At 47.1% G+C, this 144,179-nt stretch overlaps 3 protein-coding genes across 4 annotated transcripts; all 3 read right to left on the reverse strand.

Annotated features, from left to right (window-relative positions):
* Positions 1–53,984: 53,984 nt before the first annotated feature.
* CNGA2 (cyclic nucleotide gated channel subunit alpha 2) lies at positions 53,985–59,829 on the reverse strand. Its single transcript, XM_057719344.1, has 6 exons — positions 59,720–59,829; positions 59,436–59,528; positions 58,731–58,901; positions 57,626–57,733; positions 55,754–55,860; positions 53,985–55,390 (listed from the first exon to the last, which is right to left on the reverse strand). Exons 1-6 carry the CDS (start codon positions 59,827–59,829, stop codon positions 53,985–53,987), a joined length of 1,995 nt encoding a protein of 664 aa, XP_057575327.1.
* An 11,266-nt stretch (positions 59,830–71,095) lies between these two features.
* Positions 71,096–75,490, reverse strand: FATE1 (fetal and adult testis expressed 1). The gene is made up of 5 exons (XM_057718928.1): positions 75,385–75,490; positions 74,252–74,370; positions 72,350–72,456; positions 71,938–72,016; positions 71,096–71,227 (listed from the first exon to the last, which is right to left on the reverse strand). The coding sequence occupies exons 1-5, from the start codon at positions 75,488–75,490 to the stop codon at positions 71,096–71,098; spliced, it is 543 nt and encodes a 180-aa protein (XP_057574911.1).
* Positions 75,491–85,967: 10,477 nt separating this feature from the next.
* On the reverse strand, positions 85,968–96,352 carry PRRG3 (proline rich and Gla domain 3). 2 transcript variants are annotated; one of them, XM_057719346.1, is made up of 4 exons: positions 96,057–96,352; positions 93,047–93,084; positions 91,854–92,014; positions 85,968–91,509 (listed from the first exon to the last, which is right to left on the reverse strand). In XM_057719346.1, the coding sequence occupies exons 2-4, from the start codon at positions 93,051–93,053 to the stop codon at positions 90,982–90,984; spliced, it is 696 nt and encodes a 231-aa protein (XP_057575329.1). In that variant the 5' UTR covers positions 93,054–93,084; positions 96,057–96,352; the 3' UTR covers positions 85,968–90,981. The 2 variants fall into 2 exon arrangements, with proteins under 2 accessions (XP_057575329.1, XP_057575328.1); XM_057719345.1 differs by lacking the exon at positions 96,057–96,352 and adding an exon at positions 95,787–95,920.
* Positions 96,353–144,179: the final 47,827 nt, after the last annotated feature.

Here is a 144,179-nt window from a genome sequence, read left to right on the forward strand (position 1 = left end):
TCTGAAATATAAACAATTGGTAATAGCTAGAAATATTTTTAAAAAACAAATAAGGCACACCGTCTAATATTAAAATGTATTCTAAAGTCACAATAATCACAACGAGATGTGACAGAAGAGACCGATTTAGTGTACACAACAGATCTAGAAGCAGACTCAAATATATGAATATTTAGCATATGATAAAGGAGGCATCTCAAATCAGCATGTAAATATGTTGAGATAAATGGATAGGTATTTGGCAGGGGGAGTGGGGCAGGAATTAACTTAGATTTGTCACATAGAAAAAAAAACAAAGGGAAGCCACAATCTGATACTAGCCTCTTTTACAGTGTCGCCTGGAGGAAGCAGAAACCTGAATCTGAACAACAATATACTCTTTTGTGTCTAGATTAGTTCACTCAACATGATGCTTCTGGGATTCATCCATGTTGTTGTGTGCATCAGTAATTCTCTTTCATTGCTGAGCAGTACTCTACTGGATGAATATGCCACAGTTTGTTTACCCAGTTTGTGTATCCTGTTTGTATACACAAGTCTATCTAGTTTATCATTGTCCTGTTGATGGACACCTGAATTGTTTCCAATTTTAGGCTATTACTAATAAAACTGCCATGAACTTTGTTTATGATTTTTTTTATAGACATGTATTTTCATGGCTCTTGGGTAAATACCTAGGAGTTGAATTGTTGCATCATAGGGTAAGTGGATTTTAAGTTTTATAAGAAACTACCAGATTTTTTCCCAAAGTGATCATATCATTTTACATTCTTACCAACAATGTGTGATAGTTCCTCTTTCTCCATATCTTCATCAATATCTGGTGTTGTCAGTCTTTTTATCTTATTCTGGTGAGTGTGTAGTGATATCTGGTGACCTTAATTTTAACTTCCAAGATGACTAATAACAAAAGCAAATTTTCTTTTGCTTATTGGCCATTTGTATATCTTCTTTTGCGAAGTGTTCTTCCATTTTTTTGCCCATTTTTAATTGGCTGTTTGCCTTTTTATCATTCAGCACTAGAACTTCTTTACATATCCTGAATGCCAGTCCCTGGTCAAATATAAATTTAAAAAAAAGTAATTTCCCCCAGTAGCTTACCTTACATAGTTTACATAGCTTACCTATTCACTTTTAATAGTATCATTTGATGAGCAGAAGTTTTAAAGTTTTATGAAGTCTAATTTATCAATTTTTCTCATTGCTTCTGTTTTCTGTGTCCTGGCTAAGAAACATTTGCCTACCTCCAAGTGACAAAGATATTGTTCCATAGTTTCCCTTAAAATGTTTGTGGTATTTTACTTCATATTTAGGTCCTTGACCCATGCCAAATTAATTTTTGTGTATGGTGTGAGGCTAGGTTTAAGATTCCCTTATCCATATCGATGGACAGTTATTTCAGTGCCATTTGTTGACATTTTTTTTTCTCATTATATTGCTTTGGCACCTTTGTCAAAAATAAAATTACGTATAAATGCGCATCTAGGAAAAGAAAGATGGCGGCAAAGTAGAAGGACGTGGAATGCATCCCTCTCCACAGATGCATCAGGAATACACCAAAAGATGCAATAATTCCCACAGAGAACCAGCTGAACACCAGCAAATGACATCGGACACCAGAAAGGACTGCAAAGGTCCCAACATAACTGGGTAGGATAGAGGGGAAAAAAAGAACAAAAGGAGAAAGAGGTGAGGAAGAAAGGAAAGGGATGGGTCCCACACCCTAGGGCAGGGAGATCTGAAACAGAGGGGAGATTGCCAAATTTGGGGAAACGTCCCTTATCTGATGGGGAAACCCCTTCTCCAACGGGGAATTTCCTTGGGTCAGTAGGGAGGCATTTACGACTGTTCAAAGAGGGTGAAGCAGCTAAGCTGTGGCAGACCAGAAAGAGTGAGAAACACATGGAGGGTCCGCACCATGGCTCAGTGTGTCCAGACTGAGATGTCGGTTCACAGCTGAACAGGGGGTCTGGGAGCTGGAATGTGGGAACTGGAGAACTGGTTCAGGGTGAGAAACATTGTTGGCAGTGGGGAGACAGACTGAGAGAACAGGAGGGAAGAAATCCACAGCAGAGAGTGCCTACCATGGAAAGCTGGGCAGCCATGGCGGCAGCTCGATACTGCTGACTCACAAGCAGGGGGGAGGAGCTGCAGGTGTAACTTCTTTCTTGGTGCGTGAGACGGACAGAGGAAGGACCCCTGCGGGCCTGGCTAATGGACTCAGAGACAACAAAGGCCCCCGGGTGGGGTTGGCCTAGAATGCCTGCAGCCAAGAGCCAAAAGTCCACAGAGTGGCCCAGCTCTGGAGACATTCTGTTTACACCTGAGCCACAGGCATCCCTCTGCAACAGGCACTGCCATGGCTGACTGAGCTGCCGTGACCCAGGCAGGGGTCCCCGGCAGAGTTGTAGCAGTGGGGAGGAGCCGCGGTTGGAGTCACTCTCTTGGCCTGAGCCACCCAAGCTGCCGTGACCCAGGCAGGGTGCCACTGCTCACTCACTCCCAGGGGAAGGAGCCACTATTGTACCCTCTCTCTCCCCACACACTGACACTTACAGATGAACAATAAAGGAAGCTCTGCTGGTCTTAGAGTAATACAAAAAACTCAAGGCAGGTAGAAGGACACTTACAGCTGAGACCCCAAGGAAACAGAAATATTATTATTAATTCTATGCATCTGGTCCATTCTGGGGTCATTTCTAGTTTGTTTGTTTGTTTGTTTGTTTGTTTAATTAATTACAATCTTAGTCTAAGGAATCTACATATTTTATAACTTTTTTATTCTATTTTTTATTCTAGTTTTATTTTTAGCCTTTTTATATATTGCTATTCTAGCTAGGTTTTTTGTAGTGCTGACTGTATCTCTCCTACCTTCTTTTCATCTCTATCATTTATACATTTCTATTTCTTTCTTATTCTTTTCATATTTCCAGTCACACTACACTCTTCCGTTGCCCTGTCTTCTATCCTTTTTTAGTTTAGTTTATCTTAATATACTTATAAGCAATATTATTGGTCTGCGCTGTCTCCCTGCTTTATTCTCCAGATGACACACTGCTTTGGTTTTTATTATTAGGTTTTGTCTTTATCTTGGCTCTAAGTATAATTGTCTGATTTCATTCTGAGAAACTTCAGTCTGTCTGGTGGTACTCTTGTTCTTTATTACATTTGATCCTAGCTTTCAAAATCTCCCTGGATTTGTGTTTGTGTGTGGGTTTTTTGTTTCGTTTTGTTTTTTTGGTTTTGAATTTCTGTTGGTTTTCTCTTTGATTGTCTGATGGCATACTGGGGTTCTTCTGTCAGGTCTTTCTAGTGACCTATGTTCTATTGGATTCAGTATTTGTGTGTCTTATACATGTATGTGTTTCCTTGATTTAGTATTTGTTTGTCTCAACACTCTGCCATTAGTCTGGGGCTTGGACAGACTTCTTTAAAGCACTTTATTGCTTGGACAAGCAACCTCTGAAGTCTGCACTACTCCACCAGAAATCAAATAGGAAGCTCTGGGGAGGGAGCACTGAATCCAGGATGCTAGACCACTACAGAGTCCTCAGACACAGGAAGATTAACTGCAAAGTACTCTCACAGAGCCCTGTATCAGAGTCTAAAACTCAACTTCGTCCAACTGTCTGCAACTGCCAGTGCTGAACACCTCACACCAAACTACAAATAAGACAGGAACACAAACTCACCCATCAGCACAGAGACTACCTAAAGCCATATTAACCTCACAGATACCCTAAAACTCACCACCTGACACAGCCCTGCTCATCAGAGAGAAAGGACATAGAGCCACACACTGCAAAGCAGACACCAGACCCCCCCACCACCAGGAAGCCTAATCAAGACACTGGACAAACCTCACCACAGGGGGCAGAGGGCAGAAACAAGAGGAATTACTACTAGGCAGCATAGAGAAAAGAGACAGCAAATCCTATAAAGCAGACAAAATGAGAAAACAAAGAAACACCATGCAGGCAAAGGAGCAGGAAAAAACCCACAAGACCAAATAAATGAAGACGAAATAGGAAAATTGCCTGAAAAAGAATTCAGAGTAATGATAGTAAAGATGATCCAAAATTTTGATAACAAAGTAGAGAAAATACAAGAAACAGTTAATAAGGACTCAGAAGAACTAGAGAGCAAACAAACAGTAATGGACAACAAAATAACCAAAATTAAAAATACTCTAGATGCTACAAACAGCAGAATAACTGAGGCAAAAGAATGAATATGTGAGTTGGAAGATAGAATGGGGGAAATAACTGCCACAGAGCAAGAAAGAGAAAAAAAATAAAAAAAATGGAAGACAGTCTCAGAGACCTTGGTGACAACATTAAGCATACCAACATTCAAATCATAGGCATCCTAGAAGAAGAAGAACAAAAGAAAGGGTCTGAGAAAATATTTGAGGAGATTATGGTGGAAAACTTCCCCAAAATGGGAAAGGAAATAGTAAACCAACTCCAAGAAGTGTGGAGTCCCATACAGAATAAACCCAAGGAGAAATACACCAAGGCATATATTAATCAAACTAATGACAATTAAAGACAAAGAAAAAATATTAAAAGCAGCAAGAGAAAAGCAAGAAATAACATTTAAGGGAAAACCCATAAGGATAGCAGCTGACCTTTCTACAGAAACTCTGCAGGCCAGAAGGGAATGGCAGGATATACTGAAAGTCCTGAAAGAGAAAAACCTACATCCAAGAATACTCTACCCAGCAAGAATCTCATTCAGATTCGATGGAGAAATCCAAAGCTTTCCAGACAAGCAAAAGTTAAGAGAATTCAGCACCACCAAACCAGCCTTACAACAATTGCTAAAGGAACTTTTCTAAGTAGGAAACACAAGAGAAGGAAAAGACCTACAAATACAAACCCAAAACAATTAAGAAAATGGTAATAGGAACACACATGTCAATAATCACCTTAATGTAAATGGATTAAATGCTCCAACCAAAAGACACAGACTGGCTGAATGGATACAAAAACAGGACCCTTCTATATGCTGCCTCCAAGAAACCCACTTCAGACCAAGCAACACATATAGAATGAAAGTAAAGGGATGGAAAAAGATATTCCATGCAAATGGAAGCCAAAAGCAAGCTGGGGTAGCAATACTCATATCAGACAAATTAGACTTTAAAGTAAAGACTATTACAAGAGACAAGGAAGGACGCTACATAATGATCAAGGGATCTATCCAAGAAGAACATATAACAATTATAAATATCTATGCACCCAACATAGGAGCACCTCAATACATAAGGCAAATCCTAACAGCCATAAAAGGGGAAATCAACAGTAATGCAATAATAGTAGGAGACTTGAACACCCCACTTACATCAATGGACAGATCATCCAAACAGAAAATAAATAACGGTCTCAAAAGATGGCGGCGAAGTAGAGAGACGTGGAGTGCATCCCTCTCCACAGATGCATTGGGAATGCACGGAAGGACGCAGTCATTCCCACAGAGAACCAGCTGAACACCAGCAGACGGCCTCGGACACCAGAAAGGGCTGCGGGGAGCCTGACATAGCCGGTAGGGAGGCATCTACGAGGGCTCAAAGAGGGTGAAGCGGCGGAGCTGTGGCAGACGGGAGGGAGTGAGAAACATACGGAGGGTCCGCAGCGCAGCTCAGCGTTCCCGGACCGAGACATCGATCCGCGGCTGAACGGAGGGTCCAGGAGCGGGAGCGTGGGAACCGGAGAGCTGGTTCAGGGTGAGAAACATTGTTGCCAGTAGGGTGACGGACCGAGAGGACAAGAGGGAAGAGGTCCGCGGAGAGGAGTGCCGGTCCCTGAGAGCTGCCCGGCCATGATGGCGGCTGGAGGCTGCAGGCTCCCGGGCGGCGGGGAGGAGCTGCGCGCATAGCCTCTCCCTCTCTTTCGGTGCCTCTGCAACAGGCAGCGGAGAGACGCCCTGCGGGCCACCTAAGGCGCTCAGGGATAACAACCACCCTCAGGCGCTCGGGCGGGGCTCGATTAAAACTCCTTGCAACGCCAGCAGCAGGGAGGCTGCCGAGAGAAAAAAAAAAAAAAAACCAGCATCAAAAAGAAAAAACCCCGAGAGAGGCCCAACTCTAAAACTTTCTGTGTACGCCTGAGCCACCAGCGCCCTCTGCAACAGGCACCTCCAAGCCTGACTGAAGCAACAGTGCGCCACTGCTCACTCACTCCCAGGAGAAGGAGCCACTATTGCACCCTCTCCCTCCCCACACACCGAGGCTTACAGACGAACAATAAAGGAACCTCTGCTGGTCACAGAATAACGCAAAAAAAAAAACCAAGGCAAGGAGAAGGACACTTACAGCTGAGACGCTAAGGAAACAGAAATAGTAGTATCAATACCTATTGAACTGGTCCATTCGGGGATCAGTTCTAGATTTTTTTTTTTTTCCTTTCTCTCTCTCTTTTTTTTTTTGTTTTTGTTTTTGTTTTTTGTTTTTGTTTTTTTGATTTATTAAATACGATCTTAGCACTACGGGATCTACAAGTTTTACAACATAATTTTTTAAGGAGATTTTTTACTCTTTTTTTTTTTTTTTTTTTGCCTTTTTATATACTTCTATATCTAGCTAAGTTTTTGGTAGTACGGACAAAATATCTTTCATACTTTCCTTTCATCCCTTTCTTTTATACACTTCTATTCCTTTCTTTTTCTATGCATATTTCCAACCACATTATGCTCTTCTGTTCCCCTTTCTTCCAGCCATTTTAAGTGTATTTTATCTTAACATACTTATAAGCAACACTATCGGTCTGCTCAGACTCCTTGCTCTATCCTTCAGATGATGCACTGCCTTGGTATTAATATTAGGCTTTTGTCTTTATATTAGTTCTTAGTACAGTTGTCTAATTACATTCTGAGAATCTCCATTCTCTCTGGTGGTACTCCAGCTCATTTCTATATTTGATCCTAGCTTACAAAATCTCCCTGGATTGATGTTTGTATGTGTAGGGTGTTATTTGTTGTTTGTTTGCTTTTGCTTTTGTCTCTGATTTGTTCTGTTTCAGTTGTCAATTTCTGCTGGGTTTCTCTTTGAATATCTGATAGCACACTGGGGTTCTGTCAGGTCTTTCTAGAGCCTTATGTCCTAACGGATTCAATAATTGTGTGTCTTATACATGTATGTGTTTCCTAGACTGAATATTCGTCTAATCCAATACTTGGACATTAGTCTGAGGCTTGGACAGTCTTCTATAAACACCTCTATCACCAGGACAAGCAACCCCAAAAGCTTGGACAACCATGAGGAAACAAAGAAACACCATGCAGGCAAAGGAGCAGGAAAAAAACCCACAAGACCAAATAAATGAGGAGGAAATAGGAAAAATGCCTGAAAAAGAATTTAGAGTAATGATAGTAAAAATGATACAAAATCTCGATAACAAATTAGAGAAAGTACAAGAAACAGTTCATAAGAACTCAGAAAAACAAACAGCAATGGATAACAAAATAACTGAAATTAAAAATACTCTAGATGCTCTAACCAGCAGAATGACTGAGGCAGAAGAACGAATAAGTGAGTTGGAAGATAGAATGGGAGAAATAAACGCCACAGAGCAGGAAAAAGATAAAAAAATAAAAAGACTAGAAGACAGCTTCAGAGACCTCAGTGATAACCTTAAACGTACCAACATTCGAATTATAGGCATCCCAGAAGAAGAAGAAAACAAGAAAGGGTCTGAGAAAATATTTGAAGAGGTTCTAGTGGAAAACTTCCCCAACATGGGAAAGGAAATAATTCACCAAGTCCAAGAAGCACAGAGAGTCCCATACAGAATAAACCCAAGGAGAAATACACCAAGACACATATTAATCAAACTAACGACAATTAAACACAAAGAAAAAATATTAAAAGCAGCAAGAGAAAAGCAACAAACAACATATAAGGGAAAACCCATCAGGATAACAGCTGACCTTTCTACAGAAACTCTGCAGGCCAGAAGGGAATGGCACGATATACTGAAAGTCCTGAAAGAGAGAAACCTACAGCCAAGAATACTCTACCCAGCAAGAATCTCATTCAGATTTGAGGGAGAAATCAAAAGCTTTCCAGACAAGCAAAAGTTAAGAGAATTCAGCACCACCAAACCAGCCTTACAACAAGTGCTAAAGGAACTTCTCTAAGTAGGAAACACAAGAAAAGGAAAACACCTACAAATACAAACCCAAAACAATTAAGAAAATGGTAATAGGAACACACATGTCAATAATCACTTTAAATGTAAATGGACTAAATGCTCCAACCAAAAGACACAGACTGGCTGAATGGATACAAAAACAAGACCCTTCTATATGCTGCCTACAAGAAACCCACTTCAGACCAAGGGATACATATAGACTGAAAGTGAAGGGATGGAAAAAGATATTCCATGCAAATGGAAGTCAAAAGAAAGCTGGAGTAGCAATACTCATATCAGACAAATTAGACTTGAAAGTAAAGACTATTAAAAGAGACAAGGAAGGGCACTACATAATGATCAAGGGATCCATCCAAGAAGAACATATCACAATGGTAAATATCTATGCCCCCAATATAGGAGCACCTCAATACATAAGGCAAATGCTAACAGCTATAAAAGGGGACATCGACAGTAACACAATTATAGTGGGAGACTTGACCACCCCACTTACATCAATGGACAGATCATCCAAACAGAAAATAAATAAAGACACACAAGCATTAAATGACACATTAGACCATCTCGACTTAATTGATATTTATAGGACATTCCATCCAAAAACGACAGACTACACTTTCTTCTCAAGTGCACACGGAACATTTTCCAGGATAGATCACATCTTGGGTCACAAATCAAACCTCAGCAAATTCAAGAAAATTGAAATCATATCAAGCATCTTCTCAGACCACAACGCCATGAGACTAGATATCAATTACAGGAAAAAAACTGCAAAAAATACACACACATGGAGGCTAAACAATTCACTCTTAAACAACCAAGGAATCACTACAGAAATCAAAGAGGAAATCAAAAAATATCTAGAAACAAATGACAACGAAAACACAACAACCCAAAACCTATGGGACGCAGCAAAAGCAGTTCTAAGAGGGAAGTTTATAGCAATACAGTCCTACCTTAAGAAACAAGAAAATGATCGAATAAACAACCTAACCTTACACCTCAAACAACTAGAGAAAGAAGAACAAAGAAACCCCAAAGCGAGCAGGAGGAAAGAAATCATAAAGATCAGAGCAGAAATAAATGAAAAAGAAAGGAAAGAAACCATAAGAAAAATAAATAAAACTAAAAGCTGGTTCTTTGAGAAGATTAACAAAATTGATAAACCATTAGCCAGACTCATCAAGAAAAAAAGGGAGAAGATGCAAATCAACAGAATTAGAAATGAAAAAGGAGAAGTCACAACGGACACCTCAGAAATACAAAACATCATGAGAGACTACTACAAGCAACTATATGCCAATCAATTGGATAACCTGGAAGAAATGGATACATTCTTAGAAAAATACAATCTTCCAAGACTGAACCAGGAAGAAATAGAAACCATGAACAGACCAATCACAAGTACAGAAATTGAGGCAGTGATTAAAAATCTCCCAACACACAAAAGCCCAGGACCAGATGGATTCACAGGCGAATTCTATCAAACATTTCGAGAAGAGTTAACACCTATCCTTCTCAAACTCTTCCAAAATATTGCAGAAGGCGGAGCACTCCCAAACTCATTCTATGAGGCTACCATCACCCTGATACCAAAACCAGGCAAAGATGTCACAAAAAAAGAAAACTACAGACCAATATCACTGATGAATATAGATGCAAAAATCCTCAACAAAATACTAGCGAACAGACTGCAACAGCACATTAAAAAAATCATACACCACGATCAAGTGGGGTTTATCCCTGGGATGCAAGGATTCTTCAATATACGCAAATCAATCAACGTGATACATCATATCAACAAATTGAAGGATAAAAACCATATGATCATTTCAATAGATGCAGAAAAAGCTTTTGACAAAGTTCAACATCCATTTATGATAAAAGCTCTCCAGAAAATGGGCATAGAAGGAAATTACCTCAACATCATAAAAGCCATATATGACAAACCAAAAGCCAACATTGTTCTCAATGGAGAAAAACTGGAAGAATTCCCTCTAAGAACAGGAACAAGACAAGGGTGTCCACTCTCACCACTGTTATTCAACATAGTTTTGGAAGTGTTAGCCACAGCAATCAGAGAAGAAAAAGAAATTAAAGGAATACAAATTGGAAAAGAAGAAGTAAAATTATCACTCTTTGCAGATGACATGATACTATATATAGAAAACCCTAAAGACTCTACCAGAAAACTGCTAGCACTCATTGATGAGTTTAGTAAAGTAGCAGGATACAAAATTAATGCACAGAAATCTCTTGCATTCCTATACACTAACAACGGAAGAGCAGAAAGAGAAATTAAGGAAACTCTCCCATTCACCATTGCAACCAAAAGAATAAAATACCTAGGAATAAACCTGCCTAAGGAGGCAAAAGATCTGTATGCAGAAAACTTTAAGACACTGATGAAAGAAATCAAAGACGACACAAACAGATGGAGGGACATACCATGTTCCTGGATTGGAAGAATTAACATCGTGAAAATGACTGTACTACCCAAAGCAATTTACAGATTTAATGCAATCCCGATCAGATTACCAATGGCATTTTTCACAGAACTAGAGCAAGAAATCTTACGATTTGTATGGAAACGCAAAAGACCCCGAATAGCCAAAGCAATCTTGAGAAGGAAAAATGGAGTTGGTGGAATCAGGCTTCCTGACTTCAAACTATACTACAAGGCCATAGTGATCAAGACAGTATGGTACTGGCACAAAAATAGAAAAGAAGATCAATGGAATAGAATAGAGAACTCAGAAGTAAGCCCAAACACATATGGGCACCTTATCTTTGACAAAGGAGGCACGAGTATACAATGGAAAAAAGACAGCCTCTTCAATAAGTGGTGCTGGGAAAATTGGACAGCAACATGTAAGAGAATGAAATTAGAACACTTCCTAACACCATCCACAAAAATAAACTCCAAATGGATTAAAGACCTACATGTAAGGCCAGACACTATAAAACTCCTAGAGGAAAACATAGGCAGAACACTCTTTGACATACATCAAAGCAACATCCTTTTTGACCCACCTCCTAGAATCATGGAAATAAAATCAAGAATAAATGAATGGGACCTCATGAAACTTAAAAGCTTTTGCACAGCAAAAGAAACCATAAACAAGACTAAAAGGCAACCCTCAGAATGGGAAAAAATAATTGCCTATGAAACAACGGACAAAGGATTAACCTCCAAAATATACAAGCAGCTCATGCAGCTTCATACCAAAAAAGCAAATAACCCAATCCACAAATGGGCAGAAGACCTAAATAGACATTTCTCCAAAGAAGACATACAGATGGCCAACAAACACATGAAAAGATGCTCAACATCACTCATCATCAGAGAAATGCAAGTCAAAGCCACAATGAGGTATCACCTCACACCAATCAGAATGGCCATCATCACAAAGTCTGGAAACAACAAATGTTGGAGAGGGTGTGGAGAAAAGGGAACTCTCCTGCACTGTTGGTGGGAATGTAAGTTGGTACAGCCACTATGGAAAACAATTTGGAGGTTCCTTAAAAAACTACAAATAGAACTACCATATGATCCAGTAATCCCACTCCTGGGCATATACCCAAAGAAAACCATAATCCCAAAAGAAACTTGTACCATAATGTTTATTGCAGCACTCTTTACAATAGCCAGGACATGGAAGCAACCGAAATGCCCATCAACAAATGAATGGATACAGAAGATGTGGCATATATATACAATGGAATATTACTCAGCTATAAAAAGGGATGAGATGGAGCTATATGTAATGAGGTGGATAGAACTACAATCTGTCATACAGAGTGAAGTAAGTCAGAAAGAGAAGGACAAATATTGTATGCTAACTCACATATACGGCATCTAAAAATGGTACTGATGAACTCAGTGACAAGAACAAGGAAGCAGATACAGAGAATGGACTGGAGAACTCGAGGTATGGGAGGGGGCGGGGGGTGAAGGGGAAACTGAGAAGAAGCGAGAGAGTAGCACAGACATATATATACTACCAAGTGTAAAATAGTCAGTGGGAAGTTGTTGTATAACAAAGGGAGTCCAACTCGAGGATGGAAGATGCCCTAGAGGACTGGGGCAGGGAGGGTGGGGGGGACTCGAGGGGGGGGGCATCAAGGAAGGGAGGGAATATGGGGATATGTGTATAAAAACAGTTGATTGAACCTGGTGTACCCCCAAAAAAATAAAATAAAATAAAATAAAATAAATAAAATAAAATAAAATAAAATAAAAAAAAAAAAGAAAATAAATAACAACATACAAGCTTTCAATTACACATTAGACCATCTCGACTTGATATTTATAGGACATTCCATCCAAAAACGACAGAATACGCTTTCTTCTCAAGTGCACAAGGAACATTTTTCAGGATAGATCACATCTTGGGTCACAAATCAAGCCTCAGTAAATTCAAGAAAATTGAAATCATATCAAGCATCTTCTCCGACCACAACGCCATGAGACTAGATATCAATTACGGGAAAAAAACTGTAAAAAATACAACCACATGGAGGCTAAACAATACGCTATTAAACAACCAAGAAATCACTAAAGACATCAAAGCGGAAATCAAAACATATCTAGAAACAAATGGCAAGGAAAACACCACAACCCAAAACTTATGGGATACAGCAGAAGCAGTTCTAAGAGGTAAGTTTATAGCCATATAGTCCTACTTCAAGAAACAAGAAAAATATCGAATAAACAACCTAACCTTACACTTAAAACAATTAGAGAAAGAAGAACAAAGAAACCTCAAATTGAGCAGGAGGAAAGAAATCATAAAGATCAGTTCAGAAATAAATGAAAAAGAAATGAAGGAAACAACAGCAAATATCAATGAAACTAAAAGCTGGTTCTTTGAGTAGATAAACAAAATTGATAAACCATTAGCCAGACTCATCAGCGAAAAAAAGGGAGGAGACTCAAATTAACAGAATTAGAAATGAAAATGGGGAAGTAACAACTGACACCACAGAAATACAAAAGATCATGAGAGACTACTACAAGCAACTATATGCCAATAAAATGGATAACCTTGAAGAAATGGACAAATTCTTAGATAAATACAATCTTCCAAGAAGGAACCAGGAAGAAATAGAAACTATGAACAGACCAAACACAAGTATGGAAATTGAGACTGTGATTAATAATCTCCCAACAAACAAAAGCCCAGGGCCAGATGGCTTCACAGGCGAATTCTATCAAACATTTAGAGAAGAGCTAACACCTATCCTTCTCAAACTCTTCCAAAATAGAGCAGAACATGGAACACTCCCAATCTCATTCAATGAGGCCACCATCACCCTGATACCAAAACCAGGCAAAGATGTCACAAAAAAAGAACATTACAGGCCAATATCACTGATGAATATAGACGCAAAAATCCTCAACAAAATACTAGCAAACAGAATCCAACAGCACATTAAGAAGATCATACACCATGATCAAGTGGGGTTTATCCCTGGAATGCAAGGATTCTTCAATATACCCAAATCAATCAATGTGGTACATGATATCAACAAATTGAAGGATAAAAACCATATGATCATCTCAATAGATGAGGAAAAAGCTTTTGACAAATTTCAACATCCATTTATGATAAAAACTCTCCAGAAAATGGGCATGGAAGGAAATTACCTCAATGTAATAAAAGCTGTATATGAGAGACCAAAAGCCAACATCGTTCTAAATGGTGAAAAACTGAAAGACTGTCCTCTAAGAACAGGAAAAAGACAAGGGTGCCCACGCTCACCATTATTATTCAACATAGTTTTGGAAGGTTTAGCCACAGCAATCAGAGAAGAAAATGAAATAAAAGGAATCCAGATTGGAAAAGAAGTAAAACTGTCACTGTTTGCAGATGACATAATGCTATACATAGAAAATCCTAAAGATGCCACCAGAAAACTACCTGAACTAATCAATGAATTTAGTAAAGTAGCAGGAATCAAAATTAATGCACAGAAATCGCTTGCATTCCTATACACTAACAACGGAAGAGCAGAAATTAAGGAAACTCTCCCATTTACCATTGCAACAAAAAGAATAAAATACCTAGGACTAAGCCTGCATAAGGAGGCAAAAGAACTGTATGCAGAAAACTATAAGACACTGATGAAAGAAATCAAAGACGACACAAACAGATGGAGGGATATACCACATTCTTGGATTGGAAGAATCAACATTGTGAAAATGACTGTACTGCCCAAAGCAATTTACAGATTCAATGTAATCCCGATCAAATTACCAACGGCATTTTTCACAGAACTAGAACAAGAAGTTTTACGATTTGTATGGAAACGCAAAAGACTCCAAATAGCCAAAGCAATCTTGAGAAGAAAAGATGGAGTTGGTGGAATTAGACTTCCTGACTTCAAACTATACTACAAGGCCACAGTGATCAAGACAGTATGGTACTGGCACAAAAATAGAAAGGAAGATCAATGGAACAGAATAGAGAACTCAGAGGTAAGCCCAAGCACACATGGGCACCTTATCTTTGACAAAAGAGGCAAGAATATACAATGGAGAAAAGACAACCTCTTCAATAAGTGGTGCTGGGAAAATTGGACAGCAACATGCAAAAGAATGAAATTAGAACACTTCCTAACACCATACACAAAAATAAACTCCAAATGGATTAAAGACCTACATGTAAGGCCAGACACTATAAAACTCTTAGTGGAAAGCATAGGCAGAACACTCTATGACATACATCAAAGCAAGATCCTTTTTGATCCACCTCCTAGAATAATGGAAACAAAATCAAGAATAAACAAATGGGACCTAATGAAACTTAAAAGCTTTTGCACAGTGAGAAAAACCATAAACAAGACAAGAAGGCAACCCTGGGAGAAAATACTTGCCAGCGAAGCAATGGACAAAGGATTAATCTCCAAAATATACAAGCAGCTCATGCAGCTTAATACCTAAAAAGCAAATAACCCAATTCACAAATGGGCAGAAGACCTAAACAGACATTTCTCCAAAGAACACATACAGATGGCCAACAAACACATGAAAAGATGCTCAACATCACTAACCATTAGAGAAATGTAAGTCAAAGCCACAAAGAGGTCTCACTTCACACCGGTCAGAATGGCCATCATCAAAAATTCTAGAAACAACAAATGTTGGAGAGGGTGTGGAGAAAAGGGAACTCTCCTGCACTGTTGGTGGGAATGTAAGTTGGTACAGCCACTATGGAAAACAGTTTGGAGGTTGCTTAAAAAACTAACAATAGAACTACCATATGATCCAGTAATCCCACTCCTGGGCATATACCCAAAGAAAACCATAATCCCAAAAGAAACCAGTACCATAATGTTTATTGCAGCACTATTTACAATAGCCAGGACATGGAAGCAACTGAAATGCCCATCAACAAATGAATAGATAAAGAAGATGTGGCATATATATACAATGGAATATTACTCAGTCATAAAAAGGAATGAAATGGAGCTATATGTAATGCGGTAGATAGACCTAGAGTCTGTCATACAGAGGAAAGTAAGCCAGAAAGAGAAAAACAAATATTGTATGCTAACTCATATAAACGAAATCTAAAAAAAAAAAATGGTGCTGATGAACTCAGTGACAAGACAAGAATAAGGATGCAGATGCAGAGAATGGACTGAAGGACACGGGGTTGGGGGGGCAGGGGGCAAAGGGGAAACCAGAACAAAGTGAGAGAGTAGCATAGACATATATATATACACTACCAACTGTGAAATAGATAGCTAGGGGGAAGTTTCTGTATAACAAAGGGAGATCAATTCTATGATGGGTGATGCCTTAAAGGGCTAGGACAGGGATGGTGGGAGGGAGTCACAGGAGGGAGGGGCTATGGGGATATTTGTATAAATACAGCTGATTCACTTTGGTGTACCTCAAAAGCTGGTACAAGAGTGTAAAGCAATTATATTCCAATAAAGAGCTTAACAAAAATGTGAAGGGGGAAAAGTGAAGGGGACATCTGGTTGTAGATGATGTAATAAAGGCATTTTAACTTCATTCCCCTCCTTCAAAACCCACAGACAAAAACAGAAAGAGTGAAAAGCAGCATTAAGTAGAAGGCCCATAATCAACAAAACAAGGATACAACCACAATAATTCATCATTAGCACCATACACCATAATTAGCATCCTTACAAGTGTTAGGCTGGTTTGCTTGAGGTAGAATAGAGTCGCATTCTTGAAAGTACACTCTTGTTAGCTCTAAGAAATCTAAGGGCACAGGTGGGCCACCAGAGAAGTGGAGGCTCTTCCTACTAGAGACTTAGCTCCCTACCCAGAAAAGACTGAGTGAATAATAAACCATGCTGACTTCTCACTTTTATTGTTTACCACATGTGCTTCTAGCCAAAAGAGACTGATGATGATAATGGGAAGGGTGAGCTTACCAGATATTAACAGAGTCTAGATCTAAGGGAATTTTCTGAGCTACACTGACCCTTGGGATGCAGAGAACAGAGGATGGAGTATACTTTCAGGGCAAAGGAAATATGAACTTGGCAGAAGGAGGTATAAACAATGAATCCCAGTCGGAATGGTAGATCACCCCCATAAGCATACTTCTTCAGCAAAGAGATGGCCCCAATCAAAGATGAGTAATAATCAGAAATGGGGAAATAAAACTGTCATTATTTGTTGATAATATTATCATGTATATAGAAAATCCAAAAGAATCTACAAAATATTAGAATTAAGTGAATTTAGCAAGATCACTAGATATAAGGTCAACATACAAAAATCAATTTGATTGCTATATACCAGCAACAACTACATAGAAAAAAAACTTTATAAAAGATATAACTTAAATATCAAATATCTAGGAATATATCTAATGAAAAGTGGGTAAGGCCTCTACCCTGAAAAATATAAAATATTATTGACAGGAACTAAGAGATCTAAATAAATAAAGAGATTTACCATAGTAATGGAATGAAAGACACATCATTGAAAAGATAGTAATTCTCCCTAAATTAAACTACAGATATAATGCGACTTCTATCAAAACTTCAGAAGGTGTAACTGAATCACTTTGCTGTATACCTGAAACTAACACAACATTGTTAATCAACTATGCTCCAATATAAAATAAAAATTTAAAAAGTTATTGATTTTATTAAATTTCAACCCTTGAGTAGATGTTATTTAAAAAAACTAAAAACCAAAAAACAAAAAAATATTTAGCAGGTTCATTTGCAGAAGTTAACAAGCTGGATTTAAAATTCACATGCAAAGGACCAAATGCAAAGGGCCAAAAATATCCAAAGTAACCTTGAAGAAGAAAAACAAAGCTGGAAGAGACTTATACCATTAGATATGAAGGCATATTACAAAGCTATAGTAATTAAGACACTGAGGTTTTGGTGCAAGAATAGACAAAGTAACAAATTAAATGTAATATAGAGTCCAGAAACAGACCCTCACATATACGATAACCTGGTTTATGACAAAAGCAACATTGCAGAGCATTGGGGAAAGGATGATCTTTCTCAGTAAAGATCAACGAAGATTGGTGTTGAGAAAATTGGATATCCATATGGAAAAATATTTATTGATCCTACCTTATATCATACAATAAAACAATTCCAGATGGATTGCAGAGCTAACTATGAAAGGTAAAACAATAAAGCTTTCAGAGGAAACATAGGATAACATCTTTGTGACAGTGAAGTCTTCAAATATTTCCTAAACAAGACAGAAACAATTCTGATCATAAAGAGGAAACTGATAAATTGGATGATGTTAAAGTTAAGAACTTGTGTTTACCAAAAGACACACTCAAGGAGTGAAAAGGTGGGTGACTGAGTGGGAGAAGATACTCAGGGTACATTTATCCCTCAAAGGATTCACATCCAGAATATAGAAAGAGAAGGATAGACAACTCAGTAGAAAAATGAGAAAATAACTTGAACAGTCACCTCATAAAATAGGCTGTCTAAATGGCCAATGAACATAGAAAAAGGTTTTTAACTTCAATATTCATCAGGGTGATATAAATCAAAACCACAATGCAATACTACTACACATCCATGAGAATGGCTAAAATGAAAAAACATCACTGTTGACAAGGTTGTGGAGAAACTGGAACTTTCAAACATCGCTAGTGGGAATGTAAATCTGTACGAACACTCTAGAAGTATCTACTAAAGCTGAACATATACCTATTTTATGACCGTGCTACTTCATTCCTAGGTATATACTCAGTAGAAATGTGCACATATGTTCACCAAAAGACATCTACTAGATGTTCCTAGTAGCACTGTGTGTTGCAGTTAAAACACTGAAACTAAATGTCTTTCAGCAGTAGAATAGACATAAAAATTGTTGTACACTCACATGGTGGGATATTACACAGCTGAGGATGAACAATCCACAACTACATCCTCAAACATAATGTTGAGTGAAAGAACCCAGACACACAAAAAATGAAATAATACATGATTCCATTTATGTAGTGTATAAAATTGGCAAAATTATTCTGTGATATTGGAAATCGAGATAGTGGTTGCTACTGAGGCAGTAAGGACTGGAAGGGAGCATCTGAGGTATGCTTCTGAATTGCTGCTAATATTCTGATACTTGGTCAGGGTACAGGTTACATGGATGTGTTTGTTCGGTTTGCAAAAATTCATTGAAAATTCACTTAGGATATGTGTACATTTCTGTATATATTATATATTATGTTTCAATAAAAAGTTTTAAGAATGCTAAAAAAATGTGCATCTATTTCTGGGATCTTTATCCTGTCACATTGATATATTGGTTAATACTTATGCCAGTAGCACACTATCTTGATTAACATAGCTTTAGAGAAATTCTTGAAGTCAAGTGAAGTTAGTCATGCAACTGTGCTCATATTTTTCAACATTGCTTTAGGTTTACTAGGTCCTTTGCATTTACATTTAGAAACAGTTTGTCAATTTGTACTAAAAAAAACTGTCATGGTTATGACAGGATTGTGTTAAATCAGTAAATCTATAAATAAGATCTATTAATATATGTCAATTTGTGAGAATTGACATCTCACAAACAATATCATGGTATGTATTTCCATTCCTATAATCAGTTTTTAATTAGAGAAGTATCTTTGTTGGAGCTGTACTTCAGAGAGATTAATTTTGTAGCAATATGAAATATGGATTGGATTAGCAGCATGGATACTACATGCTACTGTGGTTGTCCATAGATAGAAAGTATGTGCTAGAATTGATGCCATAGTAGAGTGGAAATTAGGAAATGCAGTCTGGAAATTGTCAGGATTTGAGACAATGTGAAGAGTGAGAAAGACAATTAAGACAAGTTATTCAGATATTTCTGTCCTAGATGATCAAGAGGATGACATGTCCATGAAACATACACTCCTTTTAAACTAGAAATTATTAAATGCTTATTATGTAACAGAGCCTGTGCTTGGCACTAGGGGCACAATAGGAGAAAAAGCATACATGGTCCCCACCTCACTGGAACACCTTGTGGATGAGAAAGGCATTTATTAGATAATCACACAAGTAGATGTAAACTTGCAACTAATAAAAGTGCTCTGCAGAAAGCACATCTAGCACCTAGATCTTGGTTTCTAATTTCTTTCTCCAACAAAAGGAACCAGGTTTCCTTGGAGAAATGGCTGATTCTAGGGTAGGGGCAGAAAATACACAAGATAAACCAAAAAGCTTCCAGTACTGGAAAGTAAAGAAGTGCTAAAAACAAAACAAAACAAAATGTCACTATGATGGGAATATGTCAAAGTGACATAGAGGAGCCAACTGAAAGACAAAATAAAGTGGTATTGGAATATAACCCAAAGTGTAAAGTAAATATTCATATAGTTATATAAATAAATGATTGAATAAGCTAATAAATGGGGAAGAAGAGACAGCCTCTCACACAGAATAATTCCAAATAAATTATATAGATACACCACCCTAAAAAAAGGGAAGCTTAACACCTTCTCTTTAAGTGTGGGCTGCAGATAGTAACTTCTTTATAAAGAGTACAGTGCAGATAGGCAGGGAAAGAGTAATTTTACAGTGGGGAAACCTGACAAACTACTTCAGCCAGGTGATCAAGGTCAACATCAACCATTATGACTGATGTAGGTAGTAGGTTGCTTGGATATGGTGTAATGAAAATGTCACTTTACTTCTGTGATTTTGCTCCCCCCAAAAAACATAACCACAGTCTAATCATAAGAAAAATATCAGACAAATCCCAATAGAGGGGCATTCTATAAAATACCTGACCAGTTTTCCTCAAAACTGTCAAAGTCATCAAAAAACAAGGACAATCTGAGAAATTGTCACAGTCAGGAGAAGCCTACAGAGACATATATTTAGACAACTAAATATAAGGTGGCATCCTAGAATACAAAAAGGGCAATAAGTAACAACTCAGGAAATCTGAATAAACTACAGACTTTAGTTAATAACATATCAACATTATAACTTTCAATATTATAACACTTGTTCCACACAAATGTAGTATGTTGATAATAGGGGAAACTGTGTGCAGGGTAGAGGGATATATGGGAACTCTCTGTACTATCTGTTTAATTTTTCTGTGAATCTAAAACTTTTCTAAAAAATTAAGTCTATTAATTTTTTAAAAGTTCTCTAAGGGAGAAGTGCATGGTCTAAGGGTGACTAAGGTCCGAGAAGGGCTTCCTGAGGAAGTTATCCTTTATCTGCGATCTAAAGGATGAGGAGGGATTAAGTGGAAGATTTAAGCATCAGTCAGTGTAAAACCCTTAGGGAGAAGGTAGCATGGTGTGTTCAAGGAACAGAAATAAGCTCATTGCATTTTAAGCAGCATGGTCAAGGTGAATATGGTGCCAAATATGGTGGAACAGATAGCTAGGAACCAGGATGTACAAGGCTTTGTAGGCCATATTATATATTTTTGTCTTTCTCTTAAGAGCAATGATGTTAAATAACAGGGTGGGAGGTAGCATGAAGCAAAAGGAGAGGTAAAGGATGACACTCACATTTTAGTTTGGCCAAGTGAATGGCTGATACAGAATTCACTGAGATTGGGTCTGAAGAAACCTCTGGATTTGGTCACATCAATGCTTGTGAAAGAACTATTACGTAGAGTGGTATAGGTGGTGGTAACTTTATTGTTGTGGCTTCAGGAAGGAGCAAGAACAGACTACTTTTTTAAAAAATGTTTGGTGATGAAGGGAAGGAAAAGATTGGAACAGTCATTGGGCAGGAATAAAAATTCAGGAGAAATTGATGACACGAGAGAAATGATAAACAATGGAATAAAGTATTACTGGGCACCAAATTTAAATTCATTTATTAGACATCACCATATTTGATGACTATCCTCTCCCCAAATCAATGGGTGCCAATGAATGACTTACTCTGCACTTCACCACAAACATGACTGTGAACTGGCTGGGGTTTGTGATAGATGGGGACGCTGTACAAAGATACATGCTGGTTTGCGATTTACCATATATCAATATTTACTATGGACATAATCAGTACAGCTGCTCACGGAGATGCTTCCAATGAAATAAGCACCTTCTCCAAAGTCAGTCCTGCCTCCATTTCAAGCAATAAAGAAGCAGCTTTTGAATCTATCGCAGTCTTGCTTTTTGAATGATTCTGAGTTGGTTGGGTGGTAATTTGTAGCTCAGGCTGCGGCCAAGGAGCAGGCTTTGCTTCTGTCTCCTTCCTAGATGAGATCTTTAATCCAACAGTGCTCTAGACCAGTCCTTTCTCCACAACCTCAATCTTGTCTCTTCCCTTGCCTGTGTTTCAGATCACGAAGCCAAGGACTTCCTTCCAGTAGCTAAGAACATAGGAACCATGGTTTCCTGGACCATCCCCATTCCCATTAGGCTGGTATCTAGTGGCCTAGGTCTTCAGAACTGACTTAGGCTGGGGCAGAGACAGTGCTTAGTAACTGCATGTACCTACCCATGAACCTATTCTGGGAAGCACTGTGGGTCCAGTATTGGAGTTGCCTTCATGCACTGTAACTGCCATGGGGTAAGCTGCAAACAAACCATCCTGCGTGCCTGTCCCCTTAGAAGTTTGGTCTGCCTGTCTCCTTAGAGTTAGGCACGGTACCCACCACTCCAGCTGCACACATGTAAAGAACAAAATGTGCCAGTTTGTTGGCAACAGCTCTTCCTATCCTCGTTGAGTCTTAAATCCCAGCTAGGTGGCAGCCTGCACTGGTACCCAGTTCTATGCTCAGCTCTGTATTGGGTGCAAATGAGATACCCAGAGATTTAAACACAACAGTTCTATCCTTAAGATAATAAGCAGTCACTTGAATACAAAGTGGGCAGGCACTTAAAGATTCAACAACATGAACCCAGAGCTGCGTAAGTATTCACATTATCTCATCTGATTCTCACAAAACCCTGCATAATAGATCTTATTCTTACTATACCCAAATTACAGAGGAAGCAACCGAGGTTCAGAGAGGTGAATCACTTGACCATGGTCAAATTTTGTAAGTAGAAAATACAGGATTCAGATCTAGATCTATTTGACACTAAAACTTGTCTTCTTAAGATCTTAAGAACTCTGCAAGGCTGGCCTTAGCAAACATTGACCTTGCCAGTGACCCCCACATCAAATGCTTATGGCAACACCTTCTAGAGGATGGGGGTATCTGGCTGGCATTTCTGGGAAGGGGAGGCACTGGAAGAGTGGGAAGATAGTCTGGATCCTATTAGTGTGGGCAGGTGCACACCAGGGCTCAATATAGCTGCTCTATTCCTGTATCTTGCCAGGTTAGTCCTGCCCTGGATGATGTGGCATTTTATCGAATATGCCCTTTGCCTCTGCAACGAGATTCCCTTCATCTCCAAGCAAAAATGATGGATTGGCCTTCTGTTTGCTTAGTTACATAGCTTTGGAAAGCCATCTCAGTGGAGCTAACTTTTAAATCACTTACAGGAAAATAGTCCTGCTGCTAAGACCTAAATTCTGGCCTGACTTGAGTATGACAGTGGACGAATCTCTCTGGGCCTCATTTTTCTCATTTGTGAAAGGTACTCTGTTGGGTTTCATTCCATCTATGCTCCATCAATTGAGGAGGGTGGATTCAACCAACCAACAAAAAATTATTGAGGACCTCCTTTGTACCAGGTATACTGAGACACAAATCATACAGTGGTGAACAAGACAGAAATGATCTTGGCCTTCATGAGGTTTAGCATCTTTGGGGTGAGGGAGGTGGCCATGTAGCAAGTACATTATCATGCATTGTGATTACAGTATGAGGTCTAAGAGACCAGGGTGTCTAACTGCCTGGGGGATTGTATAAGGTTGCCTTCCTTACCTTTCCCTTTCCCTGGATAACTTCCACAAATTGCTCATTCATTTATTCATTCATTCACTCCCAAAACATTTCTTGAGTGTCTGCTGAGTGTCAGATACTGGAAATACAGTGAAGGTCAAGGGAGGCAATGTCTTGCCCCTGTGGAGGTTTCATTCAAGTGGAAGAGATGCACAAAAAGCAAGTAAACAAACACACATACAGACAGAATTCAGAGAGTGATAAGTGCCCTAAGGAAGAAAGCTCGGGGCAACATGTTTACAGCCCTGTAGCTGCATTAGGTTGGCAGGTTCAGAGAAGTCCTCCATGAGGAAATGGCATTTGAGTTGAGAGCAATTAACTAGAAGGAGTCAGTCACATAACGATCTGAGAGGCAGAGCTTTTCAAGCAAACGAAAAAGTAAACGCTAAGGCTCTAAAGAGAGACTGAGCTTGGTCTATTTAAGGAAAAGGAAGAAAGGAAGCCCATAGCACTGGCATATGGGGAATGAGGGGAGAGTAGCACCAGATGAGGTTGGAGTGCTAGGTAGAGCCAGGTAACTTGGGGCCTTGGAGTTCAGGATAAGAAGGGTGAGTTTTATTCTATGCAATAGATAGCCATGGGAGATTTTAGCAGGATAGAGAGCTGATTTGCATTTTAAAATCAATCTATATCAGATATGTAGTTTGCAAATATTTTCTCCCATCTGTAGTTGCCTTTTCATTTTGTTGATTCTTTCCCTTGTGCTGCAGAAGCTTTTTAGTTGATGTAGTCCCACTGGTCTATTTTTGCTCTTGCTGCCTTGCTTTTGGTGTCATATCCAAGAAATTATTCCTAAGGCCAATATCAAAAAGGTTTTTCCCTATGTTTTCTTCTAAAAGTTTTATACTTTCATGTCTTTAATCGATCACGAGATGATTTTTGTGTATGATGTAACATTAGGGTCCAATTTCATTATTTGTGTGTAGAAATCCATTTTCCCGAATAGCATGTCCCCATTGTGTATTTTTGGCACCCTTGTCAAAATCACTTGACCATATATGTGAGGGTATATTTCTGGACTCTCTGTTCTATTCCATTGATTTATATATCTGTCTTTGTGCCAGTACCACATTGTTTTGATTACAGTAGCTTTGTAATATATTTTGAAATCAGGAATTGTGAAGCCTCCAGCTTGATTCTTCTTGCTCAAAATTGCTTTGGCTATTTGGGGTCTTTGTGGCTTTATATGAATTTAAATGCCATTGAGATTTTGATAGAGATGGCATTGAATCTGTAAATCACTGTGTGTAGTATGGATATTTTAACAATATTAATTCTTCCAATTCTTTCCATTTATTTGTGTCTTTTAAAATTCCTTCATCAATGTTTTGTAGTTTGGGGTGTACAAGTCTTTCACCTCCTTGATTAAGCTTATTACTAAGTATTTTATTCTTTTTGATGTTAATGTAAATGGGATTGTTTTGTTGATTTCCTCTTTTGATAGATTATTGTTAGTTTATAGAAACATAACTGGTTTTTGTACTTTGACTTTATATCATGCAACTTTCCTGAATTCATTTATTCTCCAAAGAAAACATTAAAATGCCCAATGGGTAAATGAAAAGGTGCTCAACATCAGTAATCATCAGGGAAATCAAAACCACAATGAGATATCACCTCACACCTATTAGAATTCCTATTATCAAAAAACAAAAAAACAAAAACAAAAGGTAAGTGTTGGTAAGGATGGGATGTAGAGCAACAAGTATTGACAAAGATGTGCACTGTTAGTGGGAATATAAATTGGTGTAGCCACTGTAGAAAAGAGCATGGATATCACTCACCAAACTAAAAGTAGAACTGCCATGTGATCCAGAAATCTCACTTCTGGGTATATATCCAAAGGAGTTGAAATCAGGATCTTGAAGAGATATCTGCATTCCCACATACACTGCAGCATTGTTCGCAATAGCCAAGACATGAAAGCAAACTCAATGTCCACTGACAGATGAATGGATAAAGAAAATGTGGTGTATATAAATATATACACAATGGGATATTATTCAGTCTTAAAAGGAAAGAAATCCTGTCTTCTGCAACAACATGGATGAATCTGGAGGACATTATACTAAGTGAAATGAGCAAGACACAGAAGGACAAATACTATGTGATATGACTTATATGAGGAATAAAATAGTGAAACTCATAGAATCAGAGAGTAGAATAGTGGCTTCCAGGGGCTCAGGAAAGTGGGAAACAGGAAGTTATTAGTCAAAGGATACTAAGTTTCAGTTATACAAGATGAATAAGCCCTAGAGACCTACTGTACAGCATAGTACCTGTAGCTAATAATACTGTATTGTATACCTAATAATTTGCTAAGAAAGAAGATCTTATTTTGTGTTCTTATCAAAGTAGATAGTTAGATAGATGATAGATAGATAGAGAGATAGATAGATGGTAGATAGATAGATGATAGATGGATAACACATGGGGAAACTTTTGGAGGTGACGGATATGTTTATGGTATAGATTGTGGTGATGGTTTCACACTGTATACTTAACTCCAAAATCATTAAATTGTATATATTGAATACATACAGTTTTCTGTATGTCAACTATACCTTGATAAAGTGGTTAAAAAATCACTCTAGCTGCTGAGCAAAAAACAGATTGGGAGGCAAGGCAAGGGTGTATTAGTCTGCTCAGGATGCTGTAACAAAATACAATAGATTGAGTGGCTTAAACAACAGATTTATTCCTCACAGTTCTGGAGGTTGGAAAGTCCTAGATCAGGGTGCCAGCACAGTTGGGTTCTTGGCAAAGGTCCTCTTCCTGGTTTTGCACATGGCAATCTTCTTTCTGTGTCCACATACAGTGGAGGGGAGAGAGAGGGGAAGCAAGCTCTCTCATGTCTCTTCTTATAAGGGCACTAATCCCATCATGAGGCTCTACCCTCATGACCTAATCACCTCCCAAAGGCCCCACCTCCTAATGCCATCATTTTGGGGATTAGGGCTTCAACACAAGAATTTTGGGAGAACACAAGCATGCAGTCCATAACACAGGGAGACCAGTTACACAGGGGGAAGTGACAGTGGCTTTAACAAGGATGCTCTATGATAGGCTGGGAACCCTCTCAGAGGCCTTCTGGCCAGGCTTGCTGCTACACCTCTGTACATATAGAAAGTGAGCTGCTTGCTGTAAAAGTCCCTCTCCTCCCCTAAGAGTTAAAGAAGTCCACTTGAAAGCAAGAAGATAAGTGGAGTGGGGAGTCAAGAGATGGAGATCCCTCCTCCCACAGGCACACTAGCCTTGGTTCCTAATCCCCTTGAAGATCCCCAGGATGTCTGCCTATTTCTGCCTTACCAATGCCGTGGTGCTAGAAATGCAACAACTGGGCAACTTTTTCCCATGATCTCTTCCAGGCAGAAAGGCCTGAGCCCCACCCCCATCATATCTTCTGACCACAGTCTGGAAGAAGAGCCTGGCCTGACAGATTGGCAGCCAGTGCCCACACAGGCAGCACCTTTGTGTTCAAAGCACAGGGCTGAATGCCGCACCTCTTACCTCTTACTGCTTGACACCTCCATTCTGCGCAGGGGCTCTGTCTAACTTGCCCCACCAGGAAGACAGGAAAGAGGCCCAGGGAGAGGCTGGGCCATGCCCAAGGCCACATTCAAAAGAGGAAGCCAAGCCAGGATCTGGATCCAGCTTTCCAGACTCCTAACCCCATGCTTTTTTCCACCCCACAGTGCTGCCAGGCCTTTCCAAGAGAGAAACCAAGAGTCAGAGAATGGCTTTGAAGCAAGGAACCACAATTCCCTTGCCAAGCCCACATTCCCAGCAGAACAAATCCCTTTCACTCTCCTGCCACCTCAGCAGAAGAAATCTCCCTGCCATGTCCTTCTCTTCTTGCCTTCGGGCTCAGATTTCACTTCACCTCACAGCATAGGATAGAAAGACAGCCAGAGTTAGGCAGAGGGAAGGAGCCAGAATGAATTAGGTGAACACCAGAGATGGTGTGAGGGAGAACATAGGATGCAAGGAGAGTGAGGAGTGGTGAGATGTGCAAGGGAGACCAGAATGAATGCTGATTATCCAGGACCATTGGCAACCTGGTGGATCAGGAGGGGCCAAATCTGATTAAACATTGGAAGATTTAGCTCCGCTTCCAGGAGGTGCTTCAGATATATTGGCTTCCAGACCCCTGCAGACCCAGGGAAATTCACTGCTCCTGCCCCACAACTTCAGGTCTTTGAACTGCCTGTGAAAGTCTGACTGGTACTGGTCACAACCTTTGCAGTGATCCTCTGCTTACCTTGTTGTGGGGCCTTGTGTAAGATCCTTCCTATTCCTGGGCCCAAATCTTCCCATCTATAAAATGGAAAGCTGGCCTAAATTACTCCTGACTGAGAACCTTCCAACAATGTTGCCCGTGAACTTTGAGATGGGAGGGTACTGGACTAGATGCATGGTTGATGTATAGCAAAAAACAGAAGCTGGGAAGGAGTGGGCTTGAGACAGGGACCTGGCCTGCAGGAAATGAGGCACTGAAACAGCCTCCAGTACAAAAAAGGCCATGGTGAAGGGCTCTGTACTCGCACAACATACCCTGAGCCAACTGGGCCTATGATTAGGAGGTGGGGAGTACAGCCCATGAAGCAAGGCTGGCAGACAGGCACCTTAGATTTTCCCAGGCATGCAGTGCAATAGTCTCTGACTCAGAACACACTCTGCCAAGGCTTGAGCTGGACACTTGTTTGAGAGGCTAGAAAGGCTGAGGAGGACAGGGTTGGGGGAGAGAAAGGAGGAAAGAGGCAGCCACCATAGAAGATGAATTTTCAGAAAAGAGCCAAGGTGTTTAAAGAGGGTATTTAATAAATGTTGCTTTATGATATACAATATCTCCCTGGCCCCTCCTTGAAGCCTTCGGTGAAATAGTTTATTAATAGTTAATAAACTATTAATGCATTTTTGCTTTTGGATTTATCCCTTTTGAGGCCTGAGCAATATGCCGAGACAGCCCTCCAGAAGGGCCTGGTGCCAGAGTAGGTGTCACCCAAGGAGGCCCCAGCACCTTTGAGTGGCATATAGAAGAGTTTTACTACTATGGCCTGTCCGATGGCCCACCAGCTACTCACCCACCCCTATCTCAGTATCCTCCATCCTGGGGCAACCAAACCACAGAAGCCCCTCTTCTCAGTAACCTCAAGGAAGAGTCAAAGAAAGAGCAAGGACTCAAGATTGATTTCATGGTGCCGTCACTTGAAATGCAGACCCTGAGTCTCATAGATCTGGGGAGTCACATATACGGTCTAAGTTGGACTTGCAAGCTCATTGGTTCCATTGAAATGGACTGAAATGTGTCTCCTCCAAAATTCATATGTTGAATCTGTAACCCCACAATGTGATGGTATTTGTAGATGAGGTCTTTGGAAAATAATTAGGTTTAGATGAGGTCATGTGGGTGGGGCCCTCATGATGGGATTAGTGCGCTTACAAGGAGAGACACCAGAGAACCTCATGCCATTTCTTCCTCCTCCTCCTTTTCTTTCTCTCTCTCTCTCCCCGCCCCCCCACCCCCATGTGAGGGCATAGTGAAAAGCTGGTCAGTTGGTCATCTACAAGCCAGGAAAAGGGTCCTCACCAGAACTTGACCATACCAGCACCTTAATATCAGATTTCTATCCTCCAGAACTGTGAGAAATAAATATATGTTGTTTAAGTCACCCAGTCTACGGGATTTTGTTATGGCAGCCCCAACTAAGACACCATTCCTGATAGAAAATCAGAGCTTTTCTCTTCACATACATGTTCATCAGTATCTTATGGGCTAGGTATGAAAGAAGTGTTAACCCCATTCTACAGGGGAGGAAACTGAGGCCCAGAAAGCAACCTCACTTGGCCAAGGTCACAAAATGACTAAGTTTTGAGGCTGAGATTCAAACTGAGTACTTTTGAGTCCAAGTACAATGTGTTAGTCCCAATTTCTCAAATTGGGGCCCAAGGACGATATGTTTCAGACTGCCCTGCTGAGCTTCCTGAGCAAGCATAACAAGGGGGCTGCAGTCCCAGACTTACTAAATCACAGTATCTGAGCACAAGCCCAAGACTCTGCAGTTTAGCCAGCTGTCCTGTGATGTTCAGACTTCCTAACATTAGAGAAGATTGTATCAATTTGCTCAGGCTGCTGTAACAGAGTCCCACAGACTGGGGGGCTTAAACAACAGAAATGCATTGTCTCCTAGTTCTGGAGGCTGGAAAAGTCCAAGATCAAGGTGTGGGCAGTTGGTTGCTTCTGAGGGTTGAGAGTGCAGGATCTGTTCCAGGCCTCTCTCCTTGGGCTTATAGACAGTCCCATGTTCTCTCATGGTCTTCCCTCTGTATATGTCTGTCTTAATCTCCTCTTCTTATAAACACACAAATCCTATTAGATTAAGGCTTACCCTAATGACCCCATTATAATTTTATCACCTCTTTTAAGACCCTATCTTCAAATATAGTCACATTCTGAGATACTGGGGATAAAGAGTCTGACATATGAATCTTAGGGAGACACAATTCAGCCCATAACAGAAGCACTGACTGAAAATACAATTCCTAAGCCCCATCTCTAGTGAAAAACAAGGCATTTCTCTTTCTCTCCCCCTTCCTCCCACCTCCTATGCCTCAAAAAACAGCAGCATGTTGTTTTAGAGCACTGACTGCAGGAGGCCCTATTTCCTGTTTCCATCTCTCCCAGTCCAACTGAGGCCTCCAAGGACCCTCAGGAAGCTGGGCCCCACCCTCCCTTCTGTGATGGTGGGTATGCACATGGATGGTGCAAGTTGGCTCCGTCTGCAAGTCTCCGGGGGCCATAATTAACCCAAAACCAAGTGGAATACATACTTCCAGTGGCAGAAAACACACAGCCACCAGTCTGGCTCGGCTCCAACACAGTAGATATTGTCTCTCATGCCCTGCAGCTGATAAACTCATGTAACTCAAATGAAACCATCAGGGCTCATCATCACTCACAACCTTCGGAATGCCAGCCAAAGATAGCAGACAATGAAGATGACGTCCAGGAGGGATGCATAAGGGTGGCCCCTCTTCTGCCTCACCCTACATCCTTGGGTCACAGTGACTTGAGGGGTACTGGTATGCGGAACAGCCCAGCCCTGCCCACAAGCCTAGCATGGAGCCTGCAAATCTCAACCCAAAGGGACCCGAGCTGTCCTGGGCCCTTTGGGTGTTCCTCCTATACCACACCTGGCATACCAGATGCACTGAAGCTCTCGTCCACAGCACCCTTTGCTTACACAGCCCTTTTGCCCTCTCTGGAAGGCCCAGGAACTTTGCAATGGCCAGCTCCAATCCTCACTGCCCCGGAAAGCTTCGAGCCTAATCCAATGCTATGTCCTCTGAAGACCTCAGCCCCTGGTGTAGATTCCTGGCTTTCCCAGTCCCTTTGCTCACCCAGCACAGAGTGCAATCACACTGGAAAACTCCATTTGCTCGGAGAAACAGCCCAATGGGCTGGGATGGTTCTAAGAGCACGTGAGATCAGACTGCGGCCGCCCTCCCTCCACTTCTACTTCCTGGTGGCCCAGAGCTGCTGCCCTGGCAGTCCTACTTTCCAATGTTCCTGTACGGTGCACCTCCCCCCACCTAGCCATGAGCAGGGAAAGGCAGGGATGTGTGTGTGTGTGTGTGTGTGTGTGTGTGTGTGTGTGTGGCTGCGTGCCACTTATGGGATCTTAGTCCCCCGACTAGGGATTGAACCTGTGCCCCCTGCAATGAAAGTGTGGAGTCCTAACCACTGGACTGCCAGGGAACTCCCAGAAAGGCAGTTTTGAGGACCTGTTATGCCCTGGTTTTTGAACGCAGAATGTGGGTTCTTCCGAATGCTTGCCAAGGTCTTACTCCTGGCGTGGTGGGAGGGCAGGGGGAGGGCTGTAAAGGCCTCCCTGGCAGTAAGAAGAAAAAGGAAGGGAGGAAAGCTAAGTGGATGCAGCTTTTGACAGTCCCACCCAGAGGAGCGAGGAGCTGGAGGTAGAGTGGGAGCGCTGGCCTCGAGCAGTGCCCTGGGCTGGCTTACGGCGGCATTTTCCATGGAGGCTGTTTGAAGAATGCCTGCCTGACCTGGACATGGGCCGTCTTCAGCCCTGATGATGTTGGTAGAAGACTGTGGAGATGACGTCTCGTTCCCAGAGCACAGGCCTCTTCTGAAGGGGGCAACATATGTCTGTGAGGGCCCACCCTGGTCACGCCAAGCTCCGCAGGCAGCAGCTGAGCCAATTCCAGCAGCCATGAGAGCAGCTGCTGCGAAGTCATTCCATGACGACAGCTGTGTTGCACAGGCAGGCTTGACGTCATCCCGTAGGCATCTGGGTGCAATTGCAGAGCCCCCTCCAACCCGCGTTTGCCTTATTTGTGTGTGTACATCTGTCTCCTTCACTTAACTGAGAGTCCCTCAGGACCAGCCATGGCATCAGATTCCTGTTTCTATCACACCCCTCCCATAGCCCACACCCGAGAACCTGGCACTGAATAGATGATAGCTCAGTGTTTGCGAGGGGCCCAGAAACCCAAGAAATCCATGAAGGTGAAGCGTGACGTCTTCACTGCAGATACGGGTCAGGAGATCAGTAATTCTGGGACAGGCAGCCTCTGCCCTGGGATACAGCTGGGGCAGCCACTGATGTGAGAGGTGTGTTTGTTAATCTAAAGGAGAGCTGGCTTGCTTCCTCCACCCAGGAGGGATATGCAGGGCCTGTTAAAGAAGCACTGGGCTCTCCAAAAGTTTCCCACGCTCACAGTGACTTTGCAAGGCATTTCTCCCCTCCCACTCCTCCTCCTCTTCCTCCCCCTCCTATTCCTAGTACTCTTCCATCTTTGCATATGTATTGACTTTCTCCATTTTATCAACAATATATGCTCATTAAAGAACACTTGAAACCTTTCAAATAAGAAAAAGAAGCAGAAAATGTCATCTACATTCCACCCACCCAAAGATAGCCACAATTAATATTTTGAAGTGTTTTCTTCCAGTATTTCCTCTAATCTTTCAGAGCACTGAGGATTTATATGTGTTTGCTTTGTTTCTACTGCTGAGAGAAAACTGACAACCAGGTGAGGAGGAGGGAGAAGAGTGAGGCAATGTAAATGTCAGGAGAGTGCCATTTCCATCCCTGCTGTGCTTCTGATATGCTCTGAGGTGTTTGGCCTGCCCCAACCCTCCTTGGGCTGCAGTTTTCCTGTCTGTGTAATGGGGTATTGGATTCGAGAAGTTCAAAGCTTTCTTACAACTTACAGATTCTTGGAATACATTAAGCAGCAGGGAAGGCATCAGGAAGAGGTTGTTATTTGACCTGAGATTTGAAAATGGAAACTCTGTTAATAGATCTCAAAGAGAGCAGTCTAGGTAGAGGAAAAGGCAGTTGCAAATACAAAAAAGTTGGAAGACATAAGCTGCCCTTGAGGGCAGCCCCTGTAGGGTTGAGTGTGTGGGAAGTGTCAGTGTCAGGGAGATAAACATCAGATGTCAGGGGCCAGACATCAGATGCTGGAAATTCCTTCAGTTGCAGGCCCTCTGCGTCCAAGATGCATCCCAAGCACAGGGTGTCTGCGAGCTTACAGACTAGAGCGTGGCTCTGGGAGACGAGCGAGGACAAAGCCAGCTGCTGCTCATCCACGTGTGAGATCTCAGGGCAGAGCTGGCCTTGGTAACCGAGCTGAGATGGAAGCCTGTGGAATCAAGGAGGGCTGAAGCCAGGAGCCTAAAGACTCCACCATTTGCAAGCACAGCGCAAACCTGAGGGTAAAGGGCTCCAAAAACGTGGAATCTGAAAGAAGGAGCAGAAGCCCCAACAACAGTACAACTCGGGAGAAAAAAAAAAAAGGGAAAATCGTTAAAAGAGTGAAATGATGACCCAGACACAGAGTTTAGATTATCTTGGGTCTCAACCAGCCTTATCCTCAGGACTCCCACACTATTGTGGCCAAGCTGGCAGATGGGAGCGAAGATCTTGAGAGAAACAGTCAAACTTCCCAGGGAAGAAGAGGGCTGGCGATAAGGGGCTGGACATTCATTCACCGATGTATTTCACAAGCATCTCCAAGGGCCTGCTGAGCGGTCAGCCCTGTGAGAGAGGCTGCTTGCCAAGCTCTTGACCCTCCCTGTCAAGACTTAAATTTATGAGACAGGCGTATCAGGAACAGTTGACCATTGCCCAGCATTTGGTTCCAATTTAAATGAACTTTGAGGGAACAGTGGCGCTGAGGTTACTGCCTCATGGTCTTACAGCCTGGCTTCTCATAAACGTCACTAACTGGATCAAAGAAAATGCAGCCTGTGTTTCCATTTACCCATAATACTTTATTATCACAACACATAATAAGAGAATTTCACGGTTGGACTGAAATTTGAAAGTCAGTCCAGCACCAGTATTACTGATTTAAATAGATAAGTGTACATATTTCTTAGACTCAGTGTTTCTAAAAAGAGATACGGGCTTCTAACTGCACTCAGCTGAAGAAAGGTAGGTCCCCAATTACCAACCTCCTGCCATCACCCACCAAGCACATAATACATCAGGCTTGAAGAGAACATCCAGCAGCATTGTCTCTAGTATGCGTGAGGCCTTCCACACGTTTTTCATCAAGTTGTATTCCCAAGCAAGCAGCCAGCAATTGGCCTCAGGTCAGCTGCACAGACCTTTGGTGGTTGGTTGGATACCTTAGGGGATGACTATGTTTGGCCTCACCGACAGCCCTGTTCACCTAGGAAGTACCTGCCATGGCTCCCTGGCCCCTTGGGGCTCATGATAAATACCCTGCAGGCAGTCGAGCCACTCAGCCAGCTTCTGAAACTTCAAACAGGTGCCCCATGTAAGGAGAACTCTGGTCTTCCAGAAGCAACTGTGAGCCTATTTTCCACACACCTGCTGTGAAAGGCAGAACCTGATTGATTGACCCTGTGATCCATCCCCTGCCCAGTTGTTTTCTCCTTTTTTTTTTTTGCCTCAACTAATGCCAAGAAAAATCAGTTACATCCTCTGAACCTTATCAGTGGCCATTCTCTCTTCCTTCCTCAACAGGAGATTTGGAGTCTTTTAGGAAGAGCTGGAAACCCCGGCATGTGCTGGGGGACAGAGGGAACCCAGAGAAGGCCCTGGCAGGCATGGTAGGGGCAGCAATGGCAGTGGGAAGAATGGAGGGTGTGGCCCTGCTTACTACATTCAGGAGGGGGACCTCTGCTTGGCCCAGAAGGTCCTCAGCCATGTCCCTAGCCTGACAGCCTGCACAGCCTCTTTGCCTGCTCGTTTGCTGCCTGTCTCCTCGTTGAAATGCATACAGTGCACTGTGCGAAGCATCGGGGCTTTTCATGCTGATCATAAGGCCACCTTCATCATCAACTCCCTTCGTTATCTATTTGTCCATGACAAAGTCAGCCCCTGGCTTCTATCTACAGCTCTCACTGTGCTTGCCGCTCTGGTTGCAGATTAAATATCTATCAGGTTGATAAATGGCCTCTGCAGCAGGGACAGAAATGCCAAGTCACCTTAGAGAAGCCAGTGGCAGCTGAGCCAACCAGGGCAATCCAATACAGGGAGCCCAGCCCCTGGAGCGATCGGTTTTGCATCGGCAGCATTGCACCCAAGCTCAACCTGTGGTTCAACAGTCTCACAGGTCAGCTCAGATGGAAGGATGCCAAGGAAGCTTGGTGATGCCCTGGCTAGCCAGTAGCCCCAGGAGAGCAAACACCTACAATTCTCCTCTTGATATGCCCAGGCAAAATTGGAGCCCCTACCCAAATAGACATGAGCCTGAGCTTTCAGCCCAGGCATGCAAGGCAGTGGGTTATGGATGCAAACTACGAAGTAAGAGGCTGTGGGCCGCCTCTACCACAGACCAGGGGAAGGAGGCAGCAGGGAGCCCTGTGAGCGGGGGACTGACAAGCAGGCTGCACATTTATGCGTTCCTACAGCGCTGCTGGTAACCAAATCCACCTCCATGCCACGGTGCATGAATTTGCCAGTTAAATACTGAGGAGTGTGCAGGTTCAGGCTGTGGCTCAACAGCTCTGTCCCCAGGGGCCCGCAGTGACTCTCCTGCTTCATGAGGGACTCCAGGCTGCCTGCAAAATTCCTGCTGTTCTGAAAGAGGGGACAGATTCAGAGGGCTGAAGCCACTGGGACTTCACTCTTTTCCATATTAATTGGCAAGAATCCTGGGGGTTGGGGTGGAGTTGAGATGTGGTCCCAGAGGATAGAGGTATCAATACACTGATTCTGTTTCTCTGGTAGAATCCTTTAGATAGATGATTGATTGATAAGTAGATAGATAGATAGAAAATAGATAGATGATTGATAGATAGATGATAGATAGATAGATAGATAGATAGATAGATAGATAGATAGATAGATGATAGAGAGAGAGAGAGGTAGATTCATTGCAAGGAATCGGCTTACTCAGTTTATTGCAGTCAATTTGTAACTCAATTGTGAGGCTGGCTAGGCAAGTCTGAAATCCATATGACAGGCCATCAGGAAGGGCAGGGTGGACTCTCAAGCATGGATACCTCAGTTTTTTTCTTAAGGTCTTTCAACTGATGGGCTGAGGCCCACCTACATTATCAAGGGTAATCTCCTTTGAGTCAACTAACTGTATGTGTGAACTACATCTACAAAATACTTTCACAGCTACACCTAGATTACTGTTTGATTGAATAATCAGGGACTATGGCCTGATCAAGCTGACACATAAAACTGCCCATCAACCACAGTGCCCACTTTAGGAACATTAAAGAGCTTTCAATCAACAGATATTAAGTGATCTCCAGGCACTGAGCACATAGTAGTAAACAAGCCAGAAGGTAATCCCTGCCTTCATGGAGCTGACAACCCAGCCTGGTCAATGCTTTGATGATTGTGTCCCATTAGGGACGTTTAGTTTCCATCTCCCCACTGGAATGTGCGATGCATGCATCTCCAGAGTTGGAACCATGTGTGATTCTTCACCTACCTCGCCAGGGCTCAGCACAGGGACAAGCAGTAGAAGATGGTAAGTAAGTGTTGAGGCAATGAACTTGTCTTTGTGGCCATGAGAGAAAGTGAACATAGATCAGTCACACCAGTCGTCTTAGCCAACATCCCTTTCTGAACCACGGAACACGCAGAGCCTCAGCAATCCCTGCGGCACATTCCATTCCTTTGACATCAAATGGCCCATTTCCCTCGACATAGTCTTTCCTCGGCCTGCCCTAGGAGCTTTCGTGCAGCTGTTATTCTGAATTAAGACTCACCCGGAAGCTCTTCCACCTTCTGGACAACAGCCTCTGGAGTGCAGCCAGGGAAGTTGGGTCTCTTGTTTGGGAACTCCACTTTGGAGACCACGATGGACCCCTTTGGCCCAGGCCAACCCTTTGAAAAATCAGTGTATGCTTTGTTTAGCACTTACAGTGCAGAATGGGAAGGCCTGGGCCCCCTAAAAGAAAGACTGGACAAGCACCGTGCTCCGTTGCTCTTTGAGCTCTGGAAAGGAATTCTGGCATGCGTCACCTTCACAGAGAGTGGGAAATGGAGGAGCCAAGACAAACATAGAGCCAACTGGGTTCTCAGCTGGTGAACCAAGCCCAAACCCTGGCCCCAGGGGAGCCTCGCAAGTTGGAGTAGAGGCAGGACAGCCTCTGCCAACCAGGAGCAGAGGCACAGTGGCCTAGAACCTCCAGACTGACAGTGATCTCTATGGTCCTCTGAACTCACGCTATGCAAAGCATGGTCCACATGCTAGTGCTTGCTGATAAGTGCAGGAATAAGAGTAGGTGTTTAGGTACTGTTTCAGCAACTTGACATGGCTGCAACACAGAAAGGTGTGATTTTGTCTTTTGTAAAATATAGATGGTGAAAAAATAGAGATTGAAATAGAGTCTTTCCACCCCAGATAGTTTGAGAAGCACTGCTCTAAACTACTGGTTCCCCAGCCTAGGGGTGGAGTCAGCAGGGTAGAAACTGTCATCTGTGTTTTTAACCCACCCCCGAGGTGAGTCACAGGTCCACTGGTAAACAAGTGGGCCAGTGGTGTAGAATGAGCTCCACCCCACACACACGTTCAACCTCTTCCTGTGGCCATGCAGCCGCTCCTTGCACACCTCCAGTGACAAGGAGGGCACCCATTCTGAGGCAGCGACCCTGACCTTGAAAAAGTGCTTAGTCAAATGGAGCTGGAGTGTTGATGGGTAGCTGGACCCTGTGAGACTGCACTGGGGCGATGTTTATGGTCATAGGGTGCCTGGATCAAGTCTTTCCACTGATCTGCTGCTCAGGCTGAGTCCCTATTTAGACTCCCAGCCCCTCTTCAAGGAACCCCTGCTGTGTGCACCATTTCTGCCTATAGAACCTACTGCTGGCTTCCTCACTGCAGTTACGGGAGCCACCATGTCCTTTTCCCTCTCCTTCTGACCCATGCTCCCTGCTTGCCTTCTGGAGTGTAGGAGAACTTGATTTGTGAAGATCCATTCAACTGCAATGTCATTAGCACTGAGTGGCCATGGCCACCCCTGCAATGTCCCCACATCTGGCTCCAGAACTACTTCCACCATCTCCCAAACCATTCTCTGCTTTGACCTTAGCCTCCCAACTATGCTTGATGACCTCCCTTGAAATGCCTGTTGGTCTTCAGCTTTTGCCTCTTCAAAGCAATTGCGGCCATGCTGTCCCTCTACCTTGTTCATCCGGGCACAGGCTGGGTAGCATGTATTTGTGCTTTGCAACGGGAGTTGTCTGTGGCCTTTGAACACCGTGTTTGAGCGTGGTGTGCTGGTAATAGCCAAGGACAGAGGCTCAGAAAGCATGGGTTTAATTCCTGCCATTCTAACTCACTGTGCATCTCTGGAAATCTCTACCTCTCTCTGAGCCTCAGTGCCCTGATCCATAAAAAGGGGCTGCCTTCCTCAGGAGCTTCTTTTGGGTCCTGAAATAAAACAAACAGCTTGAAAGTATTGGGCCAGTAGTATTGTCATGCTTGAAGTATTAGCTCCCATGAAGGAGTAGTTCTACTCAGGACACAAGAGGAAGGGGGTCTTCTGATTCTGCCAATGCCATGAGTTTGTTTATATGGGAATTAAGAAAAGAAGAAGAAATTGAAAGAATGAAGGCCTTGAAAGAGGTAAGTCAATTTGTATAGAAGAGCAAAGAGAAAGACTTGTCCCACCAGATATTAAGATATAACACAAAGTTATAGCAATTTTTAAAAAAGAAATATGTACTGGTGTAGCAAAAGAAGACAGACCCCAAGGAAAATAATGGAGAGTTAAAGTTGGAACCACACATCAATAAGCAAAAGAAGGGTTTTTAAGTAAATAGTGCTGAAAAAAATCTGGCGGCATTCCCACCTCACTCCACAAATAAAAAGCTATTTGTGATGGATTAAAAAACCTAAATGTAAAACGTAAAACCAAAAAGGTATTGAAAGAAAATGTAGAATATCTTTAGGCCTTGGAGAGGACAAGGATCAGACTGAAAATAAAACCTTCAAGCCATATGAATCGAAAGGTTTGAATAAATAGAATTAAGGATTTCTACTCATAAAATGATATCATTGAAAAAAAAGAGAAATGACTGACAGGTGAATATATTTGTGATATTTAAAACCAAACCAACAAGAGGGGATCATTCAGAAAGAAGACAGGAATCCAAATTTAAAAAAGAAAAAATGGAGAAAACATCTTAAACAGTCAATTTACATATTAGCCAATAAACCTGGGAAAAGATGTCTAAACTCACTAGTAATCAAGGATATGCAAATTGGAAAAGATGATAAGATTCTTTTGGCTCCTATCAGTTTGGCAAGTATTAGGAAGTTGGAAAATACCATGTATCAGCAAGGACTAGGTGAAATCGGAGCCCCCATGCCTTCCTGGTGGGATTATAAACTGACCTACCCTCTTTTTTATTGAGGTATAATTGATTTACAATGTTGTGTTAGTTTCAGGTGTACAGCAAAGTGAATCAGGTATACATAAACATATATCTCCTCTTTTTTAGATTCTTTTCCCACATAGGCCATTACAGAGTATTGAGTAAAGTTCCCTGTGCTATACGGTAGGTCCTTATTAGTTATCTATTTTATATATATAGTAGTATGTATGTGTTAATCCCAATCTTCCAATTTATCCTTGCCCCGCCCCCCATCCCTCGGTAACCATAAGTTTATTTTCTATGTATGTAACTCTATTTCAGTTGTGTAGATAAGTTCATTTTGTAGCCTTTGTTTAGATTCCACATGGAAGTGATATCATATGATACTTGGCTTTCTCTGTCTGACTTACTTTACTCACTATGATCATCTCTAGGTCCATCCATGTTGCTGCAGATGGCATCATTTTGTTCTTTTTTGACCTACCCTTATGGAGAGCAAACCAACAGGGCTTAGTAGCATTAAGTACATGTTTACTCTGTGATTCATGGAGCCCATACCTGGGGGCCTGTCCCAATGCAGGTACTGTCGGGACATATCCAAGGAGGGCCACTGGGGCACTGCATGAAACTGGAGATGGGCCATTTTTCCATCCCCAGGAGAATGGATAGTCTAAATAGAATTCTAAGCAGCAGTTTGAAGTAACCAGATGTATGTGCAACATGGACTGATCTCAAATTTATAATGCTGATTTTTTTCAACTAAGAAACAGAAGATTTATAGCACAATAATATTTATGCAAATTAAGAACACATACACAAAACAAGACTATATTTTACAAGAATACATGCATATTCAGAGACTTATCTCAAATGCATTAGAGTAGGTGCCCATGGAAGGGGAGAAAGGAGGTGAGGATCTGGAATAAAGGAGAAAAACATAAAAGGAGAATGGGTCTCACAGACCCCATAGGTGATTCTAGTAGCCAGCCCTGAAATGAGACATGGATTTAATTCAATTCTCTGCATCTCAAGTCCACAGAGAAGTGGATATAGTTTTTTTTAAGGGAAAAGAAGGGAGAGGAGTATTAGGGGTGGATGCTTTATGAATATGAAGTTTACTTTTGGGGTGATCAGAATGTTCTGGAACTAGACTGGGGTAATGGTTGTATAACACCACGAATGTACTAAATGCTAATGAGTTGTACACTTTTAAATGGTTAAAATGGTGAATTTCATGTTATGTGAATTTTACCACAATACAAACACAAAGACGGGGGGGAGGAGTGGGGAAGAAGAGAAGAAAGAAAGGGGAGCCAGCCATTCAGGGCTCCTTCGAACGCAGTCCACTCCCCTCACCTCTCCTCACAACAACCCTGTCTCCAGTCTACTGGCCCTCAAGGCCAGGTAACCCATTGCAGCACAAAGACCTCAGACCTGGGCCTGGGCCTGCGCAAAACTGGCACAGACAGCAGTGCCCTGGGCTGGGGGCTTGCGGCCTGGCTTCCGGCTGCAGCTCAGCCCATGCCTCCTTGGGCACCTAGTCCTGGCCCTGTTTACCTTGCAGGCCATTGAGAAGATCTGCGGGAAAGAGCTCAGAGCCTGACACAGCACCATGCTGGTGTGAAGGATTATTGGGAATATTTATGACCAAGCCAAATTGCTCACGAAGCAATTTTCTCTCCCTTATTCCTTCCTGACATGGCAGCCAATTTCCATTTCAGTGACTTGGGACTTTGAGGATGCACTATTGCAATCCTTACGCTCTTCCCCAGGGCTTGCCAAAAATTTGGTCATCCCTCCTGATGTCAAATTAAAACAACACCTGAAAGACTGAAAGGCATGCAGTGCAGGGGGGTGGCCAGGGGCCAGAGCTCAGAGCGCATCCTTCAGACACAGGATAACTCTCCCAAAGAAGCTTGCTGCTTCCCAGAGCCCCGGGCCTATAGCGTGTGTTTGCAGGTTCAGGTCCATGCACCAGGCTGCATGCTCAGGGGCTTCCATCCTCACCCTGCATGGAGATGACCTCAGAGGGGCCAGCTCTGGTAGAGTGGCACACTTCTAGGCTGTAGCACAAGCTGGTGAGAGGCGTTACGACATTTCCTTTCTTTACACAGGTTGCTGGTGGCTCCGTATTTGTTTGGAGGCCCCTGCAGTTCCCTCATTGGTACTGTTGGCTCTCAGGGTGCTTAAGAAGGCAGCCCTCCCCAAGGTCTTGGTGTTCAAGTCCAGCACCTTTGGTCAGGGGAGGTCAAGACTGGAGCTGGTAGTGCTAACATTCTAATGCATGCTTCCCTTACTAGAAAAGTCCTGTCCTGCTTCTCTGCCTGAAAAGCTCCTAATCATCCTTCAATACTTTCCCTAATTCTCCCAGATAAAGTTAGTCACAGTTTCCCTGGGTTTCCTAGCAAATATTCATTGAGCCCCTGCTGGGTACCAAGCACAGTGCCAGGACTTGGGAGTACAAAAGGGATCAAGACAGATGTGGTCTCACACTCACAGAACTGGCAGTCTAGTTAGGAGAGAGAGAGACTGAACAAAGGAAGAAATAAAGGAGGACAATATAAGCAAGCATTGCTGGCCAGAAAATTAAAATGGCGTGGTGTAACAGAGTGGCTGAACAGCTACTTTAGAATGGGTAGCCAAACATGGTGACATTTAAGCTGAGTACTGAATGTCAAGAAGGAACCAGTAATGTAGAGATTGGGGGACAGAGGATACTGGCAATGGGAACAGCAAGTGATTAACCAAACATTACGAACCTCTGCCATCATGAAACAATGATAAAACACACAATGCCTTGGGCGAAGTGCCCTACTGCCCAGCTTGGAGCAGGGATGAAAGGAAAACAACGGGCAAAAGGCAACTACCTCCCCTGAGCACTTTGGGGGTTTGGCCCCCTTGGGTTTGCCTTTTCACCCATCAAGTTGCTTCTGCTGGGCAAGAGCTCAGAGAGTACCAAGCTTAGCATCAATATTTTGTATTATAAAAACATTACCTTTCTCTTTGATTACTTTGTCATAGTACCTAGACAAACATTGGAAAATTAGTAGACATATTACAATGAGGTTGATAATCAAAATGTATCTCTGAACCTAGTTTTTCTTAATGGTTAAAGCAGATGTACAATGTGTGTTTAACAGGCCACAAACAGGCTGTTTTGGTGAGCCTAAGTTCAAATTAAATCATGTATAAGCCAGAATGATTTCCCCATACCTCAATATGTGAAAATTTCTTCCATCATTGTCCCCTTTTAATTGCAAGTCTTTCCATGAAAAAGCATTGATAATCAGTATATTTTTCTAGCTCAGTCAGTAGAGCATGAGACTCTTAATCTCAGGGTCATGGGTTTGAGCCCCACATTGGGTGCCAAAAACTGTAACTGAAAGTGGGGTCCCACTGCTTACCACTCAAAAGTTATTAAAGAGGCAAGGTTGGCGGAAAGGAAAGTTTGCTTTACTTGGATGCCAGCAACTGGAGGGGAGGGGAAGTGTAGATGCGTTTCTGAAGGCCGACTCCCCCTCTGACAATCAGGGGGCAAGAGCTTTTATAGGCTGGGGGAAGGGGTTACATGCAGAAACAGCACAGTCAGCTCTGACAGTCATCTTGAAACTGGTGATCAGTGGTCTGACCAGTATCATCTTGATTGTTTTAGGTACAGTTAATCTTCAGCTACAGGGTCAGTTTCTCTCCATCCCTTTGAGGCCAGTACTCCGAACTGTGGCAGCTTATGTCATGGCTACAGCCTGGTCATCATGTAGTTAACTTCTTCCACCTGGTGGGAATTTCAGTATCTATAAGACAGCTCCCAGGACATGCCTCGGAATATTATCTATAGCCCTTGAGGAGGAACTAAAAGTCCTTGACTTTGCTTAATGACTACATTATTATTATTTGGTCTCCTTTGACTGTTTTCCTTTGTTTCTGCATTTTCTCACGTCTCTAATTAAACTTATTCTTTGGCTACTGTTTTTCCACAGACAAAAGGCAGGTGGAGGACATAGGGGGCAAGGACCACAGGGTCCTGCTCTGTTTCAGGATGAGGAACGGAGAACAAGCAAGAAGACAAGAGGAAGGAGGGGAGAACTGCCTTGGGGGAGACAAGGAAGGAGAGGGGGAAAAGGGAGGCAAAGGGGGAAAGAGAAAGGGAAGGAGAAAGGAGGAGCAGAAGAAAGGCAGAGAAAGGGCTGGAAGGTGTGAAAACAGCAAGAGAGCTATTGAGGGAGAAAGAGGAGAGGAGGGAGGAGGGACAGGAGAAACAGAAGAAAGAGGGCAAGGGAGGTAGTGACTGGGAAGAAGAGAAGGAACTGGCAGAAGAAGCAAGGAGGGAGGCAGGAGACAGGAGAGCTAAGAGAGAAAGATCCAAGGAAAGGAAGCCAAAGAGGGCTAAAGGCAGGGGAGGACCACTTTAGGTGGCAGCTGGGACCTAGGTGTGAGAGATGACCGGCCAAGCCTATGAAGACCCATTTCAAAGAAGCCATGACTGTGGCTGGCTGTCCAGGCTCCCAGGAGACACTGCGGCATTTCCCCGAGAGTAAAGCCAGCTCACCTGCATGAGCTTCCAAAATTCCTTCCCCTCCATGAGCAACACTTGTGCCACTCCTTGGAGGGAGCCCTGCCACCCTGGAGAGCTGTACACTAAGTGCTGGGTATTGGGTGCTACCTGGCTTGACGGGCAGAGAAGTTTTGCCAGCTTTCATCACTCTGTGGCCATGAGTCACCAGGATAGGGGACCAGAAGTCTCCCTGCCTCTCCCCCTCTCTTCCTCTCTCCTTGCTTCCTTCCTCCCGCCTTCCTCCTTTCTTTCTTTGTCCACTCAGAACTGGCCACAGCCTTACCGCTCCTGCAATCCCTCCACGCCCCAGTGAGCCCCACAGTGCAAGCCAGGCAGAACCCAGGTGTGTGTGGCAACACCTCACAGCTGGCCACTCCTCCATGTAGCAGGGGAAAAGCTGCCTCCAGCTCCAAGTTGTGGTTTTGCAGGGCCATTAGTCCTAAGGACTAGGTCTCCCCAAATGTAAGGGAAACAGAACTAGTTATATGGTCACTGGCTATGAAAAATATCCTCTTAAAATAACAAGCAAATACAAACTAGTGGACAGGATTTTCACGCCATTCAGAAATGATTCAATACATGGCAAAATTTGAAAATATAAAATAAAAACAAAAAAAAGAAAGAAAAAGAAAGAAAGAAATAGGCAAAAATCAAGTTCCAGCCAGATCCAACTCAGAAACTTCAAATGTCACCAATCAGTGTTTATTCCATCTGGCTGTGATGTTATCTCTTCATTTGGGTAAACAACCCACCAGAAATCTGGGTTTGGGGGCCGCTGTCACTTGGTCGGGGGGGGGGCACTCAGGAGCAGCTTCAGGTCGCATGCCCTCCGCAAGCAGGGTGCTGACCTGCCCACACCATGGGGATCTCCTGAGGACAGTGTGAAGCTGTCCTGTAGCGGGCACAATTAGCTCTCAGCATGTTTGGACACCACAGTCACGGCCTCACCTGCCTTGTCTCTGGGCAAAGGAAAACTGTTTTCTGTTCCACATGATCAGAACTGAAAAGGAAGAGCAGGACTGCACCTATGAAATCAGCTGCATTCCCGGGACTCTTTTCAGGCAGATCTCCTCTTTTCCAGACTGTTTGCTGCCTCTCCGCCCCCGGCCCACATCTTCACAGAACTGGTTTATTTTCAGAAACCACTGCTGTGCTATGTCCACACTGGGCACACGCTTGTTTCCTCAAAGGCTGTCCTTTTATTTCCTATATTTACTAGGAAACACAGACAAAGCCAAGCACGTTTAAAAATAGAGAAATACACTGGTTTTCCTCATTCTTACAACAAATATTTATTGGCATCTACTCTGCACCAAGCACTGAACAGGGACAAGGAGATGGAGCCACAAGAGGTGACTCGATTCAGTGGGGCTGGGGGAACTCCGGAGCCCCCCAAATCAGGGTAGTTTTAGGAAAGGCAAATTTCAACTTAAAAACTGGGGAACTGGTCCCAGCCGTTGCAAAAGAGGGGCCAAGGAGGGGAAAAGACATAGGCCATGGCTTCTGGGCCCAGCCTGAGGAGGCAATGTTCCCGGGCCACTGTGGGGCACCCCAAATAGTTCCACTGTCTGGAGAGAGGACTCCAACTCAGCCTCTCTTTCTAAGCACATTGCACAGCCAAGTGCTCCCCGGTGAATCGATCGGCAGAGGTGACTCACAGGAAGACAGCCAGCGTGGTCACGGAGCCCTGTCTGCATTCCCAATCTGCCTGCTCGGGTTGTCGCCTTGATAATGTTATTTACCAAGCCCGATGCCCCGAATGCCTGTCCCCAGCCCCTACTAGAGCCCTCAAGCCATTGTCTCTGAACGCCTGTCACATCTTGTCACTGCCTCCCTGAATTCAACAGGTCTCGGCAGCCTGTCTACAGACTTGCCTGCTCACTCTTTCGGCCTCAGGAACCAGAGAGGTGGCCTAGTGGCCTCAGCCCCACCCCTCTCAGAGCAGATCCCAGAGGGGAATGTCCCACAGCTACACCTCTCCTGCCTTCCCCCACGCAAGAAGGGCTCTGCCGCGAGGCACTGTGCTGCTGGCAGGTGTGCCGAGGGTCCCAGGCAGTGAGAGGAGGGGGCGAAGGGCGAGGCTCCGCGGAGGGGATGGGGATGGGGAGACCCGAGGGCAAGCTCCCGGCGAGCTTCCTCGTGCCATGCCCTGTGCCTACAGCTGCACTTCTCTCCGCGCCCAAACCGCTTCTCGTCCGGGGGTTTTGGGGTGCTCGCGCTCCCTGGAGACCAGGTCGTGCGAAAGTGTTCCCGCGACGTGGAGGGTGGCCAAGGGCTTGGAAAGCGCAGGCGCGCTCCACTGGCGGCCCGAGAGCGCCGCCGCCCTGCCCTGTGGCCGGAGGCGGAACAGCAGCTGGGCCAGCTGTCTGGAGCCCAAGGCGGCCGGGGCTGGCACCCCTCAAACCCTGGCCCAGGTCCAGGCTGCGGCTCACCGGACCCCAGCCGCCTGCCCACCCTACCTCGCTGGGCCTCCAAGACCGGGGTTCCAAGGGCTGTCCCCTTCCAGCACTGGACGGACCAGCTGTACCTTTGCAGGGCTGGGGCAGTTCCCACCTCCCCAGAATTAGAATGCCCCCAAAAAGCCAGAACAGAAGGGTCTCCAGAGACCTTACCCATCATACAGATAGGACAACAGGGACTGCAAATTCAAAGCAGGCCTTTGTTTGTGGGCAATGCTAAGAACTGATTATTATTGTGTCACCACTGCTGCCATCCAACACTAGTCCTAAAGCCCCTCTAATCACCCAGCTTGCCCTCTTAGACCGGCAAAGAGAGTTGGGCTATGCCCCAGGCACTCAGACCCTCAAGAGTGCTACAGATCTCAGGGATACCCACTTCTCCAGCTGGCTTCTGATTCCATCACTCCAGGAAGAAGTTGGAAGGACTTGGATGTGGCACAAGCCCAGGTTATGAAACTGAGTTGGCATTTAAATGACCTAACAACAAATTGCCCAATTTAATTTGCTTACTCAATTCAATAAAAGAGAAAAAAAGAAAACCCATCGAATTAAATACATTGATCCATAGAAACTGGCAACTCTGAAGTTCTGCCTGGATGTTAGCAGTTAGACAAACTTGAGTGATGCAAGTGTATAAGTGGAAATAAGACAAACCCATTCTCCTCCCACCTCCAGAAGGGCTGCAAGGGGCCCTGAGAAACTCGTTCCTTAAAACAAGTGGGAAACTGAGCCCAAAAGGGGAAGAAACTTGTGTGGCAAAGTTAATTCTAGGGTCTGTGGAGCCCAAGAGAGCCTTGGGTTCATGCACCGCTGCAGCCAGAGACTGGGGCCCTTGGCCTTGCTCTTCAGCATCCTTCCCGTGTTGACATCTAGAACTTGGACCTGGCACGTCACCTTGCTTGCCCAGACAGCTCCTCTGCATCCTTCAAGACCCTAGGCAAATATCAGTTTCTCCAGGACAAATCTGTCCGTGGAGGACAAAAGAGCCGCTTGCTCAGACTCCCCTTAGAGCACTGCCGAGTTTGAGTCATATGAGTACAACTAGGTGGAAGGTTCTGGAAAAGAGCAGAGCCTCACCAAGCCTGGAGGAGCCAAGAAAGGACGATTTGATTGGAAACAGACAATATCTCTTCCTCAACTTCCCCACTGTGCTGTACTCCAGGTTTCCAAAGGTAGAAATTTCCAAGTCCCCAGGATGTTTCTGAGCTCCCAGGCCAGTGCCCATATCAGGTCCGCCACAGACATGGCCCTAGTCCCAGCCACAGCACTGAGCCCATTCGGACCTGTGCTTAGCAAACCTTTCAGCTAGAAATGCATCTTCATCACCCTTCCGATTGGGGCTAGCTGTAGCAGGCTTGGTATCATGCCCTAAATCAGGACTGGCCTGTCCTTCTAAGGAAATGTCTGCCTTGGAGAGAAAGAAAATCACTTAGTCCTTGACGACTGTGTCCCTGCCGGGGGGAGGTGACCTGCAGCTGAACCCACAGCCAGTGTGGCAAGCCATTCCTCCCGCTGGGCCCGGATGGCACCCCATGCCTGCCTACGCACACTCTCTGTTCAGCTGTGGAGCTCTGCCTTCAGCAGGGCCCTGTGGGGCCAAGCCCCCACCTACACCCTTGGCCCCAAGTAGCCTCAGCTATGGGGAGGGTATTGTGAATTCCACACAGATCTCTCCCCAAGGAACGAAGAGAAGAAAAAACACAAATACAGATGAGCAGTGGGGACAGAGACATGACACCTGCTCGTGACGGATCAAAGAAAGCTTTGGGGAGGAGGTGGCATTAGGACTGACTTTGAAGGATGAGAAAGATGTTGCTGGCAGAAATTTGAGGGAGGAAGTGGGTGTAAGCTGAATTCCATGTGGGGCAGCTCCAGGTGGGTTATGAGTCCTGTGTGGCTTCAGCACGCCCAGGGAATATGAGGGTTGGCAGAAAGAGAGACAGAGAGAGAGAAAGGCTGAGGATACGTGATCTAATTCATTCGACAGAGTGGAGAGAACCAGCCCCTCAGAGAATTCCAGGCATTCAGCATGTAAAGAGTGCTGTGATGGCCCATGGCTGCCAGAGGTACTCGCGACAGGAGGGGGACCAGCAATAATGTCTGCCTGAGGGCACAGACAGTCAAATGGGGGCTATTTTCGATGTGAATCTCAGCAAGGGCCCCTTCAGAGCCCTGAAGACAAGGAACCAGCCAGGCCAAGGTCCAAAGGAAGAGGGATCAAGGCAGAGGAACAGCAAGGGGCAAGGCACAAAAACAGGGAGAAGCTGGGCATGAGTGTGCAAGGAATTAAAAGCAGACTGGAGGGCCTGGGGTAGAGACCAGCAGGGGAGAAGGGAGTGGGCAAGGCCAGAGACACGGGCAGGGGCCATAACACACAGGAACTGGACACCATGTTTTGAGTTTGCATTTTATTATAAAAATAATAGAAAACCACTGGGAGGTTTTAAGCAGAGGAGTGATGTAATAGGATTTTCATGTTTAAAAAACCTCGATGACTGGGTGGAGAGGATCGCAGGGAGGCAAGGTGGAAACAAGGACACCAGTCTGGGGGTGACTGCAGCCATCCAAGAGAGAGCTGGTGCTGGCCTGGACCAGGGTGGGGCCAGTGGAGGCGGGAGAAGTTCATGGATTCTGATTTTAGTTTGAAAGTTAAGTAGAGAGTGTTTCCTGCCTGGTTGGATATGGTGGATGAAGGAAAGAAGGGAGTTCCGAATGACTCCAAGGATTTGGCCTGAGCAACTGGAAAGGGATACATGCCATGGCTGACATGGGGAGGGTGGGAGGGAGCTGGTTTGGGAGAGAAGTCATTAAGAGGTGAGTTATGACTGTCTTCATTTTGGAACGCCATGATGGTATCAGGTAGGCATTTGGATATTTGAGCATCATTCGTGCTCTACCTTCACAGGCCATTGGAATAATTATTTACATAATCCTTTTCTTTAAATCAACCCTGAATTGTTCTCTTTTTTCTTGAGCTCCATGCTAAGGAATAATATCCACAACATCAAGCGTTTTGTGGATTAGTAGAATTTTTTCTGAATACACATTAAAAATAATAACAACCAGGTCCCCTTGCAGTTCGGCACTGACATTTCCTCCATACCTAACCTCCAGCCGAGTCTGGGCACCTAGCATACACAGACTTGAACTGAGCCATTGGCTTTGACACCCAGTAACATCTGAGGCATTTGAAGGGATCACATCAGGGCATTCAGGGAGAGAGATGTGGTCCTACAGCTCAGTGAGGCTCCGTGAGTAGCCACCGAACTGCCTGTGGGGGCCCTCCTCAGCCCTCTGCTTGGTGAGGGGGTGGGAAGGGGGTTCACAGAGCTGAGCCCACCACCCTTTCCTTAGGTCCATGCGCCCTCTAGTGGCCAGGTTCCCTGTCTTTGTGCACTAGGGGCTTCTCAGCTCTTATTTCCAGAAAAGGGGGACCTTCAGCCTTGGCCTCCCCCGGGAGAAGGGGGCAAGGGGTCAGACTAGCTTTAGGCTCCAGACTGAGGGACAGATAGATGGTGCTGAGTCTTGAACTCGGGCTGGGCCAATGTGCAGGCGGCAGTCTGCAAACCAGGCAGGGGCCACCGAAGCTCAGACTGAAAGGAGAGGGAAAGTGGTAGGCAGCAGGAAGGGCTTTTGTTTTCTACAGAAGGTCACCAGTGCAAAGAAAAGCAAATTGATGGCCATATACAAACAGGGCGATTTACCTTCGGTGGGTATTTTCAGAGAAAAAGAAAAAGCGCTCCAATTTAAACATTTTTAAATTAAGAGCAGGGAACATCAGACTGTGCTGAATAAATATGACACGTAATGGAAAATGTACTTCAGTTCTTATACTACAGCCAGGTGTGGGAGAGAGGCGGGGGTGGCGGCCAGCAACAGGCAAGCGGGAGAGAATCACGCTCTTGCAGAGAGAACAACCAAGGAGGGGGCTGGGCAGGCTGATGGAGGGACCAGAGAGAAACACCTTCTGCCTAGGCTGACACCCAGGTGCTCCCACAGGCGTCCACGCTGCATCCACACAGGGGTTAACATAGCTGCACACACACATACATTCATACACTCACACACCCCAAGCTGCACGGATATTCCTGGTGTTACTCCTTCATCCTCTTCTCAATGAACAAACTGTGTTTAGATGGGAAGAGACCAATTGCCAAACAGACACTAGCAGTCCAGTGTGCAAGGGAGTCTCGCACAGAAGGCCACGGTGGGGCTCAGAGAAGGAGGAACTGAGTCGTAGAGGAAGAAAAGGCAGAAAAGAGTGATCCAGGCAGAGGGAAGAGCGTAATTAACATCCTAGGAGCCTAAAAGAACATAAGCATTTGAGGCACCACCAACAATTATGGGTGATTGAACTCGAGGATGTCTGGGGAAAGGGAAGCCTGGGAGAGAGTGGGAGCTGAGAACCCTGAAGTCTGTGTCTGAAACCCGTGGGCTCCCCACGTGACCCCAAAGTGTCCCCTGCTTTGCCCTGGGGAAAACCGGATCCAAGATGCAATGTTTGCCTGACTGATGTGGACCGGAAATCAGGCACCCGTTGGTGCTGGACTGAGGGGATAACAGGCTCCAGGGAGAACTGCTGTAGATTTCTCACTGAAACCGAGGCAACATTCTTCAATTCAGTCATCCCCCGCCTCTGGGCCCGGTGCCATCCTAGGGCTACAAAACTAACATCTGCTTCCGGTTCTAGCACATGGTGGAAACTGATGTCCTTGAAGCAGCCTTAGCCATGAGAGTATGGGCAAGCAGCCAGCTGGGTCTCCAAGGGCTCTGCTTCCTAGTGGCTTAGCCTCTCCAGAAGTGAAGGGGCTTAGAACCTTTTCTTCCAGTCCTATACCCAAAGGGAGGGCATACACAGAACACTGATCATGAAGGCTGCCTCCCTACCACTCACACGGACCAGATCTCTCCAAGTAAGTCTTCCGCTGATTAAGATTAATTGCTATAAGCTAGGAAGAGGCCAAGAAATTACATTAAATTTAAGAAGAAGTCTGGCTAGAAGAATGAACTCCAATAAAAATGAATGGTGACATCAAAATTCAGGCAACAAAAGAAAAAATAAATAAATTGGACTACATCAAAATTAGAATTTTCTGTGCATCAAAGGACATGATCAATAGACTGACAAGGCAACCTATGGAATGGGGAAATTTGCAAACAATATATCTGTTTTGGAATATATAAAGAACATATAAAGAAATCCTACAACTAAACAACAACAAAAGAACCAAGGGATTCAATTAAAACTTGAGCAAAGAACTCATATATATGGAATGTAAAAAAATGGTATTGATGAATCCAGTGACAGGGCAAGAATAAAGGTGCAGATGTAGAGAATGGACTTGAGGACCCGGGGTGGGGGTGGGGTTGGTGAAGGGGAAGCTGGGACAAAGTGAGAGAGTAGCATTGACATATATACACTACCAAATGTAAACTAGGTAGCTAGTAGGAAGCTGCTGCAAAACACAGGGAGATCAACTCAATGATAGGTGATGACTTAGAGGGGTGGGGTAGGGAGGGGAAAAAATTGAGCAAAGAACTAAATAGACACTTCTCTAAAGAAGACATACAAATGGCCAACAACCATACAAAGAGATGCTCAACATCAATAATCATCAGGGAAATGAATCTCAAAACTACAAAGAGATACCACCTCACACCCATTAAGATGGCTACTGTCAAAAAAAAAAAAAGCAGAAAACAACAAGTGTTGGTGAGGATGTAAAGAAATGGAAGCCTTGTACACTGTTAGGAATGTAAAATGGTGTAGTCACTGTGGAAAACAGTATGGCAGTTCCTCAAAAAATTAAAAATAGAATTGCTATATAATGCAGCAATTCCACTTCTGGGTATATACTGAAAAAAAGTGACAGCAGGAACTTGAACAGACATTTCATGTGCATAGCAGCATTTTCATAGTAGCCAAATGATGGAAACAACACAAGTGTCCATTGATGGATGAGTGGATGAACAAAATGTAGTCTATCCACACAATGGAATATTATTTAGCTTTAAAAAAGCGAGAAAATCCTGACACCTTTTACAACATAATGAACTTTGAGGACATTATGCTAAGTGAAATAAGCCAGTCACGAAAGGACCAATACTGTATGATTCCACGTATATAGCATATCTAAAACAGTCAAATTCATAGAGACAAAAAGTAGGACGGTGATTGCCAGGGCTGGAGGGAGGGAGACTGAGGAGTTGTTACTTAATGGGAGCCAGTTCAGTCAAGGGAGCCTTCTCTGAAGAGGTGGTACCTAAGCTGAGTCCAGAAGGACCAGTAGGGCTTAGGCAAGCAGCAGAAGACAGCAGCGGTGGTTCCAGGTGGAGTGAGCCCTGGGTAAGGGGAAAAGAGAAATATGGGGGAAAAAGAGGGGTTGAGGGAGGAAGGGAGAGAATGTTAACAGCAGAGTGGAGCAATAACCACAAACAGTTCAAAGGAATTTATTAATTTGTAAGTGTCTCTACTGCAGATGTTAATTTGAAGAGTCATCCACCCACCACCAGCTTCAGGGCCTCTTCAGAACTGCTCTGCATAGAGGGGTGACAGCCAGAGCTCCTGCCCATCGCCTTCTCCAGGTGACACTGCCTGCTGGCCGACCACTAGTTCCTCACTCCCTGCCCTGCAATGGACTTGAGACCAAGAGCATCATCATCCCCCTGGTCTAGAGAAGACCGCAGGGGTCCCGCTCCTGTTTGGCAGATAGACACACAGATCAACAGAGCAGGACTCAGAGTGAGCACTTCCTACCTGCCACCCTCCACACCTTTTGCCTACCTTGGGAGACAGACACTGGGACCTGTGCTAAGTGTCTGCAGCCAGTGCTTGAACTACGTACTTGTGCAGGAAAATGGAGATATTAAGAACACATATTAGAAAAGAACCAAGTGAACTATGTATAAAATAGATAACCAACAGTAACCTGCTGTATAGCACGGGGAACTCTACTCAGTACTCTGTGATGGGCTACTTAGGAAAAGAATCTTAAAAAAAAAAAAAGAGTCACAGATGTAGAAAACAAATGTATGGTTATATGGTTACCAGGGATAAGCGGCGGGGTGGGGTGGTGGAGGGGCAGATAAATTGGGAGATTGGGATTGACATATATACAATACTATAAATAAAACAGATCACTCATCAGGACCTACTGTATAGCACAGGGAACTCTACTCAATACTCTGTAACAGCCTATATGGGAAAAGAATCTAAAAGAGAGTGGATATATGTATAACTGATTCACGTTGCTCTACACCTGAAACTAACACAACATTGTAAATCAACTATACTCCAATAAAAATTTAAAATGCTTTTAAAAAAGAAAAGAATGAAGTGGGAGGTGACTACGTGCAAAGGAGCCCAGAGAGATGCTGTTCTCTTCTTCCTTCCTCAAACTTGGACAGGCTGAAGCTTCTGGAAGCCGAGCCTAACAGTCTGCACCCTGAACAAGATTGGCTATTAGTTGGACTTGGTAAAGGGCTTCTGGATGATTGAGTCAAAAACCTGCCCGCAGAGAGGCTTCTGGGAGAATTCAAGGGGACGTGGGGGTAATGCATATATGTGTGGGGACCTACACAGCTCTTCTAGCCCCTGAGGTCAAGGCCGGAGAAGCAGTTGGGCCCAAGCCATTATGGCTTCTCAGCAGCAGCTGACTCGGGGCTGTTCATCCCATCTGACAGGTAGTCGTCCTCATTATTCTGCTTCATCTTGGTCTCCAAAACTGTGATGCGCTGCTTGAGCTTCTGCTGGGCCCCCGTGTACTCGGCCAGCAGGCGGGCAAAGCGGGTGTACGAAGTCTCCATGTTGGTCTCCAGCTGTCCTAGCTTCTCCTGCACATCCACCTCCATGCTGGCTGCCACCTCATTCTCATCCAGCAACCCCTCCTTCATCAGGATCTCCCGGCCTCTCTCCTCCAAGACCCTCTTGGCATCAGGGTACTCAGTCACAGCTTCCATAAGATCATCCTTGGACAAGCAGAAGAGATCTGAGTAGCCAAGGCTTCGGATATTGGCTGTGCGTCGATTGCCCATTTTGCTGCCCTTAATGTTAAGGATACTGATCTCTCCAAAGCAACTCCCAGCCGAGAGCAGGGCATACTGAGTGATACCATCATCTGCCACCACTGCCAATTTTCCCTCCTTGATTATGTACATCTCCTTACCAATATCCCCCTTGCGGCAAATGTAATCCCCAGGGCTGAAGACCTGAGGGCGGAGTTTTAATACCAGCTCCACCAGCAGGCCAGCCTCACAGTCCTGAAAGATGCGTACTTTCTTGAGTGTGGACAGGTGGACATTGATGGCTATCTCAGCCCTCAGCTTGGCTGGCAGGTTCTTGAGAACTTCCCGCTCATCCACACTCTTCTTATTGGTCCACAGGTAGTCAAACCACCTAATGACCTTGGCTTCCATCTCCTTGCTGACCTTTCGGAACTGCATATAGTGTTTGACAGCATCGATCTTGGCCTGGAACTCAGCCCGGGTGGCATTCATGTTGGAGATCATGGAGCCCACATTTCCCACAATGGTGGCAAAGATGAGGACACCAATCAGGAAATCAAAGATGACAAATAGGTACTCCTCATCCTTTACAGGGGGTGGTGTCTCCCCAATGGTGGTGAGGGTCAGTGTAGACCAGTAAAGGCAATAGATGTATTCCCTAGAAAGGTAGCCATACTCAGGGTCCGTGATGTTGGGGTAAACCCAGGTGTCAACCCCAAAGCCAATGGACTTGGAGATGGCATAGTAGATGCAGGCATTCCAGTGGATAATGACCAAGATGTAGAGGACCAGGTTGCTGATGCGGAAGATGTTGGGGTAGCTGGTGCGTGTCTCAGTGCGGTCAAAGAACTCAAACATGCGGGCAAAGTGCAGCAGGCGGTTGAAGCGCAGCTCAGGGCTGTGGATGCCCACAGCAAAATAGATCAGGTCGGTGGGGATGATGGAAGCCACATCCAGCTTGAACTGCAGGGTGTGGATGTAGTTGTCCCGCAACTTCTTGGTATCTTTGACCAGCAGCCCCTGCTCCAGGAAACCTAGTGGAAGACACAAGCCAACGTACCACCTCAGCCTTCAGGCCTGTCCCTCCTGATATACTAATGCTCGGCAAGGAACAAACTGATCACTTAACCCTTCTTCCCAAGGAGGGGTATAGGAAACTCATATAGCATGGCTGGCCGTAAGTACCCTAAGAGATCACCCCCAGGTCTGAAACTCACTAAGCATGTAGGACACTAAGCATGTAGGAAACAAGGTTCAAAGAGGGGAAGGCTCCAACCTGTGTCCCAGCCAGACAGTTGAGGCTAACACCATGCCAAGGGGGCTTCCTGAGAATTTGGATTCAAGCCTTTGGACTTATGGGTCAGGCTCCTGCCTGCACGTCCCAGTTATCCACTTACCTGTGCGCAATCGGATGAAGAGGTCTGCGATATAGACCACATCTGAGAAGTAGTCCAGCACCAGCCACACTACGTAGTATCCTCTCTGTAGGTCACTGAAGCAGGCTCTGCAGGAAGACAGGACTGGGCTTCACCATCAAAGCCAGCCAAGGCCCCCTGAAATCCCCAAACTGATTGCCTGCTGTGAGACTGTGAGCAGGGCTTGGGATGGCCACAAGGGGCACTGATGAGTCCGTCAGTCAGCTGCCAAGAAGACTTGTTTTCAAAAGCAACTACTACTCCAACCCTTATTATTACGTAGACATCACTAATGACCACTACTTGTCTGTCTCATCCATTGGACTGTGAGCTCCAAGAAGACAAAGACCACCTCTCAGTCATTACTGCTTGCCCTATGTCCTAGCCCAGAGCACATCCTAGCCCAGGATTCAAGTGCTCAACAGGAGTGAGTTGAATGAAAAATAAGTTGTTGGAAGAATGCACACAATACACAGCTGAATAGCCTGCATTCTTGGCTCTTCAACACACCTGTTGAGAACCAAACACGGAGCACTGGCCAACCCAGCCAAGAGAGAGCAGTAGCTGGGCTTAGATTCAAAGCAGTGGGAATGAAGAGAGGTTGGAGCCTGCAGGAGAGTTCTAGGAAAAATTGACTTGGTGACTGGATGGGTCGGGGTCTCAGGAGAGGGCAGAGGAAGGGCTAGAACCCAGAATGATGACTTAGTGAGAGTATAAGTCAAGGGAGGAGCACTTAACTCTGACTACTTGGTTACACTTAGAATAAAACCCAGCCCCTCCCCTGGTGCACAAAGCCTGCAGAGCCAGCCTGTGGCTGCCTCTCTGATGCTTCACCTGCAGTCCTGCAGCCACACTTTGTTGTTCCCTTCTCCCAGAATGTTCCCTCCACCAACCTCAAGCATCTAAATAGCCTACTTCCTCTCATCACTCAGGTCTCAGCCAAGCTACCACCTCCTCAGAGAAGCCCACCCTGAGTGCCCTTTATCTAGTAGCTCCCTGCCTCCAGTCCCTGGACTCATCTCGGGCATTGGTTCGTTCATGGTCACCGTCAGTGCCCCCCACTAGCCTGAGAGCTCCAGAGACCACGTATGTCTTGCTGACCACATTGTCCCCCAGCCCTGAGCACTGAGCCTGGCACCCAGTAGGTGCTCAGTCAAATCCTTCCTGTATGAATGACTGAGGTGGGGGATGGGGTGGGCGACACTGTCAGGAAAAGCTACATGCGGAGAGTGACTTCAGAACTGAGACTGCTGGAAGCATCGCCATAGGCTGAAAATGGGGAGAGGGAATTTTCTCTTGAGGAAACAGCATGTTCTGATCCGAGAGCAGTGAGTGCTGGGGCTAGGGTATGTCCGGAAGGTGGAGCTAGAGAGAAGGGCCAGGTCCGGAGGGCCTTGAAGGCCATGCTGAGCGCTTGAATTTCATCCTGTGGGCAATGAGGAACCATTGAAGGGTTTGTGAGGAAGGCTTGACATCATGGAATCCCAGTTTCTATCAACCATGCTAATTGCAAGTGTGCAGGATGCATTGGAGGGGGCCAGGGTGTCTATAAGGAATGGCTGCGGGGCTGTGGTACTTGTCCCGGGGAGAGAGGAGGGTAGCCTCACCTAGGACAGTATCAGTGTGGATGAGGAAGTGGGAAGAGATTACAGACGCCAGGAAAAGGATAGACAGGAGGCTTTGGCAGCCTGTTAAATCGGGTTGGGGTTCAAGGAGTGGAGGTTTAATAGGGCAGAGGAAGGAGCCATTGGAAAGTAGGGAACCCAGAAAGAGGGCTGGGTTCGGGTGCACTCTGTGTCCACACCTGGGACTGGGTTGCTTTGGCCACCCTCTCCCAGACCACTCCCTGCTCACCTGGCCACCAGTAGGCACCAGTTGTAGAGGACGGGCATGGTGATGACAAATAGCCAGCGGTAGTACCAGTCCCCAGCTGGGTCCAAGACAAATAGTTCAAATTTCTTCCTGAGGAGACAGAGAGAGGCCAGGCTTGGGAACCGGGCCCCGGGTGTGGCACCGCTCCAGCTGCCAGAGGCCAGGGGACCCTGAAAAGCAATGCCTAAGGGTATATGCGGGGTGAGGGATGGGTTGTGTTAGGGCCTCATTTTTCAGGAAGCCACAAGCTGGCACTGTGCATCTAATTAGAGCTCACTGAGCTGAGGCACCCCTCTTCTTATTTTGACCCCACATGGGCCCAGTGGCTCTTCTGCCCTCTGGAGGCCTCTTGCCCTGGGCAGGGACTTCCACAGCATAGTAATGAGGGCTCAGGGCCGATTCGCACATCCCTCCAGGGAAGAGAGAGGAACTCCAAGCAAGCGAGTGCCACGTGCTTCCTGCCCCCACACCCCCTCCTGTTTGGTCCCCGGTCTCCAGCTCCCAAATCACTTTCCCAGATGCTGTGTCCTGCCTTGGCAAGAGCTCTTTTCCTCTACTGGCCAGAGGTAGGGAATGTCGGCTTGGCCAGACATCCACAGTTGCCTACTCATTCCTCAAAGAACAGATCTTCCAGCTCTGCCTTCTTTGGCCTCCTTGCTGGCTGTGTCTTGCTCAGTTGTCTCTGGGCCTTCCCTGCCGCGAGGCAGCCCCCAGCACAGCCTCTTCAAACACCCACCTCTGCGCTCACATGGGTGCTGGTATTGGCATCCCCTCAACAGCACTCCCTAATTGGAACCTGCTCTGCATTTACTGACTGCTAGAACCCAGGCTGGGGCACCCTTGGCTGAGCCCTCTCCCTGCCCACATTCAGGTGTCCTTGCTACTTGCTTTGTGAGCAGCCAGAGGACATCTGGCAAGAGGCAGCTAAGGTGAGAAAAGCCAGCAGGGGCTCCCCAGGCAGGTGGGCCATTGGGGTTAGAAAGGGCACAGGCCCTGGTCACCCCTGGCTGTGGTATGAGAAACCCCAGCCCGCCCTCCGATCGCATGCTTTGGAGCCCTTCCAGTCCCACAGGCCGGACAGCTATACTTGGTGGCCTTGCCCTCGCCGTCCTTGTCGCCTTTGCCATCCCCCTGCTGTGTCGTCACAGTCTGGAGCTCAGGCCCACGGAAACGCTCAAGGAACGAGTCAGGTCTAGGCTCCTCCTCGCGGAAGTTCTTGTTGGCCCACTCTCTGATGACCCCCACCAGGCGGGCGATCCTAGAGGGGAGAGAAGGAGCAGGAGGCATAGAGGAGAATCGCACTGTGAAGAGAGGACCTGCGCCCGGGACAGGGGGATGGGGCTCGGGCGTGACTCCCAACACAGCAGCCTGAGGGGTAAGGGGCTACTCCGGGAAGACTTCCTGTAGGAGGTGCTGTCTCTCTCGATTGTGAAGAACAAATAGGGGCAAGATGGAGGTGGTGCTAAGGGAGGACAGGTCAGGAGGAAGGTTGGCTCAGGCTTCCTGATTTCCCCATGGAGCCTGTAACTCTGGGCTAGAGACCTGGAAGCCCTCCACTGGGAAGCAGCTCTCCTCCGGGCGCTGCCACAGACAATCCTGAAGAGAAACCTCTACCGGTCACTCGGAGCCTGCTCACAGGAGCCTCCTCTGGAGGAAAAAGTTGAGCTAGGACAGCGTTGACAGTGTTTCCCAGAGGTCTTGATAGAAAGGCCCCGTGGGACCAAGGGAACCCCATGATCTGACAGGCCTCATGGGTTGCAGGGGGTAGCAGCAGGGCAGTGGTGAAACCCACCTGCGGAAGCCAGCCCTCTTGCGCTGGGGGACATCCACCTCTGCCAGCCTCTGCAATTCTGAGGAGGTGTCATCGTCGGCCGCAGACTGTGGCCTGCAGAGGAAGGAGCAGAATAGACCAAGGGTTTTTGTTTTTGTTTTTCTGGGCGTGCCTAGAAACCCTATCGTCCTTTTAGAGGCGGTCTTTGAGCCAAAGATTGTTTACTCTGTGACAATGAGGCAGAGCTGGGAGGAACGAGCAGCCTCAAGGCCATCTCTGAAATGATGCAGCCTGAGCAGACTCACCTGGTGCTGGTCCTGCGGTCATCTTTGCCATTGACCTTGATGGCAGGAGGTGCATGATGGTTGTGGTTATTGGCTGGGGAGCTCCTCACGCCATTGGCTTTTTCTGTCATCCTCCATGTACAACCAGGACCCTCACCTGCCAGGGAGAGGCCCAAGAGGAAGGTCACAGAAGACCCTGGCACCCATATAACTCAGGAGAGCCTCAGGCGAGCACTGAGAACAGAACCAGGGCCCACTTGGCAAACCCCGGCTCCCCTGGGTACTGCTTGGCAGGCTCCAAGCACCCGGGAGATGATGGCACCCTTCCCTCACTGGTAGGCAATTTAAAAGGCAAACAGTGCTAAACTGCAATTTTTCTTTTACCTCAGTGAATTTTCCGACATATGAACTAACAAAGCTAAAACAAAACAAAACAAACAAAAAAACTGTTTAAGTCATCTCCTGGTGTCCTGCTTTGCAGATGTCTGGCACAGGCTTAAGCTGCTGAGCACCTCCAAACTAGCCACTGCCCCCCAAATTCCTGCCCCATGGGAGGAGATATACCTCCTTGGCCCAAAGAAGTTACCACCTGCCCCTGCCCCCAACTCTCTGGTTCTCCTCAAGTGGGAGACCCATCTTTCACTGACTTCTTCACCAGGGGCACACTCTGGGGGTCTTTTCTTTCAGCTCCAATCACACTCTCTCTAGCACCTCCAAGCTGAGGAATGAACAGTAGCCCACTGGATGGGGCAAGGAGTGAAGAAGAGAGAAGGGAGAGCTCCCATGGGCTCTATAGGAAGTGGTCTAAGTCAGGACTCTCTCCCTTGGGCTATGGGAAGCCTTGTAAGGGCTGAGCAGGAGCATGAAAAGCACAGCATTGTATTTGAGAAAGATCCCTCTGACTGCTAGGTAGAGACTTGATTAGAGGAGGAGCAAGAGTGGAGGTGAGGTGGAAAAGTCTGGAGAAGACAGTGCCGATGAAGCCCAAGACAAGTGGGTGGAGTCATGCAGGAAGAGCCCTGGAGAACCCCAACATTTAAGAATTGAGCAGAGGAGGAGGCATCCGCAAAATAGATTGAGAAGGAGCATCCTGATAGGGAAAAATCCAGAAGAGAGACAGGAAATGGTGTTCCACCGTGTGTTTTGCATGGGGTCAGAGAGGCTGGGATGGCTCTTCCCCGCTGAGGCATGCCCCGCCAAGTTTGGTCAGAAATGATGAGCACACCCCACGGATTACCTGCTGGAACTCCTCCCCCGCCCCCCCACCCCAGCTTGTTCCAGCTTCTGAAGCCGTCACCATGGCGACAGCAGGCACGTCAAGCTCTGTGGTGAGTGGTAATAACAAGCAGCCTCAGAGCTGCTCACCTGCTGCTCTCTGTGGGACTGCGGCACCAGGAAGCTAATGAGGGCACCCGAGGGAGAGGACCCGGCATCCCTGAGTCCCTGCTTGCACCCTAGAGGTGACTGACCATGGAGACAGAAAGTTCCAGGCAATGCAAACAAAGCTGGCGCCTTTTGCACTGATCACGGCTTCGGGGCTGGCTGCCTGGAAGCCTGAAGATGTAGAGGGACTGGAAATCAGGCCCAGGGTGGGACTCAGTAGAGCACTGCTGAGTGGATGAGCAGCAGGGGTAGAGCAGGGGCAGTGAAAGTCACGTCCAGGGGACACTGGTGTGGGAGGCTGGACCCAGAGTGCAGAGTGCGCTCTGCTTACAACAATAGGGCAGAGGAGGGCAAGGCTGCCCAAGGAGGCTGCAAACACCGAGGACTTGGGACAGCCTCCTGCTGATAGAGAGCCAGCGTTAGCCACCTGCCACCACTTGGACTCCCCCCCTCCTTGCTGATCATCCTCAATAACAGTGGCCCTGAACCCACAGGAGGGACAGCTCTGGAGACACGTGACAACATCTATGCCCCCTCTAAGTTTCTGGCACCAAGACAGATTCCTCTCCCGTGATCCCTGCTCCTTCTCTGCCAAGAACAGGCTCTTCCCTTCGTCTGGCTGCCCTGCCTGCTCTGCCAGCCACACGCCCCTGCATGACAACTGCCCCCGCTCCAGGCCTCTCGCCAGTGCTTCCTGTCTGCACACTCTCTCCAGAAACGTCATCCAGTCCCAGACTTCAATTACCATTATGTCCCCACTCAGGTGTCTCTTCCAAGCTGCCCATCCATATCTCCCACTGCCTACTGGACATCTTCTTTGAGGCGCCTCAAACCCAGCCCACCTAAAACTGAACTTGACACCTTCACCTACAAATGGGCTTCTCCTCCAATTTCCCCGCCTCAGAAAGGGGCGTGTCCTCTACCCAGCTGCCCAAGCCAGAAACCTTCAATCATCACCTCTAAGCAGCCTCCGTCCTCAGTTGATCGTCCCCCCTAAAAAGTGTCAAAAATCTTTCCATTCACTGCCCTCTGTCCCCAAGGCCCTGGCCTGGTCTTGAGCCTTCAGGGCCGCTCTCCCGGCCTGCCGCAGCAGACTCTGACCAGCCCAGCACTCACTGGGGTCTGGACTGGAGGGGAGACGTGGACACCATCAGAGTTGCCGGCAGTTAAAGCTCTGAGAAGCAATGAGCACCCCCAAAGCATGAGACAGAGGATGAGGCTGAGGGGAGAGTCCTGAGGAGACTGCAGAGGACAGGCCCCAGGAGAGGGAGTCTCAGGGAGGGAAGAGCCTGCAGGGCCCCATCAGAAAGAGCAGGGCTGCAGCAGAGCCTGGCCCTTCTTCCCCGTGAGGTCAAAGTTGGAGCAGCTTGGCATCAACCACTAGGGGCCTCGCTGGTGACCTCATCAAGAGCAGCATCAAGGAGTGCCGGTCGAGAGGGCTGTTTGCAGGGTTTCAGACTCCTTTTACACAAAGGAGATAGCAAAGCAAGTGGGAGGGTTTTGAGGTGGGATTCAATAAATGGTGAAAATATCTGTGCTTGTGACCAACCCTTTAGGGCTGGAGCACATGAAAGATGGATAGAATGGGTGGGTCCAGGTACCAGAGGAGGTGAGATGTGACCTGTGAAGAACACAGAGGGAAGGGGCCCCCAATGAACAGGCCAGGAGGAGGGGGAGGTGATAGGCAAACATGTTAGATGGGGTATGGGGAGAGTGAGGAGCAGGTAAGGAAGTTAACGCCTGCCACTCCCCAGCATTCTCAGTGAAACGGGAGGGGGTTCCATCTTCAGAGGCATCAGGCAGCAGTAGGTGCAGACTTGAGGAGGACAGAAAGTTTGCAACAGCTGCTGCAGGGATGCCTTGGGGAAACCAAGCAAGTGTGAGGGCAGGGCTAGGCTGTGTGAGGAAGACAACAGACGTGTAGTTGGCAAAGAGAAGAGAGATGGGCAGGGGACCTGGATAGGAGGGAGACTTTCAAAACCAAGGGTGAGCCCATAATTCTGTAAAAAGACCAACATCAATTGCAGTGCACTTCTGGCCCTCTTTTCTCCTCATCCACTAGATGAACAACTAGCCCAAGACTTTTATAGAAACACCAGCCTGGTCCAAGAAGTCTCTTAAAAGCATTCTGACAATGATTCCTTCAGAGATGTTAAGGCCAGGAACAGAAGGAGCTACTACTTCCCAGTCTGTGGCCCATTCAGATCTCACTGCTACCTGGTGCTGAGGTGAGAAAGATGGGTCTGGCAGAGTCTCTGACCTCAGTGTTGGTCCCAGAATAAAAGAGAAAGTCAGGGACACAGTTCATCCTCAGTCACTTCTCTGTCCACATCTATTCTGTTTCTCAGCAACATTTGACACGGTTCAGGCACTCTCTCCTTGAAATAATGGGTTCCATGCTCCGGGTTCTCCTCCTGTCTCACTGGCCACTTCTTCTTAGTGTCCTCTGAAGCTGACTCCTCCTCTTTCCTAATTCTAAACGTTGCAGTGTCCTGAACTCAGTCACTGAGTACATTCCTTATCTTTTCTCTCTTCATCATTTCATCATCTAGTCTTCTGGCTTTAAGCACATTTGTACACTGATGACTTGCAAATTATAACACCTGCCCAGCCTCTCTCCTGAACTCCAGTTTGTCTCCCTGACATCACCACTTGGATGTTGAATAGGCATCTTAGGCTGAACCTGTAGAAAACTGAGGACTTGATCTTCCCTCAAAACCTTATCCTCTAATACTTATCTGCACCTCAATAACGGCAATGCTGTTCTCCCAGTTAGTCAAGTCAAAACCCAACAAGGACCTACTGTATACCACAGGGAACTCTACTTAATATTCTGTGATAATGTATATGAGAAAAGAATCTGAAAAAGAATTAATATATGTATATGTATAACTGAATCACTTTACTGTATACCTGAAACTAACAGAACATTGTAGATCAACTATACTCCAATAAAACTTAAAAAAAAAACCTTAGAGTCATCCTTGACTCCTCCCTTTCTTTCATACCCCCACATGTATGCAAATCGTGCTAGTAGCAATTCTGTCCATTGCAGTAGAAAAAGTCCTGGGCAGCAGGCAGAGAATGGTGCCAAGGGGAGCCTCATGTGCGTCTTGGGTGGCAGGGAGGTGGGCAGGCAGGCAGACATTGACAAGGAGAGCCAAGAGGAAGCTAAAATGGGGGTGGGTTATGGGGCAACTTCTTGTTCATTGAGCAGCTACCACGTGCTACTGGCACTTGACCTAAGTTAACTCATTTAATTCTCACAACCATCTGGCAAGGCTGATGCTATTACTATCCCCATTTCACAGATTCACACCTAAGCAATCTGGCTCCAAAACCACAGGGCCAGCCTGGAAGATGAACAGAGCCAGGGATTTGGGCATGAGTACCAAGAAGAGAGCTAGGTCAGCACTGCAGCAGGCGCGGCAGGCTCTCAGGGCTGACTTTAAGTGTGGAGCTGAAGCTGCAGTGACCCCCTTGTGCCCCAGGCCTGGAGGGATAGTTAGAAGGGGCTCAGCTGTGGAGAAGGAGACTTGCAGGAGCTGAGGACAGGCAGCCGCATGCTGCAGGTGGAGAGAGGGCCTGGCACTCACTGGGCAGGCATGGGTCCTTGATGCCGATTCACCTCTGGCTATTGTAAGCCACCCTGAGGTCAGCGTCAAGGCTAGCATCTCCGTGAAGAAAGATGCTTGACTGCTATTTGTTGAATAGACGACGTCTCCAGTGGGCCCCACGGGAAACAGGGCTCTGCCCAAGAGGCCTGGCAGACCAGCGTGGTGGTCACTCCTTTGACAAGGGGCTGGAGCCTCTAGTGTGTACACTGTTACACCAGAAACTTTCCAAGGTTGGGTTGCTTTTGCTACCAGGGGCTTTATTTCCTTACAGATTAAGATAGGACTAGAGCAGTGTATCTGATCAGCCACAGTCAGCCACACCCCAGGGGAGGCTCCTCCTAGGACCTTAGAGACAGTAGCCCATACCCCCAGCCCCTGCTGTCCTCACTGAGAAGCCCCTCATGTGCTCCACATCCCCAGGTGCCCACGGGCCAGCTCTATCTGCTGGAGGCAGTCACTGGGCCCCTGACTCACTGTGTCCCAAACAGACGTGACCCTCTGACCCCAGCCCCAGCTCCTATCTCCCCAGTGCTTTATCTTGAGAAAGGCCCATCTCTCCCCACATGTGCTCAATCCAGAATCCTAGGTAGGAGTCATCTTTGACACCCCCTCCCCATCCTCAAATCCTGTTGGTTCTACTGCTGAAATCTCTCTCCAGTACTTTCTTCTCTATTCATCCTGACTGCTGCTGCCCTAGGCCTGGCCTCAACCCTGACTCATTGCTTCTCTGCCTTCAGATCCCCAGACCATCCTCTTCTCTACCTTCCACACCACCAGGGTGAGGTCAGCAAGTCCACACCTGGATCTATCTGTCACTTCTGATTTTAAAACCCTTGGACACATGCCCTCACCCTAGAAATAAACTTCATCAGGGCAGAGACTTGTATGTTTCATTTTCTCATTAATCCCCAGCGCCTGGCCCCATGGCAGGCACACACATATTTTGGATGTGTGAATGAATGGATGAGTTCCCTAAACTTGCTCTGCACATTCCCAAATCCATACCTCGTTTCATGTTCACTTTTTCATTCTTTATTTGTATCATAGGCTTATCATATCTTGACAATGATTTACTCGCTTATTTTCTGTCCCCCACAAGATGGTTACATCTTGTTCCCTGCTGGGTCCCAGGAATAAGGATAGTGTCAGGTACTCATTGAATGGACTGAAAGATCGTCTATGTAATAAATTCCAGCTTCATCTCCTGTGGGAGCCTCTCATGTTGGAGCCTGGTCAGGTGGCCAGGGCTGATCCTGGTAGTTCTGAGGTCACCATGGCAACCAAGGGCCCACCACGTACACACCCTGTCAGTCAGAGTTGGGACTCAATTCCAAGCACATGTGCCCAGTCCAAGCACTCAGCGACCCTCCCTCTGGAGAAGGCAGCCACCACCCTGGAGGCCTCCACTTGACAAGTGGTACTCAGGGTTCTGCCCACGCTCCACCAGCAGTAGGGCCCAGACCCTGGCAAGAGGTATACAGGTGGCTGCTGCAACACTAGCTGCCTCCTCTGGCCATGATCTGACATGGATGGAGCTGATACTTGCTGGTCTGGGCTCAAGCTCAGGGCAACCAGGGCAAGCTCAGCTGGACGGCCAAAATGAGGAACCTATCCCTGTGCCAGGACTGCCGGTTGGTTCTGGAATCTTCCCTCAGCCAGAAGCTCTAATGGCTTCACTCTAGATGCATGTGTCAAAATGGCAAAGGGGCTGGTACCCAAAGACTGAGAGGCCCGCAGCAGGAGCCTTCCTTCAAGGATCTCCCGAGGAGGCCAGGGTGTAGCTCGGAGGGCTGAAAGCAAAGGCTGCAATCCCAGCAGGGTTTGTGGGAGAAGCACCATATACATAAGCCCCCACCCCTACATTCGTTACTGCTTATATGCAGGGAGTCAAGGAGCTCCATGTGGCACGGTCCCCATGCTCTGAGGCTCAGATGCCCAGAAATGCCCTGGGCCAGGCAGGCAGTGGGGGCGGATGCAGGTGTAAGGCCCACAAACTCCTCCCTCTCTCCCACCCCACCCCTCCTGACCCGGCAGGCTCTCAGCCCCTCTACTGTCCCCTAGGAGGGTGGCTGGAGAAGGCTTGGAGCAAAGGCTCAGCTGCCTTGAGGCAAGCCAGCATCACCCTCAGTGCCTCCATACACCGAAAGCCCCCAGGATTGCACTTGTGTACTTTGACAAAGGACAAAGTCTCCCCACACAGCCACTTTCCCTCAGCTCCCTGGGCAGCCCAGGCACATGAGGGCCCATGTCAAACCCAACTGAAGGACCTACACACGTTCACAGGCTCTAATCCTGACCCTGTAGAGGCCACCGGCCTTTCCTCACCAATCAGACGGCTTCAGAGGCAGGGTGTCCCTTGGCCACAGTCAGCATCTGTTGGTCCGTCTGAGAAGCTTCCAATCAGAGACAAGCCCTCGGGGGTTCATCAGCACCTGCGGCCAGCAGAGACCTCCCGATGCTCCTGTCCCCAGGAGACAGTGGGGTCCCTGAACCCCCACGTCACTCGCAGCCTCTCAGTCAAAGAGCTGCCCGCCCTGCCCAATGCCAGCAGGGGAAGCTGGCAGTGGCCCAGAGGAGCTCATGCCCACACCTGAGGCCAAGTCGAGACCCTGGCCCAGGGTAGCACTTGCCCACTAGAGAAGCTATTCTGCCTGCTGGCTAGACACCTGACCCTCTCACTGTGGGCCCCGCACAGCCCAGGCTGCCAGCAGGTGAGGGTTGGATGCCGGGCTGCCTAGCTGTGGAAGCTGCTTGTCTGCCCAGATCCAGGAGCCAGCCCCTCCCGCGCTCCCCAAGGAGCCCTCCCATACATGGAGCACGTATGGCTCTGGGCTTTGTGTCTGGGGACCCAGAGTCACCAGCACCGCCCCTGTGCACCTGCCTCCCGGCCTCCACCTCGTTCACAGTCCCAGCCGGCCTACCTGGCCAGAGGGCAAGCCAGGGGGAAACCTGGGAGAGATAAGAGGTGCCTAGGGTGGAGCAGGGTTGTGGGGGTGTGGGGAATCCATTCCTTCCCCTCCAGGGCTCCCTGGACTTGGCCTCCAAGAGGGGCCAGGGTTGGGGAAAGAGAGGGGGCAAGAGCCCTTGGGTGGCAGGTCAAGAGGCCCAGATTTCCGGCTGCTTGCAGGTACCACAGAGCCCGCCTCCACGCACCCTCACACCTCTCACCCCACGCGCCCACCTCTCCCGGCTGCTGAGACAGAACACCTGGAATATTGAGTTCCAGCTTCTGGCAGTGCTGGCAGGGGCTTGGGGACCAGCCTAGTGGAGCAGGCACGACCAGAGGCTTGCAGTTTTCCCCCTGCACACATGGCTTGGGGGGCCCGCCCCTCTCCAGGGCTGCGTGGGGTGGCTTGCATGGCTCCTCTGCACAGAGCCCAGGACACACACAGGGACACATGTCTGCACAAGACAGTGAGAGTTTGCAAGGATGAACACCAAGCGAATCACGAGACTTATCTCTGTGCAGGGGCTTGACTGGGTGGGAGATGCAGGGGAGGACAAGGGACTTTGTCAGCTACGCCTATTTCAGGAGGATATCGTCAAGCAGGACTTGTGTAATCAAATATTTTAAAAACACAGTGTGCTGGCATGTAGCAGGTCTGCCAGAGAAAGTAATGGTCAGCATGGGCTTACTCTTCTGCAGGTTTTCCACAGAAGGCATGTCCTAAACGCCAGGCTCCTATGACCAAGGCGACGTCAGCTCTCCCTTCAAGAGGCAATTAGGCTAGAATTGCTCCCTGGGGACCCTGGTCAGAGGCCATCCTGCCAGCCCTTTACTTCTGCTGGGTGCCAGGTGTGGGAGGCAATGGAAGGTCGCCCTGCCCCTCAAGCAGTTCCTGATGCAGAGGGGGAATGGCCGTGTACACCAAGCCTGGGCAACCCGTGGGAAGTTTCACAGACGAGCGCTAAATGACATGCTGCAGAGAAGCCCCTCCCCCACGCCAACTATAAATGAGTCCCTCCCCTCCCCCGCTGGTCCAGCTTGTCCATGGGGAAGTTCAAGACTTATTGGAAGAAGGGTTGGACTCATGCCGGAGTGCTTGAGCAAGGCCAGGGCAGCCTGGCAGGGAAATAGCATCAAGAGGACAGATGCTCCAGGCGGACTATGGCCAAGCCCAAGATGCCCGCCCCGACAATAGGGCCCATTGCGCCCTGCAGAGGAGGCCAGCCTGGAGCAGCTTCCACTCCAGTTCCCCTCTAGAGGCCTCTGGAGATGGAGCAAGAAGGCAGGGCTGGGAGCAGCAAGCAGTCACAGCACAGGGGCAGAGGGGCAGCCAGGGCCCAGACCAGGGCTCCACCTTCGCTCATCTAGTCCAGGAGGCGTTTCTCTGGGGGCCGCCGCACTGTTTGTTTCCATCTCAGCTAAATTGCCCCCAAGGGTGAACCTTTGTTTCACAACATATTTTCAACCAGACTTTTTCTGCAAGCGTGTGTCTGCTCGCGCACGCGCACACTCCCATCCCAGAGAGCAGGCCTTGCCTGGCCCGGCAGCAGTCCTCCCTTCCTCTGCACAGTTCCTGCGTGGCTGGGTTGGAGCAGAAGAAGGGAGCAGCTTCAGGAGAGGCACCTGAGGGCAGGGTTGTGGAGGGGTGGCCTGTAAAGAGGTGGCCCAGCCTTCCCCCTACTCCTCCTAGCCCCAGGGGATTCCTGGGGCTCCAGGCCCCATTTGGTGGGGTCCTCCCTGGGCCTCTTGGCTCTCTTGACTAGAAGCACTTGTGTCTGGACACTACCTTCTCCCCCTTCTGCAGGGGTCTTCCTCTGGCACCCCAGTACCCTCTCTTCTCTGGGACCAGAGACGGAATCCTCCAACTGTTTCTTCACCAAATGTTCTCGTCTCTGCTCTCAGCAGAGCCCGAGCTCCAGCGGCCGTGTGTGTAGGACCGCACAGGGCTGGCAAGAGGCCCACACCCTGCTCTTAGAAGTACTGCAGGCTCAGAGAGTTAGGAACTCCCTCATGGTATGGGGCCCACTGAGGGCCACAGAGGGGCGGGACAGGGGCAGAGCAGGGTCAAAGACTCAAGTCTCTGCCGTCTCACCCTCCCTCTTCACTTGTGCTCTCTGTCTCTCTGTCTCTGTCTCACACACACATGCACACGCACCCACACTGTCATGTTTATTTTATATCCAGTAACTAACACACTCTCTCGCCTTTATAGCTGGAGAAGCCTTGACACACTCCGGGGCTTGGGTAAGGTCCATTTAGCCACGAAAGCCAATGACAATGTGATGATCTAGGTCCTTGCTCCCTGAGCAATGTGTGTTATCCCTTGGCCCCAGGGACAAGGCAGCTGCTCTTCTGAAGGCCTCCCACAGCCCTGCACATTTGCCCTGAGGCCAGGCCTCAAACAGTGACACTCCTACCCTCTTAGGCCAGTCCCACTGCCCTTCCTACCAATCCGTCCTGTAGGAGGTGAATGTTACAGGGCTGTGGACACAGGGGAGAGCGGGGTCAAGCCCCTCTGTGTGGCCTCCCATCCAGCCTCCAGAGCCGAGTCGGGGCTGGTCCCAGACCAGTGTGTAGGAGGCAGGCTGAGCCCTAGACCCCAGATGGGTCCAGGAGACCCCATCCTAGACCCAACCCCGTCTAGGTCTTGCTGGATGACCCCGGGGCCATGTTTCCCCTCTCTGGGACTCAATTTCCTCCCGAGCAAATGGAAAAGTTTCTCTCTCTCTCTCTCTCTCAATCAAGAGATTCCTCGGATTGAGTCTCTGTAATGCCCAACCAGGACAAGATGCTGCTGCAGAACCCCTTCCCCATAGGCACTCACTGGTGGGAGCCCCACAGGAAGGACCTTGCCAAACCCTGCCCCTAAGGAGCCCTCCCCTCCCTGGCCTGGACTGGCAATGGGGAGGGAGGAGGTGGCTGGGAAGAGGGAACCAAGGTGTTTGTCCAGAGGGGCTGTCCCCACGTGAGTCCTGGATGCAAGAAGCTCAGTCACCAGGGTTTGCTGCTGTCACTAAGCTTTTATTGAGAACATTCTCTATGCAGAGCCATGCGCACAAGAAAAGGGGAAAGACACAGCCAAGTCCCTGCCGAGGATGGAACAGAAGGGACACTGAGGGCCCAGAGGCAAGGTCTAGCTCCAAGATGGTCACCATAGAGCCGCGATGGGTAAGCAGGAAGCACCTACCACTGGTGTTACTGTGGGGACCAGAAACCACTGTCCTCGCCCGCCAAAGGGGCTGCATCTCAGCCCATTCAGACCTTTTGAATACCACACTTCCTCCACATCCTGGCAGCTAGGGCCTCCCTCAGACACAGTTGGAAAATGGCCCTGATGCTGCAGAAGGCTGTTGAGAGTTGGAAGGAGGATGGGCAGGGGCGGCTGAGGGGGAGAAGGGAAGAAGGGGAGGAGGCAAGGGGTCCAGCTGCACGGCGGGGCAACGGAAAGCATCACTGGCGCATCCACAGCCAGAGGCTGGCAATGCAGGTGGACAGCAGCATGGTGAAGATCAGGGTCTCCCTGTGGCGCCAGGTGGCTCCCTCATTCTCCAGGGCACGCAGACGCCCGGTGATCACATGCAGCTGCAGAGAGACCAGAGCTGGCTGGTGAGCAAGGCTCCTCTGGGGAAGCTCCTGGCACACCAGTGCTGGAAAAGGATGACGTGAAAACACCAAGGGCCTCTGCTGCCCTTTGAGAAGCCAACACGCCTTTGGGCAAGAAGCCGGCAGAGCAGCCGAGACCAGGGGCTCGGGTAGGCCCAGCAGGACCCAGGGGCTGGGCTGCCTGTGTGCTCAGGCCCTGGGGGAAGCCTGTGGGGGCAGCACCACCAGAGTGAGGGCCCCAGGATGGGGTGACACGCAGGAGCCAGAGAGGACCACCAGAGAAGATGCCCCTCCACACCCACTGGGGTCTTTTCCTGAGGAGACCTGGACTTGGCCTGAATGAAGGCAACCCCTTGCTCAGACCTCTTGGTACCGCCCTCTCTACATAGACTTCTCTTATCCTCTGACGCCCCTTCTTCCTCCTCCTTTTCTCCTCCCCTCCTCCCTTCCCTCATCTCAGGGAGAGAGACAGGATTGAGGCTGAGCATCAAGATAGGACACGGGAGCCAAGAGGGCTGGGAGGAAGGGGAGGCGAGCCTGACGTCGTCTCCGCTGCTAGATGGCAAGACGATTGGAGAGGCTGCGCATCCTCAAGGTGGGTGGCCTCAGGGCTGCCGAGGGCCACACATCCCAAGACACAGGGTTGTGCCTCCACCCTGCAAGTGGGTCCCCGGCAAATAGACACTCACCTGCCTTCTCATGACCTCTATCTCCAGTTCATTTAGCTCTTCCAGGCTAATCTCGGTGATCAGATCTGCCTCCAGGTTGCTGGGAAATAAGAAAAGACAGAGAGTCGGATCTTCGAGGTCCCAGGCTGGGCCCGCCAGGATGCACAGGAGGGCCATGAAGGCAGGTGGGGGAGGTTGGGGGCTTTTCGGGACAGTGAGTCTATCAGCTTGGAGTCCCTGCTTTCCTGGGTAGCAGGTCCTGGGGCCTGAGGGCTGGAAGCTGGCCAAGCTGTGGAATGCTAGCAGGCCCCAATACCCAAAGCATGGCCAGCTGCTCACAACTCCTTCCTGGGCAGCCTGCTTGCCAGCTCCTCTGGTCCCTGCTCAAAGGGCTCCAGCTTTTCTCCCGCAGGGTCCCTGGGACCCTTCTTACCGCTCATAAAGGAACCTCATGCCTTGAAAGCTGCCAGGATACTCCTGGGGAGGGCCACCGCCATGGCCTGCTTCTCTTGACATTCCGGTTGTCGGCAGCTCGGGCCCCTAAGGAAAGGAACGGTCAAAGTAGCCTGCTTGGGCCCAGCTGGGTGGCTGCCCCACACTTTGTCCAGGAATGACAGTGCCCCCCATCGGGAGTCACGTGATGCCTGATCCTCCGGAATCAGAAGCTGGCAGCTTCTGACCACGAGAAGAGCCTGGGAATCCCACAGGCTGGCCGCCTGCCACCACCCCACCCGCACCATGCTCCTCAGTAGCTCTTGGCCAACCAGGCTGTGGCAAGAGAAGAGCAGTGAAGGGGTCCCTGTCCTCTGCCAGCACTGTCACATGCAGACATCAGCTGAGTCTGAGCAAGCACTGAGGGAGAAAGGAAAACGTCACTTTCAGAACCAAGAGAATTGAGGCCTAGCAAGGTGGCCACACTTCCTAAGGGCAGACAGGAAGCACTGGAGCTCAGGAGAGAAGCCTGGCTACTGGGAAACCAGGGTGAGCCCAGCCATCCCTGAGGCCTTCGGTTTGACCCATATGCTAATGACTCCAGGGAGTGGGGGTCTCTGGTCCAGGGCTCTGGGGTCGGGGGGGGTCTCGTGACCTGGAAGCTCTCTTTCTCTTTATTCATTTGGGGTGGAATCATTTCAGCATTTATTGTAACACTTTCCCTAGAACAGTCAGGGCTCCCTCCTCCCTAAGATGGCTGCCTTTCCACAGTATTTTATGCAACATGGCTGCCATTTTCTCTTGAGCATTCCCTTAGATGGTGAATGTAGCTTAAAAGATTCGATACAGAACAATGGAACTCAGATGATTTCACAGAACATCAGGTCTCCCTCCCTCTCCAACCAGGTTGCCTTCCCCTCCCCCCCACCCCCGGAAGTTGTGCAACAGTATAACAACCATGTTTCTGAAACTTGCCCTCATCCACAGTGAAAGTGGCTTAAAGGATGGGCCACAGAATGTGAGACTTACATGATTCCCTTCAATACTCAGGTCTCCCTCCTCTCCAGCCTGATTGCGTTTTCCCAGTAACTTTTGCAATAGCCACCATCTTTCTAAAACTTTCCCTCACCCAAGTTGAGGGAAAGCTGAATGTAGCTGAAACGCTTGGCTACAGAAGGACAGAACTCAGTGACTCACGTAATTCTCTAGAATAGTCAGGTCTTCCTCTTCTTCAAAATGGCTGCCTTTTTGCAGTATCCTTTGCAACAGTATAGCCACCACTTTTTCTAGAGCATTCCCTCACTCATATTGAATGTAGCTTAAAGAATTGGCTACAATATATTCAAACTCAATTGATTGGATTTCCTAATAACCAGAGGCAAAGGAATCTCACTTGCCTTACCCTCGTCTTACCCTCGTCCCAGCCCTAAGATATAGATACATAGATATATTTATTTATATGTATATCTATATTTACATATTTATATATACTTATATATATTTTTATGTAGAAATATACATTTATATATAAAAATAGATATAAAATATAGACATACAGAGAAAATATACATATATAGAGATAAACACAGATATATTTATTCATTTATTAATAAGAAAGAGTCATTTCACACACACTAGACTTTTGCACAGTAAAGTATATATGTAGTCCCCAAGCAATGTCTGCTTCAGGCATTCTGGACTCTAGGTTGAACCACTAGCCAAATAAATAATGGCCCTGACCTCTTGCTAGACTTTGCTGCTCTCATTTGCCTGCCTAGTTCACAGGAGCTTCATCCTTCCCCCAAAGTCAACATCTGGCCCTGCTTGAGCTACCGTCTTCAGACTAAAGCTGGTACCCCCAAACCCAACTCTGCCACCAAGTGCCAAGGGCCCCATACAGTACCATTTTCTGGGACTGGGTGGCAGCCGTATTCCAAACCGCAGCAAAGTTAGCAGCCTTTGGATCCAACTTCTGTTGCTGCTGAGGAGCACCCAGGGACTGGGATCCATGCTCCTTCATTTCTAGAATGAAGAACAGAGCACCCAGGAACATCCACTAAGGCTATACCAAGGCTTCATGGGCACAGAACACACCAGAAAAAAAGATAGGGTTCCCCAACTTCTTAGGAATCACTCAAGACACTGATGTCCACTCGCCAAGCCCAGGTCTTAGTTCCTTCAACTATTCAAAATGTAGCAAGTATTTACTGAGTGTCAAGCTCTGAGCTGAGTTATTAAGAAGTGAGCAATGGCCAAGAGACAAGATCGCAGCAATCAAGAAACTGACCATTTGTGTGTGTATACAGAGTGGGGGAGGGGGCAGAAAATAGTCCTTCAGTGTAGATTCAGATCAAGAGCTACATGCTCCCAAAACAATAAAAACAGGATAACAAGACAGAAGGGAGGGGCAACTTCCAGAAAAGTCAGAAACAATATTGAGGCAGACACCTGAAAAAGATTCCAGCCACAGAAAATCTGGGGAAAGAGCTTTCTAGGCAGAGGGAACACCTAGTGCAAAGGCTGTGAAGAAGAAGCAGTCCTGGGATGTTAAAAGGACAGGTATAAAGGCAGTGTGGAGTGGGTCGGCATGCCACAGCAGGAACTGTATTGAGGAGATGACCTTGCTTGGATCTTGTAGATCATGGTAAGGCATTTAGGTTTTACTCTAAAGGGAAGAAGAAGGCATTGTAGGGTTAGGAGAGAGAATTGATTTGATTGATCTTATAAACTGAGCTTTCGGAATGTTTTGCAGTAGACACACTGGTGGCTTGGATGGGGGTGGGTGGCTGTTGGTCCCAACTGTCTCCCTCACAGGCCACAAAATACTCACATCATCAATCCCTTTCCCTACAACTCCCCTGTCACTCAAACCACAAATATATGTACATGCACACCAAGGCACAGACACACACGTGTACCCACTCATACACGCAAACATGCATATATGAGTGTCTGCCCAGCCACACCCACACATTTGCCAACACACAAGCACAGGTGCAGACACCCAAGGGAAGGGAGATTACAGGAGATCCTCACCTTCTGCCACCACATGCGCTTGGCTACGCCCATGGCTTCCAGGATCCAGCTCTTCAGCCATGAATTTTTCTATCTCTTCCTTGGTTCTAGGAGGTTGTTTCGCCATCAAAGCCAGTTGTTCACTTGGAACCTATGCCCAAGAATGCACAGGGAGCAGAGCACAGAGGACACGTTTGGAAAATCAGCTCTTTGAGGGGTAGGAGCTCAAGGAAGATATATCTGGACATGGGGGTGGAACCAGACTCCCTCTTTGGGCTCACACCGTGGACCCAGCACCTTCTGTTCCTGTTGTATCTTGCTGGCTGGGTTCAAGGCCTTCTCCCTTGCTACTCTGTAAGTGACTTAGGAGAAGTGATAAGGCTCAGAACCATTGCCTGTGAGAACTGCCCTGGCTCTAGGATCATCTGATTTGACCCCATTGGGGGGCAAGTAGGCTCCACCCTTCAGCATTTCCAGATAGAGGCAGGGACTAGCACAAGACCCCAGAGTCAGTCAGTGGTCAAAGCAGGGTTAGATCCTGCCATGGATTCTGCAAGGCCAGCTCTGGCTAGTTATTCAGGCCATAGCACCCTTCAGAAATCATCCTCTGCAGAGTGTCCCCTGCCTTCCCCAATACAGAGTTCCCAGGCAGGGGACGTGGCCTTTTGATGCCCTGGCTCAGCCTGCACAGGAATTATGAGACCCACAGGAGGGATGGGCAGGAGAAGAGGGACCTGCCTACAGCCACTGGAGCCCCCAGTGTCCCCAGCCCTGCAACCTCTGGTCTAAGTCCAAATCCTCCCTCAGCTTCCCTACTGATGAGACCTCTGTGAGGGTAAGGTTTATGTGTCCACTTGGCTCGCCTAAAGTATCCAGTTATTCCATCAAGCGCTAGTCTAGGCATTGTTATCAAGGCATTTTGTAGCTGTTGTTAATATCTACACCAGTGGACTTTAAGTAAAGGACATTATGAATCCTTGCTAAGGTGGGCAGGCCTCATCCAATCAGCTGAAGGCCTTAAGAACAAAGACTGAGGTTTCCCAGAGGAGAAATTCTGCTCAAGACTGCAGCGTCAGCCCCTCCCTAAGATTCCAACCTGCTGCACTGCCCTGAAAGTTTTGGCCTTGCTAGCCCCACAATGGCATAAGCCAATTTCTCAAAATAAATTTTTCTATACACACATATGTATATGCATATCTATATACATCCACATACACACATCTTGTTGGTTCCATTTCTCTGGAGAACTCTGACTCATACAGCCACCAAAGGTGAACCCTCAGCTCTTGGGAACAGCCCCAGAGCCCCTGGAGAAGAGGAGGCTATTTGTAAAAGAAAGCAAGCACAGCTGGGGCCAGGTGGGAGGGAGAGGAAGAAAGTGGGGAGGGGAAGAGGAAGGAGGAAGGAAAGGGGCAAAGGAGAGGAAAGGGAGGGGCCAGGCTTGCTTAGAGAAGGTGGCACAACATGGGCTGCCGGACCCCCTCCCTGGCCCACCTGTCCAGTGCTGGGAACAAGCTCTCTGGAGCAGAGCTGACAAAGACCCTGCCTGCATTCCTGAAGGCCCTGAGAGAAGCCCTTTCCAGCTCCAGTGGAGCAGCTGCAATGAAATCTGAGCTTTCTGGAGGGCCACCTTAGGAGCACAGAAGTGTGTTCTGTGGGACTCAGGAGCCTGGGAAGCAGGAGCCGTGGGTTTCTGGCAGGCCAGGGTTGCCAATTGAATTTGAATGTCAAATAAACAACAAATAATTTTTTAGCATAAGTGTGCAATATTTGGGACGTACATACACTAAAAATTTATCCATGGTTTATCTGACATTCACATTTAACTGGGTATCCCGTATTTTATCTGGCAACACTATGCCCTGCCTTGACCTTGAGCAAGTCTTTGGGCCTCAGTCTCCCCATTGGACGATGGAACTAATAGTCCCCTCCCTACAGGGTGGCTGATTGTGAGAGCAGTCAAGTTAGCAGAGCTGGATAGGTACGGGAGTGACCTTGCACTATTGACCTCAGATCAGATTTCCCTCTGACTACCAACTGGCCTTAACCAGTTGGTGCTTCCTGGGCCTTGAGTCACTGGGTCCATGTGCATGCAGAAGCACTGCCTCCTGGTGGCAAAGGACCCCACCACCTAAAGCCAAGCAAAGAGGGTGGGGAGACTTTGAACTTGCCCCTTACCATGTCTCTCTAGCACGCTAAACTTTTCTCTCCAACACCATAAATTCCTTCTGAAATTGGCCCAGACTCTCACTCCAGACATTTCCCAAATCCCCCACTGTCTGGTGCGATAACCTCAGGGACCCAAAGTGCTAGAGCACCCCGGGTACAGAGTGATCTTCCAAGTCTTGTGAGGGCCAGGAGCATGGCCCGTGGCCAAGTATGAGTGGTGGGCTGCAGAGACCTAAACCCTAGTGAAAGGCTCCCAGAGAAGAGAACCAGCGAGCCTGAAGGTCTTCCCCACCCAGAGGTTAGACAGATGACTCTGGGAGTGGGGAGGAGTGATGCAGAAAACATCTGGCTTAGATATGTGTGTGTATATGTTTGCTGTGTTTTACACAAATGAGATCATACGTTTGAGGTACGTGCTGTTCTGAAACTTACTTTCTAAAGTGAACAGTATGCCTTGGGGATCTCCCTTGTCAGAACAAATCTACCCCACGTCATTTGAACACTGCACAGTATTTTGCTGCACGGCTGCACCCCTGTTTATCGACGTGCTGGTGGACATTTGAGGTGTCTAGAGCCTTTTGCTTTTATAAACAATGTGGCAGGGAACATTCCTGGACATGCCTCTTTGCACATGTGTCTACATGTTTTTGTAGAGCTGGTGCCTAGAGGTGGAATCGTGAAGTTCTAAGGTATGTGTGCTGACAATTTTGACCAATATTGGCAATGTCCCCTCCAAAGAGGTTGCACCAAGGGGGACCTCACTAAGGGGAAGAAAGTGCTGGTTTCTTCACAGCCTTGTCAATGGAAGATATAATGAAACTTTCTAAAAGGCATCGTTGTGATGGGTGAAAAATGATCTCTATCTCATTGTTTTAATTTATATTGCTTTAATTATGAATAAACCTGAGCATTTTTTTCATATGTTTATTGATCTTCCGTATTTCTTTCCTCTGAACTATCTGCTGGAGGGCTTGAATCTTTATTAAAATAAGAGCTGTTTTATTAACAGAAAGGGATGGGGGTGAGAGCTCTCCCTCCCTTCAAGCTAAGCATCTCCAAAGAAAACATATCATCTTTTTCCCTAAAGGTGATCGTGAGCGTAGAGCCTCCACTGGGGACCAAACAAACCCAGCTAATTGCATACAAGTTCGTGTTGAAATCTGGAGGGCATCCAGCCCCCTCCTCCCCACAGAGCGAGTGTTCACCTCGGGCTGTTGCCTGCCTGTCTGCCTGTCTGCCCTCATTTGTGTCTGTCTGTCTCTCCGCCTGCCCGACCATCTGCTCCCACCAATACCTTCCAACCACTGGCCTCTCCCAGCTGTTCAGCCAGCCATGCACTCTACTCAGATTCCTGACTGGCTTGAGGTCTGATAGCCACGTCTGCTAGCTGCTCCCACCTCCTTTGTAAGCAGAAGTAGGAGGTGATGGGAACCCAGGCCTGGGGTCAGTACATCTGGGAGTGTCTCCTACCTCAGACACTGGGGCATCTTAGGCTTCCTCTGCTCTGAGCCTCAGTTTCCCATCTCACATGGAAGAATGGGCTAAAATTCAGTTTCCGACTGTTTCATGGTTTCAGGGAAGTGTGTTGGGGGCTATTCCAGCCTCTCTTCACCCAGAGCAGTGCTGTTTTTATCATCTTCTTATGTTGCAGTTCTATGGAAGAGGCCTCTCAAAGCCAGTGGGCACGTTGCTCTGCTGCCCCCCAGCTCGGATCACAGCACAGTCTCAGGCAGCTTCCATCTCAGGCCGCGAGTGAGCCCGATTTTGGCTGCAAACCCAGATCTTCCAGGCATCTGGGAGCTTCCTCTCTACTTGCTAATGAAACTTAGGAACCTGTAAACAATTCTGCTTCCTGCTTCTGGAAGCAGCTGGTACTGAGGTCATCCCTGGAGCCCCAGGGCCCTCCCCAAACCAGAGGGGAAAAGGAAGGGTGACTCGCAGAGCCTGGCAGCTGTCCCTCCGTTCCTTAAAAAGACAGGAAGGACAGAGAGCAAACTTCAGGCACTGTAGCTGGCCCAGGGAAGGAGGGCCACCTTATGAGCAGAGAGAGGGAAATAAGTGGCAGGGCCACGGGGGGCAGCCCTGGGAACCCCCCCCCCCCCCCCCACCGAGGACAGGGCTCCTTTCATCCAGAATGACCGCCTTGAGTCAAGACTGCCTGGGTGCCAGGCGCTGGGGCTAGGGATGAAGTCCCCATCCTCATGGAGCTCCTGCTTTTGAGGGCAGATAGAAAAGGATGGGCCAGAAGTCCATGGGTCTGTGGGGACAGTAGCAGGGGGTTGTTTTGTGGTAGTCCTGCCCGTAATCCTGCCACATCCTGCTTCCTTGGGAGTGTGGTGAGTGCTCCCTAGAACTTTGCCTCCCCAGGGGGCTCAGGTTGATAGAAAAGTCTTCTGTGCTTTGAGTGGAAATGCTGGTCACACCTCCTGAACTCTGGTCCAGTCTGCAGGGAGCAGATCCAGCAGACATTAGTTAAAGACACCGACGCAGCCCCCGATCTGGCTGACAAGCATACTGGCAACACGGTGCTGCTGAGATGCTCTGGGTTCCTTTCATATCAGCTACTACAGGTTCCCCCTGTGAGGGGCGGCTGCCTGGACAAGTCACCTAGTTTAGAGCTGCAACCACCTAGTTTAGGGTGATTGTTGCTGGCTGATGGCCCGAGGGATAACTGTGGACTGCCCTGCAGGTAGGGCAAGAATGAGACTAAGAGTGAAGCATCATGACAGGAAGCCCAACCCCCTGCTGCTGTTGCTCCTTCTTCCTTCCCGTCTCTCTGTTGCCTGTCAGTCAACTGTGCTTCAAGTTCAGGGAACCCTTGTCATGGGTGGGGAAGGACCTCTCTCCTGATTCCCCAGGGGTGGGGTTGGACCAGGTGACCTCACAGAGTCCTCAGCCTTGCCTGCCAGGTGAATCCTCACGGAGCACTGCATCTGCTTTCAATTGTTTCCATACCCAATGACTGAAATGTGACGTGTATGTAAAACTCAAGACAGTCAGAGGCCAAAGGAAAATGGCCAACAATAACGAAGAGGTGGAAAAGTGCTGTAAAGGCAGAGATGCTGAGCTGCTCAAAAGCATACGTAGCAGTGGCCCCTGTGACCTGGAGGAAGACACAGAGGAGAACCTCGGGTGAGTGAAAACCAGTCCTGGGAAACTAATGACAAGCTCTCCCATCCACGAAGCAGAGCCACTTCCCAGTATCCCCCATTTTACACATAGACAATCTGGAGCCCATGGAGGGCTGGGACGTGAGCCAGTTTCACTTAGCAATTCAGTGGCGGGGCTTAGATGCAAACCTGTGTCTTCAGACTGGCCACCCAGGGTCCTTGTCGGAACAGGAGGAGGTCCAAGGGAGGAAATGGCTCGAGAGAGTTCCAAAAAACATCTTCTAGACCCTTAGCTACTCTGCCCTGCCCTTCACTTTTGGAAGACAGGGCCAGCAGGCAGGTCACAACACAAAGCATACACACCAGGGAGGATGGGGTGCAGAGTCCAGGCTCTGCAGTTTGGCTGCTCTCCTCCGCCCCTCCCACCATGGCTCCTCATTTAGTGGCTGTGTGACCCTAGGCAATATGGCCCAGTGATCCCACCTGAAAACAACAGGGAAGGGGCCATGGAATGTGAAGCATTCAGCTCCTAGCAGGGTTTGTGCTTGAAACTGGGGCTGCAGGATTTGCACGCCATCTTCAAGGCCTTCCTGTTTGTTCATTTCCAAGGATGAAGTGCCTGCTGCTGGCGGGGCTGGTGGCCCTCAAGCTTGGGCCCCGGCTTCAGCTCTATCAGTAACCTATCTCTGCATCCTCCTGGGCCTTCGGCTACTCCCCTCGCCAGAGTTCCAACAAACATCCTCTAGATCCTGAGCACGGAAGCATTGCCACATCTTTCTCAGCACTGGGAAAGCAGTTCCATAAGGGCAGAGACCTTGTGGTCTACACTCACCTCTCTCTCTCCCCAGCACTTAGTGCACTGCTTGACTCGTGGTAGGAGCTCATCAATTGAATAAAAATGACCTGATGCTGCATAACACAGGGAGATCAACTGGATGCTTGGTGATGACCTAGAGGGGTGAGATAGGGAAGATGGGAGGGAGGCTCAAGAGGGAGGGGACATGGGGATATATGTATAAATACAGCTGATTCGCTTGGTTGTACAGCAAAAACTGGCACAACAGTGTAAAGCAATTATACTCCAATAAAAATCTGAAAAAAGTGACCTGAATGGTAAACAAACAAACATTAAAAAAACCCCAACTGTCCTCCAGTGTTTTGTCTCTCTCAGGCTACTCTCCTTTCTCAACTCCCGGAAAGTGTTGCCCCCTAGCCCACACTCTGTCTCCACTCTTTCACCTCCCAGATATTCCTCTCCTCATTCTAGTCGGGCTTACTACTCAACCAAAAGTGCCCCAGGCTAAGGTCACCAATGACCTCTTGGCAGCTCAATCCAATGAGCCCGCCTCACTCATCTTACTTGACTTCTTGGAAGCATTTCATATAATTGTCCTCTCTCTTCTGCTAGAAATACTCTGCTCCCCTGCTTTCCAGGACTCTACACTCCTGTGGTTTCCCCCTGCCTCTCTGGCCTCTCTCCTGGCCCACTGGGCCCATACCCAGACTTCAATTAGCATCTTTATGGTACCTCAAACCACTCTGCTATCTGCTGCTTCAGCCTAGTCCTCCCTGTTTTGTTCCCTTCAGACACACTCCTCACCACACACTCAACATGCTGCCCCCAACGTACTCTTCCTCCAGTGGAAGTCAACCTATTCTACCTTCCTGGAGAATGGACCATCTATCCCACTGTCTGAGCCCCCAAAACTGAGAGTCATGTGGGACTCCTCCCAATCCCCTCCCAACCCAGTCAGTCATTGTGCACAGTTCTGTTCCCTCTGTGATGGGTAAGTTTTTGTGTCAGCTTGACTGGGCTACAGGGTGCCCCAATATTTAGCTAACCACGATTTCTGGCTGTGTCTGTGACGGTGTTCCAGATGATATCAACATCTGAATTGGTGAACTGAATAATGCACATGGCCCTCCGCAATGTAAGTGGGCATCATACAATCTATTAAGGGCCTGAATAGAACCAAAAGGCAGAAGAAGGGGAAATTTGCTCCCCCCACCCCTCTCTCTCTGACTACTTGAGCTGGCACATTGATCTCCCCCCTGCCTTTGAACTGGAACTCACACCATTGGCTTTCCTGAGCCTCCAGCTAGCAGAAGGCATGTTGTGGGGCTTCCCAGTCTCCATAATAGCCATTGCATGAGGTGATTCCTTACAACACATCAATCTCTTTCTATATCTCTATGTCTATAGAGATGGATATCTATAAGGATATATATCTATATCTCTATATCTATCAATATATCTCATATGGGTTCTGTGTCTGGAGAACCCTCCTGGAACCTCTTAAATATATAATTCAGTGTTTGAGCAAAACTCTTCCCCATGGTCTACTTCAGTGTGTCTCCTTTCTCACCAACCCAGCCAACCCCATCACCATATCTTGCCTGGATGACTGCCATAGCCTCCAACCTTATCTCTTTGATCCTGCTGAGCCCGTTTTCTGTGCAGCAGGCAGAGAGATTGCTACAAATACAATAGGTCTAGTCATGGCCTCTTGCTCCCACTATTACTAGAGTAAAGATTACAACGTTGAGGGTGGCCTAGGGAGCTGTGCATGGACTGACTTCCCTCTGCATTTTCCAGCCTCATCTTGCACTGGTGTTTCCCCTTCTGCTACCCTGGCTTCTTCTGTTTGCTTAAAAACATGATGGCCTTGCTGGCCTCCAAACCTCTTCACACGTTGTCCCTCTGCCTGGTTTAATTGTCTTCTCGGCTTTTTTGCCTGACTGATTTCTACTTATCCTTCAAGTTTTAGATTGGATACAGCTTCTTCAAGAAGGCTTTCTCTGGCAGCCCTCACCTCCAACCTCCTGCACATCCCCTAGCAGAAAGTTGCACACGCTCTGTTGCTGTGGCTGGTCTCATGCTTCCCCCACCAAGCTACGCACAGAGCTCCAAACATGTAGGGCCCTTCTGGAGCCCCATGGCTTGAGTGGAAGCAGGGACACCCCCAGTCTGGGGGACATGGTGCTCCGCCAGCAGCATTCCCTCTATGTCCGGTCAGCCCCAGGATTCTGAGGTGCTGGCATCAACCAGCCCACCGTGCTCCTGTGATTAAGTGTAACCAGCCTGATATGAATGTTACCCAGCCTCTATAGCCTCTATTTTTATAGCACGTAAAGCCCGGTGAAATCGAATCCATCACGCGGTTTGAGCTCTTCAGAGAAATTGTTGAAAGCCACTGTTATTGGACCCACTAGGCTTGTGATTCATGAAAACAACATGTTTTGCCTATTAAAAAAAAATTTAAGAGGGCACAAATATTTTGTCTATTCTTCAGGCTTTGGGTTCTTCCATCACTCTCCACAGAGGGACCCTGGGAAAACCATTCTGAAGCCCACTTCACCTCTCCCAACCCCACCTGCCCTGTGGGGACCCTCAGCAGCTGTCCCAGGCCCATCCATCTGTGGCAAGCAAGAATCTGCTCCGGGGCACGGTTTGAGAACAGCGAGGAGCCCCATCTTTGCCGGCATCTCAGAGAAGTCATGATGTCCACTCCTGAGCTTTTCCAGAGTGTGTATGATGTGCTAAGAGTTGGCAGAAGGAGCAACAAAGACTCCCCCTGCCATGAGAAGAGTGTTATGAGCTGAACTGTGTCCCCTACCCCAGTTCATATGTTGAAGTCCCGACCTCCAGTCCCTCAGAATGTGATTGTATTCGGAGGTAGGTCTTTAAAGAGGTAATTAAGGTTAAATGAGGTCAATAGGGTGATCACTGATCCAATCTGACTGATGTCCTTATAAGAAGAGGAGATTAAGATACAGACACGTACACAGGGAAGACCACGTGAAGATACAGGGAGAAGACGGCTGTCTACAAGCCAAGGTGAGAGGCCTCAGGAGAAACCAAGCCTGCCCACACCTTGATCTCAGACTCCCCGCCTCCAGAGCTGGGAGACAATACATTTCTGTCATTTAAGCGACCCCGTCTGTGTGACTTTGTTATGGCAGCCTGAGCAAACTAATACTGGAACTTGGGTTATAATTGGAGAATAAAATTAGTCAACACATTGTATTTAATTGAACACTGACTGCGAGCCAGGCACTGGGCTGAGTTCTGGGGAAGAAGTGGTGAGAAAAAAAAATTCTACATGGTCCCTGCCCTGTGGAATTAACAGTGGGGCAGGAAGAGGTGGGGGCATGTGCTGGGAGGATGAAGAGTCAACAAGAAAACAAAAGGAAAGTGGCCTCCAAAGGAGACCAGCAGTGCCACGCACGTGGCCTGGGCTGGGGCAATCGGCCTGGGAGTCCCTGCCGCCCTCCGATGTCACAGGTTTGTTGGAAGGCTCGTCTCAGTTCATGCATCTACAGGGCCTGGCATACACTAAGTGCTCAATAGATGCTGCCTATGATCATTTCCAAGCACAGCTCATGGCTCCTCTCCACTGTCCTTCAGTCCCTTCATTCTGTGAGATCTCAAGCCAGCTGCTCTCAGGGTGTGGCTGTGGTACAGGATGGGGGCTGGGAAAAGGGTGAGGAGTCCCACCTTCCCAAGCCCTCGCGGATTAGCTTCCTTGCATGCGCTAGGCTAGACCCTAAGTGGCTGCCTAGAGTGCTAGTTCCTAACAAAAAGAGCCTAAAGTACAAAACCTATGATCAGGACATGACCCCACCTGTGTCTTCCTTTGACTTCCCAGCATCTCCAGAAGGTTGGCATCACTCAGTAAGCCAGCTTGAGATAAGAATGGAACCTACGGCCTCTGGCTGTCATTCCTGGCATTGAGCCTCCACATTCAATCCTCAAAGGAGGCCGTGAATTTCACTGCCATTGTCTCGTCACCGCCATGACTCTTCCTATTAAAGGACGGATTACTTTCATTACTGGGAGTGTTCGGGGCTAAGACCATGCTTCCTCTGAGGGGAGGCTAAGGCATCATTGCCCTCTGGACAGTCTCAGACTGTTCAGGAAGCTGAGCCAGGGCAAAACCTGAGTATCGGGTCCCACTCACCCCTCCCCCAGCTCTGAAATCAAGCAAGACATCTTTTCTAGTAAAGGACACCTCAATTAGTAACCAGGGATCAGGTGACAGGGAAGTTGTTAACATGATTTGTGACAGAACTTACTAACCTCATCCCAGGGGGATGGGTCAGCAGATCATCTTACGCGTATGGGACAAACTTTAGGACCCAGGACACCTCTGCTCCCTGCTCCCAGACTGGTTGGGCTGCTTCCTCACCTACAGCCTCACTTTTGGAAAACCAAGTCTGGCCGACAACCATCCATGCCCCATGGAAGTGTGAGAGAAAGATGGGCGAGGAGAGAACACAAGTGAACACCATTTGCTCTTTATTATTATTCATTTTCTTCTGGTACAGAAAGAGACGAAACGTGACAGCTAAACTCAACAATCGCAAAAAGAGAGAGAGAGAAAGAAGTGAGACGCACATTTGTTTGTTGCCCCCAGGCTCCGGTGAAATCCTGACATAAGACTGAATGTGCAGATTTCCCAGCTGACGTGGGTCCACACATGAATTATGAGCAGTTTCAAGTGGTACCAAACTGAATCCATTTCACAGTAATCATGTCTGTAAGCTCAGTTGCACATATCAGGGTTTCCACTGTCACAAATTCACGATCACAGAGTGAAAGAGCAGCTGTGTTCAGGCCTGGGAAAGGGGCATCCGTAAGAGGAGACAGATTGCGGGGCAGAAGCAGCTGTGAGATTTGTCCCAATCTTGAATATCTGTGTGAATGCTTGAGCTGGGGGCAGGCGAAGGGCAGGCACTGGGCAGCGGTCACATAGCTCAGTACAGTGGGACAACTGTTGAGGCACTGAGCCCAAGGGGGTGTGCTGCACTGTTTGGATATCTTTGTCAGAAAAATTCTTGCTCGAGAGAGACTCGCTGCCCACAGCCTGTGAAAGGAAAAGCTTGATACTTTGAATATTTGGGGTAGAATGATGGGGGCGGCCGGTCTGGTAGCAAAACATCTGCTTTAGACTATTTAGCAAGATACACAGTTATATTACTTGAAACTGCAGTTTAGTTCACAAACAATTTTATTCATAGAGCAGATAAAGGAGGAGAATGAAAAGCTGCATACCCAACATTCCCACAGTAGAGAGAGAAGCAGAGATCGTCCTGTACACGAAGAGCCTGACGTATGAGAACTGCTGAAGGCACAATGAAGGGATCCATAGTATCTTGAGGCTTTTCTTTGAAAAAGGTACTCATTTTAAACCAGATCCCTCTTACACATACGACCCTGAAAACTGACTCAGGGGAAGAATATTTCGAATATTTCTACGGAGTGAGAATCACAGATACCATGAATTATCTTACGTTGTGATTTTTCTCTAAGTTTTGAATTAGTGGGCTTCAAATTAATGGGCTTTTACCATACTTGCAGGCAGTCTGATTACAGTACTTTTAAATTAGCTAATTATACTGATTAGTATGAATAGAGTTCAGTGGGGAGGATGTGCTTGTTTCTGAATCGGTGCCATCCTGAGATGGAGCTGCGTTCCTTGTCAAGCTGAAAAGCAGCCTAGACAGCAGCTTGGCTGCCCAGCTCTCCATCTCGGCCTTGAACGTGAGGGCAGACACGTGACACATAGCACACACACGCGCACTCCTAGAAAGATAGAGTGTAGGTGAGTAAGGAGTTCCTCTTAATAATCTCTCTCTCTTTCTCTCTCTCTCTCTCGGACAAAGGAACAATCTAGAGGCAGTGTTGTTTTTAGTTCTTGTGGGATGCCATTTGGTTGTGAAAAGATCAGCCCCCAGTCAGAGAGGAACCATCTGGCTCCAACTCCTTAGCAAAAAGATGCTTTCCTGTCCTGGATCCGTCATCTTCAGGCTACCAAAAAGACAAAGTCCAACAAATTGGACAGATTCCTATTTTCCGAAGCACCCTAAGGAATTCACAATAATGGCAGTGGGATTCGCAAGTAGAAGAGGAGGCCCCTGGCCTCCGGGTCAGACCGCGCAGGGCTGCATGTCCATCAGCCAGGGCCGCACACGCTAGGCACCTGTGCGCTCCACTTCCTCTTGTGCTTTCGTTTTGAAAACCTCCGGGCGATGAGGAGTAGCAGGAGAGGGACAAGACTGTGATGCTTGTTTGAAAAAGTCTTACAAAGATTTTGGTTGAAAACATGTGACAGTCACATTCCAAAGAATTTCTTAAAGCCTTTTCTTTTTTGTTTTTTTAATGAAAAATATCTAAATAACCAGCCCCACCATTCCCAAAGTCAACAGTCACATATCTTTCCACCAAAAATAAAAATAAAAAAACAAAAAGGCCCAGGAGTGCTCCGATTTCTTTCAGCTGCTGATGCCCAAAGAACAGGAGCCGAGGTTGGGGGCACCGCTCCAAAAGGGCGTGTGAGCAGGGGTCCCACAGTGGGGAGGCCTGCAGGGTGGAGCTGCTTCGTCTTCTTCCAAAACCTTTTGTGAAGGAGGGCAGAAGGTGGCAACTCTGGAAGGCTCGCTCCATCAGCTAATCTCAGCTTTCCTGACTCAGGGTCCTGTCCTCAGGCTGCCCAGCCCCGGGAGGTGGCATTCCTCCCTTCAGACCGGAACCCTCCTGGTACAAATATAGCCACACGCCGGCTATTGTTTCAGATAAGCATATGAGAAAAGGCAACGTGCCCATGTGTACACACACACACACACAAAGTTCGAAAACAACGAAAATGTGGCTACTGCAGGTTGAGCAGTGTATCAAATCAACATCCATACAAAGACAGAGTTTGAAAAGATATGTACAGGGCATTCGTAAAAGCCAAATGTGCACCGCGAGGAGTTATGACCATGGTGTACTGTTCAGGCTTTTTTTCTACTATATACTGCGAGAAACGTCCCAGAGACCACGGTGGCAACCCCACGGGGAAGAACGCTGCGAAGCACCTGAACCAGAGAACTTGGCACCTGCAGGTGGCAGGATGCCCTCCACCAGGCTGGGCTCCCGCATCCCACCCCCTCCCACCTCCAGCTGGCTGCAAACTGGGAGCAGAGCAGCTCAGCAGGGAAGGGCTCAATGGGGGCCAAAGGGAGCAGGCACTCCCAGGCATCCTCCCTCTGGCTCTGCTCAGTGGCTGGCTCTCTGCCCAGTGGGGAGGAGACACAGAGGGCTACGTGTCCTCTCTTGTGCTCCCAGTTCACACGCAGGCACGGCCCCCAAAGAAAAGCCGGGACAGCAGGGACTGACCCTGGAGCCTCAGGCTGCCCCAGGTCCTCCAACATGGCTGAACAGGATGGACCCCAGCACCCTTCATGTACAAAGCAGGGGCATTCTAGGCCCAAAATGCCTTTGTACGGAAGGGCAGGAGTGCAGTGCTGGAGGCCCAGAGGGAGGAAAAGAGGAAGGAAGGAAAGGTGGAATGTCACCTGATCAGCACCTCTGGCATCAGGGAGCTTTTGGGGAGGGGGAGGGGGGTGGAACGATCCAACTGACAGGAGACTGACTCCCCAGGTTGAGACGACTTCAGAGTCCTACGAAGGCCTCCGCTAAAACTGGTCCCTTATAACCTACATATTTCTAGGAGAATCTTCCCAAGGGCAAACTGTACTAGCTTCCTGGGGCCTCAAGCAACTGCGCAGGCATTAGCTCAGTCAACTTCCAGTAGGCCTGTGAGGTAGGGGTTAGGATGGAAAACCCCAGCCACAGGGTTGAGTTGTCCAAGCTGGTGGCCTCTCTGGGGTAGGAACACAAGCCTCCTCACTTGAAGCATGTTCCTGGGTGAGTGCCCAGGACTGGAGGGGCCTCCAGAAGTCATCGGTGGCCTTTAGGCAGGGCCGCATTCAAAGAACAAGGCCCGAGGCCTGCCTTGGAGAGCTGTTTAGACAGAGAAGCTTGTCTTCTCAGTGGGTTTTAAACTGCTGTGGTTGCCAATAGACCCTGGCTATGCACTCTTTTGGGCCCCACAAAAATTTGCTACATTTTTGAAAGCACCACAGAGGTAAATGGTTTGGTGCTGAGGCCAGGAGGATGAAGATGGAGGGGTGGGGAGGCAGTGTTGACAGTGTCTTTTGCGTGGTCACTGACAGTTAAAGGGCAGGTCACTTCTGCCCCACTGCTGTCCGAAGCCTCCCTGAAATGGAGAGATGGACAGCTCCTGGGCCACAGAAAGGGGTTACTAACAAAGGACCGGCATCTGGCAATGACAGAGCAGATCCCGGATGGGCCCTCAACCCCAAGTCACGGGCTTCCCCATCTCCCCCGCACAGACATTTCTAAAAAGGGACACTTTCGGATCTTCTCCCCAGCTGGGCCCCATCATTAATAAGCCATCAGCCACCTGAAATTCAAGTTCATCTCAACACACCTACTCACGAAATGGGCAGTAGCCTAAAAGTTCACAGCCAGAGAGCACAGGGCTGAGGAAGCCAAGGTTGTGGGTTTCATCATCCCACGGGCCAACCTCACAATGAGAAAATGTCAGCTCCCTGCCACAGCCTGTGCCCCAACCGCTCAAAGGCCACGGGTTCAAAAGGCAGGGTTTGCAGCATCCGTTTTCCTGGGGCTGCGGCAGGGTTCATGCCAGCGTGCGGCGGCATTAGCACAGCTGGTACGTGTGCCTGGAGAGCCAGGGTCTGGGGGAGGCCAAGCACAGTAGGACCAGAGCTACCCTCCAGATGGCAACATCCCCAATCTGGAGGAGGTAGCTTGGCTGGCCAGGCCCTGCCCCTCATCCTTCACATACCCCGTTGTCCTTCCAGGTGACTCCAGATACGCCTTTGAACCCGGTCAGCAGTGCGGGGCAGGTGTCAGGCTTGACGGGGGTGGGGGGAGTGTCACAGATCTGTGCAACTGATTTCTCTTGAACCCCTGTGAGTGGCCCAGGTGATATCCTTTCATTTTATTGTGTTCATTATGTTATTAGTCTTTTTGTGTTTTTTCTGTCCTCGTCCTTCTCAAAAGTGAGCCAGGACAGAAAGCACAGGGCTAATGAGGGAAAAAGGCGCTGAAGGGCTGGCTTCTCTCCCTCATCTCTGTGGCAAGGCTGCAGACAAACAGGTCTCCGGCCAGCTGTGTGGCCCCGGGGCCCGAGCCTATGGACATTCTGGCCATAATCAACTCAATGGGGTGATTCCTTTGGCATAAGAGAAGCCAGTCCCTGACAGGAGGACAGGATGGCAGGGCCATGGGGGCTTGTGGAAGAGCCAGGCTCTCTGGCCCACGGCTCTCCCCAGGGTGTTGGTGCATGCGTGATCCCTACGCCCTCCACCTGCCTCTGACAGCTGACTTCCTACAAATCCGTGGATAGGAAATTATTTGGCAACAAGGAGGCTAAGGCTGTTTTGTGGTGGCACAGTCTTAAAAAAGTTAAAAAGAAAACAGGAGGCCCCGGACGAGGCTTTCACACTGGACAGGACATGAGTCCTACTACTTGTCGGAGCCAGGGTTGGCGGCCACTATCTCCTCATACTTTGGAGGGGGGTCACTGTAAGAGACGCTCGCCTCCTCACTGCTGCTCTCCTGGGGAGCAGTCACCTCCTCGTAGGACGGGGGAGGGGTGGCACTGGACAGTCTGGAGAGAGACAGCTCAGGGAGGTAGAGGGTGCTCTCGAGGCGGACCGTGGTTCTGCCCCCCCGACTGGGGCCCAGCACCACCTGCGGGTGGCTCCCTGTCTCCCGGTGCCCAGAGGCCTCCCCCTGGCTGTGCATGGTGCCCCGGTACACCATGACCCGGGGGAGGCTGTGCCCCGCGCGGCTCGCTAGGTACCGGTTCTGAGCATACGACGGGTGATGACGGGTGGCTTTCTGCAGCTGGCACCTCCAGATGATGAACAAGGCAATGACGATCAGCAATGCCACCCCCAGAAGGGGCACCACCACGTACATGGCATCTGAGCTCTGTGCAGGGTCTCGGACTGAGTAGACTGCATTCGGGTACCCCTTCCAGAACTCCATCTGCAAGAGAAGGAGGAGGGCAGCTGGCACACACGGGCCCACGTTCAGCGGGGTGTGCAGCTGCCCCTCCCTTGCCCTGCCTGACTGGCCTCTGAGAGCCATCACAGAGGCCATGGAATGCCCCAAGGACAAAAGACAACACTCTCCAGTCAGGAGGCCCCCAGAGTCAGGCAGATCGGTCTCTAAGGACAGGTTATCTGCACTTCTACGGCCCAGGCGGCCCTGCCCTGGACTCGGCTGGCTTCCCTTCATTGCCTCCAGTTCGTCTGAGATTCCCAGGGCCCACTGTACTTACTCCTGAGGCTACCTACGCTCCTAGCACCCAGCCCCAGGGAAGTACATGCCGTTTTCTCCTTGTCCTCAAACACCTCCTTGACCTCCTCGTAGCTGCAGATCTCCTCCATGCACTCCCGCTCGATGGTCCCTTGGCGAAGCTCCTCCAGGAATTCATTGGCACGAGGAAACCGTTTCAGGACCGAATGGGCATTCTTGGCCTCCAGAAACACTGAGGAAAGAGTCGCACTGAGGCCTGGAATGGGGAGGGGCCCAGGCACAGAGGCACAAGGATGGAGGGAAGCAAGACAGAGCCAGCAGGCAGGATGCCACCCGAGACATGTAAAAGGGACGGAAGGGCTGGCTTTCTTTGATGCCACGATGTAGCTGCCTAGAATGCCATGGAGGTGACAAGACTCTGGAGGAAAACGGGGCCCTTCTGAGAGGGAAGTGCGTGTTGCATGGGAACTATGGACATGACGGATTTTGAGCGTTAGAGTGAAAAAGTACCCCGTATCTTCTGCCTCACCTCAAAAAGAGAAAATCAGAGCCGATGCTGGTGACCAATAAGGCACTGCCAGGCTGGTGTCCTTCCACCTCAATGGCAACCTGTGCCGTCAGGTGGCCTGGCATCAACAGTCTTGCCCCAGACAGTCTAGCACAAACCCAGGCTGCGGCAGATTGGGACACTGGATGCACGTGAACCTGAAAGTGCCTCTGGCGGGGAGCGGGGGGGTGGGCAGCAGGGTCTAGATGGAGAATCTAGGCTTTTGGAGACTTGACACAGATGCGTCCAGCAAAAATCTAGGCTTTTGGAGTGGGAGCCACATCTACTTATTCCCAAGGGGCAACCCAGCTCCAGCTGAGCCAACCGCCACCCTCATAAGCCCGAGCTGAGACTTTAGAGGATGAAAGAAGAGGTGACATCTGGTCCTGGCATTCCCCTTGAAGTGGGACGTCCTAGTCCTCACGTCCAGCAGCCCCTCTTGGTGCCCAGGCAGGCACCCTTTCTCAGGCCCCATGGCCTGCCATGTTCATTTCTCTCAGAGTGGCCTGGGTAGGTGCACATCTCCAAGGGAGCACATGCTCCAGAAGGGGGCCCAAGAGTTAAGAGGGGAAAGATGTGACTCAGCCAATTAGACATGGGCCACAAGAACACCCCCAGGGAGAGGAAAGCTGGAAAGTGCTCGATAGACGTGTACCTTTCCCATGAGCCCCTAGGCATGACCCTTCCCCGCCTAGGCCTGGGCCCAGAAAAACTCACCTGCCATGGCGCTCCCTCAGATCCAGTGTCTCACTTGCCTGGCAAAGGAGAAAAGCAGAGTCACGGTGAAATCACACCATCAAACCTACAGGGCACCCTCTTGGCCCTGGGAGGTGACCCCCACCCACACTGGCCCGGTCAAAGGTCAAAGCAGCACCTCAGGGGACACATCATTCTCTGCACAGCCACTCACAGCCCTGCCACTCTCATCCTTGTCCAAGCTCTGCTTCAGAGCTCCCCGAGGCCCAGCAGAGCCCAGAGCAAACCTTCCAGCTATTTCCTCCAAGAACACACTCAGACTCTGAGAGTCTAGACCTAAGGGTTGACTTTTTTCTTTAGAAAAACAAAAACTCCTACAGGGTGAGGTTCCACCTTCCTCACTCGCCTCGATGAATCTCTGCACTTTTAAGTTGGAAAAGACCTCAGAGAGAAGGGGCACTTAGGCGAGGTCAGGCAAATCTACAGCGACAGAGACAGGACCTGCTTGGGGAACGAATTTTGCTCACAGTAGCAAGTTGCAGATCCCTGTAATGACAAGCACAGTCCCTGAAACCAGGCAGTACATGTTTAAGAAGCGGGCGCTGGCAAAGCTTCCCACGGCAACAACAACCATCTCCAAAGTCGTGGCCCAAGCCCAGATGACCTGCTGTGTTCGACTTCACCAGAGAGTGGCAAGGATCTCCTGAAGCAGAGTCATCTCTCCTCTCTTTGCATTAAATAACATGGCAGCAAAGGCCCTAGACATTGACTGACGTGCTCAAAACTGAGCTGCTAGCTAGACAAGACTGTTGCCTGTAATGGGAACTATCATCCGAAGCTCAGGAATTATCCAGCCAGTATGTAAACCATGGCCGCAGTACACACTCCCCGCCCCGCCCCCCCAACATTCACTCCCACTCATGCACATATTCCAGAGTGCTGGCCAAGCCATCCACATCTGGGAGCAATCACCCCACTGCTCCCCTCCCCAAGCAGAAGCTCTGGTTTTATGACTAACTGGATGTAAGACACAGGAATGGTGTAACCCATTGTGCTACCCTTTTTGCCTAGGCTGCCAGGAAGTTCGGTGTTAACACGGATGGTGAAGCACAGGCGCCTTGGAAGCCCAGCTGTTAAACACATATGCTTTCTCCCCTGTGACATGGTATCCACTTTTCTACTTATATTTTCAATCTTATGTATATTTAAAATATATCCTCTAATCCTTTGGGCAAACAAGTAGAATATGAATCATAGATAAAATTAAAACCCAAGGAAAAACAGCAAATCTAACATCCATCTATAGAAACACCTTGTGGAAGAAAGGGAGCCTTTCTCTTTTGCAACCCAATACAGTCCCACCCAAAACTAGCAACATGGGAAGTTGTCAACAGAGGGGCCTGCCACTGTGAGAAAAGTTGACCCTTGGTGCTTCGAAGAGAGAAGATGGAATATTGTCTCCAAATCCTGCTTCCATATGGATCTCTGAGGTTCCCGTAAGGCCAATGCCAGTCATGTGTCTAGGGTGTGGGTATGGCGTGCCTAACAGCAAGGCTTTTAATTGAAGAAAAATGGAGCTGTTGTGTCAGGGTTTGAAAAGAATGAGTAAAGGCTTTACTAATAAGTGACGACAGAAAAATACACGTTTCCTTGCTTATCAATGAGAACTGCAGTGTTGTTTTTTAATTTTTTTCTATGAAGAAATTACGTAACAGCTTCATATAGCTACATCTTGTCCCAAACACACCCGACTGTGGTGCATGCACACCCACACGTATCATAGGCCCAACTGTGTTATCCTCACACCTGCATAAGTCATTAGTTCAATTTTTAAGCTTCAGACGAGCCAGGAACTCCCCCAAACAGCTCCTGGGCATGGCCCACTCCATTAACAATTCCGTGACCACTTTCGCGGCTGCTGCCGAGAGGCCTCCTCCCCCTCCTTCCCCAAAATTTAGCGCCTGCTTCTTCCCCTATAAATACACCATCAATAGGCCGTTACTATGGCAACAGTGAGGAAGCGCGAGGGCTCCACGACAGAGAATGCTGCTGCAGTCACGCATGTATATGTCCCTCCTGCCCCTGGTGGATACTGTAAGGCTGATTGCAGGCCGGAGGAATTTTTAACCCACTCCCCACAGGAACACAGCTGAATCCTGAAGGCCTGGAAAGGAAGGAAGGCAGGGACTGGCCACCACAAAGACCTTCCTTAACCGCCCCCCCCCACACACACACACACACCTCCAGGCTGCAGCTGCCCCAACCCAGCACTCTGGGACATCGCTCCCCAAGTCCCTCACATGGGCACTGGCAGCCATCGGACCACCTAGTGTCCCAAGACATGGCCTCAGAAACGTTTCTCCAAATCCCAGCCCTTTTCATTTCCCTCACTCAGAACTGATCACTAGGAAAGGCTTCTGTGATCTCCAAATCTCATGACTCATCAACCCACCCGGTGACACGGAACTCCCAAATCACGCTCCAACTCAAACTCTGGGCCCTCCTCGTCCCCTTTCCACTCATGCCAGCCCTGAAGGTGCCTGTCCTCGCCCACCGTCGCCCGCCACCAGTGTCCGCCACAAGCGCCCTGCCCAAGAACTCCTGCTTCTGGCCCAGCAGCTGGGTCTGCTGGAGAACCCCCAGCGTCCGGGCCCAGCCGGGCCTCCACATCCTCCCCCAGCAGGGTCCAGCGCCCAGCTCAGGGGCCCCGGACGCGGAATCGAGCCCTCGGGGCTGGGGCGCCCAACCCCAGCGGCCTCACCGTTCTCCGGGCCCAGGAGGCGGCCGCCCTGTTTGCGCACGCAGCCCGCCACCTCGCTGCTGCGCCTCTTCCAGCAGGGCCCCTGTCCCCGCCCACCTGCTCCCCGTCGGCCAAGCCCCCCGGCCCGGCCCAGCCGTCTCCTCCCACCCTCCCTCCCCGCGCGGCTGCCCTCCCGCCGCCCCGGGCGCCCCGTGGCTCGGCCCGGCCGGGGCCGAAGTGCGCCTGGAGCTCCCGCCCCTCGCAGCCGGACGCCCAGGCCCTACCCATTACCTCGGTGCCCCCCTGGCCCTGCTCGCCTCTGGGGGCTCCGCCGCCGCCCGCCCCCCACACCCCGCCGCGCCAGGTCTGGCCTCGCGCCCCGCGCCTTTGCGCGCCACCCTCGAGCGCCACGACCACCGCGCCCCGCTCGCCAGGCCGCGATGGTCGCGCCGCACCGCGCGCCGGGCCGCCGGGCCTAGGAGAGGAGCAGGGGTGGGGGGCCACGGGAGCGGGCCGAGAGGGTAGGGAGGGCGGGCCGGCGAGCTGGGCCGGAGGGGCGGTGGCGCGCACCGAGCACCGCGCGCCCGCGCCCCACTCCGCCGGCGCCGCCCCTGCCCCCGCCCGTGCCGCCGGGGGGCGGGGCCTGGCCGGCGGGCCCGGGGTGCTCCCAGGACCCCCGGCCGAAGGCGCGGGCCCCGTCGTGCCCCGGGGTGCAGGCCCTCGGAAGCCCGGCGCCGCAGCGAGCTCGGGAGGCCGCACTCAGAGCCCGCGCGCCAGGAGTCCCCGCGCAGCCCAACCCCCCAACTGTCCCCTACCCCGGCTCACCTGTCATTCCGGCCGGCCCGCCCCCAGCTGCCAGCCGAGAAAAGAGGGGCGCGGGCTGGCAGCCCGGGCCTGCCTCCTCAGGGCGCCAGCGGGCCTGCAGAAGAAGGGCCGGGTGGAGGCTGCGGTCTGCCAACGACTGGGTGACTTTGGCTTTGTCACTTACCTCCCCCCCCCAACCCTTCCCCAGGACGGCAGTCTTCTATCTGGTCAAATCTGGAAAATGGGGAGAATCCTGCCGCCTTCGCGGGGCTGCAGCGAAATAAGGGAAGACATGGGCTTGGGAAACTCTTGACGCGCAGAAATGGGAGAGGATGGAATCTTTTGGGCCGGCAAGGGGAGCCCTCAGGAGGCCGCGCTGCGGGAGGTTCAGCATGACAGGCCAAGACGCTGGTAGCAAAGGGATGACACGAGTCTGGGGAGAACCACGGGAAGAGGTGGACTGCTAAGAGAGGGCAGGACAGGTCCAGGGGAGCTTAGGGTCTGAGTCTGCCAAAGCCTCCCAGGAGCGGCCCAGTGAGGCCTGCTGGGTTTTGGGGGCTCATTTTGTTCTCCACACCTGTGGAGACCAGCCCGGCACGGGAGTTGACGCACCCCCCCTAATCTGATGTTTGGGGGCAGAATGAGCCTGGAAGGCGTCCCCTGGAACTACCCTCGCCCCCCATTCCAGGCAGAGAAATACCAACTTGCCCACTGCTCTCGGGTTGGGGAAAATGAGAGAAAGCTTCCATCACCCCGGCTGCTTCTAGTTCAGCTCCAGGGCTGGGCCGAGCTCCCCCTCTTTCTCCCCTTTCGCTACTCCCAGTGGTGCTTTCCTCTACATCCCTGCCTCCTGTTGAAGAGTCCTGCCCCAGCTTTTTTGCTCTTCCAAGGCTGCAGGAGCCTTCTTTGCCCAGCACAGACCACCTGAACCCTCCCCAATGAAGAAGGCAGCAGGGCTGGCCCCCAGGCCTGTGGGGTGGGCTTCCACAGAAAAACTCAAGTACACCTAGGATTGAGAATGGAGCTCCTTCGGGGCCCGAAGGTCTATGTATGTTTTCAAGGCACGCTGAGTTCAGAGGGAGAAATCCTGGGCCCTGGTTGGTGGGGGAAATGGCCTGGGGCTCTTCAGGAACTGACTTCCTGTGTCTCCTAGTCCACAACCATGTCCCTATCCTGACCTTAACAGCCACTATGTTCACACACGACTTTACATAGCTTTTAGGGTGAGGTGAGGGTCCATGGCTTCCACAGTTTTCCAGCATCCCCAGCTGAGCTTCTGGCTCCAGCAAAGCCAGTCTAATTCTAGTTCACTCGCTGCCCAGAATGCCTTTCCTCCCACCATCAGCCTCTGTGCACTTGTATTCATTCTTCCCAAATAGCTCAGATGACACCTCTACTCGAGGTCTGTGGAATTCTCCACCCCCACCTGTGTTGACTGTTTCATTCTCAGCTCTCTGTCTGCAGAGACTATAAACTTGGGGGCTTCTGTGGATGCCAAGGGCAGGAAGGAATAAGAGCAGTGCCCCTGCAGCGTGCTGCCTGCTTCAGCTCATGGCGGTACCCGAGATCAGCTCTCTGATCCTCAACAAGTGACTTAACCTGTCTGCATCTCAGTTTCCTTATCTGTCAAATGATAATAGTACCTGCCTCAGACAGTGGGGAAGAAGGCAAATGAAATAATCTCGTCAAGTGTCCCTGGTGCTTACGTATGAGTCTAAGGCACGCTGGTCTTCGCCTGCCTCCAGCTGCGTTGTGTTCATTTGGTTGCTCCCTTGCATTGCACACTTGCCTCTTCTAGCTCGAGGCCAGAGACCTTGTCTCTTCCAGTGTCCCTAGCATCCAACAGAGAGCCTCATCCACAGCAGTCCCAGTAGATGCTTGCAGAGCTGAGACAGGACAGGCTGGGCTGCAGTGAGAAGCTAGAGTGCAGGTCAGCCTTCAACTTACCACCAAGATATTGTCCCCAACACCACCAGCAGCTCTGGCCCCTGCATCCTCCATGTGGGGAGCCTAAGTCTTGGCTTCCTCCACATTTTGGCTCCCTCAGAGGGCTTTCTATCACCCCTCAGGATGGCTCCAGGCACTTCCAGTGACTGGCTGGGGAGGGCTGCAAGCTTCTCCCAACCCCTGCTTTTAGACTGTGGTCCGAACAGCCCCCTCTGCACCAGGATGGGAAGGGCTTGGTCACTGGTTTCTCTACCTTGGCCAGGCACTGGGCAAGTTTGGTGTGCTTCGAGGGGTTTTCTTTTTCCAATCAAATCACAGTTCAGATCTTCCTTATCTGAATCCTGGAGAGATGTTGTGGTCTTCCTGTGAACCTTCACTCCCTCTCCTCCATTGCCATCACATCCAACGTGCAGTCTCTCTTACTCACTATGTTGGTGATTTCAACAGACACACCTTAGCACACATCAAAATCACATGTGTAAGGCACATTGTGGGAGGACCCAGCTCCAAAAAAAAAGTGTACAGTACAGTTGCTAATAAGACAAAAAGATGCAGCAGGCAGATCATATTTCAATAAAAATTCCCAATACAGTGCAAGAGGATAGACCTTCCACCCCAACTTGATCCGAACTTCTAACCTGTCTCCATTTCTGATCCAGATCCCATCTGGCAGGACCAGCTTCATGGCTGTTGGACCTATGGAGATGGACAGGGTTTGATGCCTAGAAGGATTCCCTATATTTGGTTCAAGGCTCTGCTGTCACCATCTTGAAATTATTAATACTTTTTGAGCAAGTGACCTGCGTTTTCATTTTTCACTGGGCCCCTAAAAGTATATAGTTGACCCTGCCCATCGACGACATTCCCAACATCCTTGAGGGGCCCATCCCAGGGCCTCAAACACCCCACCACTCTTTGACTCCTCCCCTCCTCCTTTCTGCCAACATTGGCCAGTCTCTCGTTTCCTCAACTGCACTGACTCCATCATCTTCCTCCACATGGCCTCTCCCTTTGACTGAGAGAAGTACCCTCTTCTAGCCTCATTCAATCCTGTCACCTCCCACTTTCTACCCCACCGTCATCCAGCCCAGCATTGAACCCTCCTATGAGCCCTGTTGCCCACCATCCTCTTATGTTCTCACTGAGCTTCGCCCCATTCCTGAGTCTAAACACTGGTCCTTCATCCATAAGAGCATTAATCCATCTCTGCACACTGATCAACAAATCAAGCAAGTATTCTGGACTGCATTGCATCCCCCCACATTCATATGTTAAAGTCCTAATCCCCTCATAATGTGACCATATTTGGAGACAGGATCCTTACAGAGGTAATTAAGGTAAAGTGATGTCGTTAGTGTGGGTCCTACTCCAATCTGACTGGTGTGCTTATAGGAAGAGGCTATCAGGGCACAGACACACACAGAAGGAGACCATGTGAGGACACAAAGAGAAGGTGGCCATTGACAAGCCAAGAAGTACGGCCACTGAATAAACCAACCCTGATGACACCTTGATCTCAGACTTCTGGCCTGTGAGAAAATAAATGTCCTTTGTTTAAGCCACCCAGTCGGTGGCTACTATGTGCCAGGTACTGTTCTAGGACCTGGGATTACAGAAGCCGACGAAACAAATAGTTCCTACCCTCATGGAGGTTAGACAAAAGACAAAGTCAAAGATACAGGATGTTGGGTGATGAGAAAAATGAAGCCGAGAATGGTCTTGGCTCAAATGCCACCTTCTCCGTGGGGTCTTCCCTGACCACTGGATATAAACACTCTCCATCCTGATGCCATGGCTTTTGCATGTCCTAGTGTCAACCAAGAGGCCAGTGTGCTGAAGTGGGGCAGTGAGAGAGGAAGATGGGGGTGGCGAGCGATCATGCAGGGACTTGAAAGCCTTTGCAAGGACTTTGTTCAAGGGAGGTGAAGAGACAAGTATGGAAGCAGGGAGACTATTTAAGAAGTATTGAAATAATCCAGGTGAGAGACAGTCGTGGCTCACACTAGGTGATGCAGTGGAGGTGGTGAGAGGTAGGCAGATTCTGGGTTGATTTTGATGGTAGAGTCACTAGAATTTGATGACAGATTGTTATTGGGCAATGACAGAAAGTAGCCAGTGAATAGCAACTGGCAGTTCTTTTGAGGAGTTGTGCTATAAAGGAGAGCACAGAGTTGGGAGTGTGGTGGTTGTAGAGATACGTGGGGACAACATGAAAGCGTTTTCTTTAATGTGGCAGAAATTACGGCGTAGTAGCATGTATGTGTTAACAAACCAGTAAAGAGGGAAAAATTGATGATGCAGGAGAGAGATGCCCAGGTGCAGGTAGGTGGGAGAGGTGATGGTGGAACTTGGAGCACTTCTCTTGTGATGGCTACTATTTTCTCAGTAAAACAGGAAGTCAGGCCACCAGCTGGGAGTGAGGGTGGGAGACGGGTGTCAGCAGTTTGAGGAGAGAAGGTTTGAAATAGTCTTCTGGGAGATGGAGAGATTGGATGTTCTATGGAAATATAGCATGATTGCTGGGCTGCGTTAAGGGCTCACTTGAGGTTTAATGCCCATTATTTTAAAGTGAAATTACTCAGCATGTCTGCATGGTTTTCTCCAGCCACATTCAACCTCACGGATGCAGACCCAGAGTAGGTGGAAAGTTGGATTTTATCAGGGCTGAGTTTTGTTAGCTGAGGACAAAGAAATGACAGTGGGACAGAGGAATCTCATGTGGATTCAAGAGAGAAATGATGATGATTGATCATGGATTTTAGGCTGGGTAAGAAGGGACGGTAAGGATAGAGTCAGGGTTTGGTAAAAAAAAAAAAACAAAAGCCAAAACAAAAGCAAAAAACAGTAGGACTGGTTGAACGGTCCTGGTGGTGGTTGGAGTTGGAGGATTTGGGGAGTTCTTGTAGTACTAAAAGGAATAACCTGGATTTTGGAGAGCAGGATATAATGGTGATTATGTAGGCGTAGTGGTGACAGATAAGGCAAGGTATTAGGATATGAGTAAGTGGCTGCGGTAGGTAGGGAGAAGGGAAAGAGCATTGGTGGAGAATAGGTCAATGGACTGAGAGACCAAAGAGTTGAATCATCTACGTGGATATTGAAATCACCAAGAAGGTACATATTTAAGCAACTCTTGTACCAGACCCCTTGAAGCCTTACCCCCTCCCCAACCCCTACCGAGTTCAAGCTGGCTCTGCTCACTGCAGGACAGGCCAATAAGTCGGAGATGAGGTGTTGAGGCAAGGAATATGACTTTATTTGGAAAGCCGGCAGACTGAGAAGATGGCAGACTAGTTTCTCCGAAAAACCAGCTCATCAGGGTCTGGATGTCAGTTTCTTTTATAGAATCAGAGAGGGAGAGGCGGCGGGGAAGTAAAGTGAAAAAGAGCTATCAGTCTTGCAAAACCTCCCCAGGAATGACCAGCCTCAGTGAGGGGATGTGTTAATTTCTTCTTTCTTGCAGCCATCCACAGGTGGGCAGGGCAGATTGTCTGCCTGTGAGCTGAGCAGAGGCACTTTCACATTCCGGCAGAGGGGCAGGGTTCCCTGAGTCAGGCCGTCATGTATGATTATAATAACAAAAGCAGCAAAAAGCAAAGGTTAAAGTCAAAGAAACAGATCAAACGTGGAGTCCGATTTAGCAGTTTCCGGTTACAACTCCATTCTTTAGACCCTTCATGAACCTGAGGGGCACCCTGTTGTGAGCTTCACCTCTTCCCAGAGCCTCACTCCTCCTTCAAACTCATTTTTCCTGGAGGTCACCCCACCTGAGCCTACACCCCATGTCCCTATCCATCATCCTTTCCCTGAGCCTTGCCCCTGGGCATTGATTGAGCACCAGGCACTCTGGTTATGTTCCAGGCACTCTGCCTCCTACTGGGGACATAAAGGTGAATCAAATGGATCAAGTTTCTGCCCTGCTTCCATTCTGTTTGGAAGAGAGAGACAATACACTAGCAAACATGGCAAAGACCTAACAAGGCAGTTGGTAGAGGTGCAAAGCTGGAAGGCGGATAGGGACACTGACTCTTACCTCATCCTGATTCTAACACTGGCCTGGTGGGGTTCTCACCCCAGGCCAGCTCATGGTGACAATAGGGAGCTTCAATCACTCCCCCAGACTCTCCCCACTCCAACCCCAGCACTGACCTTCACCTTCTTCCTGGCCTTGACCTCAGAACAGCCCCCGATGACATCCCTCATCTATTCCTAAACCCTCAGCTGGTTTATGATCTATTCTTGAGTCCTGCCCCAACATTATCCATCATCCCACTCAGACTGGACGCCACCTGCTGTCTCCCCCATCCTCCTTTCCCAGCTCCTACTCTAGCTCCAATTCTCAACCACTTACATCCCCCTCAGCACCCCTGCCTGCCCCTCAGTTCATTTTACATCTTCTCACAACCCCATCCTTGATCACACAACACATCTCTAAGCTCCCTCCATCCTCATTTCTTCCACCATTTCTGGCCAGGAGCACAATCTCTGGAGTCAGACTGTCTAGGTTCAAAGTCAGCCTTTCTACTTGCTAACTGGGTGCCTTGGGCAAGTGATTTTACCTCTCCAAGCCTCCGGTTTCTCATATGAAAATTGGAAATAATAATAGATCTCAGTTTCAAAAATCCTTGTGAAGACCAGATGAGACAATGCAAGCCAAGAGTTTAGCACAGCGCCTGATTGGATGGGGTCTCAATCAATGCTAACTACAAAATTACACTAGTCTTGGGCAAATGGTCTGGCATGGTGGGTGCTTCTGGGTTGATTTCTTTCATCCAACCTGGAAATCTGCTTACCATCAAGAGGGAAGTTCTACCCTTATCAGCACCACCCTCACCCTGGGCTTTGGAACATTTCCAGCAAGTTCAGATGTTTTCTTGACAGGTTTTGGCAGGGGAAGTGGGACAAGAGTAGAGGCTGTTGACCTTGAGCTTGCAGGTCTGGGGTGGGGTGGTCAGAGCAGCTTCTGCCCCTCCAGCTGGTGTTGCACTGCCTCTGAGAATCCCCCTCCATGTGTCCCAGGGTGGTCCTTGGGGAGACAGGGTCTGTGGGTCCAGGATCCTGGGAGCTTGAGGACAGCTGAGGAACTGCTTGAGATTAGAGGCTCGTCCTTCTGTAAAGAGGAAGGAAAAGATCCCTCAGTGACTGAAAGGTCCCTGGCACCCCTGCCCTGGCAATGGAATTTCCTCCCTTTCACAGAGCAATCATTTTCCCTTTGGCCATCTGCCCTGACTAGGGATAGAAGAACCCCAGGCCAGTATTTCTCAAAGATGGTGATGCACAAGAATCCTCTGGGATGCTTTTTAATCATGGCAATTCTCATGTCTTGCTCTGTATCCCACACAGAAACAGTACAAAGACGGGAAGCCCGAGATCTGCCTTCTTTCTGAGCCACACTTTCAGAAACACTGCTCTGATTTTGACTTTCTGCTTTCAAAGTGCCCGCCCTTTCATACACACACACACACACACACACACTCCAGCAGAGGACTCCCAGAGGATGGACTGTAGGAGTAAGCAGCCTAACCTCAGACTTGGGGTGTGAAATGAGCAAGCACATGAGGTCTTCAGAAACCCTAGGAGCAGTGAGAGCAACTCCACACCTGGGACAGGGCTCCTGAGAGGTCTGAGCAGGGTTACCTGGGCTGGCTCGGTTGTCCATGGCTGAGGAACCAAAGCCACAGTTGGGTGGCCATTCTATAACTCATCATACCCACATGCCTCTTTTGTCCCAACATACACACACACACAGCCTAAGCCAAGAAAAGATGCTTAAGCAGATAAGCTCCCAGGGCCCTCAGCCCCGTGCACTTCATTTCCCCTGCTGCCCTCTCCTGGACGTTGTGGGCACAGTGGCTGCCACCATGATCCCTGGTAAGCACACTCCTTTCCTCTCTGGATACCATGATCACACAAATTGTGACGACCATATTTGAGGGCTCCAAATTCAAGTCCAAATACATTCCTTGCTCCTGAGTCTGATGATTGGAGGTGGAGCGCGAGAATCATGCTTTCAGAAGAGGTTGAGCCTCTTGGAGTCACTGCCTTGACAGGAATGTTCACCAAGCATCAGAGGTGCCACGAGCCACCAGCCTCTGGTCTTCAGTAGACACTTTAGGGAACAGGATTCTGATGAAGGATCCAGGAGGTCGAACGACAACTGTGGTGGTCAGACCTCACCGTGCTCGAGCCACAGTGGCCTCCTTGCTATTCCAAGAGCACCAGGAGCATGTTCCCACCTCAGGATGTTTGCACCTCTTGTTCACTCTGCCTGGAATTCTCTGCTCAAAGTTTACAGAAAATATTTATTGAGCACTCACTATGCACAGGTATGTTCTGGAGGCTGAGGGTGCAGAAGTGACCCCAGTCAACTAAAGGCCTCGTCTTCATGGATGGTACAGCGAGGAAAGACAGACAATGAACTACTAAATATGCACAATATAGACTGTATTCCAGCAAATCTAAAATGACACCAATTGCACAACGTAGCAATTAAGCCATGGCCCAAATTAAGACATGACACTATGCTTTCTTAGCACATACAATTTTTATTTTGTAGTTATTGATAGAGCTCTTTTAGACATCATCAGACATTGATTATTATCATAGATCTCTCTAGTGTTTACAGAAAAAGGAAAATATAAGTAAAATTAATTAAACTTGCTTCCGAGGCCAACTCTCCTGAGCCACTTTTTGACTGAGATTTGCAGATGACACTGTGTTCCCACACAACAGTGTCCTCTAAAGCATTAGGAATGTTGGGGAGGTGGCCTTTCTTTACATGTTTTTTTTTTTTTTAAAGCCTGCAGGCCCTAAAACAAGCTTTGCAATTCCCAAAAGCTAGCCCACGCTGGACTGTTGCTCAGGGAATGTATTGATAGCTCATCTAGCTGATCACATTTGATTAACTAGCCCAGCACCACCTCCCCACCTGGTCCCCGTGACCATTGCTTCCCAGAAGTTAAAGGAGTCTCCCATCCACTTTCCTGGTTCCAGTGAGGGATGGAACCTTCCACCATGCGCCTCCCCACCTCAGGACACAGCTCCAAGCTGTACAACTCCTTGCCTGCAGAATGGAATTGGCTCCTCCAAAAGGAGTGCTCCAGCTCTTGTGCTGCCTTTCCCCTGATCCTTGTGGAACTAGGGCCACAAGGAGGTGACAGGAGCTCAGTGTGGAGGAGTGGGAGAAGATGGGTTCAGATGAGGACACCTTTTCCCACACTGGGTTCCTTCCCAACCCCTGGTTTCTTGCCTTTAGAGCATCTGCCACGCTGCCATTTTTCTGATTCATTCATGTTTCCTGGCCGTCCGCCTGCCTCCCCACCAGCTCCTCTCTGTAGCCTCAGCTCCTTCCTGCCTCTCTCATCTCATTTTCTGCCATCTAGCCCAGGAATTATACGTATTTTTCACAGTTCTGATTATAAAAATAATATGCTCCCATTGTGGCAATTTTAGAAAGAACTACTCACAGTCCCACCAGCCAGAGAAAGCCATTATTAAAATTTGTATATATTGCCTTCCTGTTTTTCACTCTATAAATCCAATTTTACATTCTTTAGTTTATGCAATGTAAAGATTTTTGTTAATTTGCTTGTTTTTTTATCTGATTATACAAGTCACAGTATGTACATTATAAAAACGTTAAGGCAGAACACACGCATATAAAATAGGAAGTTAAAAATCACCCATAATCCCACCATCTGGTGAGAATCGTTTTAGTGCTTGGGATTTATCCCTCTGTATGCTTTTTCCTCTTAACAAGATCTCATGACATCGTGGGCATCTCTCTTTGTCAATTCCTATTGCTTTCTTTCCATTGTAAACAACGCTGTCGTGGCATAACTGGTACACACATCCCTGGCATTTGACCATGTTCTCCTTTTGTTTTCATGCTTGCAAAGCACTTCTCCACCCTCAACATTAAAAAAAAAAATGACTTGTCACCATTTTTATGTTTTCATTAGTTAACATGTAAATGTTTAATCTCTCCAGAATTGAATTTGGCTTAATACTTAAGCTAGGGATTAGCTGTATTTTTCTAATTGTTTAATCTGTTTGGGAAACATCATCATTTCTCCATCTGGGTTGGAGTGAAAAGGTGGCTTGGGGACTTGAGCCCCTATAATATCTATCAACAGCCCTTCTCCAGCATATATTTGATATGGACAATTAATATTCCCTCAGCCTTCAAGAATCACCCCCCCTCTACTGACCAGAGAGCCACCCTAAAGATTCACCTGTAAAGCAAGTCTGAAGCCATGGCTACGCCACACTGATTGAGGTGCCAGTCCTGCCGTGTCTTTCTTATATATCCTTGGCTCTATTTCTAGTCTAGTCCATCTTCTCCTATGTCAGCCACACACTTTTAAGACCAGTGTATCTCTAACACGCCTGTAATATAGGCAGCGGCAAGTACACTCTCATATCTCAAATATGCCCCCAATCATATCAATTTCTCTCTCCCCATAATTTCATTATTGCTTATTTACTCTTCTATCAAAACTCTGGAATAGAAAATAATAGCATTGATATCACGGTTGTAATTGCATTAAATTTGGAGAAAACTGATATGTTTACAATATAAATCTTTTCAATCAAGTTCATGGTGTTTCTCTTTATTTCCCTAAATCTTATGTCATTTTCTTCAGTAAGGTTTTCAAGTTTTGTTCTTATAGGTCCTACATATGTTTTAATATTTTATGTATAGTGTGTGTATATAAATATATAACATATATGTTAACATGTTATATAATGTTATGTCCAGTATATTGTATATATATTTTACACAACATATAAAATATTAACATATATTGTATAATATATAATGTACATATATTTGTTGCAACTGTAAATGGAATCTTTCTTTCCTGGCTAGTTATTATTGGTTTATGAAAAAGGTGCTGATTTTTGTAAAATTATCTTGTATCCATCTGTCTTGCTAAAAACATTTCTTAATCATGTGTAGTTTTCCAATAGATGATCATAGAATTTGCAAATGATGATAAATGTGTCTCTTTCTTTCCAATATGCCTCCCATTTGTTTCTTGTTCTGCTCCCACCACCATGTCCTGCCCTTGGCCTTCATGGCAACACCTCTAGGGACTGGCTATGCATAGCAATGTTTCATTGACCATTGCTTCAGATACATGTAACGTATCATGATGAGGAAGAATCCTTTTATTCATAGTTCACTAGTATTTGTTATTTTAATCAGAAGTGGAAGTTGAATTTTATTAAATAACTTTTGATGATTTACCATATTTTTTAATGAATGCAAACAATTTCATTGTATGGAGGTTTCAAAATGTACCTAACCATTCCTCAGGGAATTGGAGGCTTAGGTTGTTTCTAGTTTTCATTATTGTAAATGATGCTGCAAATGAATATCTTTTTTAAAAAAGATAAATATGCATCATATTTTTTACATGAGCAGGAAGAAAAGTGAGTGACGAAGATTGTCAAGCACCTCCTATGGTATTGGGATTGGTGTTTCAAGTCTGCTGATCTTTCTGGTTCATCCATGGTCGAATTAGCTGGGGGATACTTCTAGCAGCTAAGTTTTGGTGAACTTTCGAATGAGTCGGAGGTGGCTAACACAGACAGAGGAGTTTAATTATTTTTTTTAGGCTTCAATTCATTTTTCACCTTAATTCAGCTCAATAAATAACCACTGAGTGCTTCTTGTGAATCAGGGATGGTGTGCATTAAATGCAGATTCTACCCAGCCTCTGCCTTTAAGGGTCTCTTGGTCACCACATCCTCATGTAAATGAGAATATGCATCTGTTCCTTAAAAGTAGAAGTAGGGGGAGTTCCTTGGTGACCTAGTGGTTAGGATTCCAGGCTTTCACTGCCATGGCCTGGGTTCAATCCTTGTTTGGGGAACTGAGATCCCACAAGCCGTGAAGCATGGTGAAAAAAAAAATAGAATTATGGGTCCCTAGCAGTTAAATAATTGGTTAAAAAATAGGAAACTTTACAGGGTCTGATCCTGAAGAGCTGAGTTGCTATACAACAAGGTTGGTCCAAATCCCAGTGTGTAAAAGTATTCATTTTCACCTTACTTTTGCCAGTAAAAAATATGGTAGTTTAATTTTCTTTGCAAAGTTTATTAAAATATTTCATTGTTTTAGTTTATATTTTTATCATGCTCATTTTTTTTCTTTTTAAGCTCTTAATTGGAATATAATTGCTTTACACTCTTGTACCAGCTTTTGAGGTACACCAAAGTGAATCAGCTGTATTTATACATATATCCCCATATCCCCTCCCTCCCACAACTCCCTCCCACCCTCCCTGTCTTGGCCCTCTAAGGCATCACCCATCATTGAGTTGGTCTCCCTTTGTTATATAGAAACTTCCACCAGCTATCTATTTTACAGTTGGTAGTGTATATATGTCTATGCTACTCTCTCACTTCGTCCCAGCTCCCCCTTCGCCCCCCCGGGCCCCCAACCCCGTGTCCTCCAGTCCATTCTCTGCATTGGCATCCTTATTCTTGCCCTGTCACTGGGTTCATCAGCACCATTTTTTTTTTAGATTCCGTATATATGAGTTAGCATATGGTATTTGTTTTTTCTCTTTCTGGCTTACTTCACTCTGTATGACAGACTCTAGGTCTATCCACCTCATTACATATAGCTCCATTCTTTCCTTTTTAATGGCTGAGTAATATTCTATTGTATATACGTACCGCATCTTCTTTATCCATTCATCTATTGATGGGCATTTAGGTTGCTTCCATGTCCTGGCTATTGTAAATAGTGCTGCAATAAACATTATGGTACATGTTTCTTTTGGGATTATGGTTTTCTCTGGGTATATGTCCAGCAGTGGGATTACTGGATCATATGGTAGTTCTATTTGTAGTATTTTAAGGAACCTCCAAACTGTTTTCCATAGTGGCTGTACCAACTTACATTCCCACCAGCAGTGCAGGAGAGTTCCCTTTTCTCCACACCCTCTCCAATATTTGTTGTTTCTAGATTTTTTGATGATGGCCATTCTGACTGGTGTGAGGTGATACCTCATTGTGGCTCTGACTTGCATTTCTCTAATGATTAGTGATGTTGAGCATCTTTTCATGTGTTTGTTGGCCATCTGTATGTGTTCTTTGGAGAAATGCCTATTTAGGTCTTCTGCCCATTTGTGGATTGGGTTATTTGCTTTTTTGGTATTAAGCTGCATATCATGATCAATTTTGCACACATTTGTTCACCATTTTCCTTTCCATTTCTGTAAATTACCTGCGTGTTTGCATTTTTTTTGCTGCAATCTTACTTTTTTTCTCGTTGATAAACATATGCCCTTTGTACATATTTACACTCTCTCTTGCCTTTTATTGTTGCTTATCTTTTTGTTTTTCCTTTGTGATTCTTTCCATTTCTTTTAAACATAGAAAACCTCATCCATCCAGGGATCAGAAAGATGTTTCATACATTTTTTTCTTAGTTTTTTTTTTATGGCTTTATAGTTGGAGGAAAAAAATAAATCTCCCAGGCCTTTGCTGTGGAAGTTTCTTCTCCCTGTAATGTCCACTAGCCCCCCTTCTCCAAATGGTGACATTCATTTGGAGCTGAGATCCAGTAGAGGCCTGCACTGAGACTCCCCTTCTAGCTAGAAAGGGTCTTGTCATCGTTTTTACCTCCACTCAACAAACTACTACATTCTTCCATTATAGCATCTCCATTTCTTTCACTTTTTTTTCAATATGCATCTAATGCTTGTCCACCCTGTTTTCTGGACTCTGGAGAGAGTGGGGAATCAGTCTCAACCCCACTCTATGATATGTATAGTTCAGAAGTAGGGGCAGAAGGTAAATAGTTATGTATTCAATATGCTTAACTCCATTAATTCAATATTTATTCAACAAAATAATATGTAAGTACACATGTAGATAATTTGTGCTGTTATGGGCATTTATGAGAAGGAAGGGGATTTTAGTTAAAATAATATAGTAAGATTAGAACAAGAAACAAGAGGCATACACACTGAAAATGATACATTGCAAAGGTGTATCATTAATAGCAAATTCTATGATTGCTTGCTTAGAAAGCTAAGGATGATTAAGAAATCTTTTTAGCAAGGCAGATGGATACAAGACAATTTAATGAAAAAAAAAACCCCAGCTTTTGTATTAATTATCAATAACCAGCTGGAAAATATATTGGAAAAAGATCCCACTCACAGTTGCAACTTCCACTTTGAGGAGGAGATATTTAAACTGAGACCTAAAGGGAGAGATGGAGGCAGCCACGTAAGGGAGTATTAGGGCATAAGCATTTCTGGCAGAAGCAATAGCAAGTACAAAGTCCCAAGACGCAAAAGTGCTTGATGTTCAAGGACCATAAGGGAAGCCAGCGTGGTTTGGGCATGGCGAGCAAGGGTGGGGGGCAGAGACAGGAGATGAGTTCAAAGAGAGGGCAGGGGCCCTAGAGGACTTTGCAAGGGGCTCACAATCTCTCTAGGTGCAATGGAATGCATTGGTGGGTTTGAAGCAAGCAAGTGACGTGCTCAGTTTTATATTCTATAAAGACCACTCTGGAAGTTGTGTAGGGAATGGACTTTAAGGAGCAGGAATGGAAGTAAGGAGACCAATGAAGAAGTCTTAGCAGTGAGACACTGGAGAGACTGTGGTGGGAAGTTGGCAGGTGAAGAGCAGCAGATGGATTACAGATGGATTTTTGTACTCGGGCCAACAAGATGTGGCTATTGAGTGGACATGGAGAGTTTAGAAAAAGAAAGTAGTTAAGGCTGATCCCAGGAGTATTAGTACCATAAACTGGGTGGCTGTCTTATAAGGTCACCCAGGGCTGCTATAATGAAATACCACAGGCTTGGGGAGAGGGGGAGCTTAAACAATAGACATCTATTTTCTCACAGTTCTGGAGATTGCGAAGTCCAAGATCATGGTGCTGGCAAATTTGGTTTTTGCTGAGGCCTTTTCCTTATTTGCAGATGGCAGCCTTTTTGCTGTGTCCTCACATGGCCTTTCCTTTGTGTGAGCACAGTGAGAGAGGAATCTCTGGTGTCCTTTCTTTTTCCTCTAAGGATACCAGCCTAATTGGATTAGTTCCCACCCTTGCAACCTCATTTAACCTTAGTTATTTCCCTAGAGACCTCATCTCCAAATATAGTCCCACTGGGGGTTAGGGCTTCAACATAGGAATTTGGAGGGGAGGTACAAACCACAACAGTGGTTTAAATAAGAAATGTATTGTCTCACAACTCTGCAGGCTAGAAGTCCAAGATCAAGGTGTGGGCAGGATTGGTTCCTTCTAAGGGCCATGAGGGAGAATGTGTTCCAGGCCTGTCTCCCAGCTTCTGATGGTTTACTGGCCAACTTGAGTGTTCCTTGCCTTGTAGACACATCACCCCGATCTCTGTCTTCATCCTCACATGGTGTTTTCTCTCTCTCCCTCTGTGTGTGTGTGTGTGTGTGTGTGTGTGTGTGTGTGTGTCCATGCTACCCCTTTGTATAAGGACACATAGTGAATGAGAGACCCACCCTACCCCAGTATGACCTCATCTTCACTATTTACATCTGCAATGACCCTATTTCCAAATAAGGTCGAATTCTCAAGTCCTTGAGGTCAGGGCTTCAACATATGAATATTTGGAGGACACAACTTAGCCTGTAATAGCAGATTTCTGCCTTAGAGAACTAGGTGAATATGGGGTTCCATCTACTGAAAGAGGGAAGACTATTGGACAAGCAGGTTTGTGGGGGTATCAAAAGTTTTGTTTCGAACATATTACACTTGAAATGCTAAGTAGGTATCTAAGTTTTGGGATATAAAGTGGACAGTTGCATGTATGAGTCTAGTTCACTAAAGAAATGTGGTGTGGGCTGTGTATGTGTGTGTGTGTGAGAGAGAGAGAGAGAGAGATTTAAAATTATGGGACTGGATGTGTTCACCTAGGGTGTGAAAGGAGGTAGAGAAAAATCCAACATCCAAGTTTAGGAGTTGGGTGGAAGAACCAGCAAAGGAGAGTGAGAAGGAGCAGCCAGTGAGGTAGTAGGTGGGGAAAACAGAAGTCAGGTGTCCTAGAATCTTAGAGAAGGGAGTGTTTAACAGGAAAGGCTGTCCAGTGAGTCAACACTGCTGAGAGCCAGAGTAACAGTAGGGCAGAGAAGTGAAGGGTGAACTTGGTAACATGGAGTCCATAGACGACCATGGTAAGAGCAATTTCAGTGGTGGCATCTAAGGCTGGATTCAAGTGTGTTGATGACGACCCTGGGAAGAGAGAGGAATTTAGGACAGTACCTGCAGACAAGTGCCTTGAAAGGAAGCAGAAAAATGTAGCGCTTTCTGGGGAAGGAGGTGGGAGTCAAGAAATGACTTTTTTTTTTTTTTTTTTAAGATGGGAATGATGACAGCAGATTTGCATGGTGAGGGGACTGGTCAAGTAGAGAGAGGGAATCCTGTGATTCTGGACAGAGGGCCAAGTGGGAAGGGGTGGGATCTAGAGTACAGAGAAGGCATCAGCCTTAGAAAAGACAAGGAAGACGTCCACCGTTTTAGCTTGAGGAAAGGAGGAAAGATTGGTTATAGAGGACGGCAGGTTAATATGCTTGGCGATGGTATGATGAGGGAATTTCTGTTCCATATGTTCTAATTTCTAAATTGGATACGGACAAAGTGAGCAGGAGGGAAGTGGGAAGACATGGGGACTTGGAGGATAGAGCAAATCATCATTCTGAGAATGGACTGGAGAAACACAAAACGCAGAAGTCCTTCTGCGCAGTGAGGTGTGCCTGGTGAGGTTGGAGAGCATAGATATATAGGGCTGTACAATCTGCCAACTTGTGCGATTCTCTCTAGCAACACAGAGATGCTTAAGTGCAGGCGCACAGAGTACAAATAGTTGGGTTCATCCAAGATTGGGGATTTGCCAGTCAATTGTGAAAGAGGGAAAGAATGGCCAGAGAGAGATGATATGATGGATCATGACTCCGAGGGCACTTGGAGAATAGAGAAGGGAGATATACCATGGAGCTGACCAAGGGCTGGACTGAAATCTTGAAAATAGGATTCCATCTGGCGTAGAGTCTGGCCCAATGTAGGTGCTCAGCAAATATTTTGAATTGGTCACAAGGGAGGCCACCGGAGAAATGCAATACTGTGACCATACACCAGGGGGCAAGAGATAACAAGAAATTAGTCCGATCAAGCTCCGCCTAAAGTTTGGGGGCTGTGTGGCCAGAGCTCCAGGGGACCTCCTGGCTGCTCTAAGCTTCCCCAGGCCCTGGGGGTAAATGATGCTGCCTACCCAAACTGGAGTCTACTGTAGGTACCACCAAGTGGCTGGTGGTAGAGTGTGTGGTGATGGAAATGAAGAAACCATGAGCCTAAGGCAGAGATAAGGGAACCTCCTTCATGCATTCCTGTCCTGCACTCCTGGTTCATGTCTGGGCTCTGAACAATGCCCCAGACCTGAGCAATCACAGGAAACAGACTCTAAGTGTTCTTAGGCACCCTAAGGTACAGAAAACTGGTACCAAGAAGCCCAACCTGTGTGTTGGCCCTGAGAAGCCATCCCACCTTCCCCCTGAGGCTAATACCATGGGATATAGCCTCACATACTAGCCCTGATCTTGAGGGGCCCTAGAGCTATGTGCCCAGAACCTGCAAAGGTGTTTGCTGAAGCAGGGGCCTGGGAAGTTTCTGGAGGAGAGGAGAAACCTATTGCTCAACGCACCTTCCCCAATGCCTCTTATGTGTCCAGGCCATGTTGGGAACACAAGACAATGTTGACTATCCAGTCGTCTGTTTGTCCATCCGTTCCTCATTCATTCACACTGTCCCTACCCACTACTGTGTGTTAGGGGAGGAAAAAATTATGCCCAATAGGATAGACGGGGGAAAGGGAGGTGTCAAGGTCGATGTCTGACTACTGGCCTGAGTGACTGAGAGGTTGAAGGTGCTGGTTTCTGGAGATGCTGAAGAGCCTGTTTTTGGCTACATTGACACTGAGGTGCCCTCAGGACACCCATGGGGAGACGTCCAGCATGCAGTTGGATCTAAGGGTCTGGAGGCCAGCAGGGAAAGCAGGGTCGGGTATAGGGGGGTTTCGAGGCTAGGGGTTGGGGAGGGAGAAGTGTAGTAGTCAAAGTTGGAGCTGGGTCTGAAGCGTGGCTGCCAGAAGGCTGTTGTCCTTCCCAGGTGCCCTACTGTCCACAGATGCCCCTCTATGCACGAAGTCTGGCTTTTCTGATGAACCACGTGCTCCAAGGTTCTGAGTGTAAATCTCCACGTGGGCTTAGCTCTTTCCTGGAGACCTGCACTGTTCTCAGCTGAAATTACACCCCACTTCAGCTGAACTTCCAGCCCCTCTCCCACCTACCCTCCCCCCAAGGCTGGCAGCCTAACCTCTAAATAGATTACACAAACACTTGAATGCGCAATTCCACATACTGCAATTTGTCTGTCCTGTCTGTTGACCTTTGCCTCCATGCCTTTGACATGTTTTGATTCTCCAGGGTTGTGGGTTTTGTTTCATCAACAAGGTGACCGTGTGGTTAATTACCCTTTGACCTTTGGGGTCAGGGCCTCCATCTGGGCAGGAAACATCCACAGCTCCAGGAGTTTCTTGGCATTTAGTTGTCACTGCCAACCTCCTCACCCCGTGCTCCTCCCCCTCATCTCCCTGCAATGTTCCCGCCTCCCCTGGGTTACAAAGGGATATGCCAAGTTGAGGGCATGCTTCGTGCTTCATGACTTCCGCCCAACTTTCTCATCCACCAAGCCCTCCCCCAAGTTCCATCAGAAACTGGCAATTCAGGGGCCAGGACTGTGGCCCCACAGCAGGATCTGCCCACCCTCATCTCTGAGTCCCAGCCTGAGGACAAAGCCTGAGGAATGGTGGCAAGATGACTGGCTAATGTTCAGAAGCTTAAGAACAGTTATACCTGAGCGAAATAGAAGGTGCACAGAGGAAGAAGGCCTTCCTGGGGCCTGTTGCTGGGAAAGTGGGCTGCCTTTTGCACCCAGTGACGGCCTGCTGGGAGTTTGCCCAAGAAGGCTCGAGGGCCTCACCAGCTTGACTTGTCACTTGAAGATCCTGCCTCAAGCAGCTGCTTTTCTTTGTGAAACGTTCTCCAGGTAGCTGGAAGGACCTCGGTTGAAGATGTTCATTGGCGCGTGTATATAGGGAAGGCTCAGGCTGCCAAGTACTGTGTTTTGGGGGCCCCAACATCTGCCCACTGAAACTGAGGCAAGAAGAGGCGATGGCATGTGCACCGCAGGGGCTGAGCACAGACACACGTGCTCCAGGGGGAGCCCTGGCAGTGGCGGGAGGACAGGGAGCAGAGAGAGCCTTCTGGCTGGGCTCTGCCTCCTGGGCAGGGATCGGAAATGCAGAGACGGGAGGCAAGGACATTCAGGGTGTAAAGAAGAGGGATGATTCCATGAGGGCAGGAAAGCCAGGGCTTGTGTCCAACCCAACAGTTCCACGAGGCCAGGGGCAGAGTGTGTGAAGGGCGGACGACCATGTACTTGTGGAGGAAGGGTGAGGCTGGGCCACTCCAGGCTGACAACTGGGCTTTTCTTTGATAAGCAATGGAGAGCCATTCGTCTTGCTTAACCATGAAAACAGAAAAACACTCCAATGATTTCCTATGCCCTATGGAACATCTAATTGGGTCCTAGCTACCAACTGGAGTCTTCATTATGGTTGTGGGGGCCCGTTTTGAGAGATGGGGGTGGAATTTGCTGCAGCTCTAAGCCCCCAGGCCCATCTTAGCCCCTTCTCTTCTGCCCAACTTCTCTCCCACAAACTTTCCTTCCCAGGGATTTTAACAAAAGTGAACAACACTCATATGCCAGAATGTCCCAAGGCCGCCTTCACTTTCATTGCCTTCAAAGTACTTGGAAGTGGGGGGGGGGGAGGTTGGGGGGAATTAATTGGGAGATTGGGATTGCCATATATACATTAGTAATAAGAAAAAAAATCAAATTGTACACTTTAAAAAATAAATTAATTAAATTAAATTAAAAAAAAAAAAGTACTTGGAACACTCGAGATACCACAGAGGACTTTGGCCAGTGCTGTGCTGTTTTCTGCTGACGTGAGCAAAGGAAGATCATGGATCAGTGCTGGGGTTTTAATAACACTCTTCTTTATTATCAAAGTTGTTTGGGAATAGGAACATTTCTAGATATTTGAAGACATAAAAACCACATGAATATTCAGCTGTTAAAGTCTGTGCTTGGAGTATTCTATTACGTCCTGAGTCTTGCTCAGTGAGGAGGCTGTGAGGCCCACCTGGGATGAGCTGATGGGGGCGGGGGTCACGGCAGCTGTGTCTGGAAGGTCTGCCACGTGTGGCAGCGGGGGCAGCTCTGCCGTGTTACTCCAACTTCCTCGACCCCATCAACCCCCAGAGAAATGCAACTCCTATACTTTTCCAGACAGGGGATGCCAATTTGGCTTCATGCTAGAGGGGTAAACAAATTCTCACCAAGCCACCATGAGGTCCTGTGAGGTAATGGTAAGGCGACAATGCTCTGGGTCAGGGGTCACCTTGCTGACCTCCTTGTGAGAGGCTGCCTGCTTTGCATCTTGGGGCTGCTGGTGGCGGTGTGGAGGGAAGGAAGGCCAGGGTCTGGGGTCCCAGATCCACTGTGTCTGGGCCCACTTCTGCTGTAGGAGCCTTGTGCCCACAAGATCGAGATGCTCTGGCCACTCTGTGCCTCTCCCCCTCTCCCTCCCGCAAGGGCGAAGCTGGTGTGGGTCAGGCCCCTGGGGTGAGGACAAGGTATCTAGCAGAGGTGCACAGCAAGCAGGAAATTCTGGGGCAAGCAGCCCTCCTGTCCCAAGCCACATGCCCAGCCATCGACTTGTGTGTGGGTTAAGGTGCTCAGGGCCTGAGGCTGAACGCTGCTGCCTCTCTGAGGCCACCCTGGAAGGAGAGGCGGGTGGCTGAGGCTGGGGTGCTGGGAGTGGGCGTCCCGGGAGCAAGGCTTGCTTTGCGTTTGGGTCGAGTCTCCCTCCCAGCCCCTTCCCGGGGCTATGCCTGCCCTCGGGCTGCTGGATGTACCCCTCATTTCCCTGTGCTCTGTCTCCCACACCTGAAAAGAGTCTGAGAGTCCAGACGAGTGGTTGTGTGAGGTACGCACTGTGTGTGTACGGCCTGGGTGGCCGGGAGGGAGCGTGATGGACACAAAACATTCATCCAGAGTAGTTCCAGGTGGAGCATTCACTTGTGGTATGGGTCGCAGAGTCCCCAGAACCTCCTGGAGCAGTTTAGCACAGACCATGGGGACAGCCATAGCTTTGTCCCAGTTGGAGCTGTGGCCTTGGGAGCTTGTCCCATGACCAGTCTTCTTGACACAAGTCATGCCCACACTTCTCCCCTGCCCTGGGCAAGGCTGGGACAGAACCCACCCCTCACTCAGTTCACAATTGAGAGTGCATACAAGTCACCAGTTTCTCATTTCTTTGTTGCTAAAGCCACCCCTGACCCTCGTGTAGACACTGACATCTCTTGGCCTGGTGAGCCCTGCCTCTCCCAGAGCCTGACAGCAGACAGCTTTCTCCTAGGCTACAATCATCAGGAGACCCTCTGAAGCTGGGGGAATTAGGGCTCATGCCTGGGAAAATAAGTGAAAAGTACCAACTGGTCCCAGTTAAAGCCACTGGTCCACCCAGGCAGCCACGTCTAAGGTCTCAGCCAGGAGTACCACGAATGCCTCGGAGCAGGGTCTGGGCCCAGAACTGCCTGGGAGAACTCACTCACCATGCTTTGACTTCCGTCATATCCAAACCAAACTCAGGACTGGACCAGCCAGCATGTGAGCACTGGTTCTGGGCTTTTGGTCCCTGTGCCCTCAAGTTTCCCCATCCTAAGATGGGGTGCCCCTGCAGTTATTCCTGTGGGGATCCCTGCAAAAAACAGGCCCGGGCAGCTGCCTCTCTGACCCTCTGGCAAGGCAGCTTGAGGGCTGAGCTGGAAGCTAAGCAGCTGATTGAAGCAGAGCCTGAGGGGACCACAGGTGTCCTCAGCTCAGGGTCCCTGTCTGAAATCCAGAAGGTGGTGAAGCCAGAGTAAGCTCGGCCAGATGGGACAAACCCTGGCCCAGGCACACCCTAAACATGGAATTCAAACAATAACCCCAACTGAATGTCTTCAGCCTAAACTTAACCCTGATCCTGATCCTGACCCTGACCCTGACCCTGACCCTAACCCTCCAGAGGAGGCAGAAGATGCAGCAGCCTCTGCCTCCCAGCTTGGTCTCTCAAGAGAGGCAGCTGCCAGTGCCAAAAGCAACAGATTCCCTGCCAACATCCCAGAATGCCAGCCACTTCCAACTCCACCTATCCAAAGTCACAGGGTACCAAGAATGACCCTAACCTCTGCTTCCATCTCTGTGCGGCAGCCCAAGAGAACTGGTTCTTGGAAATGTCCTGCAGGTGCTGAACACGATGGGAGATGTACCTCAATGTACCAAGGAGTCACACTCACAAGTGACTGGGCCTTCAGCTGGTTGTTCCCAGTGGCTATGAAGGGTGGTACCTGAAAGCAAATAGCCCCTGTATCTTGCTCAGCTTAGGCTGCCATAACAAAATACCATAGTTGGAAGGGTGGTGGCTTCAACAACAGATTTTTATTTCTCACAGTTCTAGAGGCTGTCAAGGTGACTGAGATCAAGGTGACAGCAAGGTAGGTTTTATTCTGAGACCTCTTCTCTTGGCTTGTAGGTAGCCAACATCTTACTGTGAGCTGTAACAGCCTCCTTGTGCGAGGTGAGAGGTGAGAGAGGGAGCAGGCTCTTTATGTCTCTTCTCCTATGTGCACTAACTCCACTAGGAGGCTGCCACCCCCAAGACCTCATCTAAAGCTAATCAACTCCCAAAGGTCCCACCTCCAAATGCCATCCTATTGGTGGTAGAGCTTTAACATATGAATTGAGGGGGACCCATTCAGTCCATAGCACCCTGGTAGAGATCAGGCTGCCTGAGGCATGTCAAGCTTCTCCTGTGGGTATGCGAGCTCACTGCCCTCTTTACTTCAACTTGCCACCGGGGACTGGGGCTTCCTTTGCCTTCTTTGTGCAATGGTTGGTTACTTTAAGACTGACATTTAAGGCACATGATGACTTCAGGTTAGCTTACCCAAGCACTCCCTACCCCTGCTTCCCCTCCGCTATGCAGATAGCTGGGAAGATGCTCTCCTTGGTGCTTGACTGAGAGCAAATCACTTTTCCTCCAGGGAGTACACCTGCCCGAAAGGAGAGGAGGAACCTGCATGCAAAGCAGATGAGCACCATGCCCTTGAGCAGCCAGGCTCATCTCTGGCAGGCTGTATGTAGCATGGGCACAGTGTACCCAGAGTGGAGAGCCCCAGGCCAACCGTGTTGGGCCTCAGCTACCTAGAGGGCTTGGGCACACAGCCACTCAAGAAGGCAGGTACCATTTCTAAGTTCCAAAAGTCAGTTATAAGTTCACAGAGAGTTGTAGTAAAACACACTTTTTATTAAGCAACGAAGCTGTGATTATTTTAGCACAAATCTGTTGACCTGATTTCGGCCTCCCACAGTTGGATTGCTGTTCCCCATGGGTTTCCCCAACTTGACTGTGGAGGAGGTGCACACCTTGATTGCCAAGGCCAAGGCCTCAGAATTCTCACAGCTTGAGATGGAACAGCTTCTACTAGGTTGCAAACCATGCTGGAAAATATTTCTTGGCAGAAAAAGCGTATTGTAACGTGAGCAGACTCCGCAGCCCGCCCGCCCATGGTAGAACAGGTGCGTGCGGGGCTGGGCAGGGCACGTGGGGACAGCGGTCTCCTGCTGCTATCACACCAGCATGCTAGGGATCACAGCCTGCCTCTGCAACACGACTTCCAAGAAACATGTTGTGCTCAACTAACAATTACAAAAAGAACTTAGCAGGAAAGAAAATTAAGGGCCCACCCCCACCCCTTACCCCTTACTCCAGGGGACTCCATGAGCTTTGGAGGTCCCCCGGCCATACAGGCTTCATCAACCTGTCTCCCCCTCTTCTCTCCAGACTGGAGAGGAAACTACAGGTGGTTCTGCTATTAGTCCAAGTCGGCCGGCACTACAGATGTGAAGTAGCTGCTTTAATCTGGCCCATAATCCGTGTGGTCCTGGAAAGCCTCTAGAACTGGAGAGCTTCAGGCTCCTGCTTCACGGCTGGTGCCTGCTGGGAGAAAGGCGGGCAAGGTAGAGTCCTTTGCTAGGGTTTCTGGGCCCATTTTGCAGCGGTGGGAGGATCCCTTTAGCACAAGTCAGCAAGCTGCTGAGAAGCAAGTCTTTGGAACACAGGCCTGCAAGGTGCCGGTGGAAGTTGGAGCTGGGGAAATGAGGTCCCCCTTGCTTCTCTCTCCCAACAGCATCTTGGCTTAAAGACTGGCACAAGCAGGCCTGGGCTCTCCCAAAGTTGACTGAATGCCTAAGACTACTGGGCCCCGTGTCTGGCCTTCCCGGCCCAGCTCCCTACCAGCCATGGCCAGCCGAGGCCTTAGAAGGTCTCTCCCTGCCCCACCTTTGGGCCTCACCATTCTGCTCAGACCAGGTGACTTCCATGCTGAGCCTGACTGGCAGCTACCTGGCTCACTTGAGCAATGAGACAGGGAGAGGTAATAACCCACTCTGGGCTGTGGGCAGCACGGACACACAGATGGTGTTACAAGGAGTGGGCTGTGAGAGCCTTTTCTGCTGGAGAAAGAGGGACACCTTGGGCTGGGTTTTGAAGGTGATACAAGATTTCAACAAGTGGAACTCGAGGGGGTAGAGGAGCAGGTAGGAGCAGGGCTGAGCTATAGGCAGAAAGCCCAAAGTGCCTGGGGCCTGGGGAGAGGGAGGATCCCGAGAGTGGTGAAGACGAACTTGACCAGGGTGTGGGGAGCCCCTGAAGTCTCGTGGACAGGGAGACTCCGACACGGTCCTACCCGGGGCTGCTCCACTACTTTCTGCCACCTGTGCAGCCTTCCGGGGTCCTCCCTTCCCCACCTCCCTGAGACATCTTTTCAGCTTGGTCTCTGCTCTGCCCCTCAGGGCCGATCTAGAGGGTAAGTGCCTTGAGAGCAGGCACGAGGAGGGGTCTCACCAGAATCTAGCTTGGTAACTGAACCACAGGGTCCACTAACCATCTGATGTCTTTGTGTGGGCAGTCCCTCTAAATGGGCCATCTTTCTGGCGGGCCATGGCCAAGCTGGTCAAGGGGTGTACACAAAAATTGATCATAGCAATTTAAAATACCCAAACTCCTTCATTCTGCCTTAGTTTACTTTTTTTTCTTGTTGTTAGTTGTTGTTGTTGTTGTTGTTTTTAAGAGGTTAAGCTCTAGTAAGATTTCTAAAGCCAAAATCCAAACACCTTTGTAAGTGCTGATAGTCAGACTGAAATTTTGTGGTCCCCAAGGGGCCTGCTGGGAGTGTACCTGGGAGCAAAACCTGCTATGTGACTGCCATCTGGAACAGCTTCTGCCACTGTCCTAGCAACACAACAATTGCAGATGGTCCCCAAGGTGGGGTCTGCCCTGCCAAATATGGGGCACCCCATGGATGGCTACCAAGCACATTTATCCAGTGGAGGGACTCTTGGTTTATTATCAGTACAAGGAAACATGCCACAGCAGGCCTTGGATTTTGTGGCAGAACTAAAGATCTAGAAGTTCAGAAAGGGGTCTGGAAGTCTAGAGAATCTTTTTGCTCAGCCGTGACTGCTACCCCCACGTGGGTACCCACCCTTGGATTTCTTTGAGCTTTACAGTGTGGATTTCACACACAGAACATATAGGGAAGGGTCCAGCCTCTGTGCAGAACATCCTGACTTGGGGCAGGGCGCAGAAGAGAAGGGGGTATATACCTGGGTCCAGGTGCCTTGGTTCTGCAGTGTGACCTGCTCACTGGAAGGCCAAGTATTCACTTGAAGGCAAATGTGATGTTGTGGGTCTTGTGGTTGTTGCCAAACTTGCAGGTAATCCTGCGGAGTCTCCAGGGTGACTAGGTTTGACTCGGTGGGCAGGGAAGACTGACAAAAGTTGGTAGAAGGAACAGCCTCCAAACGTGGGCTACGTGACGGATGTTCCACTATGCGCCATAGACGCACGCAGGGCTGCTGCTGGTCGTCAGGAAGAAAACTGTAATAGAAGAAACACGTTACAGTGACATGGGTCTAGAAGCCATGCTCCAGGAGACGTGGTCTTGCTCATCAGTCAGCGCTCAAGAAGCATTTGGTTTGAGTGGCTGAATTAGGGTTCACTGGCTTGGACTCTCACTTTGGTCCGAGTAAGACTCAATTTGCCAAAGTAAAGTGAATGTAAACACTGAGAAAAATTAGTCATTTGTATCAAGTGGTTTTGTTTCTATTACTTGGACAGCCCTGGTTCTTCCACGATGGTGCCCTCTGTGGCCTTGTGTAAGTCACTTCACCTACCCTGATGTCAGGGACTTGCCCTTCGTCACTGACAGAGCTCACAGCTGAGAGGGGCCGCAAGGTCCATTTCCTGTCTCTAAGTCCAGGGCTTACTCTATCACCCTAAATCTGGGGGTCGTGTGATAAATAGAGATTTCTGAGCGTCATCCCAGAGCCTGTAACTGTACTTTCAAGAACCTACTGCTTGATTCTGATGAGCAGGCCAGTGGGAAACATGGCACTAACCCACTCCACACGTCGGGGTCACTGATTCTAAAGGAAGGCCCTGATGAAAATCCAGAGAGCTCTGGGAGACCTGCTCAGAGAACTGGCATTCATTCAAAAATAGTTATTGGATGCCAAGAATGTGCTACACAACCCTTTACTGCTGAGCAGAACCTTCTTTTTCTGGTATTTGGGACCCCAAATTTTATCCCTGAGCAGAAAATGTGTTCATGTGCTCATACTGCCTCCCAGGACTTTGTCTTTCTGTGTTCTTGGCTCTTTAGGCATCTAATGGCAATCTAGCAACTGTCTCACACCTGCTTCCCCCATATAGCTTGTTAGTGCCATGGAGACCCCTTCACCTGGTCTACTGTGACCACAGGTTCCCAGGGAAGTGGAAGAAGGAAGCTAGGAGCCAGGAGTCATTCAGCTGGGGACACTCAAAACTTTACTAGAGACATCCTGTGCCGTGAGATTAGGCTTGAGTGGATGAAGTCCACAGCTTGGAGACTTCCTTACCCAGGCCTCTTATTTTCACAGAGCCGGCTCCGTTCCATCCTGGCGTGCCTGGCTATGCACCACCCTGCCTGCGGAGGCCCGGGATCAGGGTCCGCGGTCACAGAGCAGCAGGAGTGGGAGCACGTTGCTTGGGATGAGGGGACTTTTGGTGCCTGTGGGCAAGTCACCCACGGTTTCAGGCATGGTGTGCAGCCACGAGGGGAAAGCAGGGGCCTCAGCCCTTGCTACCATTCCATGCCCTTCTTACCTATGAGCCTTGTCTTCCTGGCTCCCAAGCTTGTCATCACGATCGTAGCCAGAGGGCTGTTCCACGGAAAGCATGGTGGGCTCGGTCGGAATAAATATAAGGGTGTCATCACAGAGAGGCATGAAGAGGCCGAGTGGGGTGGGCGGCTGCTCCTGCTGCGGCAGGTGTGGCACCTGCTCCTGAGCAGGCTGCAGCGTCGGAAGGAAAGAGATAACAGAGCCTGTCAGGAATGGAACGCGAAAGCCCCACTCCCCCAAGGCGGGGGTCACGCCGCCCCTCTGGGGGACTGTCTGCTTGTGTGTCTGGGCGCGAGCTGCAGCCGTGCTCCCGGCTGGGAGAAGCCGCGGCCCAGCACATGTGTACATGCACATGTGCGTGTGTGTCCAGGTCCGCCTGGCTACGATTTTGTTTTTTGTTTTTTTTTTTTTGTCTCAGGCAAACGAATTGTAGCCAACTGGGTAGGCACTGCTCTCTCAGGACAGACACTGAGAGCACATTTTCATGAAAATAAAACCCCTTTCAGCTACACGATGAAACAGGCTTCCCATACCTGGGAAGAGGCGTCACGGGGCTCCTCAAGCTCCTCAGGCAATAGCAAAGAATGGGATGAACGTGAACCACAGAAATGCTTGGCCTCTCTGAGATCTGAGAAGGGCGAGTTCATTAGCTCAATGCGTGGTTTCTTGGGCACTGGTTCCAAAGACTGGGGCTCAGAACTTCGAATGCGGCGTGAGGTGGATGGCTGCATCTGTAAGGACACAGTATCACAAAAGTCTCATTCAGGGGCCACAGCTTTCCTTAGGGCACAACACATGCCTACAGGCCAGCCCACAGGAAGCCTTGGCTGTATGCGAGCCACAGCTTCCACTGCCAGGGCCTGGCTGGGCCTATCTCAGCTCCCGCAGCCAAAAGAAAAGGGGCAAAGCTGTAAGTCCCTGCTGAAGATCACTCCAGATGTCCCATGCTGCCCTGGGGGCAGCAGCTGTCACTACTAGCAGGCCGTGTTAACTAACTCCTTGAAGATTGTCCAGGTGCCTTTCTCCTCTGCCTTCTGCCCCTTACGCAGAACTGGCCTCTGACCTGGGACTTGGAATCCTGCATTGCCTGGAACTTCTCCTTCAGCATTTTCAGCTCATTCCCCTGGTTTTGGATCTCAGCCTGCAGCATCTGTGTAGTCTCCTCCAGCTGCTCCCGGAACTTCTTCATCAGCTCCATCTCCTTGCTGTTGATGTACGATATGATGGACGGCGGCACTGGTAGTGACTGTGGGGAGGAATCACTCATGGTTCATATACAGGGCCATCAGCTTCCCTAAATTCAAACATATTGTTTTGTTTCCAAGTTTTGAGAGACTAAGAATGCGAACAACGACACTCCAACCCTGATTTCATTCACTACTAGAAAGTTTGAAGAAATGGTTAGGGAATCCAGAAATTCTATATCAGAAATGGACTATGGGAATCATTTAGTCTAATTTTCCCCTTAAACATAAAGCTGTGGAATTGACCCAGAGACACGAAGTAACCTTCCCAAAGTCCTTAGTGAAAGAGGCAGAGTGCACCAGGTCAGATGGAAACATCCAGTGAAGCCCCTGCTCAACTGGCACTTCCTTTATTCCAGGCACTCGTCTAAGCACTTGATCAAGTAGGTACTGTCCATACACAGCTATAGTACTTGGAGGAATACTCTCCACTTGGCCTTAGAAATCTAATTTTAACTTGCGTACCAGCCTCAGATCTGGAAATAAACAAATGAACAGGTTGATAATATTAAAGAATGTGCTGGGGGACAAACCAATGCTTTGCGTTGGCTGGAAAGGAGGGATGAGGCAAATCACACGTGGAAGGGAGGCCAGGACAAAAGCCTTGTGCAGACCATACGAATTTAGGCAGCTGGGGAACTTGAATTCTACTCATCAGCCACCTTGCGCTGCTGCTGGGCGGAGTGTTCTAAAACACAGATCTGACTGGGGAGGTGACATACTCAGATTACTGTTGTACAACATGCCCTCTGGCAGCAGTGTGAAAGATGAACTGACAGGAGAAAGTAAGTTTGGAGTCTGAGAGAAGCTAGTTAGGAGGCTACAGAGGTAATTCAAGGTAGAGATAACAGGGGCCTGAAACAAATCACAGATAGGAGACAAAAAGGAAGAGTCAGGGGTGTCCAAGATGGCAGAGTAGGAAGACACTGAGCTCCCCTTCTCCCGTGGGCACATGAAAATTACAACTATCTACAGAGCAACTGTTGGTGAGAATACCTGAAGACCAACAGAAAAGATCTTCTACAACTACAGATATAAAGAAGGAACCATAAAGAGACGGGTAGCAGGGATGGAGTCTCAGGATAGTCAAAATCCATACCCCAGGGTGGGTGACCCACAGACAGGAGGATAAATACAATGGCAAGGAGTGAGACGTCTGAGCCCCACATCAGACTCCCTAGGCTGGAGGTCTTGCCCTCGGAAGATGAGTTCCCCGAAGATTTGGCTTCGAAGGCCAGTGGGTCTTTCAGGAGAGCAAAGGGGCACAGGGAATAGAGATTCCACTCTTAAAGGACACACACAAAGTCTCACATGCTCTGAGACTCAGGGCACAAGCCGTAATTACATAGGATCCTGGTTAGACCCACCTGCTGATCTTGGAGAGCCTCCCAGAGAGGCAGGAGGCAAATGTAGCTCACCCTGGGGACATAGACACTGGCAGTAGCCATTTCTGGAGCTCATTCTGCCACACAGACACTGGTGCTGGCAAGTACCATTTTGGAATCTTCCCTCTAGCTTATTAGCCCCAAGGACCCACCCTAGCCCTGGCCCAACAGTCTATAGGTCCAGTTCTGGGACACCTCAGGCCAAGAAAATAGCTGGACAGGGACACAGGCCCCAACTACCAGCAAGCTGGCTGCCTTAGGACCACCTGATCGCCCAGCTACTCTGGGGCCTGACCCCATCCACCAGAGGGCTCAGGACATGGATCTGCCCACCAGTGAGCCAGCACTAGCCCCAGGACCTCCTGGGCTCCCACCCTGCCTACCAGCTGGCCAACATCAGCTCTGGGACCCCAGTGGGCTTGCACCCAGAAACATCAGGACCCAGCTCCAGCTACCAGGAGCTGGCACTAGCCTCAAGACCCCCTGGGCCCCAGCCCTGCCCACTGGCAGGCAGACACCAGCTCCAGGACCACTGTAGCCCCACAGACTGCCCTGTCAGGACCTAGTCTAAAGATGTCACCAAAAAAATACTAGAACTTATAAATGAATTTTGTAAAGTTGAGGGTGAAAAATTTATACACAGAAATCTGTTGCATTTGTATACATCAACAACAAACTATCAGAAAGAGAAATTAAGGAGATAATTCCATTTATGATTGCATCAAAAAGAAAAAAATACCTAGGAATAAACCTAAGGAGGTTAAAGAACTATACTCTGAAAGGTATAAGACACTGGTTAAAGAAACTCAAGATAACGTGAATGGATGGAAAGCTATACTGTACTCATGGAGAGGAAGAATTAATGTTGTTAAAATGATCATACTACCCAAGGCTATGTACAGATTCAATGCAATCCCTATCAAAATATCAATGACATTTTTACAGAAGTTGAACAAATAATTCTAAAGTTTGTATGAAAACACAAAAGATGACGCTGAATAGCCAAGATATTCTTGAGAAACAGGAACAGATAAAATAGACTTTAAAATAAAAAATGTTACAAGAGACAAGAAAGGACACTACATAAAGATCAAGGGATCAATCCAAGAAGAAGAGGTAACACTTATAAATATCTATGCACCCAATATAGGAGCACCTCAATACATAAGGCAAATGCTAACAACTATGAAAGAGCAAACTGACAGCAACACAATCATAGTGGGGGACTTTAACAACCCACTTACACCAATGGACAGATCACCCACACAGAAAATTAATAAGGGAACACAAGCTTTAAGTGACACAATAAATCAGCTTGATTTAATAGATATCTATAGGACATTACTTCCAAAAACAGCAGATTACACGTTCTTCTCAAGTACACATGGACCATTCTCCAGGATAGATCACATTTTGGGTCATAAATCAAGCCTTGGTAAATTCAAGAAAATTGAAATCGTGTCAAGCATCTTTTCCGACCACAACACTATGAGATTAGAAATCAATTACTGGAAAAAAACTGTAAAAAACACAAACACATGGAGGCTAAACAGTATGCTGCTAAGTAACCAAGAGATCACTGAAGAAATCAAAGAGGAAATCAAAAAATACCTAGAGACAAATGACACTGAAAAGACAACGATCCAAAACCTATGGGATGCAGCAAAGGCAGTTCTAAGAGGGAAGTTTATAGCAATACAACCCTACCTCAAGAAACAAGAAAAATCCCAAATAAACAATCTAACCTTACACCTAAAGAAACTAGAAAAGAAGAGCAAACAAAACCCAAAGTTAGCAGACAGAGAGAAATCATAAAGATCAGAGCAGAAATAAATGAAATAGAAACAAAGAGAACAATAGCAAAAATCAATAAAACTAAAAGCTGGTTCTTTGAGAAGATAAATAAAATTGATAAACCCCTAGCAAGACTCATCAAGAAAAAGAGGGAGAGGACTCAAATCGATAAAATTAGAAAGGAAACAGGAGAAGTTACAACAGACACTGCAGAAATAAAAAGCACCATAAGAGACTACTACAAGCAACTATATGCCAATAAAAGGGACAACCTGGAGGAGATGGACAGATTCTTAGAAAGGTATAACCTTCCAAGACTGAATCAGGAAGAAATAGAAAATAGGAACAGACCAATCACAAGTAATGACACTGAAATGTGATTTAAAATCTCCCAACAAACAAAAGTCCAGGACCAGATGGATTTACAGGTGAATTTTATCAAACATTTAGAGAAGAGCCAACAACACTGCAGAGGAAGGAAACTCCCAAACTCATTTTATGAGGCCACCATCACCCTGATACCAAAGCCAGGCAAAGATACTACAAAAAAAAGAAAATTATAGACCAATATCACTGATGAATTTAGATGCAAAAATCCTCAACAAAATACTAGCCAACAGAATCCAACAACACATTAAAAGGATCGTACATCATGATCAAGTGGGGTTTACCCCTAGAATGCAAGGATTCTTCAATATATGCAAATCAATCAATGTGATACACCATATTAACAAAGTGAAGGATAAAAACCACATGATCATCTCAATAGATGCAGAGAAAGCTTTTGACAAAATTCAACACCCATTTATGATAAAAACTCTCCAGAAGGTGGGCAGAGAGGGAAACTACCTCAACATAATAAAGGCCATATACGACAAACCCACAGCAAACATCATTCTCAATGGTGAAAAACTGCAAGCATTCCCTCTAAGATCAGGAACAAGACAAGGATGTCCACTCTCACCACTATTATTCAACATAGTTTAGGAAGTCCTAGCCATGGCCATCAGAGAAAAAAAAAGAAATAAAAGGAATCCAAATTGGAAAAGAAGAAGTAAAACTGTCACTGTTTGCAGATGACATGATATTATACATAGAAAATCCTAAAGATGCCACCAGAAAACTACTTGAGCTAATCAATGAATTCGGTAAAGTTGCACAATACAAAATTAACACAGAGAAATCTCTTGCATTTCTATACACTAACAATGAAAGATCGGAAAGAGAAATTAAGGAAACAATCTCATTCACCATTGCAACAAAAAGAATAAAATACCTAGGAATAAACCTAACCAAGGAGGTAAAAGACCTGTACTCAGAAAACTATAAGACACTAATGAAAGAAATCAAAGACAACACAAACAGATGGAGGGACATACCATGTTCTCGGATTGGAAGAATCAACATTGTGAAAATGACTATCCTACCCAAAGCAATTTACAGAGTCAACGTAAGCCCTATCAAATTACCAATGGCATTTTTCACAGAACTAGAATGAGAAATTTTACGATTTGTATGGAAACACAAAAGACCCTGAATAGCCAAAGCAATCTTGAGAAGGAAAGATGGAGTTGGTGGAATCAGGCTTCCTGGTTTCAGGCTATACTACAAGGCTACAGTGATCAAGACAGTATGGTACTGGCGCAAAAACAGATATATAGATCAATGGAACAGGATAGAAAGCCCAGAGATAAACTATGGTCAACTAATCTATGACAGAGGAGGCAAGGATATACATTGGAGAAAAGGCAGCCTCTTCAATAAGTGGTGCTGGGAAAATTGGACAGCAACATGTAAAAGAATGAGATTAGAACACTTCCTAACACCATACACAAAGATAAACTCAAAATGGATTAAAGACCTACATGTAAGGCCAGACACTATAAAACTCCTCGAGGAAAACATAGGCAGAACACTCTATGACATCCATCAAAGCAAGATCCTTTTGGACCCACCTCCTAGAATCATGGAAATAAAATCAAGAATAAACAAATGGCACCTCATGAAACTTAAAAGCTTTTGCACAGCAAAAGAAACCATAAACAAGACTAAAGGGCAACCCACCGAATGGGAAAAAATAATTGCCTATGAAACAATGGACAAAGGATTAACCTCTAAAATATACAAGCAGCTCATGAAGCTCAATACCAAAAAAGCAAATAACCCAATCCACAAATGGGCAGAAGACCTAAATAGACATTTCTACAAAGAAGACATACAGATGGCCAGCAAACACATGAAAAGATGCTCAACATCACTCATCATCAGAGAAATGCAAGTCAAAGCCACAATGAGGTATCACTTCACACCAGTCAGAATGACCATCATCACAAAATCTGGAAACAACAAAAGTTGGAGAGGGTGTGGAGAAAAGGGAACTCTCCTGCACTGTTGGTGGGACTGTAAGTTGGTACAGCCACTATGGAAAACAATTTGGAGGTTCCTTAAAAAACTACAAATAGAACTACCATATGATCCAGTAATCCCACTCCTGGGCATATACCCAAAGAAAACCATAATCCCAAAAGAAACTTGTATCATAATGTTTATTGCAGCACTATTTACAATAGCCAGGACATGGAAGGAACCGAAATGCCCATCAACAAATGAATGGATACAGAAGATGTGGCATATATATACAATGGAATATTACTCAGCCATAAAAAAGGGATGAGATGGAGCTATATGTAATGAGGTGGACAGAACTACAGTCTGTCATACAGAGTGAAGGAAGTCAGAAAGAGAAAGACAAATATTGTATGCTAACTCACATATACGGAATCTAAAAATGGTACTGATCAACTCAATGATGAGAACAAGGACGCAGATACAGAGAATGGACTGGAGAACTCGAGGTTTGGGAGGGGGCGGGGGGTGAAGGGGAAGCTGAGACGAAGCGAGAGGGTAGCACAGACATATATATACTACCAACTGTAAAATAGTCAGTGGGAAGTTGTTGTATAACAAAGGGAGTTCAACTCGAGGATGTAAGATGCCTTAGAGGACTGGGGCGGGGAGGGTGGGGGGGACTCGAGGTGGGGTAGTCAAGGAAGGGAGGGAATACGGGGATATGTGTATAAAAACAGATGATTGAACTTGGTGTACCCCCCAAAAAAATAAAAAATAAATAAATAAAATTTAAAAAACAACAACAACAACAACAAAAAAAAACAGATGATTGAACTCGGTGTACCGCCAAAAAAATAATAAGTAAATAAATAAAATTTAAAAAAAAATAAGTGGTGCTGGGAAAACTGGACAGCTACATGTAAAAGAATGAGATTAGAACACTCCCTAACACCATACGCAAAGATAAACTCAAATTGGATTAGAGATCTACATGTAAGGCCAGATACTATAAAACTCCTAGAGGAAAACATAGGAAGAACACTCTTTGTCATAAATAACAGCAAGATCTTTTTTGATGCACCCCCTAGAGTAATGGAAATAAAAACAAAAATAAATAAGTGGGACCTAATGAAACTTCAAAGCTTCTGCACAGCAGAGGAAACTATAAGCAAGATGAAAAGACATCCCCTAGAATGGGAGAAAATATTTGCAAATGAATCAACAGACAAAGGACTAACCTCCAAAATATATAAACAGTTCATCCAGCTCAATATCAAAAAAACAAGCAACCCAATCAAAAAATGGGCAGAAGACCTAAATAGGCATTTCTCCAAAGGAGACATACGGAGGGTCAAGAGGCACATGAAAAGCTGCTCAACATCACTAATTATTAGAGAAATGCAAATCAAAACTACAATGAGGTATCACCTCACACTGGTTAGAATGGGAATCATCAGAAAGTCTGCAAACAGTAAATGCTGGAAAGGATGTGGAGAAAGGGGAATGTTCTTGCACTGTTGGTGGGAATGTAAATTGATACAGCCACTATGGAGAATAGTAAGGAGGTTCCTTGAAAAACTAAAAATAGAGTTACCATATGACCCAGCAATCCACGCCTGGGCATATACCCAGAGAACACCATCATTCAAAAAGACACATGCACTCCAATGTTCATTGCAGCACTATTTACAATAGTCAGGACATGGAAGCAACCTAAATGTCCATCAACAGATGAATGGATAAAAAAGACGTGGTATATATATACAATGGGCAAAACTGTAAGTCCCTGCTGAAGATCACTCCAGATGTCCCATGCTGCCCTGGGGGCAGCAGCTGTCACTACTAGCAGGCTGTGTTAACTAACTCCTTGAAGATTGTCCAGGTGCCTTTCTCCTCTGCCTTCTGCCCCTTATGCAGAACTGGCCTCTGACCTGGGACTTGGAATCCTGCATTGCCTGGAACTTCTCCTTCAGCATTTTCAGCTCATTCCCCTGGTTTTGGATCTCAGCCTGCAGCATCTGTGTAGTCTCCTCCAGCTGCTCCCAGAACTTCTTCATCAGCTCCATCTCCTTGCTGTTGATGTACGATATGATGGACGGCGGCACTGGTAGTGACTGTGGGGAGGAATCACTCATGGTTCATATACAGGGCCATCAGCTTCCCTAAATTCAAACATATTGTTTTGTTTCCAAGTTTTGAGAGACTAAGAATGCGAACAACGACACTCCAACCCTGATTTCATTCACTACTAGAAAGTTTGAAGAAATGGTTAGGGAATCCAGAAATTCTATATCAGAAATGGACTATGGGAATCATTTAGTCTAATTTTCCCCTTAAACATAAAGCTGTGGAATTGACCCAGAGACACGAAGTAACCTTCCCAAAGTCCTTAGTGAAAGAGGCAGAGTGCACCAGGTCAGATGGAAACATCCAGTGAAGCCCCTGCTCAACTGGCACTTCCTTTATTCCAGGCACTCGTCTAAGCACTTGATCAAGTAGGTACTGTCCATACACAGCTATAGTACTTGGAGGAATACTCTCCACTTGGCCTTAGAAATCTAATTTTAACTTGCGTACCAGCCTCAGATCTGGAAATAAACAAATGAACAGGTTGATAATATTAAAGAATGTGCTGGGGGACAAACCAATGCTTTGCGTTGGCTGGAAAGGAGGGATGAGGCAAATCACACGTGGAAGGGAGGCCAGGACAAAAGCCTTGTGCAGACCATACGAATTTAGGCAGCTGGGGAACTTGAATTCTACTCATCAGCCACCTTGCGCTGCTGCTGGGCGGAGTGTTCTAAAACACAGATCTGACTGGGGAGGTGACATACTCAGATTACTGTTGTACAACATGCCCTCTGGCAGCAGTGTGAAAGATGAACTGACAGGAGAAAGTAAGTTTGGAGTCTGAGAGAAGCTAGTTAGGAGGCTACAGAGGTAATTCAAGGTAGAGATAACAGGGGCCTGAAACAAATCACAGATAGGAGACAAAAAGGAAGAGTCAGGGGTGTCCAAGATGGCAGAGTAGGAAGACACTGAGCTCCCCTTCTCCCGTGGGCACATGAAAATTACAACTATCTACAGAGCAACTGTTGGTGAGAATACCTGAAGACCAACAGAAAAGATCTTCTACAACTACAGATATAAAGAAGGAACCATAAAGAGACGGGTAGCAGGGATGGAGTCTCAGGATAGTCAAAATCCATACCCCAGGGTGGGTGACCCACAGACAGGAGGATAAATACAATGGCAAGGAGTGAGACGTCTGAGCCCCACATCAGACTCCCTAGGCTGGAGGTCTTGCCCTCGGAAGATGAGTTCCCCGAAGATTTGGCTTCGAAGGCCAGTGGGTCTTTCAGGAGAGCAAAGGGGCACAGGGAATAGAGATTCCACTCTTAAAGGACACACACAAAGTCTCACATGCTCTGAGACTCAGGGCACAAGCCGTAATTACATAGGATCCTGGTTAGACCCACCTGCTGATCTTGGAGAGCCTCCCAGAGAGGCAGGAGGCAAATGTAGCTCACCCTGGGGACATAGACACTGGCAGTAGCCATTTCTGGAGCTCATTCTGCCACACAGACACTGGTGCTGGCAAGTACCATTTTGGAATCTTCCCTCTAGCTTATTAGCCCCAAGGACCCACCCTAGCCCTGGCCCAACAGTCTATAGGTCCAGTTCTGGGACACCTCAGGCCAAGAAAATAGCTGGACAGGGACACAGGCCCCAACTACCAGCAAGCTGGCTGCCTTAGGACCACCTGATCGCCCAGCTACTCTGGGGCCTGACCCCATCCACCAGAGGGCTCAGGACATGGATCTGCCCACCAGTGAGCCAGCGCTAGCCCCAGGACCTCCTGGGCTCCCACCCTGCCTACCAGCTGGCCAACATCAGCTCTGGGACCCCAATGGGCTTGCACCCAGAAACATCAGGACCCAGCTCCAGCTACCAGGAGCTGGCACTAGCCTCAAGACCCCCTGGGCCCCAGCCCTGCCCACTGGCAGGCAGACACCAGCTCCAGGACCACTGTAGCCCCACAGACTGCCCTGTCAGGACCTAGTCTAAAGATGTCACCAAAAAAATACTAGAACTTATAAATGAATTTTGTAAAGTTGAGGGTGAAAAATTTATACACAGAAATCTGTTGCATTTGTATACATCAACAACAAACTATCAGAAAGAGAAATTAAGGAGATAATTCCATTTATGATTGCATCAAAAAGAAAAAAATACCTAGGAATAAACCTAAGGAGGTTAAAGAACTATACTCTGAAAGGTATAAGACACTGGTTAAAGAAACTCAAGATAACGTGAATGGATGGAAAGCTATACTGTACTCATGGAGAGGAAGAATTAATGTTGTTAAAATGATCATACTACCCAAGGCTATGTACAGATTCAATGCAATCCCTATCAAAATATCAATGACATTTTTACAGAAGTTGAACAAATAATTCTAAAGTTTGTATGAAAACACAAAAGATGACGCTGAATAGCCAAGATATTCTTGAGAAACAGGAACAGATAAAATAGACTTTAAAATAAAAAATGTTACAAGAGACAAGAAAGGACACTACATAAAGATCAAGGGATCAATCCAAGAAGAAGAGGTAACACTTATAAATATCTATGCACCCAATATAGGAGCACCTCAATACATAAGGCAAATGCTAACAACTATGAAAGAGCAAACGGACAGCAACACAATCATAGTGGGGGACTTTAACAACCCACTTACACCAATGGACAGATCATCCACACAGAAAATTAATAAGGGAACACAAGCTTTAAGTGACACAATAAATCAGCTTGATTTAATAGATATCTATAGGACATTACTTCCAAAAACAGCAGATTACACGTTCTTCTCAAGTACACATGGACCATTCTCCAGGATAGATCACATTTTGGGTCATAAATCAAGCCTTGGTAAATTCAAGAAAATTGAAATCGTGTCAAGCATCTTTTCCGACCACAACACTATGAGATTAGAAATCAATTACTGGAAAAAAACTGTAAAAAACACAAACACATGGAGGCTAAACAGTATGCTGCTAAGTAACCAAGAGATCACTGAAGAAATCAAAGAGGAAATCAAAAAATACCTAGAGACAAATGACACTGAAAAGACAACGATCCAAAACCTATGGGATGCAGCAAAGGCAGTTCTAAGAGGGAAGTTTATAGCAATACAACCCTACCTCAAGAAACAAGAAAAATCCCAAATAAACAATCTAACCTTACACCTAAAGAAACTAGAAAAGAAGAGCAAACAAAACCCAAAGTTAGCAGACAGAGAGAAATCATAAAGATCAGAGCAGAAATAAATGAAATAGAAACAAAGAGAACAATAGCAAAAATCAATAAAACTAAAAGCTGGTTCTTTGAGAAGATAAATAAAATTGATAAACCCCTAGCAAGACTCATCAAGAAAAAGAGGGAGAGGACTCAAATCGATAAAATTAGAAAGGAAACAGGAGAAGTTACAACAGACACTGCAGAAATAAAAAGCACCATAAGAGACTACTACAAGCAACTATATGCCAATAAAAGGGACAACCTGGAGGAGATGGACAGATTCTTAGAAAGGTATAACCTTCCAAGACTGAATCAGGAAGAAATAGAAAATAGGAACAGACCAATCACAAGTAATGACACTGAAATGTGATTTAAAATCTCCCAACAAACAAAAGTCCAGGACCAGATGGATTTACAGGTGAATTTTATCAAACATTTAGAGAAGAGCCAACAACACTGCAGAGGAAGGAAACTCCCAAACTCATTTTATGAGGCCACCATCACCCTGATACCAAAGCCAGGCAAAGATACTACAAAAAAAAGAAAATTATAGACCAATATCACTGATGAATTTAGATGCAAAAATCCTCAACAAAATACTAGCCAACAGAATCCAACAACACATTAAAAGGATCGTACATCATGATCAAGTGGGGTTTACCCCTAGAATGCAAGGATTCTTCAATATATGCAAATCAATCAATGTGATACACCATATTAACAAAGTGAAGGATAAAAACCACATGATCATCTCAATAGATGCAGAGAAAGCTTTTGACAAAATTCAACACCCATTTATGATAAAAACTCTCCAGAAGGTGGGCAGAGAGGGAAACTACCTCAACATAATAAAGGCCATATATGACAAACCCACAGCAAACATCATTCTCAATGGTGAAAAACTGCAAGCATTCCCTCTAAGATCAGGAACAAGACAAGGATGTCCACTCTCACCACTATTATTCAACATAGTTTAGGAAGTCCTAGCCATGGCCATCAGAGAAAAAAAAAGAAATAAAAGGAATCCAAATTGGAAAAGAAGAAGTAAAACTGTCACTGTTTGCAGATGACATGATATTATACATAGAAAATCCTAAAGATGCCACCAGAAAACTACTTGAGCTAATCAATGAATTCGGTAAAGTTGCACAATACAAAATTAACACAGAGAAATCTCTTGCATTTCTATACACTAACAATGAAAGATCGGAAAGAGAAATTAAGGAAACAATCTCATTCACCATTGCAACAAAAAGAATAAAATACCTAGGAATAAACCTAACCAAGGAGGTAAAAGACCTGTACTCAGAAAACTATAAGACACTAATGAAAGAAATCAAAGACAACACAAACAGATGGAGGGACATACCATGTTCTCGGATTGGAAGAATCAACATTGTGAAAATGACTATCCTACCCAAAGCAATTTACAGAGTCAACGTAAGCCCTATCAAATTACCAATGGCATTTTTCACAGAACTAGAATGAGAAATTTTACGATTTGTATGGAAACACAAAAGACCCTGAATAGCCAAAGCAATCTTGAGAAGGAAAGATGGAGTTGGTGGAATCAGGCTTCCTGGCTTCAGGCTATACTACAAGGCTACAGTGATCAAGACAGTATGGTACTGGTGCAAAAACAGATATATAGATCAATGGAACAGGATAGAAAGCCCAGAGATAAACTATGGTCAACTAATCTATGACAGAGGAGGCAAGGATATACATTGGAGAAAAGGCAGCCTCTTCAATAAGTGGTGCTGGGAAAATTGGACAGCAACATGTAAAAGAATGAGATTAGAACACTCCCTAACACCATACACAAAGATAAACTCAAATTGGATTAGAGATCTACATGTAAGGCCAGATACTATAAAACTCCTAGAGGAAAACATAGGAAGAACACTCTATGCCATAAATAACAGCAAGATCTTTTTTGATGCGCCCCCTAGAGTAATGGAAATAAAAACAAAAAGAAATAGGTGGGACCTAATGAAACTTCAAAGCTTCTGCACAGCAGAGGAAACTATAAGCAAGATGAAAAGACATCCCCTAGAATGGGAGAAAATATTTGCAAATGAATCAACAGACAAAGGACTAACTTCCAAAATATATAAACAGTTCATCCAGCTCAATATCAAAAAAACAAGCAACCCAATCAAAAAATGGGCAGAAGACCTAAATAGGCATTTCTCCAAAGGAGACATACGGAGGGTCAAGAGGCACATGAAAAGCTGCTCAACATCACTAATTATTAGAGAAATGCAAATCAAAACTACAATGAGGTATCACCTCACACTGGTTAGAATGGGAATCATCAGAAAGTCTGCAAACAGTAAATGCTGGAAAGGATGTGGAGAAAGGGGAATGTTCTTGCACTGTTGGTGGGAATGTAAATTGATACAGCCACTATGGAGAATAGTAAGGAGGTTCCTTGAAAAACTGAAAATAGAGTTACCATATGACCCAGCAATCCCACTCCTGGGCATATACCCAGAGAACACCATCATTCAAAAAGACACATGCACTCCAATGTTCATTGCAGTATTATTTACAATAGCCAGGACATGGAAGCAACCTAAATGTCCATCAACAGATGAATGGATAAAAAAGATGTGGCACATATATACAATGGAATATTAGCCATAAAATGGAATGAAACTGGGACATTCTTAAGAGACATGGATGGACCTAGAGACTGTCATACAGAGTGAAGTGAGTCTGAAAGAGCAAAACAAATACCGTATATTAACACATATATGTGGACTATAGGAAAATGGTACAAATCAACTGGTTTGCAAGGCGGAAATAGAGACACAGATGTAGAGAACAAACATATGGACACCAAGTGGGGGAAGCGGGGAGGGTTGGGGGGGGGGATGAATTGGGAGATTGGCATACCAATCTGTACGTTCTAAATATATGCAGTTTATTGTATGTTAACTGTATCTCAATAAAGGTTCCAAAATAAAATTAAATTTAAAAATTTCCAATTTAAAATAAAAGAAAAAGAAATAGGAACAAAGCTGGAGGTATCATGCTCCCCAACTTCAGACTATACTACTGTAATCAAAACAGAATTGTACTGGCACAAAAACAGACATATGTATATAAATGGAGCAGAATAGAGAGCCCTGAAATGGACCCACACTTATATGGGCAATTCATCTACAACAAAGGTGGCAAGAATATACAACAGAGAGAAAGCAGTCTCTTCAATAAATGGTGTTGTGAAAACTGTACAGCCATATGCTAAAGAATCTCACAACATGCATAAAAATAAATTCAAAATGGATTAAAGAGTTAAATGTAAGACCTGAAACCATAAAACTTCTAGAAGAAAACATAGGCAGTATGCTCCTTGACATCAGTCTTTAGGAATATTTTTTGATGTCTCCCCAGGCAAGGGAAGCAAAAGGAAAAGTAAACAATGGGACTACGTCAAACTAAAAAGCCTTTGCACAGCAAAGGAAACTATCAACAAAATGAAAAGGCCAACTGCCAAATGGGAGAAGATATTTGCAAAAGATATATCTGATAAGGGGTTAATATCTAACATATATGAAGAACTGATACAACTCAACATCAAAAAACAAACCAACAAACACACAACTGCTAAATGGGCAGAGGGTGTGAATAGATATTTTTCCCAAAAAAAGACATACAGATCGCCAAGAGGCACATGAAAAGCTGCTCAACATCACTAAGTATCAGGGAAATGCAGCTCAAAACTACAATGAGATACCACCTCACACCTGTGAGAATGGCTATCTATCATCAAAAGGACAACAAATAACCAAAGTGTTGGTAAGGATGTGAAGAAAAGGGAACCCTCATGCACTGTTGGTGGGAATGTAAATTGGTGCAGACACTATGAAGAACAGTATGGAGATTCTTCAAAAAATTAACAATGAAACTACCATAAGATCCAGAAATTCCACTCCTGGGTACTTATCCAAAGAAAAGAAACACACTAATTAGAAAAGATACATGCACCCCTATGTTCATTGCAGCATTATTTACAATAGCCAAGATATGGAAGCAACCTAAGTGCCCAGCAACAGATAAATGAATAAAGATGGAGCATATATACAACTGGAATATTATTCAGCCATAAAAAAGAACAAAAGTTTGCCATTTGCATCAACATGGATGGGCCTACAGCGTATAATGCTAAGTTAAATAAGTCAGACAGAGAGAGACAAAAACATTGATTTCACTTAAATGTGGAATCTAAAAAACAAAACAAATGAACAAATAAGACAAAACAGAAACAGAGTCATAGATAAAGAGAACAAACAGGTGGTTGCCAGGGTGTGGGGGGAGGGAGTGAGGGATTAGAGGAGAAGGTGAGGAGATTAAGAAATACAAACTTCCAACTGCAAAATAAGTAAGTCATGGCTATGGAAAGAACAGTGTGGGGAACATAGTCAATAATTATATATTTGTATGGTGACAGATGGCAACTAGACTTCTTGTGGTGATCATTTAAAAATGTATAGAAATATCAAATCCCTGCGTTGTGTACCAGGAAGCAACATAGTGTTGTAGGTCTATTATACTTCAAAAACAAACAAAGAAACAAACTCGTAGAAAAAGGGATCGGATTTGTGGTTATCACAGGTGGGTAAGGGTGGGGGGAAATTGGATAAAGGCATTCAAAAGATACAAACTCCAAGTAAAAGATAAATAAGTTATACCATGTCATGTACAACATGATAAATATAACTAACACTAACACTGCTGTACGTTCTATATGAAAGCTGTTAAGAGAGTAAATCCTAAGAGTTCTCATCACAAGGAAACATTTCCTTTTCTATTTCCTTAATTTTGTGTCTATGTGAGATGGTGGATGTTCACTACACTCTTGCGGTAATTATTTCATGTGTGTAAGTCAACTCATTATGGTGCACACAAACTTTTACAGTGCTGAATGCCAATTGCATCTCAATAAAACTGGAAGAAAAATAAAGAAAATCAAAAAATCCAAATGGACACATTTTAGAGAAATTAAGGAAGTAAGTAGGACTTAACTGATTGGCTAACGGGGACAGCAAGGAGGTGAGATTCTTGGAAAAGAATTGTCAAAGCTGCAAGTAAGACCTAGAAACAACTGTTGCTTGCCTTGATCTGTGCTAGAGACTGTATGTACAACAAGATGAGAGAGCCACAGTCCCAACCCACAATCCCAATATTAACGATGAGAAAAAGATACACACACGTGGCAATCGCTAAAGACAAAAAGAAGACATACTGTGGTCCTTCAACCTATTTATGGTTAGTGGAAGCACATAGCTGAGTTACTAAAGAGAGAGAGAGAGAAGAAAACGTTCAGGTTATTTTTTTTCTCATTTGGAGTAAAAAAAATTATATGTTATTCTTAATCCATTGAAAATTGTCTGATTGTCCTTCTTTCACAATACACTACATTTTCCTCCTATAAGAAAGCAGCCATTCATTAGACAAAATAAAATCTCTTAACTCAGGACTGGAAGCAACAAACCTTACAGGTCATCACATCTACCCTCCCTTCTCCAGGCAGGAATCTTTTCTCTGCTGTCCCTGGCAGATGAGGCACCAAGTCTTGGGTCAAACCTTTCCATTGAAGGTGAGGGGGTTCACCACCTGGGGAGGGAACCTAACCCATCTAGAAGGAATTCCTTGAAGGGAGCAAGAAAGCTGCCCGCCCTGAGCTGCTTGCTCTCTAGCATAGCTTGATCCACTGGAGACATATTTTTCACTTAAGGAGCAGGACAGCCCTGCAGCTATTTGGATCAAGCTGTCCTGTCCCTCCCAGTCTCCCTTCTCTAGTGCCTTCCACTAAAGACCATGTGACATTTTCCAACCCCTATCCATCCTGCTCTCAATCTTCTGGGTACCCTCCAGTCTGTCAATCCACAGCACCCAGAAACAAGCCTATTACACTATTACACGCAGAGCCAGGTTATACACACTAATTGCTGGTTATTTTGACTATTTTAAACAAAAGTTATATTTAAAATTTAAATATAAATTAATTCAAAGGAGAAGAGGAACCTATCAACAGTTGAAAGGGGAACCACAACTTCTTAGCATGATAGGGACATAAACAAAGACAAATGTATTTCGACAGAAATTTTCTTTTAAATAGTTCAAAGAATTTTTATAGCAGTCTAAAAATCCCTGCAAGGCAAGCAGACCATTTCAAAGTGGAGAAACTGAGGCTCAGAGTTGTGCTGAGGTCACAGTGCTGGGGCCAAACTCAAACAACTGTTTTCTAGCCCTCGTTTCTTCTCATTAGAAGAGGATGTCTTTGGCATTAGGAATGAAGAGACTCGTCTAAGGCTTGGTACTTAATGCATACAATTCCACATAACAGACCATAAATTCATTATTTTGGCTGCCAATCCTGATTATAATAATCCTGTCTAAAATAAAAGATGCTCACCCAAATCTGTGACTATGTACACGAATTTGGGGGTAGAAGAGAAACAGAGCAGATAATCAAACTGTTTTCATTTGGTCTTGAACCATACATTGGTGCTGACAGTTGAAACCTGGATATATCCAACATTCTGATAGCGATGCTTCTAACCTAGTAACAATTCCACTGGGGAAATCTAGCTCGAGGTGGGGAAGGGTTGGTATGGGTAGGCAGGGTTGGTATGGGTAGGCAGGAAAGTCATCCTCCCATGGGATAATTAGCATCCCTTCATAGGTGATGAGCACAGCTCTTAAAAATAGTGCCTTTTCTTAGTAGTTAAATCTTCCTATTTGGCTCAAACTTTCTCTCAAGCACAAAGTGTCTTTGTATATTTCACATTGAGAACAGGGTTTGGTCTTACTGAGATAACCTCCAATCTCCCTGTTGGCTAGGGCCCATTGGATTCTCAGCTGCACCAGAAAATGCAGTACAACAGAAATGGTGATACAATTTAAAAAACAAAGAGCATGCTTTCTGCAAAGTGAAACTGAGCACACGAGTGGAAATTCAAGGCTTTGCAGGGTTAGTGGTGCAGATGAATATGTGCAGCAAGGCTCCCAGAGGTACCTGATCTCTGACGTCAGCAGGGACACTGGAGTGCGAGAGAGTGTCCTGCTGCACCTGGTCCTCCTGGTCCACCTGGTCTTCTTCATGTTCCTGGGCCTCCCAGACTTCCTGCTGCACCTGGTCCTCCTGGTCCACCTGGTCTTCTTCGTGTTCCTGGGCCTCCTGGACTTCCTGCTGCACCTGGTCCTCCTGGTCCACCTGGTCTTCTTCGTGTTCCTGGGCCTCCCGGACTTCCTGGTACACCTCATCCACCTCTTCCTCCTCATCCACTTGCTCCAACTCCTCCATCTCACCCATCTGTTCCACCTGTTCCACCTCATCCGTATAAGCCACATACCCCACGTCAGGTTCAAGGTCAAAGATCTGTAAAGATGATGTCTCTGAGGAAGAAAGGACAGCAGAATTAATGATGAAAAAAAGCATTAGTACTAACACTATCAAACAGATTACACAGATTTCTCTGTTTATTTCCTGTTATAAATTATAAAAAACAGGAAAGTCCAGTTTTATTCCATGTTAAGGATTAGATGTGCCAGGTACCAGGAGTAATGAAAAACACTACTTAAAAATCTGTTCGTATTTGAAAATGAAGTAAAAGAAAGGACTGTCTCACTTTACCTCCATCCACCCAAGCACAAGCGGGCACCCAACCCATTCATGTTGTCTTTTCATTATAAAAGTTCTTTTGGCTCTGCTTCTGGAATTTGGTACCTTCCAACTGATAGAATAAAATCAAACCTAGTCATAAATCACTTCTGAAATACTAGGTTCCTCAAAATGTGGGATCTCGGGAGTGCCTGAAGTGCTCTTGGAGGTGTTGTGACATGACTTTCCTTCAGCAGCCCAAAAAAGCAAAGTGGAAAACATCATTTGAATAACGCAATATTATTATAAGTCATTTCCATAAAGAGTTTGTCAGTTCTCTTCACACACATTTCCCATATGACCCAGTAGTCTCACTCCCAGGAATTTACTCAAATGAATTAAAAATGTATGGCACAGCTGGGGAAAGATGGCGGTGAAGTAGGAGGACGTGGAATGCATCCCTCTCCACAGATGCATCAGGAATACACCAAAAGACGTGCTAATTCCCAGAGAACCAACTGAACACCAGCAAACGACCTTGGACACCAGAAAGGACTGCAAAGATGCTGACATAACTGGGTAGGA

This window comes from Hippopotamus amphibius, chromosome X (assembly GCF_030028045.1).
Source record: "Hippopotamus amphibius kiboko isolate mHipAmp2 chromosome X, mHipAmp2.hap2, whole genome shotgun sequence".
Taxonomy (NCBI): Eukaryota; Metazoa; Chordata; class Mammalia; order Artiodactyla; family Hippopotamidae; genus Hippopotamus; species Hippopotamus amphibius.

Excerpts from the sequence above, each read along its gene's own strand:
- CNGA2 (XM_057719344.1), bottom strand. The coding sequence starts at position 59,829 with ATGACAGAAAAAGCCAATGGCGTGAGGAGCTCCCCAGCCAATAACCAC. Across the intron at positions 58,902-59,435 it reads AAGAGGGCTGGCTTCCGCAG|GATCGCCCGCCTGGTGGGGG; the intron begins GTGGGTTTCACC and ends TCTCCCCTCTAG. Across the intron at positions 57,734-58,730 it reads GGCGAGGGCAAGGCCACCAA|GAAGAAATTTGAACTATTTG; the intron begins GTATAGCTGTCC and ends CTGTCTCCTCAG.
- FATE1 (XM_057718928.1), bottom strand. The coding sequence starts at position 75,490 with ATGGCGAAACAACCTCCTAGAACCAAGGAAGAGATAGAAAAATTCATG. Across the intron at positions 72,457-74,251 it reads CCACCCAGTCCCAGAAAATG|GGGCCCGAGCTGCCGACAAC; the intron begins GTACTGTATGGG and ends TCCTTTCCTTAG. Across the intron at positions 72,017-72,349 it reads ATGAGGTTCCTTTATGAGCG|CAACCTGGAGGCAGATCTGA; the intron begins GTAAGAAGGGTC and ends CTTATTTCCCAG.
- PRRG3 (XM_057719346.1), bottom strand. Across the intron at positions 91,510-91,853 it reads TTGAGGACAAGGAGAAAACG|ATGGAGTTCTGGAAGGGGTA; the intron begins GCATGTACTTCC and ends CTTCTCTTGCAG.